This window comes from Panulirus ornatus, chromosome 1 (assembly GCF_036320965.1).
Source record: "Panulirus ornatus isolate Po-2019 chromosome 1, ASM3632096v1, whole genome shotgun sequence".
NCBI lineage: Eukaryota > Metazoa > Arthropoda > Malacostraca > Decapoda > Palinuridae > Panulirus > Panulirus ornatus.
The window spans coordinates 33,337,264-33,481,442 of NC_092224.1; the positions used below are offsets into that span (position 1 = coordinate 33,337,264).

The window sequence follows — 144,179 nt, forward strand, 5'->3', positions numbered from 1 at the left end:
AAATCAAGTGAAGAATAATGCTGGGCGGAGGAGAGGAAGAATTTCTTCCCTGATAGAACAGTGACGTGACGCAAGTCAAGGAAAGAGGAAGTCATTGCAAGTAGCATGGGATAATTCAAAGGCCTCTGTGATGTATCTGAAAAGGAGCCATAAGAGGTGGGGGCCACGAGTGTAAAACTATCTTCCCTCGTCATAGATGATATGTTAGTGATCACACACACACACACACACACGCGCGCGCGCGCGCACACACACCTACGTGATGTATTGGCTCGCGTCGTTGCTGACCATGAGTCACCACAGGGATTGGGCCCACATGGATTCGAGTCCTGAGCTTGGCGGTCGGCCCACACCCAACCTAGGTGATTCTCCTGCCCTTGGGGCTGATCGATAAATGGCTACTTGGCTTAGGTTGGTGTGTGTGTGTGTGTGTGTGTGTACTCTCATAAGAAGAAAAGATGGTTAAGACAACGTTAAAAGACGGGGGCAACACGAGTGTAAATCTCTCTCCTCGTAAAGCATAAATAAGATGCACACACACACACACACACACACACACACACACACACACACACACACATAAACTCCTTTGGCCCAAAGAAGGGACATTGTGATAACTGTGTGTGTATATCATTTGCTTAATTCTAAGCAAACAAACAGTGACTCGCACCACTGAGTGTGTGTGCCGGTTAGGTCGTGTTCCGGCGGAGTTATTCCTGTAAACCGTGCTTTATGGCCGCCACTGACGCATGATAAAACTTAAACCAAAGATACGTTCCCCGAATAAAAAAAAAAAAAAAAAGGCCTCATTATCCTCACTAAGGTATGACCTTCATTAGACTAAGCAACATGACGGTAACGAAATAAATGTTCACTAGAGAATTTTTCGCAGGGCAAACATAAATATGTGGACACAGTCCCCCCCTAGCTTTGCAGCACGCAAAACCCGCACTGCCATTCATTATCGTGTTCGGTAATTAGCTTATAAGTTAGATGGCCGACAAATGCAGGGTAAAGGAATTATAACTTAGGAGTAATGACTGTCAGCGGACATAATTAAGACCAGGAGGGTTTATCTACGATCGTCTAAACGTCACTAATGCAGGATAATTGAACGTCAGAGAGAGAGAGAGAAAAAAAAAAGAAAGAAAACGGAGGGGAAACAGAGGTAATATCATAATGCCACCGAGAAAGGCCAACAGAAAACGAGAATGGGACATCGTCTCCAGTTGATAGGCGGGACTATTGCAGTTGTTAAAAAAAATAAATGTCAACCTCTTCTCGAGGATCGTCATGCGATACACTTTTATACGTGACCTTAAGCAGACATTTACGATGAGAAAAACAAAGAATAAGTAGCTCAGAAGTCTGTTTAATCCTGTTAAGTTGACACTCAGCAGAAATAATTTTCTTCAGGGAATTGCATTACCAAAGATCATCTGCACGCGCAGACGCGCCAGCAAGCAGCATTACTGAACGTCATAAACCCTTAGACTGATTAGATACTAATCGACAGAAAGTTAAAGAAAATTGGTAATTACAATCCACCCTCAGCTGACAGTCTCAAGGTCAACACGGGACGGTTTCAAATGTTTTTTTTTTCTTTTTCTCGTAGAGGACTTTATAATTGTTATCCTTAGAATTAACTTTCCACATCCAGGCCCCACAAAACTTTCCATGGTTTACCCCAGACGCCTCACATGCCTTGGTTCAATCCATTGACAGCACGTCGACCCCTATATACCACATCGTTCCAATTCACTCTATTCCTTGCACGCCTTTCACCCTCCTGCATGTTCAAGCCCCGATCGCCCAAAATCTTTTTCACGCCATCCTTCCATCTCCAATTTGGTCTCCCACTTCTCCTCGTTCCCTCCACCTCTGACACATTTATCCTCTTTGTCAATCTTTCCTCACACACTCTCCATGTGACCAAACCATTTCAATACACCCTCTTCTGCTCTCTCACCCACACTCTTTTTATTACCACACATCTCTCTTACCCTTCCATTACTTGATCAAACTACCTCACGCCACATATTGTCCTCAAACATCTTTCCAACACATCCACCCTCTTCTACACAACCCTATCTATAGCCCACGCCTCGCGTGGGCTATATGCATGACAGCTAGAGATTGAGTGTGAACGAATGTGGCCTTTATTGTCTTTTCCTAGCGCTACCTCGCGCGCGTGCGGGGGAAAGGGGGTTGTCATTTCATGCGTGGCGGGGTGGCGACGGGAATGAATAAAGGCAGCAAGCATGAATTATGTATATATATATATATATATATATATATATATATATATATATATATATATATATATATATATATATATATATCTGTGTATGTATATATAGGTATACGTTCAAATGTGTATGTATGTATATGTGCGTGTGTGGACGTGTATGCACATACATGTGTATGTGGGTGGGTTGGGTCATTCTTCGTTTGTTTCCTTGCGCTACCTCGCTAATGGGGGAGACAAAGTATAATGAAAAATATAGAATTAACTTTACAATTAACATTACTATTATTATTATCATAATCATTATCATTACGTCGCTAACAGCGACAGAGTAAGTCTCGAGTGTTGGATTAGGAAATTACAATTCTCAAGAGATGGAATTAGCGTAAACTATTTCAGTCACCAGGTGATATTGGGGATGGAGCAGGTGCTAGGATTCCATCCCTTGCATTATCTCGTCCCTGCGATAAGCCACCCTTGTACTAATACCCGATCAGGCACGGTGCTGTGCGTTTCCCGAGTCTTCGCTCAGTCCCCCACAATTAGAAAAGAGGTTTGACAAATAATGATCGAACACCCACTGAAGATTGTCATTAATCTTAGCATTATTACCGGTTGTTGGCATCAGGCTTCTTCTACCTGGGGACTGAAAGACAAGACGGGAAGTCGAATTGATAACAAGTTCTTGTGAAGAGTATGAGACCAGACCCTAAAGGGAATCTTTTTTTTTCTTTTCTCTCATGGATTCACTCTTCTTTTGTTTCAATAATGCGGTACACCTGGCGCATTCCGATCATGAAAGATTATTATTGCAAAGCCATTTGTGTGTGTGTGTGTGTGTGTGTGCAGTTACCGGTTTATGATTATGCACCTCTTTCTGTTATACAGGGAAGGAGTTTAACACACACAATATCGGCCATATATCGACCAACCCAGGAGGGAAGATGAACACTTGGGTTGGGTTATAGGCCGATTGTCAAGCCTAGGATTCGGTGTGTGTGTATGTGTGTGTGTGGTAACCAGTTTTTACTGAATGGAGAGTTATACACTTCTTGGGCCCTATCTTTTGAACATTCTCAACTGTCATGCAGTTTCTTAAACTTATGTATGCTTTCTGCATCAACCATGCTCTCAGCTTATTCCATTCACCCATCATTCTTATACTGTAAATGTGCTTCAATTCTGAGAAGGCAACATTTTCTGACAGTTTCACATAGTGCTCAATCTACTGCTCATTTACTTTCAACTTTCTTCTTTTACAAACTCCTGAAACCATTCTCCAGCTTCTGGCATTTCTTCCTAAAGTCTGCTCCCAGAATATGTCATCTACAAACAGTACCTGATTGATCTCCCATGCCCTGCTCAACAGTGCCCTGCGTATTGTAGATCTGCCCTTTGCACAGGATCCTCGCATTTCCCCCTCACCACTAAGGCCATACACAAATCAAACAGCCATTGTGATATCACTTCCTCAACATAAACCCACTTTCGATGGGCACAACATGCCCTTCTCTCTTCCTATGAGCTCACATTCCTTACTCTACCAGTAAAAATTCCTCAGTACATGTGATAGCTTTCCATCTACTCAAAATGTCCATATCAACCTCCTCATAGAGTTTATTAAAATCCATAAAACCTGCATATGTCACTCTATCCAAGTATTTCTGCAAAACAAACTTATGGTGCACACACCTTATTTCTCTTTGGAGACAAAAATTCTCCTCCACGGGCATGTATTCAAAACTCAACATTACTCTTTCAATCATCACTCTCCTATATATCTTGTCAGGTAAACGCATCACTTATACCTCTACAGTTCTGTAATTCATGGGTGTTATACATGCACTCTGCCAGTTCCCAAGAGCCTTAATCTGGGCCATACAAGTGTTGAACAGACTGGCTAACCAGTTAACAATATCATTACTCTTTTCTTTGAGAAACTCAATAATCCCATCCTCTTTCATTGCTGTACCATATTCCATGTTGCACAAAGTTCTTCAATTTTCATCATTCCATCAGCTATAACTTTCTCATTTTGCGTCCCACCTTTTCTTAAAGACACAACATCTGCCTTCTACCATCTAACAGACAGACAAACCATGACATAAACAGACATAAACCATGATCTTGCTTCCTTGCACTCCTCAACAGTCCCACTGCTCCTCCTTCATGAGAAGTGCTTCCTCTTTGCTTGCTTTCATCTTCCCACCCTGTTCTTTAACCCCTAATCATTCTCCCTTGCTCTTTATTTTGCTGAGTCAAAACATCCAAGTACCTCTTATTAAATGTAGCACCTATCTCCTCCTTATATCATATTTATGGTTTGAATTTTGTGGCAAATTTTGCCAAAAATCTACAGAAAAGAAGCATTACTTACCATATTGTGTACAGTATAACTTTGCATGAGAAAGTTTACTTATTAGTGTTTTGTTTAACACGAAGATTAATTTTTCTTTCATTCAGTACAGTTACTTGATAGCAATAACCTGCCTTCACTTTTGAAATAGCATGTTAAAACAGTAGCATAAATACACCAGACTGAATACTTAGGCTCAAACAAAAAACAAGAACCAAATACTGTACTTTCAAACTACTTGTTTAAGCTCTTCCAGTGCCAACTTCCTTCAGACACGTAATACCAATCTACGACAGCCTTCTCTTGAGTAATTATTACATTCTTCATTCACACAATAGTGTTATTACTCCATACCCCTAATCCAATTGTCAATCTTCCCTAAAACTCACCCACTTCCCCAACAACCCTTCATACACTCCATCTTGGACAGACTATTCGATTTCCCTTACACACTTGCAGCATGGAGTTCCTCCAGTTATGGAGACTCTGTTGCCATGGCAAGCCCCTTGAGGGAGTTCCAGTTGAAGCAGGCATCAAAGATATACAGAGATAGATAGATACTTGCAGCTTTGATAGTTTGTTCCAGCTTCCCTCAGATAATACTTTTAGACTAAACTATCAGACTTCAAGAGCAACAAACTTTTCTTGATCTCTGTATCTAGCCACAAAAAATGCAGAATTATAACAGTGAATTTTGCATTTGTTTTGGGGACCAATTCTTTCCATATTGTAACAATTTCCTGGAAATTCATTTTCATCGCTAATATTCTAACTTTCCACTGCTACTCAAAAACCCTTGTTTCTTGTTTGCATTTATCAAAAAATGAGATGGAGTGAGTATTTTGAAGGGTATACTTCAAGTGTCACATCATAGTTGTAGATGCATTGTGTTTGGGATGCGATGATATGCAGAGTACAAGTCCTGTTGAATGGTGTGGTAAAAAGACAATAGGCAGTGAAAGCAATGTATAAGATGAAATGTATCAAAGTCATGGAAGTGGATGAGACTGCAGGTGGTTCTCTCAAGAAAAGGGGTTTACAGCACTGCTCATTGTTTTGTTCAGACCAAGGTGAGGTGTCTGAGGACTGGCAAAAGGGACAAAAATGAATGCTCAAATTAGATTGGTATGAGTCTGTTGAGCACACCTGGTATGGTGTATTGGAGAGTGATGGCATACACAGAAAATGTGATGAAGAAAAAGCTTTAAAGATTTTGTGTGAGAAATATTTGGAGAAAGAGAGTGAACTGCAAGTACAATTATGGATCTGGAGAAAGCACTTGATAAGAAGCTTGACAGAGTGGCCTTGTGAAAGATGCTACAAATACATTTGGAAAATGGAGTCACTAAATCCGGTGAAGAATTTCTATTAGGAGACTAATGCATGTGTGCAAGTAGGAAGGGAGGGTAAGTGGTTCCTAGAAAAGGTGGTTCTGCATCAAGGATGTGTGATGTTACTGTGGTTTTTAATGTTCATGGACAATTTGGTAAGGGAGCTAAATACAAGGGGCAGGTTTGTAGTATGCTAGGGGTTGAGGGGCATGGGAGATGGATCAGTTGCTGTTTGCATTTGACATATCTCTGGTTGCAGACTCCAGGGAGGAGCTCCAGAAGCTGGTGAGAGTTTGGGAATGTGTGTGCAAAAGTAAAGTAATGAGGTAGCAGGAGAAAGATACTGGATAGTTTGAGTGTTGTTAGTTCAAATAGGGAGGATCTCGAGAAAATGGGGTACATAAGGAAGCATATGGAACCATGAGGGTTGAAGTGATTCATAGGCTGGGGAAGGGGGCTAAGTTCCTGGGTGCATTAAGGAGCAACGCTTTTCTGTTATAGATGGTCATGCTTAGAGGTATAGCAGATCAGACAGAATTGTATGGATGTGTCTTGGACCTTGCATGCAAAATAGAGGGTAGATTTGTTACAAATGAAATATCTGAGGATGTGTAGTATGAGGTAGGTTAATCATTAAAAGAATTAGAGTGTAAGAGAGAGGTGCAAAATAAGCACAGTCCAATTTAAAGAGCTGACCAGGGGTTGTTGAATAGAGAAGATGATGAATAGAGAAAGACTGACCAAGAGGATCTACCTGTCAGAAGTGGAGGAGAGACCAGGAAGGTGACAGAACATTAGAGCAAGGGGAGCTTTGAAGTATCAGTTGTTGAACATTCAGGGGATGAGAGATGTTCATGGGGTAGAATGAACTAGATTGATCTTGTATATGGCAAGCGATGTGCCGTCTTTGGGCTGTACCAGGGAATAGAAAGCAGTCACGCTAACCCTTGGCTTTAGATGGTCGGCTTTGGTTTCAGTATATTATACATGACAGCTTCATCATGGATGGGTGCAAACAAGACCATAGTTGATATATTTCTGACACTACCTCACAAAAGTGGGAGAACCACTTAAATATAAAGGAAAATAACAAATAATGTAAAGAAGTAATGTTTTTTTTTCCCCTACTAGTTTGCTGTTACCCACACAGTGTAGTAGCACCAGGAGCAGCACCAGGAACAGGCAGAGAACAGTCTCATTTGCTCACATACAATTTCTAGCTGTCATGTGTAATATACTGAAACTAGAGCCCACCTATTCACAGCCAAGCACTACAGATCCTGTGATTTTTCCTGTACACTTTATATGCTCTGGTTTAGCCTACTGACATGTACATTACCCTTTGTCTACCACATTGTTCTAATTTGCTTAATACTTTGCACACCTCTCACCCTCCTACATGTTCAGGCCCCAGTAACTAAAAGTAACTTTCACTCCATCCCTCCATCACATTTTCAGTCTTCCTCTCTTCCTTGCTCCCTCCTCTTCTGACACAAATATACCTTCGGTTTCTTTCACCTATCCTCTCCAGATGTCCCAACCACTTCAGCTCTCTCAATTATATTCAGTTTACAACAATAACACTCTCTATCTATCCATATCTCTAATGCCTGTTCCCTCTAGGAACTGTCATAATGGGGATGGCTATAACAAAAGTCTTCAATTATACCTCTCCTTACATGTTTCCCTCATATTGATCATTCCACTCATTCTTCCCCCAATCTCTGCTTCCGGTACTCTTCCACTTTATCTCCCCTTATCTCCCCATGTTACAGGTGGTATTCCTCTCACATCACTCCCTTTAATTGTACAGTCATATACTCTTCTCGTAAAATCTCCGTTTGTATTCTTGGCACGTGCCCAAACCACCTTAAAGTATTATATTTCATCCACTCCACAATTAATTTCCTTCCATACCAAATCTCTTGTTCATCCCTCATTACTTTCTTCATTCCCTTAGTCATACTGCATGCTTTTCTCAAATAACTCATTTCCACAGCCTGGATTTGTCCATATTTTGGCAGCATAGGTCAGGATTGGGAAGACTATGCTTTCCCTCAATGCTTTCTTAACTTACAATAATGTTCCTTATTTGATCATCCCTCCTCAAACTACATAATGACCTCAGAGTATCAAATTTCCAGCACACCCATCCTCTTTTATTCTTTCTATTTTGGTTCCAAAAACCTGCACAATATTCCAACATGAATATATCTAGCCCTCTCTCTTTCCAGGCACTCCTCAATGGATCCAAGATCTTTTTTCCCTCATCCACCCAGTCATTTACTTTAGCACCTATAGTTATATCTACTGTATCCTAAAAAATTTCACTTCCTCCATGTTCTCTCCAATCAAGCACAAAATTTAACAGATCTGTCCCTTTCCCCCCTGCAAAAATCTTATAATAGCCTTACTTTTATTCACACTGTCTCACAACTTCCTCCTTCATGCACCCTCCCAAACATAGAAATTGTAGAGGTTGGTGTATAATTCGAATCTACTACCAGGTCTAAGTCATCCACAAACAAAAAGTAACTCTCCTCCCAGGCATCCCTGCAACCCAAATATTGTAGACTAGCCCATCTTTCCAAAATCCTTTCATCTGCTTCACTCAATATCCTATCTACAAACATATCAAAGAGCATGACGCATCCTAGATTCAGATCCACCTTCAACTGGAATCACTGACCCTCCTCCTGATAAAAAATCACTGCACCTAACTCTCCTCCCACACACTAAAGCTTTGTTGTAGGTTAACAGATTATTTGTATTACAAAACTAAAAATTTTAATATCACAATTAATGAAACTGTTTCTATACAATCTTGCTGTACACTATATCACATTATGAATTACAATAAATAATTTTGCAACATACAACACAATTATACCAAAATTCCTTAATGTATAATCAAGAGGTTACTGTTTTTCCTGTAAGATATGGTAAAGCTTTCATGATGAGAAAATTCAGTTTCTGAAATGTAAAAACCTTCTTACTTTCTCTTCATATTACAGAGTAAAAATACAATCTTAGAGGATTCTGTGCCTTATGAAAAAAAAAATCATATATTCAAATATAATGCATGTTTCTAAATTAGTCAAAATAACAGATGACAAGCATAAATCTTACGCATCACTGAAAAACAATAATTCTTGAGAACTATCATTGCCGAACAACCTGATATTCCACACCATCAATCTCCACATGAGTTGCATACTCAGGGATGGAGTCTGCATTAATGCTTACCAACCCAGAAGAGGCACTGAATATCAAATCCTGATCATTACCTTCTATCACCTCATATTGTTCATTTGCTGCTTGGTACTTATCTCTTAGTGATTCCGTATCTTCAGGCTCCATTTTAATGTTACCTTTACTAGATCCCACTGAATCATTTGGTAATGACTGGGCACCATGTTCCTCCCTCATGTGTGTAAGCACTGCTGAAGATGATGGTAAATCAACACCACACAAGTCACAACGCCGACCAGGAGCTCGTGGGGCTCGGCGGTGCTTCACTACCCGTACAGTAGTGCTACCATCAGGGTGTCTGAGTTGTATGCACTCACCATGTACACATTTCTCATGTTCCATCATATTATATTTTGAAGCAAATGCCTTGCCACAACGCTGACACTTAAATGGTTTTTCTCCAGTATGGGTCCGATAATGGAGAGTGAGCTTAGAAGGTAGGAAAAACTTTCTTCCACATATTTTGCAACCATAGCGTCGAAGTTTACTTGGATCCATGTGGTACCTGCGTCTGTGCAGGTTAAGTGTATTCACAGTTCGTGCAGCATAACTACACTGATTGCATTTATATTTCTTTTCAACCGTGTGGTTAGCATCAAAGTGAGCTAACATCTTTGAACGGTATGCAAATTTTTTTGGACAACGAGGACACTGGACACATGCCTCTTTGTGAACTACTTTAATATGATGTATAAGTGAATTTTTCTTAAAGGATTTTCCACAAAATTCACAAACACACTGACCATGCTGGTACCTTACATGAGTTTTCAACTTATACTCACAACCCACTGAAGCATCGCACAATGAGCAATTATATGGAGCTTTATCTATATGTTGGTAATAAGCTTCTTGCCGAACATACTTTTTGCCACAATGTATGCACTCTGATTTGTAATTACGAATATTGTCATCATTGTGCTGTGTCTCATGGTGTAGCTTCAACTGGTCTGGAGTTAAGAACTGATTGCCACACACTTCACATACCTGATCTGGGGCACCCTGATGAATACTAAGATGTTTCTTTAAATTACCCAAAAGAGAAAATCGTCGTCCACATGAACGACATTCAAAAAGGCGATCATGGAAGCCCAAGTGGGAATAGTACTTACGAGCCTCAGTAAATACTTTATCACAGTGACTACATTCATATATTCTAACTTTTGTTGTATGTACTTTTCTGTGCTCTTTTAGCTGTATACGCAAATCAAACTCTTCACTGCATTTCAGGCATTTATACATCACTTTTCCATCCTCTTTTAACACTTTTTCCTGATGGTATTTTTCTCTTGCCCTCTCAGAATATTTTTTAAGCTGCTTACAAATCTTGTATTCACTTTCTGGAGCTAAGTCACCTATGCCAACTGTAAGGACTCTGTTTCCACTTACATGAGATGTGTCACCACTGGAGTTATTATCACTTGTACCTTCATCTGAATCTTCCTCTCCATCATCATAATCATCACTGCTCTCACCACATTCCTGTGCAACTGCATCAATTAAACTTTTGTAGTCCATATCCTCACCTGTGCATTCTTCTTTCAGTTCATCTTTCAAATCTGGTATTGGAATTATTGCTTTCATATCATTTCTACTCCAACCATTCTTTAAACTTTTCACTTCCCCTAGATCTTCATCATCACTCATATCTTCCCTTCCAGTTTTCCAATCTTCATCTCGATCATCATCCTCTTCAATCTTTATTTCATCCTCACTGTCGCCAAGATCATATTCAAAGTCTGCATCCCGTTTTTTTCTCCTCTTTCTTCTTCCTGAAAATTTGCTTTCAGGCACAGTAAATGGAGTAAGGCCAGAATCTAATTTATCAGTTTCTTCAGTTACATCAGAAATTACTTTCTTTTTCCTTCCTCGTTTCTTCTTAATTTTAGTAGTATCTGTGATAGACTCAGGAGAATTAACATGAGTCCTTTTGGGAACTTCAAAGCTGACTTTCTTTGCTGTACTTTTAGATATTTTCTCTTTCTGGGACAGTGCTACTCCCTCAGATGTTAATGCTGTCCCTGCAAAAGAAATCAATTAAGTTGAGCATATTTGGGGTAACTATAACTTAGCCACAAAATGTATAAAAGGTTTCATGACTATTGTGACCATAAAACAATACCCACTACTTCAAGAAAGTATCCAAAAAAGTACCATCCTAAAGTTAACAACAACAGAATTTAAGAGATTCGAATCATATCATGACATGACTGGAAATCTACTTAGTTAAATAAATTAGGATAATGAAAAATATAATAAGTCAATAAAATCTTTCAATGTGCCTGTCATAAATTACCATTAAGTACACTGGACATTTTGCCCACATCAGCAATGCTTCAAATTACTTTCTTCAAAATAACCTTTAGCATATCAAACAGACAACCATTTCAAAAAAGAATTTAAAAAGCAGATTTGGTATATACCTTTTCATTTGCAAAATGAACGATACTACAAGACGAAATGAGTGAATATACTTATGCCCCAAGTGTACTTTCTATCAACTTAGGCAGATGAAACTGTCTACCTTGATTAATTCAACCTAACACAGATGAGACAAGTATGGAGGATTTCTAATCCCTCTTAGATAAACTTCTGCTCAGAATATAAACCCTCACTCAAAAATATAGAGTAAACTGTATGGATCATGGTGAGGTTCCTGAGGACATGGAATGCTTGTATAATACCATGGCATAAAGGCAAGGAAGACAAAGGTGAGGAACAAAGTAGTTTCAGATGTGGTAGAGGACGTGTGGATCAGAGTAGTTTTTATCACGAGAGTAAAACGTGTGCGAGTAGGTAGAGTGAAGGGTAAGCTAGTTGTTCCAGGTGAAGGTGATTGTGCAGCTGAGGTGTGTGATGTCATGATGGCTGTTTAATCTGTTTATGGATGGGTGGTGAGGGAGGTGAATTTAAGGATCCTGGAGTGAGGAACAGGTGTGAAGGCCCTAATTGCTCACAATCTTTTTCACTCCATTCTCCATCTCAAATTTGGTCTCTTGTTTCTCCTTGTTCCTTGCACTCCTGTGTCAACCTTTCCTCACTCATTCTCTCCATATGTCCAAACTATTTCGACATACCATCTTCTGCTCCATCACTTCTACTTTCATAGTTCCATTCACTGCCAAGTCCACTCCCAGATATTTACAAAACTGTACTTCTTCCTATTTTTCACCAAACTTACATCCAAACTAATTTGTCCCTCAATCCTGCTGAACCTAATATCCGTGCTTTTATTCACATTTACCCTCAACTTTCTCCTTTCACACTCTTCCAAACTCAGTCCCCAACTTCTGTGGCTTCTCACTCGAATCAGCCACCTGTGCTGTATCATCGGTGAACAACAACTGACTCGCTTCCCAGGCCCTCTCATCCCCAACAGACTGCATACATGCCCCTTTTCTTCAAGACTCGGCATTTACCTCCCTCATGACCCCATCCATAAACAGATTAAACAACCTTGGTGAAATCACATACCCCTGCCATAACCAAACTTCACTTGGAGCCATTCGCTCTCCTCTCTTCCTCACTCCATATTCCACCTTATTCCATACACACTGCATCCACCACCCTATCATATGACATTCAACATTTCAACAAAATACTCATTTCATCTCCCTTTCATTTCTTTGCTTATTACCACCTTCCCATTTGCTCCCCTCAATCTCAATCCCAGTTGTTATCTTGCTTTTCTCAGTCTTCATCTCCTAAAAACCACCCCATCTCTCATTTGCCTTCTTTTTCAGCTCTCATACCTCTCCAGACCTTCTATTGCTTTCTATTGTACTCCTCCAGACCATGTACACTTACTCAGCAGACACCATCCATACACCTCCTCCTATTTTTGCTTCCATATAATTTACCTTAATAATGCCACCATTCACTATCCTTCTCTCTATGCCTACATCCTACCTCCAGCACACCACCCATTTACCCATACATGTAAGCAATTCTCCCCTTGTTTCATTTACTCTTACTCTACACCACTTTTCTCTCAATCTCTCTTGGTACCTCAGCACACAAGCCTCTTCTGCAAGCCCACTCAGTTTTACCACTCCTTTTCCATAAGTAATTTTTTTCTTTTCCTAAAACTACTACAAACTTTCAAACTCATCCCCACCAAGAAATGATCTAACAATACTAGCTACCCATCTCAATACATCTATATCTAACAACCTTTCCTTTACATGCCAGTCATTTACCACATAGTCCAGTATTACTCACTCCCAACTACCCCATATACATATGCACTTTTCTTTAAATGAGTATTTCCAATCACATATAAATACACATATACATTTAGATGTGTATTATGGAAGGTGAAAAGTGCAGCAGTCTAGTCGAAGGAAAGTGACTAAATAGATGGGTAAATGAGATGTGTGAGGATCTAGCCTTTTGTTATATGGAAAATTATATGACACCTTGTAAATAACTAAAAAACTAAATTGTAATTCCACTTACTTTCAGTTTCTTGAATGAAGACTGATGCACATGAAATGGCATCAGGTTTGTCAGAGTGCTGCTCTTGTTTATCAAGAGATGTGGAACAGGTTTTCGAAGAGCTGGTTCCCACCCCAATATCAACTAAGTGGGGAATGCTGCACTGAGTGGTTACAATAGAGGGTGATGGCCGAGCACAAAAGAAAATAGGGACATTAGGAATAGAGGGAAAGATGGGAAGTTTGGCAAGATATGCTGTGTCTGTCTGGCAGGCAACTGAGCACTTGTTGGAGTCAATGAATATTATTTCTTCTTCACTATCATCTTTCCCTGCAAGTATGATACATCCCCCTCCAACAACATCCTCTTTTATCAACCCAAATTCCTCATAGTCACTGTCATCACACATTATTGCTAGTAGGCTGTATGGCTACAGCATCTATACAATCAAAGGGAACACTTGACGGAGGCTTTCAAGTTTCTCTTCAATTGGAACCATGCCCTTGTAGCCTGTTCATGGTCTTCCATATTGCAACTGAAAGATAAAGAAAAAATAAATATCTGCATCACAAAAATCAATTACTATCATACACAGTTTTCTGATCATTTCTCACTTTCTCACAACCTTTAAAAAACCTTCAGTACTGAAAATTACATCCACATATCAAGTCTGCATTACATACATATCTGAAAAAAAAACTCTGTCCCTTATATACTTTCAAAGGTGATACACAGCTAAAGTTTATCGTGGGTACAAGCATATGACTCTGTCCTGGCGAAATCATCGTACATCTGACTGCTCAACTGATGTTTCAAAAGGTGTGAGCACCAGTTACCTACCTCAGTGTGCCTCAGGCTACCTTGGGGGAATAATGTTCTTTTCTCTTCCAGGCTGCCTATTAATTTTGGAATTTTGCCTCTGAGCACTATATTTCTTCTAACTATATTTCAAGAAGGTTGGTTCTTACCTTTCTAAGGAGGAGAAAGCCTAAATCCTTGACTGGAAACCAAAATATGTACGTACACATGAGATTTCAAAGCACACTGGATGCTCAGAGCACACTTAGGTGGCTGCTTCCTGCACCAGCTAATCAGTGCCTCACCTCATTCAGGAGATCAAGACCCTCTGGACTTCAGACATAAACCTAGAATACTTCTGGAACCTTACCAATTCCATGCCCTGACATCTGCAGATGGTAATCATGGGTAAGGGAAAGATGACAAAGAAATAAAATTTAAGTGTGACAATGCCTTTGCAAATGTATGGGAAAGCAGACAAGGTTTTTTGCAGACACTGTAGACAGAAGGTAGAAGTTCTGCTAATCTTAATTTTTGTTACCTAAAACATGTATTGCCAGCCTTCACAAAATGTTGAATAGGTGTTTTTTTATATACTGTAAACTTTTATAGTGTAAAAAAAAATTTTTTTAGGTGTTATGGGTTTATATGTGAAGTATGAGTGTACTCTCCTCTTTCAGAATACCGATATAAAATGTTATTGTATGCAATACACGAAAATAACAAAGCACAACAAAAGATTTCATATATCACTATCAATGTTCACAATATAATAGTGAGAATAATAAGTAAAATGGAACAAAGTACTGTCAAGGACTGTTAAACATAAATGTACATTAAGTCTGAAAAACCTTATCTCTTTAAGAGAGTTTCTCACAAGCAAAGAGACATCTCTTGGATATTTTTGGGGTTAAGACCTTCTTACACCCTATCTAACTGGTTGAACAGTGCAAGCACTCCCCACTTGTCACTACCTCCTAACCCATGATAGTAGCAGCTAGCTTGTATCGAGCCCACTTTGACCGAAAAATCACAACCCACTCCCTCACTCCTGGGAATGATCCAATCAGCAGCTTAGAATTTGCATATAATCAGTGAAGCAGATATCAGTAACTGAGAGAGAGAGAACTGACAGAGTAAGCCAGAAAAAAAGGAAAACTGCTAATGGGACACTGCCTGAAGAGAAATGGCTTATCGAACTTAAAAACCTAAATTTCCCTCCTAATTCGTTTATCCTACAAGCAATAAGAGCATGCCCACAAGAAAGAGGAGAAGAAATGTGACTGGCTGGAAGAATGAGCGGTGCCTCCGACAGAGCGAGTTTGAGATGATTCATCTAAGGAAAAATGAAGGAAGCGACTCAGTCCAATCTGAATAATTCCTCTTAAGCTGAGTAATAATAGATCATCAACTTGTTGTCAGCTACTTGTAGTAAGCTTAGGTGAGACAAGATTAACGAAAAACTGTCTTAAAATTAACCATTTCAAAAGGCATAAATCTGGAAATCTTTTCGATAGCCTCATGGTGAAAAGTCACAGAAAAGTGATAACTGTAATAATTCCATCTGTTCACTTTTACCAAATGAAGCTACAGCCTACATTATGCACCACTACAGAGAATCCAAAGACTGCATAAAAGCCTCTGACAAGGGAATGAAATTGCTTTAAGGCAGCTGTAAGACGCTTTTGATGAGTTTAACTTAAGTGAATGTTCCATTAGGAAGAGACAAAATTCCCGCAAACCAGAAAAAATATGCAGCTGAGAATTGGAGACAACTTTCCTGAATGATATAGAGCAAAAAAATTGGATTTTTAACATTCAAGGAGAGATTCCACATTCTTAAGGCCCCTGAACATCTCAAGATCAGCTAAAGATTTCTCTACAGGAAAGAGGCCTGCATTCTGCAATCCATAAAGTGCATAAAAGCCTCTAACAAGTGAATAAAGATTTTTAAGGCAGTTGTAAGATTTTCCTGAAGACTTTAACTCAATGCTGCATACGGAAGATCATTCCCAAAGGGCAGAAGAATCTGCAGTTGAGAGCTAGAGACAACTTCTAGAATGATATATAGAGGAAAATTTTTTAAAAAGTTAGATTTTAACATTAAAGGAAAGGTTCTACACCCTCAGGGCCCCTGAGCACCTCAATATCTGCTTAAAATTCCTCTAAGGGAAACAGGCTTTGTTGATGCTGAATAATGCTCTTGGCCAGCCAAAGCACCCTAACAGCTTAAAGATGGCTCTGCCTGTGGAGGCTGTGTCTTGCTTCCTGACGCTGCTTCCACTATCTAGGCAATGGACTAAAACCTCATTGCAAACTTCAAGAGATATAACCTTTGCCACATGTTATTGCAAACTTCAAGAGATATAACCTTTGCCACATGTTAAAGAAACTATTCATGGCAGCAGACGGTTCCAATCAGCAGTCAATCACTAAGTTTTGGAAAAAATTATCATCAAGATAGCTACTGAAAAGGTAAGCAAAGCAAGTGAACAAATGACTATAACCTACACGAATTACGCACGGCAGAATTTATAGCCAGGTGTCTGTCAGAAACTTATAGGCACCAAGAAGGAGGAAGCTATCACTAGGGATAAAGTCCCGCTTGCCAACCAAGCTGGACTTTATAATGTTGATGTTAGTGATACAAAGGAGTTGCTCTCATTACATAAGAGCAGTTTAACTAATTAGCTACAGGAGCTAGATAAACACAATGCAAAGCATGAGGCTAAAGATGCAGAAGACAGTGAACCAAAAATATTCCTCCAAAAAGATTTTAAGTGATGACCCTAATATAGAGCAAAGCACAGGAGTAATGAGAAATATGTTACAGAACTTTGCCTCTTATAAGGAGATGCTTCATGAGAGGAAACAAAAATGTAGACAATCAACTTTGATGCCTTCTCGGTAAAGGAGGAGGATGGGCCACAGCCTGTCCCATCTTCTCAAGAGTAGCTGCTATCTCTCATCTCCTACCACTACCAGTAAGAGCAAGGCAGCAGCATTAGAAAATGAAGCAAGCTCAAAAAAAATTTACTGGTGAGTGTTATTAGTGTTTCATTATCATTTCTGTTTACAAATTCTTCTTTCAATCTTCAGAATGCCATGCTGTCCTAGGCATGAACAAAAAAAGTTGAAAGCTTTAAGAAAAAAGATAATGTCATGTTTATATCACTGTACTGGTAGCTTGCTGTTTAATCTTTGCTTTTCATAATGAGACAGCAGTGGAAATATCACATATTTTCACAAAACTGAATTTTTTTCTAATGTTTGAGGGCTAATTTGACAAATTTAATCATTATTCAATCATTCTGTAAGAAGAAGCAGTATCTATTGGCATATCTAATGACAATTATTTATTACACTGACTTATTTGATATCAAGCAAGATCTCACTTCCATAAGCACCATATTATAATGACCTCCCTTAATGGATTTTCTGCTTTGAGGACAAGCCTCAGGAATGTATCCTGTCTGTTAAAAGAGGTACCATTGTACAGACTTAAAAATCACTTATCATTTGCACTGTAACCACAAGCAGGTGGAGTGCTCACACCAGTATGTTGGTTGTTATCAATGCTTATAAATTCAAAAACTTTCTTTGAAGCCTGCTTCATCAAAAAAAAGGATTTACAATATATTTTACAAGTACTCCCATCATTTTCGCCCCCTCCACCACCCTGTGACTCGCTTCCACTTCCATAGTTCCATCCGCTGCCAAATCCACTCCCAGATATCTAACACACTTCACTTCCTGCAGGTTTTCACTATTCAAACTTACCTCCCATTTGACTTATCTCTCAACCCTACTGTACCTAATAACCATGCTCTTATTCACATTTACTCTCAGCTTTCTTCTTTCACATGCTTTACCAAACTCAGTCACCAGCTTCTGCAGTTTCTCACCCTAATCACCCATCAGCACTGTATCAGCAGTGAACAACAACCGACTCACTTCCCAAGCCCTCTCATCTACAACAGACTGCATACTTGCCCCTCTCTCCAAACTCTTGCATTCACCTTCCTAACAATCCCATCCATAAACAAATTAAACAACCATGGAGACATCATGCACCCCTGCCACAAACTGACATTCACCGAGAACCAATCACTTTCCTATCTTCTTACTCATACACATGCCTTACATCCTCGATAAAAACTTTTCACTGCTTCGAGCAACTTGCCTCCCACACCATATACTCTTAATACCTTCCAAAAAGCATCTCTATCAACTCTATCATATGCCTTCTCCAGATCCATAAATGCTACATACAAATCCATTTGTTTTTCAAAGTATTTCTCAAATACATTCTTCAAAGCAAACACCTGATCCACACATCCTCTACCACCTCTGAAACCACACTGCTTTTCCCCTATCTGATGCTCAGTACATGCCTTCACCCTCTCGTTCAATACCCTCCCATATAATTTCCCAGGAGAGAACATGAACTCAGAAAGCAAAAATGGGTATGTTTGAAGGAACAGTGGTTCCAACACTGTTATAAGGTTGTGAGGCATGGGCTGTAGATAGGGTTGTGCAGAGGAGGGTGTTTGTGTTGGAAATGAGATGTTTAAGGACAATATGTGGTGTGAGGTGGTTTGATCGAGTAAGTAATGAAAGGGTAAGAGAGATGTGTGGTAATAAAAAGAGTGTGGTTGAGAGAGCACAAGAGGGTGTATTGAAATGGTTTGGTCACAAGGAGAGAATGAGTGAGAAAAGATTGACAAAGAGGATACATGTGTCAGAGGTGGAAGGAACAAGAAGTGGGAGACCAAATTGGAGGTGGAAGGGCAGAGTGAAAAAGATTTTGGGCATTCGTGTCTTGAACATGCAGGAGGGTGAAAGGCATGCAAGGAATAGAGGGAATTGGAACAATGTGGTATACCAGGGTTGACGTGCGGTCAATGGACTGAACCAGGGCATGTGAAGCATCTGGGATAAACCATGGAAAGTTTTGGGGGGCCTGGATGAGGAAAGGGAGCTGTGGTTTCAGTGCATTACACATGACAGCTAGAGACTGAGTGTGAACGAATGTGGCCTGTGTTGTCTTTTCCTAGCGCTACCTCGGGGTGGGAGGGTGGGGGTGGGGGGGGTGATGGGGGGGTGTCATTTCATGTGTGGCAGGGTGGTGACAGGAATGAATAAAGGCAGCAAGTATGAATTATGTACATATGTATATGTGTATATATGTATATGTCTGTGTATGTATATAAATGTATACGTTGAAATGTATAGGTATGTATATGTGCATGTGTGGACGTGTAAGTATATACATGTGTATATGAGTGGGTTGGGCCATTCTTTCGGCTGTTTCCTTGTGCTACCTCGCTAACGCTGGAGACAGCGACAAAGTATAACAAATAAATGAATAATATTCTACAAGCATTCAGAAAAGTAATATGGTATAAAAAACCAAGGGTAGAGTGGAAGGAAACAGTGGAAGTGCATATGAGAGGGAAGGTGTTTAAGTGGAAGAATTTGCAGAGACATGTTGAGAAAATGGTGCATGCTGTTGACTCTGTATCAAACATCCTGAAATGCATGAAATATAAATTTAAAGATGACAAGGAAGCTATCCAAGCTGTCATATCATCAAGTAGAAGTGATCAGGATAATCTTATACATGATCTTATTTTGATTAAGATAACAAAAATGCATTTATATGACAATACTGGAAATCAAAAGCAACATATACCTTATGTAGGAAGATGATTCAACCTTGTATCACATGACGTAAACTCAAATAATTGGATTTTTGTCTATCACTACTAACGTGATGGAGGAATAACACATATGACTCCATCAGTATGATGTGAGAGTACCACATATGTCTCATCCACACAGCTGTAAATGATGGAAAAGAGCTAGAAATCTCCATGATATGAATGTCTTACACTTAGGAATATACATAAATATGGCTCTCTTTGGCCCAAAACACATTCATAAAAATTCTTATCAACAGGTGGTACATCCATCCTGTGCATCCTTCATCTTCCTTCACATTTAGGTCCCAATCACTCAACCTTTTTTTTCACTCCATCCTTACTTCTCCAATTTCGTCTCTCCCTTCTCCTTATCCCCTCCGTTTCCAACATGTCTATTCTCTTTGTTGACCTCACTCATTCTCTCCATACATCCAAACCATTTCAGTACACTCTCTTCAGCTCTCTCAACTGCACTCTTTTTATCACCAAACCTCCCTCTTACCCTTATATCATTCATTCAATCAAATCACTTCACACCACACATTGTCCTCAACCATTTCATTTCCAACACTTCTACCCTCCTTCACATACCATGTATAGCCCATTCTTAGCATCCATATAACATTTTTGGAACTACTATACCTTCAAATATACCCATTTTTGCCCTCATAGCTTATGACCTCTCATTCCAATAGATTATGACCTCTCGTTCCACACATTCTTCAGTGCTCCTAAAACCTTCCCCCCTAACCATCCTATGACACTTCCACTTCCATTATTCCATTTGCTGCCATGTCCACTCCCAGATATCTAAAAATGCTTCACTTTCTCCAGTTTCTCTCCATCTAAACTTACATTCCATCTAACTTGTTCCTCTTCTTGCTAAACCTAATAACCTTGCTTTTATTCACATTTTGCTCTTAAGTTCCTCCTTTCACAAATTCTTTCACTTACTGCAATTTTTCACTGAAATCTGCCACTAGTGCAAAGTCATCAGCATCAATAATATATGCATGATAACTGAACATGATATAAAATTGCACAAAGACTCTGTAAGAACATTAATGTAGCACAGGTGATCAGATTAAACAGAGTATCACACTACCACTGCAGATCTTCAGAAATGTGAGGACGGTAAGGTAAGCTGATACATGGTGTACATTGTTTCATCTTCCTTTATTGTCCTCACTTTTTAAAAGAAGCTGATATGAGTTGTCCAGTGAATCTTCCCAAAACCAGACAAAGTGATGTGAAGGAATTTGAGATTGGGAACTATTTCAAGATAAGGGAGAAAAATCTATATCCTCCAATCCCAGACTATTTGGTCAGGGTTTTGGACATACTCAGGATTCTGGGAAAAATACTGTACACTATCAAAGCTCTTCTTGGAGGTAAAAATGTCTACAACTTGGAATTGCATTCTTTTTTTCCTTCTATAACCAGGACAAAGCCTGAAAACTGGCAAGTTTTCAAAATATCTTCAATCTGTAGGATATAGTGTGAGAGTGACAGCAAAGGGGGGAGTGGCACTTCCAATGCAGGAGTTATGGTACTATGTTACTGAAAGAAAGTAAGTTCCAGACAGATTTGGGTAAGAGTGAAATTGGATAACATGAAGTGGGTAATTATAAGACCTTATTTATGCACCAAAGAGAGAGTGGAGTGAGGAACAAAGGTAAGTATTTTGGGAGATGAGTGAATGCATCAACAATTCTGATAAAAGGGATCAAGTATTGGGGGAGGAAGCTTTCAGTGCAAGAGTAGATGATGTGGCAGTTGAGGGTATGATTGTGGGGCATGGAGTTTGTGGTGTAAATGAAAATGGTAAACAGCTTGTCAAGTAATGTGCTGAAAATGGATTGGTGAATGGAAAAGCCAGATTTAATAAAGATGCATGCATAAGTATGCATGGGTTGAGTGGGCATCATTGGATTATATATTAATTGATAGGTGTGCAAAGAGAGGGTGTTGGATATGAATGCGCTAAGAGGGGCAGCTGCTGGGATGTCTGATCACTTCTTGGTACAGGCAAGTGTGAGTTTGTTGTGACTTCAGAAGAAATGACATGGGTGGGAAGAGGGTGTTTAAAGTGAATGATCTTGAAAAAGAGGCTTCTAGACTGAGACACCATGAGAGATATGGTGAAGAAAGACACAAGGTTAGAGTAAACAAGACTAGGGAAATGGGTGAGGAATGGAAGGTGAAGTGTAAGACAAGCAGAAAGTGAAATATGGACTTTTGAAAAATGGTTGAGAGTGGTGAGATGAGGAAGTTAAAAAGTTAAGTTACTGAATATGTAAAGCAGAGAGGTGTACCAGCACTAACTTCAGGGACTGGGAGATATAACAGAAAATACAGCAGGGCGTCAAGATGAAAGTTCAAGAGCTTAAAAGGAGGGCAAATCCGAGATGGGGTGAGAAACTATCAGTAAACTTCAGGAAGGATTTTTCGAGAGGAGGTGAACAGTGTGAGGAGAACGAGAAAACAACTGGGAGCATGAATAATGGGAACTGATATGAAAGTGATAACAGGCAATGAATAGGTAAATAGGATATGGCATGAGTATTTTGAGGGACTGCTAAATGTGTTAGATGATAGGATGGCAAATGAGGGAAGTATGAGATGTGGAAGTATGCAGAGCAAGAGTCATAGCAAATGGTTTAGTGGAAAGAGAAAAGGTAGTGTAAGATGAAGAGTGGCATAGCAGCTTGAATGGATGGGACTGCGATCGAACTTATAAAAAAAAAAAAAAAGGGGGGGGAGTGACAGTATCGTGATTGGTCAGGATTTCCACTATATGTATGGCTCAAGGTTAGATACCTGAGGACTGAAAGAATGCCTGTATGGTGTAATTATATGAAGGCAAGGAGGATAAAAGTGAAAGCTCAAATACAGGAGTATGAGTTTGTTGAGTATACCTGATAAGTGGTATGGGAAAGTGGTGATTGAGAGGACAGTGGCATGCACAAGGAATCCGACTGGAGAGGAGTTTTTTGATCTTCCGACTGGAGGATATATGGATCAGGTGCTTGCTCTCGGAGAATTTGTCAAAAATGCTTAAAGAAACACATGGTTTTGTAAGTGGCGCTTATGGATCATGAGAAAACTCGTGATAGGAGTGACAGAGATGTGAAGTGCTTCATATGTATGGCATACAAGGAAAGTTACCAAAAGCAGTGAGGAACTTCTATGAAGAAAGGCATGTGTGTAGGAGAGAAAGAGGGGGAGTGGTTCCAGGTCTGCATCAATTGTTTGCAATGTCATGTCAACTCCTGCTGATATCAGGTTACAGAAAGGATACAGCTATATACAAAAATAAACTTTACTAAATAATAACTGTATAAGGGTGGGAACAAACCAATGGGGGGACTGTCTGGCAGAATTCTGGAATGGCTGGAGTGTATTGACCTTGGCCCATAGCTGGATTGCATGTCTGGTCTGTTACCTAAATATACAAGATGGGGTAGCCAATGAGTCCTTCAGGTAAGGTTCTTACACTGGCTTTCAACTATTCATCCATTACTTCCACAAAACGGCTTAACCCATAGAGTGCATCAAAAATTTTCAAGAGCACTCTCCAAGTGCAATATCCCCATCAAAAAAGAAATCATTATCAGGAAATTTCTCTTACTTTATCATCATAAGAAAACACTGATGTTTACATATCTGGCATTTCAATTCCTTGGATATCCAATCATAAAGTGGAAAATAAGGTTTCACAAAAAAGTAAGTGGAGCAAAGGGCATAATAATTATCCAACTATTTTACTGAGATGCCACAATTAATCCAAAATCATAAAAGAAAATATATGCACATTCAAATTCCTCAAGTTTAGGTGAAAAATAATACATGGAAAAATTCCAATACAAAGCTTCATTTTTGCCAAACTATTTCACCGAGGAGTTAAAATTAATCCAGAAGGATATATACTGCATTGTAAATCATACCTTAATTTGTAATTTAACTGATCATTCATCATAAATCATATTCAGATTTTGACTAAAATTTATCTGATTGCTGGGTAAAGAAGTGAAAATTGTAACAATACTTCTATTTTCATAGAAATTAGTACAAAAGCTAAATACAGTTACATACACCTATAAATCTCTCTCTATATGACCTCCCAATGCCTTAAGCAAAACCTCCACATGAACGTCCTTTTGTATAGAAATGACCTCAAAGTCACATCACAACACCTTGACACCAAAGAAGCAATATCAAATATGCAGCACTACATTACACAACTGGAATAGTAGCTCACGCAGAACAGCATGTCTACAGAATGTCTTCAATTACTTCTGTCACCTTGACTGGAACAAAACACCAACCATCCAAGGCAAGAGAAACAACAAATACAACATTCATCCCCCAAACCAAATAGCATCAACAGAATAGCAACTCACAAACCAAATGCCCTCAAGACACTAACTGGCACCAGATTTGAAAAAAAATCCCACAACATCCTAAATAAACAATTCATTAGCTCCACTTTAAACTATGCATCACCAGACGGTCATTCACCCTCTTAAAAGCAACTAAAAAATGATGTAACCTACGCAAAATAATGCACTCAGAACAATCACTGGCTTCTTAGCAACCACAAACACTTTAAACCTTAATGAAACAAAGGTCACACTAACATAGTTCTATCTCGACATGCTTTTCATTCAACTCTATGCAACAGCAACAGATTCCTCCAACCCAAACTGCTCAATAACAGCCAACCCCAAAGTGGAAATTGAAAGCTTATCCCTTACTTGTACAACAGTAACCTCTACTTACAGATCCCACAACTCCCAACAAATAAACACTGACAAAACACATACACACTGAAATAACGTGACAAGCGCTTAACAAGCAACCTCCCAACTCAAGTCTTAAAAACCGCATCCCTAGATAAACTGAGTCACACTTTCCTGCTTACATTCTAGACATCACCCATCACTACTATGCTATAAACAGTTTCCCAAGACACTTGATGCTTACAATACAGCTACCATGAGAAACACATCAAGCACTTACTATTCAGCTGCCTTCACTCTTTGCACAGAAATGCACACACATCATCACAACTTTATGACCTGCGGTCCCAATCAGTGGATGTGGCTAGCTTCATGAATGATGAAAGAGCCTAATCAGATACAAGGGACCCCTGAGGCAGGAAGTAAGTACACATAACGTTTATGAAATCGCCTTGACTAGGGCTTTCAGTTCCTCATGGTGTCTCAGCTGACACAAAAAAGTTTTTCTTTCTGACAGTGAAACATCTTTCTACTAATGAAACTAAAACTGAGTAGCAAAGGCATAGATTTATGTAATCTGCCTTTGGGACATCTATTTGCAAGATTTTCCAAAACTAGTGCAGCTAGTTGTGCTAAGGAATCCATACCTCTTTCTAGTAGTTTTGAATTACATGATGTTGCATTCTTCATTCTGGACTAAGAGGGCACTACTGATATATCAGCACTGCTGATGGATGGGATAGTGAAAGCAATAGCATCTATCAGCATTGTCTCTGAAATCTTCCTGTCACTGCTTTCTAAAACACACATCAGGGATTTCTCACTCTCAGAGACCTACAACTCGGTTTAAATTTCTTTGTCTGTAGCAGGTGACTTCTTCATACTCATACTGGAAAAAAAAAAGAAAATTTAAAAGGAGAGAACAAAAGTTTAAAGGGACTCACGAGCACATACTTGCCAAATGAGCTAACATCACTTTATCTCCTATCTTTATCTTTCATCAAAAAACATACAGTAGTAATGCATGCAGTACACATTCAAAAACCATATCATGATTATGATCTTACCTGGTTTAGGGTAAGAATGCAGAAAAAGAAAAATTGCTGTTATCTGGTACAGTATTCTCTTAAGAGAATGACATCCTGAGAGAGACTGATCGTGTCTTTGTTTAAGTCTCTGTTCACCACTAGATCCAGCAGATAGCAGCATGTGCTGGAGTCTAGATGCCATAAGATTCAAATAACTTCAGTTCACAACACATGAGGGTAAAAGTTCTTCTACAGGCTCAGAGAATTTACAACTGTCACACTGTAGGGAAGATTAGGACCATCAAACTCAAAGGGTTGAATACTTAAGTTTAGCACAAATAGCTGATCCCGAACTAGTACACATATTGAAATACACAGTAGAATTTCACATCATCAATGAATTTTAGTATACAAAGTTTGATAAAAAAAAATTCTAGAGTAAGATATATTGTCCATTTTCATTACTGCAGTTTCTGGCTAACCACTGCATGTGGCCAGGCGGTCCAGACCATCAATCCACATAGGCAGCTAATATTTTTTTACTCATTCTCAATTTACCTCAATAACTTTTGCCTCTTACTCAGTGATCCACAGTGTGTTGGTTCCATGTTGAGGTCCATCCAGTCCCAGGTTAGGTTGTGCAGCTGGAGTCGAGGAGAGTAGTGTGTGTTCCTCAGAGGAGGGCCATGTGATGCCAGGGCCGAGTGACAGTATCTAAGTATAGCTCTTATCTGCAGGAGTATAACTGATGTAGAATCTATTCATTTACTGCTAATTCTTAGATCTAATCAATCTTAGAACTACAACAGTAGACTTCATTCTTTATACCTTGGTAAGTCTTCATTATACACAGTACCTCCACTAGTCCAAACCTTGGTAAACCAGACCCTCAGTTAATTCAAGCTTTTGGGACCTGCCAGCCTTATTACAGACAAGTTAAAAATAATACAAAAACTTGAAAGTGGTGTTGTCAGTATGCCTAGACATTTGATATTCTCACTGGTAGTAATGTGTCAAAAAGAATGACTCTGAAACAGCCAAAGAGAAGGGAGCCAAGTGAGAATTTTTCCTCTAAGTCTCAGTCCTCTGTTCTTGACACTCCCTCACTAACACGGGAAATGGCCAACATGCATGAAAAAAAAATTGTTTTAAATGTATCATCCACAAGATTAATACAGATGATTATCTTTAGTTGTATGGGCTTATTATGTTCCATTTGTACTTAACTTTTTCTGTATATTTTGGATAGTACAGACCTTTGGCTAATCCATACCACCCTCCACCCTAATTGGCTCAGGCTTGCAAGGATATTCTTCATGTAAATACTTACAATTACTACTCTGGAATATAACTGTACACTAATGAAATGCCTAGATAGGGTAATGGTATAACATCTCTAGTTCTTATGGGTCAGAGACTGCAATACTATCAAGTTATGTGGGTGGAATGGGTTAAATTAGTGATAGGTTGAATACCAATTAACAGCTAAATCTGTGACAGCATAAGTAATAATGCTTACCGTGGGTTGAGATTTTGATCTTAAACTATGGGGGGACGGAAAGCATAGGGGATCTGAGTTGGGGTCTCAACATAACTTGTTATTGTGGCTGTCCTCCTAGACTTCCAATGCCATTCTCAATAGCTTAAGGTGTTTAGTCTGATTTTCATGAATTTCAAATGTTAAGATATTTAATTTTGCAATTTTGTCCCTTCATATGTTAGAGATTCCTATGCAGCCTACGGAACTTTAATGAATTTGTGAAGTTTCCTCATCGTGGCATGAATCTATAACATTACCAGGCATCCCAGGGATATCCTGTCCTCAGCTAGTCTTTCTCCCATACATAAAATCTTCAGCAGAGGATGCAAGGTTAGCATGGATGAGCTGATGGACTCGATGAATAGTACTGAACTTGTAGGATGCATAGTAATCATCATGAACATAGTTTTGGTTGTGACATCATCATATCATTTGGTTATCTTTGGTGTAACCAATGCAGAGCAAATAATGGTGTGTGGCCTATGGACTTGCTTAGGTAGGAATTTATCACACTGAACATCCAAAATGCAATTATCCTAACCCTAATGGTTGAAATCTACTATGAGACGACATATAGTGTTCAACATCTTCCAATTTAGTATCTCTGCCAAGCTACTGGAGGCTGGATGATGAACATGGATATTATGTTATTAATTCCACATACAATTCACATATTTCCCTCATAAATATGCTGCTAAATTCTCCAACATAATCAAGGACATGTCAGTGCATACCTCTACAGCATGGGAATGCACCTTGTGACATTTGTTATAGGATTTAAGGTTGGCTTTTGAGGCAGACTGACTGGGAACTGGATATGCCTGGTTAGCATTGGCATTAAGAGCATCAGGTTTGATCCTTGGCAAGGAGCATTGGTACGTGACATGTTCTAGGGCACGACATACCACGTAATGGGGGAGATCAACATGCTAACCTAGTTCGCCAACTTACATAGTTAGATAGCTATACCCTGGGTTTTGCAGCCTGACGGAGATACATTTGTGACATAATTAGCATTTACCTGGCCTGCATCTCTTCGTCATGCCACCAACACTAGTAAGGACGAGCTAAAACCCCGTGCCTATTTTGGGTATAGCACTGTAGACCACAATTTTGTTCTCAGTTGTTTAACACTGTATGTCAGAGGGACTTTCCAAAGGATGTTAATACACAATATGAAACTGGAGAATGCATGATAGGCAAAGGTCAAACCTGCACATGTGACTGCATTACAAAATTCACTCAAGCAATCTATCCAAGCTTTTCCCTCTGCCTGAGCTATCAGAGTATATTCCATGACACACTGGATATGACATGTGCATGATCGAGCTTCCTGAGGTTATTCTGAAACCCCTCCAAGGTGGTCTGTTTCCATACTTCAGTAATTAGCAGAGCTTCACAAGCACAACCCTAGATATATAAACGAATGGGCTCTTTCAATTTCTACAAGTATATTACCTAATTCTTTATCAAATATCCGCATAATTTTCTAAATATACCTAATCCTTAAAGCCATATTTAATATCCCACAATGTTCCAAAACATTCTCTGCAGCCGTTGTATTCTCTGAACATACTGGCATTAAAGAACATAACTAATTAATATTCAAAACCAAAAGGTATGAAGATCTGTTAAAGACATTTACATTTACCAGACACACAAACAGTCAAATAAATTAACTTTGCCTAAGCCCCCTTCCAGAGAACACCTTCCCTTACGCCCTCCTTGTTTAACGTAACTTAGCGGTGGACAGTCTGAATTAATTCAACTATAAATTAGCATGTGGGGAAAATATGCAGTGTTGGCATATAAGCGTGTGGCTTTTAAAGAGCCAACATACGTGCCGAATTCAGTGGCAAAATAACATCTATGTGCATGCATAACTTTCTGTGGTAAAGAATAAAAGCCATCCTTAGATTACAAGGTCAACAAAACATGCAGACATACCACCCCTTCTCTAATTTATTTTCTCCATTCAGAATTTAGTGCAATAATGAAAGAAAACTACGGCTTACTTCATGTTGCAAGGCAGTATCACCAAAATGAGCAGAGGTAAACAAACAAGTTACGCATTCCGACCTTCTGTTGTTGACTTCATCGATAATCTTTTAGCGTAGAGTAACCAAAGATTTAAGCTTATAATTGGAATCTGACATCCTCTTTCATCACAAATAAATATCTAAACAAGTTGGTTAAAGACAGACTATCCAATCTTTTTATGGTTTAGATGTAAACAATGGATGAAAAAATTTGGGCGAAGAAGTAAACAAATAGATTCATTCTAGTCGTTCGTGGATTGCCTACGCATACAAAAACGATATAAATACACATAAACACTACTGCAAAACATCTATATATAAACTTTAGTACTCCATGAGACGCCACTTCTCTTAAGATTAGGTTAAAAAAAAACATCCTGTTATAGCTCTGTATAATTCTAAATTGATTATCGGTACTGATCTGTAATGAAATATAAAATGTAACCGCTTCCATTTTCACTTCCTGTCATCCGTTTCAATCATTAGTCTCGTACCTACTGAGATGAATCCTCCTCTTCTGGTAATGAGAATAATAACAATAAATACGTACATACATAAGGAAGATAATCGAGAGCATGACATGTTTCTGTTAACAAACGTGTGGTGTGCATGATGTGTGATGTAAGAGAGAGTTGTTAGATCATGAAGTAGTAATAGATATGCAATTGAAAATTTGATATAGACAGTTTAGGAATAGAAAATGAGTGAAAAGACGAGTAATTAGTACAAGCTGAGGTTGAGATATCAAGGAGCCAATATAAGGATACATTAGTTATTGTAAACTTTTATGTATTACACTCGTGTGGCCCCCATCTCTTTATTTATCGCATGCACCTTCTTAAATCAATGTATCTTGTCTGCATTAACACCGTTTTCGGTCATTCTATGCCAGTTAACCACCACTCATTACAAAAGTACTTCCTCATCAATTGTGACACATTCTGTCGTAATTTGAAATTAAGGAAAATCTTTTTGCGTTCCTTAAAAAAGATGAGCCCGTACATTGTCCCACTGTTAAAAGAGTGTATAGGTAATTATAAGAGTTATAGAGGTTGCCAGGGATATAGTTAGTGTAATTATCTTTTCGAAATGATCACCGACAGGTATATGACCCGGTAAAGAGGTGAGCATCGTCATTTGACCCCCTACTGGATACTGGATTATAATATAACTACTCCACCATGCTTCCAGTCCTTGCATTATGACTTCCCGTTATCATGTTTACTTTATTTGACTAATGATGGTTCTTGTCAAGATATTGATAAAACCGAATGTTGCTAGAGGTGTCTCTTCTAATACGCCAGTGCCTAACCACAAGTTTTCACGTAAAAGTTTGTTGAATTCAGAAGCAGGTACTTTACTTGCTGTAGAAATTGAACGAAGAAATAAGTTTCATTGGTAGCATCAGGTTGCTTCTTTCCATATTCTGGCAGGTGCTGACAAGATACAAGTTAATGGCACGCATCTTTCCCATCTCGAAAAATCATCTGCAATTGACGCTTTCTTATCCCCCGAGCTAAATTGAGGAAGAATTAGAATGTCATTGAAAGACATATCTTCCGTTCTACTTTATTCTGTCGTGGAGGTAAAGCATTTAGTTATTTCACAGGGTTACTGTGAATGTCAAGAGGCATGTTACAGGTCGGGATATATGATCATGAAACATTGCTCTATGATGATGATGATGATGATGATCAATATTGATTTAACGATATCGTATGTGACGAAATGACATTGTCTTTTTTCATTTTTACAATGGTGTTCAGGAAAGTTGCATAGACAGTATGTGAACAAGACGACAACTTAGAAATCTGGGGATGCAAGGTATGGGAAGAGATATAGTCATGCAACGTTAAATTATTAAATCGATACTCAACTCGATTTCAACTTTCAGTTTGATATGAGTAACACTCTGACATGACTGGAGCCATCGCGAAGGTTTCTTCCCATGAGGCAGATGCGGTTCTCTTGCTTGTGAGCAGAATGAACCCTTAGAACATCTGGGGGAGGCGAATCACCCATTCAACAAGGATAACTTGTTCACACGTACCTCCACAATACTGAGGTACTCGGCGGCACAGTGTGTCACCCAGATTAGGAGGAATGAAAGCTGATAGATTGGTGATCGGAGGATCAACAGTGAAATCAGCACACAGGAAAGGTTTCATATGCGTTCGTAGCTGTGAGGAGATAGCTCTCTGTAAAACGAGAAACACCTGTGTGTAGAGGAAGCACAGTGAACAGAGGGGCAAGTGTACGTACAACAACGGAACACTTATTAACGAAAAAAATACACCTGAAGAGAGGAACATCTGTGAACAGAGGAACAAATCTAATGGGGAGATATCTGTTGAAACAAAATTCCCGTGGATAAGGGAACGTAGTTCAGAAAAAGGGCAGATAAGAATACATGTGACGTTATCAAAGGGGGAAGAACTATTAAGAGAAACTTTTCTGAACGGAGAGCATTCGTCGTTAAAAGGTACCCATATGCAAGACAAACGTTTGTGGACTTTCAAGAAAACCTATGGGCAAATGATCAAATCCAAAAGGAACCTCTGCGAATACCGGGAAACGAATGAACAAAAGAACGACAGAACAACACCCGGAGAGAGTGAAAGAAACACTTGTAAGAGATCACTGTAACGAGAGGAAATATTCTCAACAAAAGAGGATCCGTGAAGAGATAACAAAAGAGCACTCGTGTACAGATAAACAAAGTGACACCTGTATGCAAAATAGTTCTTTTCAACAGGGGAGCACCAATAGGGAGAAAACGAGGCAAAATAGATAAACATCTGTGAACAATACACCAGTGGACAAGGGGATGCGATACGCTTGGATGTTAATGACATACAAGTGTGATGTAGAATTTCTGGTATCTCTCTCTCATATTTTCAGGTCAGTTTAACTCTTGTGAGGGGGAGGGTAGATAGTATTCAAACGGTCCCTTCCATCTCTCTCTGTCGTTGATGATGCCATAGGGTAAATTTCTTCGACTGTCTACATTCCTGCCACTGGGCTGTGACATCCCCCCAGCCTCCATGTGAGGTCCTCTGCTCAGGATGATCCAACGTCCACCATAAGGAATGGTTGAAATCCTCTCCTACACACACACACACACACACACGGGGGATGGAGGTGGAGGGCGAAGTAGTAGCAGGGCCTTACGCTTCCCATTCGAAGCGAAGAGGAACAAATCATCAAGCCTCCTTCCCATACCCCAGAGTGTCAGAATTAGTCTTCTAACGTCCTGGCTCCTCTACGATACAGCTACGCAATATCGCTCCCGGTTGCTTCGTTTGAACATATTCCTTTGAATGCCTCCTTGTGTCGCCTGACTACGTGTATATCTACCTCCTGCTGCCCCCTCGGGACGTCAGTATTGGCTCTTCAACAACGCTGACTGGACTAGCTCGTGAAACTTACGTAGTAAAAGGCGTCCTGCTTCTGTGGTCAGGAGTTGTGAGTCCGCGAACCTCATAAATGCTATTGATCGTACATATAGTGATCTGTAACCTACCTTTTATTCTGTTCTAATGTCCATATACATATATGTTATACCACAGAGGGTGTGTTGAGTGCTGTAGCTCTTGGTCTAAATTCAGTCTGATCTTAATGTTATTTTGTATAGTTACAGGAGGTGCCATTGAGCTAACGATATCTTTCAAATTCGAAATTAATGGCGGCAAATGTATCGGAAAACTAATCATAAACATACCACTGGCTTTTCTCCATCCTTCTCTTATAAGGACTCTTACAACTATCATTTGTTATCTCATTACTGTTTTTCAGTCGTGCAAAGTACTATCGTAGAGATTCAGTTTCCTTTGAAGATTCTTCTTATCCTTTCTTCTTAGCTCGTTAAGCACGATGGTATGATCGTTAGGTATAATGGTTCGGTCTTTGAGCCGACATTTGAGGGCCAGGTCAAAGGTCATGAAATCATACCCAAGGGCTGTATCTTCATGCTGAGGAGTCAACCCAACGCCCTTAAGGGGTTAGATACAGTTTAGAAGGGTTTGAAATGTGATTGGGTTCTCAGGACAGATTAATCAACAGAGACTCATACCTTCCATTCATCTTACACAAGCATCCTCAAGTCACTACCATCATACATTTGGGATTGTTTTAAATTAAGATTTCTGTAAGAAACACATTAACTCTCGCAACTTCTATGTATTGAGTGGTAAGAGAAAGTGGCGAACTAAATCAATGTAGTGTTTTATCTATTTTTTTTTTCATTGTTCGCCGTTTCTCGCGTAAACCAGGTAGCTCTAGTGATAGACGGAGAACGGCCTCATCTGCCCACTGGATCTACTCTCTAGCTGTTATGTATAATGCCCATTATCCACAGTCAAGCCTAACAGACCTTTCCGCCGTTGCACCTGACCATTTCATATTCCCTGGTTCATCCCACTGATAGGCACGTAGTTCCATATGCATTACGTGGCTTCAATTTACTTTATCCCACGCGCGCCCACACCTTCTTAAATGTTCAGGCCACGATAACTGAAAACTCCTATCACTTTATCCTTCTACTTCCTCTTTGTTTTTTCCCTCTTCCTTTCTCCTTCTACTTCTGATACGTTTATTCTCTTAGTTTTTCTTCGCTTATCCTCCCTATTTGTCTAAAGAACATTTCAGCACATCCAGATCAGTTTTGGCAATCATACTTCGCTCATTACCACACAACTCACAGAGCCATTCACAGCACGATCATCTTTTCTTCCTAACACATAAAGTCCTCAGGCATTTCATTCCCAACGCATCCATGCTCTTTCCTTCTTTTGCAGTCAGAAGCCAAGACTCGTACCCATATAACATTGTCAAGACCGCGATACAGAGCCATCAAACATGCCCATCTTTATCTTCACAAAGTGACATTTTCCACGGGCTCCTGAATGCACTCAGGACTTTGCTCCCTCTCCCACTGCAGCTATGACTGACTTCCACTTCCATCATCCAGTCCGTTGCCACGTCCATTTCTGGTTATCTAAAACACTCCAATTCTTCCAGGTTCTCCCCATTCAATCTAGACTCGTCCCTCTTCTAAGCGTCATAATCTTATTTCTATTCTTTTCAATTCTCAATTTCCTCCTTTTACATACTCTTCCAAACTCATACACCAGCAGCTGCAGTTTCTCTCTCCATCTGCCACCAGAGGTTAGTTATCTGTAAACAGCAACTAACTCACCTTCCAGTCCTTTACTCGTTCCCCCAGCATACAGTAAATCTGCCCCTCTATCTAAGCTGAATCCTCGCTTTTACCTCCCCAATCACCCCATCTATAACACGATCAAACAGCCATTGTGATATCATACACCCTTGGTGTAGACCCACTTTTACTTGGAACTTCTTACCTTCTTCCTTTCCTACTTCCCAGGATCAGACGAAGAAAGACGGCATTCGCGCACATACATTCTCTAGCTGTCATGCATGCATTTCATTTTTTTCTATCTATGACTCATTTTGCGGCACACAACAAGAGGTTCACCATTTTCTATCACAAAGGGTACCCCTCCATCCTTCAGTTATCCTCTAAACCACGTCATTACTCTCACAATCAAATTTCTCACCACTAAAACTCAATCCCTTGAATCAAAATTGCCGATGCACTACATCAGCTCCTCCCAAAAGATTTGCTTTTCCTCCTCACTCCTTTCGCTCCCAGTTCCGGAAACATTGGCAGTCAACCACCTCTCGTAATCTATTTTCATTCTAACCCACATCAGTGTGGAACTCACCTCCTTACATTCTGTAACACGTTTCCATAACTTCGTCAGAAGTGACACCCTCCCTTGCTCTCGTCCTCCCGCTACTTTTAAACCTCTTGGACGTTTCCCAAACCATTCTTCCACCTTCCCCTTGAGCTTTGTTTCACTCAGAACTAGAGCGCGCAGGCTCTTAATCCCAAATGTATATCGCCTATCTCTCCTCCTTTTTCTCATCCTGGACACATCTACCCACATTCAGACATCCCAAAGAAGAGCACTCCTCACTTGGTTGTACATTGTACACTGGATTTAATTAGATTCTTATTCTCTTTATGAAAAATAAGTTTAGGGATTATCAAACACAGCAGGTCATAAACATAATGTAATTTTATTTCGTTCTACAGTACATATCTTTTATTATAATCATTCTAGAGCTCACGTCGATTTCACGTGACCTTCCAACACCGACATATGCTACGCTACATTGCACCGTCCCAGCTACGTTGTGTACCCTACGGCGTATGTATGTACATGGTCTAAGAGATCTACACCTAAGAAAAAAGAAATAAGCAAGTTATTTACATGTTAGATTCACAGTTCTTTACGCAAGAAAAAAAAAAGAAATCATAAAATGACCTTTACGTCGTGGAAATTTATTCCAACTACAACTTCATCATTCACAAGTAAACACACACAGGCTGTTGAGAAGTCTGCTGCAATGATTTGAATCTGCAGTTACACTGCACACACACTGCTGTTGACTTTTGTGCTCCTCCAGTCTCCGAGGTCCTAAATCTTACAATAAAAAGATATTAGAATTTTAGATTTATGAGACATCTACGGAGGACACATTTTCCCCACACTAGGCCTGGTTAGACTTATGCTATTAGCAATAGCCTTATGGACGGTTTGAGAACTGCAACCAGTAAACTTGCAGTTGGAAATCCACATGACGTAAAATAATTCTCTGGAATGCAAAATTACGTCAATCAGCGTACATAAAGAATAAGGTTCTTATCAACTATATTTGGTCAGTAGCTACTGCTTTTTCATCCTTGGACTTGAAAAGATGCAGGTATTTGCTAATTGATAGCATACTAAGACTCGAAAAATGGTTTACGTGAGTTGTGATAACGAGTGAAGAAGTGTATGACAAGTGGATATCACAATAGAGAAATGAAAGACATCCCATGGAAGATCACTGAGCTCTTGGAAGACTGTACCGCGTGCTTAATGATCAGCTGATGCCCAGTTGAAAGAAGTTTAACTATTATTTACTCAGAACTAACGCCATCTTCCGTCTGGTGTTGAATTTACATGCAAGGCCACCAAACGCTCACAAGACGTCAATTTCCAACAACTAGTTAGCATTAAAGCTCTCCAAAGTTATCGTTTTAATATCATCTAAAGCTATCGTGTCAATATTGTCTACAGCTACTGTGTCAGTATACGTCTATCGCGCCTCTATTGTACTAAACTATATCGTGTTACAACTCTCCAGATGCATCGTATCCATCCATATCCTCTCTGAAACTGCTGTTCTATTATCCAGCGAAGGAACAGTCTCCACATCCTTAGATATCGCACCAGTTTTCCTAAAAAGTAACAACCCGGTATTCCGTCAAGCTCTCTCCACTCCATAGCCATACATAGCTATGGCACTATAGTACGCACCCTTATTAAAGATGAGAGTCACAATTACCTGTATATTATGGAGCTGCAACATTCGATTTCCCCAAAGCCCTCCCAGCTCGGTCTGCAGGCAAAAAAAGAAATTTTCGATGGACAGGAACGACATTAATTCTACTTCCTCTGACCTCCTTGCGGCCCCGTTGAGAACTAACGCTACAAACACTTCTCAAGGCTGTCTCCAACGACGATATAAGTTACTGATAATCAGTGAGTATCCACAAGCTGTTAGTAGCGAAAATTCACTGAAATATTATATAGTATATCGTGTATGATTACCATCTGTTCATCACCTCTCACTAATTCAGTGGAATAGAGTGACACACTTATCATTCGGGTTCGTTTCTCATACTGCTTGGGGTCCTTTTAATTCAATCAACAAGTTTGGGGCGAGTATTGCATTTATCGAGTCATGCCGTCCACGAGAAGAAAGAAATCTTGATAATATTTTTATGTAAACCATGGTGCTAATTTGAACTTCGTTTAATTTGTTGTAAGGCGATAACAGAACCAGAAAAGTGGATGTTATGTGAACATAAATATTTGTAGTCAAAGATTCTTCGTTCTTATACCCAAATTGACATATTCTTCTCCTTTGTTAGCCTATGATAACGTACTCCTAACTCGGTCCGGGTTTGTAGGCGTGCTTTGTTTGAATTCTACACTCACGCATGTTAGGCTAGGCAACGCACAAAGCGGCTTTGCTCCTTGTCGCCCATCCTTCGGCAGTCTGAGCACGTAGTTTAGTATACTGTCTATCTCTTAACACCTATGATAAACTAAAGCTATTTAAAGCCCTTTAAGTTTCTGAGAGATTATTGTACAAGTCTCAAGGTCTACTAATGTACACCCATTTATACACCTTCGCTATGACAAGAATACGGGCACTTTCCTTCTCTTGTAGTCCTAAACGATGCTGCAGAATGCATGTGAACATACGTAGCTTCTGTGCCATCAACTCACTTGTTTTATCACCCTATGTGTTTCAGACGATTTTTGTTAGATATCGGTCAAACGGCAATTCATGCACTAAGCACCAAATGAAATATCTTTGTCAAATCACAATAAACCATGTCTGTCAATCTGCTTTACTTGTACTCCCAGTTCAGCTTGCAACTGGAATCCTGAACATAAGGTCTCAGGACCTGTCGTAGAACGCTGACGAGGCAAGAGATGATTCCCGTTAAATCACGGCGGTAGAAAAAATATCTGAGTGGTGGGTGCGGTAGTTTCAAGTGCGACTGGTGTACGTACGGACTGTATGATTCTTTTAACACATGTGAAGAACTTAAGACTGAAGTAGTTACGTCCCTAAGATATAAATCACTTGTATCTGTACAGTACAACGTTATCAGACCTAACAGTTACTTTAGCTTATTCTAATATAAGGGGAACAATATAACTAAGTTCATAAATAAAACCAGCATCATTCAAGCGGAGGTAGTTATGACATGTCGCCACAATGTGGATGCATGGACCTATGCCTCCTTCTTCAGCAGAGAATCTATGTTGTATTCCGGGCGCTTGGCTATGACAGGGTCATCGTTGAGCGCTGGGGACTCTGGCGGGGTGTGGGCAGAAGGTAAGACGCCCGGAGAGGGTGTGGACCTGCCAGACAAGTGACCGACTTCCAGCTGGACTTTGGGGTTAATTTGCGCGGCTTGGGCTTCCAGGGTTCGCATCTCGAGGGCTCGTCGATACTCCTCCAAAGCTTGCAGGTCTAACGTGCGGTACTGCTCTAGGGCTCGCAGTGTTGCCAGGCCCTTAATGTCCATCCGTCGGGGCAATTCCGTGGTGCGGTTGTCGAGCCCCTTCGGTCCCGAGCTCTGACCTGGGCTGCTGCGCCCCTCATTGACTAAGCTGTCCTCTGTTGGTTTTACTTCCTCCACAACATCGTTCTCCTCCTCAGGCCTCGTTGGGGACGCCTGGCTCACGTTTTGAAGAGAAACTCTCTCACTCAGAGCTTCATGAGAGGTGGGTTTCGAGGCTTCGTGATCGCGGAGGGCATCACTGGCCGTTTCAGGTTTGTGGTGGGCTGCGTCATGGACGGACTCGACTGCGTTGTGGCTGAGGTCTTGGGCGGACTCAGCTTTATGGTGGGCAGAGAGCTGGGCGAGGAGGGCGTGGAAGGAGGGCGGATAGAGGAGTGGGTTGCTGAGAGGGTTGAGTAGGGGATACCTGTGGAAATGAGAGGAGGTGAGTGGCTTAGCGAGACCACGACTCGCACCTTAATATTAAACTCTACAACTTACAATGTGGGTGATGTTTTGAATAAAAGATGGCACTCTATTTGTATTTAAAATCTTAACTTGTGCAAACACTGCAGTAGTTTTTGAATACTCTGTATTGATTCACATACGATCAAAATGATTCATCAGCTAGTCATTGACAAAAATTAATAACTAAGGTTTGCTAAATACTTCAAGTTACTAAAGAACTTTTGATTCACCTGAAGAACTAAACTTATATTATAATGAGCCACCTCTAGTTTAACTTTGTGAGAAACAACACTGCAGTTCTGTGTGTCACATCAAGGAAATCACTTTATACTTATTGCTAAGTGCATTCAGTATTCCACAGTTAGGTGCAGTATATTAAGAGTAAAACATCCAAAATGATTACACTATTATGGTACATTAACATGTGAAAGGTCCGTCACGATGTACGATAATTCAACTCATATTAAAACATCCAAAATGATTACATTTGGAAGGTACGTCACAATGTTCGATAATTCAACTCTCATATCTGTTGTACTCGTGGTCGCTTCACTGTCCATGCAAATCATCCCAGCTTTACCAGTCATGATATAAAAAGTATATTTTTTTAAGGACACACTTTTGTTAAGAACGATACAATGTGCAAACATTTGAATACAAGTGTAAATAAAGATCTGTCACACACACTTTCAAACTTTTATCAAACTGAAATCGCCAGTCGTTGTTGGCAGCTGTTTTGCCTTCAGCCAGTAAATGTTGAAGGAGAATCATATATCATCGCTGGGTAAGCCATTCTTAGAAACCTTAACGTCCTGTTTTTGTGTAAATGTGATTATGCGACTGAGAAAGTTTTTTTCTATTTTTTTCTTGTTTCCTGAATGTTCATCAGATGAACAAGCAATAGTTTTTCTTGTTAACACGAAAGCAAAAAGTGTATACGTGAGGACACTTCGAGATGATTCGAATCTATAATCAAGATATGTGTGGAAATTGTCAATAAACATTTTATTAGGAATGAATACATATATATATAATGGAGTAAAATACTGAATCCAACCATCTGGATTCAATATCTTTTCAGACATCTCAGTCTCTTGCTCTATGATCGCCCCGTGTCACATGCCTTTCAAAGGTAGACTGTCTGAACATTCTTGCAGCGCTTTGTGAGAGGAGTTTTTGTCCAAGTTAGACGTGTTACTAAAAAGCATTGCTGGACTGTTCGTTGACTGCAGTGTTATCAGGTTTCAATTAGATCTGTTCAGACTTCTTAATCACTGGCTACTTTCCACACTAGGAGTTTTTAAATACAATTACAAATGTAGAAAATCTTTAAATGTGTCTGATCCCAAAATGTACATTCAGATGAAGGCCGCAATAGGTGATTGCTTCCTAAAGTGCTGGGAAAGGGATCTGGCAAGGGTAAAAAAAAAAAAAAAAGAGTGTCTTTTTGCTGCGATAAAGTCGAATTCTTAGGAGAGGCAGGAGTTTTGGTAAATGGACGTGTGCAAGACTGTCATGACCTATTGAGCAATTCTTTCTGTATCACTTGCCTCATGTAATTAGGTTTTTCTTTAATTAGCTTTTCTGATGTACTGTAGACTGGTAGATGACAGAAAACTGAAATGTTAGCGCTTTCACTGAGCACCTATCCCTTAACATGCGGCGAATTTTATAGTTGCTTGAATTTGGAAAGTCAGATTTCAGATATTAGAGTATATTATCAACTTAGATATTTTCCTGACTTGGACATGAAGCTTGGGTAAGACTCTGACGAGCTGTAGATAAATGACTTAATACTTACGAGGTCTTACTGACCTTCGTTTTGACCTACCTGTAGGCAGCAGTGGCCCGTGGGTCCCTCACCAGCGGTAGCAGGGGCGGGAACACACTCTGGGCGGCGGCGCTGGAAGACGACGACGAGGAAGGGGAGGGCGTGGACGATGCCGAAGATGAGGAAGCGTGGGAGTAGAGGAGGGACGGGAAGCGCGGAGGGTCGTGGGGCTTGGAGGCCGGGGGTCGCGGGTATCCAGGGAAGGCGGCCAGCTTGCTAGCCAGTGACGAGTACGGTGACTGACTGGCCAGACTCCCACTTGATCCGCTCAGACCTGTGGTTGTGAGGGTGGCGTAAAGGTCCTGGTGGCTTTTTTTTACTGCTACTACTACTACTACTACTACTATTACTGCTACTACTACTGCTACTACTACTACTACTACTACTACTACTACTACTACTACTACTACTATTCTACTATTTGTTGATATTGTCATCATTAACACTGATATTCATATCATCTTTCACATCACCAATTATCATTAACTTTACTGGTGGTGGGAGGTAGGGGTTGCTTACGAAGACAAGCGTGGGGAAGAGGTGGACCTGGGAAAGAGGAGAAATTCCTGTGACAGGAAGACAGAAGGCGAAGAAATAACACAACAAGAAAGTCCTGGTAGCGATGGGCCTTGTGTTAAGAAAGCCATGAAGGAAGAAAAACTTGAATAACTCCGGTGTTGAGAGTCAGAGAAGATAAATCGCAATGACTTATTTTCTTACAAGCTCTTACTTTAAAGTGTGAAAAAAAGCTGTCAAAGCTTTTCCTGAGCTTTTTTTTCGAAGAAAGTGTGCCGTTATAAGGGGAAAAGAACCACAGTAAAACACGATATGAAGCAGAGTGCACATGTAACGAGTGAGTGAGTTACGAGGAAGTATGAGTGCCAAGGCGCCAACAGTGGCACCAGGATGATTAGGACAGAAAGTTAATCTAGTAAAGAGAAAGCACTTGACAGCCATTGCTCTTGACTAAGGTCAGGGTTCACAAGGGAGTATATAGAGAGGGCTCATACGAAAGCCTAGTCAGAGCGCGAAGAGGATACACGTCAGGGCTCACAAGAAATCACAGAGTCGTGGCTCACATTAAGCACAAGCAGGGTTTCAAAGGACAGTAGTTCGAGTACACATGAGGGACTCAGAAGAATGCAAAGAGTCTGGCCTCACCTTTTTCCTGCTTCCTCCACTTGGCTCGCCGGTTCTGGAACCACACTTGGATCCTGGCCTCCGTCAAGCCAATCTTCATAGCCAGCTCCTCCCTGCAACACAACGTCTATACTGTATACCATAGTACAACTACAGTGTACACCTCAGTGCACCTTAGTACACCTACACTGTACACCTAAGTACACTTACACTGTACACCTAAGTACACTTAAACTTCACCTCAGAAAACCTTCACTGTACGCCTCAGAACACCTGCACTGTACACCTCAGAACACCTACACTGTGCACCTCAGAACACTTACACTGCACACCTCAGAACACCATTGTACACCTCAGTACACCTACACTGTGCATCTTATTACATCTACTGTGTACACATCGGTGCATCTCGGCATACCTACAATGTACATTTTAGGAACAACACGAACTCTTGCACTCCTGGCTGTTCGGAGTCTCATCAAAATATCTATGAGGATACACACACACACACACACACACATTCACATTATATAGACAATCACATAAACACACACACACACACATTCACATTATATAGAGAATCACATAAACAAACAAACACTACACAAACATCGTAAATTTCCATTGTTCTGTGTATAGTGCGTTGACCTACACAAAAAGACACCCTGTGTGCATAACAAATCAATACACACACACACACACACACACACACACACACACACACACACACACACGTAGGAGATCAGATCAAAACTCACAAAGTTCTAGAATGGACATCGCGTAGAACAAAGGCCACAAAAGTCTAATATATATATGGTTTCAGAAGTGGTAGAGGATGTGTGGATCAGGTGTTTGCTTTGAAGAATGTATGTGAGAAATACTTAGAAAAGCAAATGGATTTGTATGTAGCATTTATGGATCTGGAGAAGGCATATGATAGAGTTGATAGAGATGCTCTGTGGAAGGTATTAAGAATATATGGTGTGGGAGGCAAGTTGTTAGAAGCAGTGAAAAGTTTTTATCGAGGATGTAAGGCATGTGTACGTGTAGGAAGAGAGGAAAGTGATTGGTTCTCAGTGAATGTAGGTTTGCGGCAGGGGTGTGTGATGTCTCCATGGTTGTTTAATTTGTTTATGGATGGGGTTGTTAGGGAGGTAAATGCAAGAGTCTTGGAAAGAGGGGCAAGTATGAAGTCTGTTGGGGATGAGAGAGCTTGGGAAGTGAGTCAGTTGTTGTTCGCTGATGATACAGCGCTGGTGGCGGATTCATGTGAGAAACTGCAGAAGCTGGTGACGGAGTTTGGTAAAGTGTGTGGAAGAAGAAAGTTAAGAGTAAATGTGAATAAGAGCAAGGTTATTAGGTACAGTAGGGTTGAGGGTCAAGTCAATTGGGAGGTGAGTTTGAATGGAGAAAAACTGGAGGAAGTGAAGCGTTTTAGATATCTGGGAGTGGATCTGTCAGCGGATGGAACCATGGAAGCGGAAGTGGATCATAGGGTGGGGGAGGGGGCGAAAATTTTGGGAGCCTTGAAAAATGTGTGGAAGTCGAGAACATTATCCCGGAAAGCAAAAATGGGTATGTTTGAAGGAATAGTAGTTCCAACAATGTTGTATGGTTGCGAGGCGTGGGCTATGGATAGAGTTGTGCGCAGGAGGATGGATGTGCTGGAAATGAGATGTTTGAGGACAATGTGTGGTGTGAGGTGGTTTGATCGAGTGAGTAACGTAAGGGTAAGAGAGATGTGTGGAAATAAAAAGAGCGTGGTTGAGAGAGCAGAAGAGGGTGTTTTGAAGTGGTTTGGGCACATGGAGAGGATGAGTGAGGAAAGATTGACCAAGAGGATATATGTGTCGGAGGTGGAGGGAACAAGAAGAGGGAGACCAAATTGGAGGTGGAAAGATGGAGTGAAAAAGATTTTGTGTGATCGGGGCCTGAACATGCAGGAGGGTGAAAGGAGGGCAAGGAATAGAGTGAATTGGAGCGATGTGGTATACCGGGGTTGACGTGCTGTCAGTGGATTGAAGCAAGGCATGTGAAGCGTCTGGGGTAAACCATGGAAAGCTGTGTAGGTATGTATATTTGCGTGTGTGGACGTATGTATATACATGTGTATGGGGGGGGGGGTTGGGCCATTTCTTTCGTCTGTTTCCTTGCGCTACCTCGCAAACGCGGGAGACAGCGACAAAGTATAATAAATAATATATATATATATATATATATATATATATATATATATATATATATATATATATATATATATATATATATATCGTGTAGAAAAAACCCACACAAGTGTAGAGTATATATGTAATGTGAAGAAGAAAATCCACAAAAGTTTAGAGTGTATGTATACACCGTGTAAAACAAACCCCCTCACAAGACCCTGGGGCGGTTACACACCGTCACTTGACACACGACTTTGTACCTCCCCAGGCAGGGGAGTGGACGCGGGCCTCCAGCAGTCAGACGAGACAGGCAAGTCACCTTCCGCCCTATCATGGTGTCTTGCGGGAAGACACACAAGACTATACCCTAACCTTTGATAAAGGGCTAATCTCCCTCCGCAGATTTACCTAAGTTCTAACAGCACGATGACTCTACCAGCGCTCGTTGAAGACGGCCGTTAGCGGTCGACTTACAGTGTCCTACATAACAAACACTCACGAGAGGGAGGGAGAAAAATAATGACGCGTCATTAAATGACATTATTTGGCTGAAGGGGATCGGCTGGCGGTGCTCCTCCAGCACTGGACTTATTTGCAATGCACGTTAGAATGTCTCGAAGTTTGTTTACAAGTCTTGTGTCATCCGTAACCGTCGTTTGATAGTGACGATATATTTTTTTGGGTCAATTTATGTAATTTCTGCCCTGTCGTCGCTCATCGCTCCAGACCCTCAATCAGTATTTTCATTCATACCTCCATTACAGCAGAATGTATCATATCAAACTAGAGCTACGTCACATGTGGAGTGCCACAGGGCATCTAAGGCCACCATCCAACCCACTTACTTTCCAGGCTGTGATCAACGGGGTTTCCAGGAAAAAGAATATGCCTTTTTCCAGTAAGTTTGTTGATTATCTTAATGTCGTCATTGAGTGTCGTCAGACCAGTTCCCAGCATGAGCAGTGATGTGTAAACAGAAAGTCTTTCAAAAGGTCGACAGGAGGTACGGCAAAGTGTAAACATGATGATTCCTAATCACCCTCAAAAATGCGAGGTTGTCTTTATCATACTTTAAGTAAACTACAAAAGTTTGGCTGTGTGTTTGTATGTTTTATCTAAATACACTTAGTTTACTGCCTCAATCCCAACCAACTTTATGTTGAATGACAGTTTGGTAACGAGGAAGGGTTCATAATTCTCTCCCCTCCTAGTCTTTCATGAGGCAGGGAGTAGCATATGACTGCATGTACTTTTGTGTAACGCAGTCTGGTAATACAGTAATCAACAATACCTTGATGATGATTAGGATATTACTCATTATCGTACGCATCTAAGAACAGAGATGTGACAGACGTCTGGAATCTATTGGCACCGCAACTGCATTGCTTACTATTGGTATGGGTGGCCTAAAATGTATGAATAAGAAGGTCCGAGATGGAAAGTGTTATGTCAGAAGGTATGGAAGGCTGGAACCATCCTAGTCACGCACGATTAAGTGGTACTTTGAGCTCCGAGGCAAAAGGTTAATGTTTTCGAGGCGAAGCCGACGGTGGAATCTGCATACGACACCTTCTGAGGATGATACAAGAAACGGCTGATGAAACTGCCAACCTGATAGAGTCAAAATAGGGAAGGGATAGCTAGCGGAAGCGCCCAAGAGGTAGCTGATGACATTGCTCCTAGAGAAGACGGAGATCGTGGCAGAAAAGCAAAATGACCAGGAAATAATTGCAGTGGGAAATCCTCTGTAACAGATTATAAACATATGAAACAGTCAGGATTTTTCGTGTTACCTATTGTGGCCTCCACAACACGATGTTCAACAACCTCCTCCTCAGTATACATGTACGTACGTAACGTACTAGAATGCTCTTTTTTTTCTTTAAAGACCCTGAACTTACAGACGTTCAGCTGGTGACGTAAAGGTCGGTGTTCTAAGTTCGGGTAAGGCAGACAGTCGGAGGTAACCCTGGCGGCCGCCACCACCACTAGACGTTGCCTCTCACCACACAACACCGTCCTCGGCCGTAACGCTTGCCACACACACACACACACACACACACAACAGTCGCAACCACCTCAATGCAGGACCGAGAGCTATGAAAGGTCAGCCATCCCATGCAACGTCGTACCATAAAAGTGAATTGGTGCAATTTACTTTGTTTGTAGATCCCAACATCCGAATTTTCATTTTTCAGCAACCATCTTATCTTCTTGCACTTCGTCTTCTTCTTATCATTATTATCATTATCTTTGTTATCTCTTATAATGATGATAATGATAATGATAACTATTATTATTATCATTATTCGTTATAATTATCGTTATTATCATTATCATCATTGTTATCATTATAATTATCATTAGTAGTAGTAGTAGTAGTGGTAGTAGTAGTAATAGTAGTAATAGTATTAGTAGTAGTAGTATCATTACTGTTATGCACGAATCCACATGTCTCTAGAGTACAAGAAATATAAAACATTTAACACAAGTTTCTCATCATCATACATGAGATATTCTCATTCAAACTTGAGGGCAACAAGATGTTGCTATAGACCACTGTTAAGAAATCACGTCACTTATGAGACGGTTAACGTGTTGCAGTGTTCCGGCCATGGAGGGAGGGAGGAGTGGGAGGCAAGTGGCAGCGGCGGCGGTGGCGGTGTACAGGGTTGGCAAGTGATCCCTTTCTTCTCTATTTCGACGTGTCTTAGAACGCAGCTGCTGCTGTTCCTTCCCTGTTGTTGTTCAGCTTCCTCATTGCAAGCACAGTCTTTGTTGCTCATCATGTGTGTGCGTGTGTAATTACCCACTTGTGCTGTGTACACACACACACACACACACAAATGGGCCGAGGTGTGACCAGTAATTTTCAACACAGACAAACGAAACTATGCACGAAGGAAGGTGAGGGGATACTACCATAATATACAAGATGATGGAGACACTGATCCTTTTGGTGTGAAACCTCCTTGCAGAATAAGCAAAGCAGAGGCAGTAACGCAATTGAGAGGCATAACTGCATTCAGGTACTCGGATCCAGCAAGAAAGCGATGATTGGTGTTTCGGTCTGCGAAGGGCAGCACTGTGGATAGTTTGTTGAGTAAAGCAGGTGTGATAACCACAGACTTACGACGTGAAGCCTTATCGAGTGAAGAGAGGAAGAGTGATGACGTGAAGCAGACGAGAAGCAGAACTGAGAGAACATGGAATCCTTTCACACAAGAGCCTGACAGAAAATGGGTGTTGTATCATTACCGAGAAAGCAAGTCGGTAGTGATATGAGAGTGACTGACTTACTTGTGATGAAAAGGGGGCAGCATGGCTTCATAAGTTTGCCTTTGGCTGCTTTGATGATCCAGCTCGATTTAAAAAGCCAGCACCAAGCAAGAAGGTGAAGAAATGTACATCAGAGGTGTACGTGACGTGTCTGGGCGTCTCCTATATATATATACCGTAGAAATCACTCCTCTGTCAAAAGTAATTTCATTTCCAACGGTACCAGTCCCATTATCAACTGTCCGTACTTGATGGTACAGTGAGGACGACTATCAAGTCAAAGCTCATATGTGTGGGTTTGAGGAGATGTGTAGTGGCCTTGCATCAGAGTCAATGAATGCAACACTCACTGACTGGATGTTGAGGTTATATGTTTTCCAAAAGTGTTTCTCAGACCTTTGGAGGTATTTCCAGTGATTCTACAACAGCTACGTGGCATGATGATTACGATAGGCTTCATCTGCGACACAGAAAGGACTCCATCCAGTAAGGAAGTTGAACGTAAATGGCGTGGGAGGGGCGAACAGTCAAATCTGTCTACGTTGCTGACCATAGTACGGTAATTGAATGGCAAACACGTATTACAGTCTCCATCATTTCAAGATTTCTTGCCAGTGACTGGTAGGGTCAGCCTTATGCAAGTCTACTTCTGTAGGATGAAAACAGTCTGATTACCGACGATCGGTTATCTGCTCAGAGAAAATGATGGTGTGGTTGCACGTCATGTTGCACCTCAGTATCATTACCAACACGAAATGGCAGACACGAGACTGATCTATCACCTGTTGAGAGCATAAGATGACCCCTCAGGTCTACAGTGCGCCGTAAGAGGCGATGACACAGATATCCTTATCCTAGCTTTCGCATCATACCAATTTCATTTGCAACACCAACTGAAGTAAGGATGTAGATGCTGGCCTATGGCGTTCCATTAGTGTTTCCAGGGTGAATGAGCCCATGGAAGCACCATTGGTCGACACATTTCCAGGCCCATATCCCTTTACCGGGTCGGCCTATGCAGCCTTATGAATAAAGGCAAACGAAAACTTCTTGAGAAAAATCAGGTATCGCATGAAAATTTGATGTTCTTTGAAGTGATGATGTAAATCAAGTTTTAAAGGCCTTTTTATGCCGTGTGTGCGGTTGCTCCATGACTGAACAATATCAGGCACCAAAGAAGGATTCAGTATTCTCCAGAATATCGAAGAGATGAACCCAGGCCACTAGTGTTCCTCATCTGAAGAACAAGATGATACGTGCGAACGACACAACAGCTCTTTGGCACAACATCCACGACACACAAACAGACCAGAAGAAAATGGCTGGATGCTTTATGGAAGGTTATTTACAAGCTCAACTGGTTGAATCGAATGAGACAATTTGCCTGACACTGATGTGTTCGTTACTGGGGAGGGGGTCCTTGAAAATGCAAATGATGATGATGACAATCCGGATGTTGCGAGGGTATTATACGAGTCGAATGACTCAGATGATGGAGTCGATGGATCCGGAGCTTTGTTCATGTGAGCTGTCGAATCTCGAACCCAGAGAACGATCGGAGTGACATGATATGTGAACTCAGTTAATGTACAATGATATGTCCGATGCACAATGAAAGTGGCACGGAATATGATGAAACTTCGAAGCTGTTCGTATGATAATGAACTGACATCCTGGGGCGACTTGAATGTACGTAGTAGACAATGACAATGATGCGCTGAGACTTGAACTTAGCTAATGTCCAGGGATGAACCTGAATTTAGTTATGTTGAAATAGAAGCCTATGGGAAATTACACATCAACAACAGTTTGTTAATGGTGTATATATCTTTTCTTTAAAGTCAAATAGTTAAGAAGTGAATACAGATATTTAGATGTTCAAAATTTGCCATCTGAACTGACTTATTTCTGGATACATAAAGTAGGAAAAAATATGTTAAAATGTTTTACTGTAAAAGATGTACTACAAAATATCACAGTATTTTAGAGATAAACTGTAAGAAGTACAGTTAAAACTTTTGAGCTATAAATATGGACTTCTGTGGTGTAGAGCTTAGCGTTCTTGACCGTGACGCATTCACGGGCCGCCCAGGGTCGAGCGCATAGGTTCGAATCCTGGTTGCGGCAGTCGGTCCACAGTTAACCCAGCTGTTTATCCACCTTTAAGAGTGGGTCGGTGAAGTGATACACCTTACTCAGGCTAGTATGAATATATAGTATATATTTATATCGTTACTGAGTTGGCCTTGATTCGGACTTCAGTATCCTGCGCCATCTCAGCTAACACACACACACACACACACACACACACACACATATATATATATATATATATATATATATATATATATATGCATAACGCTACAAGAGATTTTCCTTCATAGGAGGTGGACTTTTGAAAAATCACCATAGATTCTTAACTATAAAAGCCTTCACACCTTTAGGATTAAAAAAGCAGAAGAAACAACCTTTCATCTTTGGGAATGACATACAAAAGATTGTTATCGTGGGGTCCGCAACGTTACCTCAAGCTTTGTGAAGCCACTAGTCAACCATAGCCTTCAGCAACATCCGTCATCCCCACCTTACCTCCCTCCCTCCCAATGCCCGCCATCTCTTCCAGCAACAGAGCCCCGAAACAGAGGCTTAAACGGAAGCAAGTCTGTGGACATATCCGTTGGTCGGCACTGACAACAAAGTATTACTTTTCTAACCTTGAATTGAGCTTCTAGCCATACAGAATTGCATTTTGTATCACGTAGACAATTTGACAGTAAAGACATCTTATCTTTTCTTTATCTTAATTCATCTTATTATGAATCTAGAGCTTTAGTTTCATGCTGAGATCCACATCTGCCCCAACGTCCGCGCGCGTCTCTTGCCTTATATAGTGGAGTGCATCACCACGACACACTTGTAACCTTGATACTGTCTTTGCGGAAGCCAGGCTATTGCGTTGTAGCTTTGGATTTAATCAAAACTCCAAATGAGAAGTTTATGACGTGAATGTGCTATATATTTTTTCCCGTGTGTGTGTGTGTGTGTGTGTGTGTGTGTGTGTGTGTGTGTGTGTGTGTCATTATTCTATTTTTGCAATTCGCCACTTCCTCAAGGCCCTGATAACCTGAGTGACAAACACGATCAACGTGTTCACTATGTAGAACAAGGCTGTTTTGCATGTTCTGTTCTTCGTTATGCTTTAAGTTCTCTGAAACAGAAGTTCTTCCCCAGTACTCCGTTTTCTACTTGGAAGATCTAAAGCTTCTGGGAGCGTGCGTAACGATGCACTGTGAGACTCTACGCCACTGACGCACCAAAGAGACTCCCGACCACTGACGCACCAAAGAGACTCCCAACCACTGACGCACCAAAGAGACTTCCGACCACTGACGCACCAAAGAGACTCCCAACCACTGACACACTAAAGAGACTCCCGACCACTGACGCACTAAAGAGACTCCCGACCACTGACGCACTAAAGAGACTCCCGACCACTGACGCATTAAAGAGACTCCCGACCACTGCCTGACGCATTAATGAGACTCTCGACCACTGACGCACAGACGCTGAACGACAGTGAAACCTGACGATGATGACACTGGAGAGACACAGTCAGCCCCTCTCGAGACACAGCAACAACTAGAAGCAATTCTGACAATCAAATAATTCACATCAGCTGCAAAATACATCAGGTACAAGAACAGTGGAGTTAACCACTGGCCAAGATTCTTAGAGGAAGATTTAGTACTTGTTCAAAACTGTCTTAAGAACTCGGCTATCTAGATTTAGAACTTGTTCACATCGTCTAAAGAACTCGACTGCCCAGAGCACAAAGGCCAGCAGCCACAGTTTTGTTAACATACCCACGAAACATTTTGAAACGGACCACAGACCTGTTGCCAGACTTGCATGACACCTGACTACTCCACAGAAAGGTTGACGGTGCTCTATGACTGTTGACAGAACTGTATGACAGTTGACATGTCCACAGAACAGTTGACAGAACCATATGACAGTGGACACCACCATTGGATAATTTATAGAGCTACATGGCAGCTGACACACCCACAGAACAGCTGTCAGAACAGCTGACACAACCACAGACCAGCTGACAAACTCAAAAGGACAGCTGACAGACTAAAGCGTTAGCTGGGATACCCATGACACAGCTGCAGCATATCTGACACACCCAACAACCCGCCACACAGGTGGCACACTGATGGGGGGTTTTCTGACACAACCACCAGCCAGGTGGCACACTCACCAGACAGATGACTCACTCAAGGGATATCTGACACACCCAGCAGGAAGACTGACACACTCAAGGGACTTCTGACACAATTCCTGGACACCTGTAAACTACAGGAACAACTGACACGTCCTCAGTGAAATTGACACCATTGTAGTACGACTTACAATTTTTTCACTGGACTCGAAAGACATCTGACACACTCCTATGAGTGTTGACACGTCCATATGACCCAGGAAACACTCGACACACCTACATGACACCCGACACACAAACACACCAATAGGACATCTGAGTTACTTGCAGGGTAGCTGACGTACCAAGAAGACGGTTGGCACAGCATGAGAGATGACACATTCACAGGACACTTGACACACTCATTAAACATGCTAACAAAAGATACTTGACGCCATCATAGGACTGTTAACACAGGACATTTCACACAATGATAAGACTGCTAACAAAGGACACATGATACATATCATAGGACTGTTAACACAGGACACTTCACACAATGATAAGACTACTAACAAAGGACACTTGATACATATCATAGTTGATAAAGGACACCTCACACAATCATAAGACTGCTAACACAGGACAATTTAGACAATCATGACTGCTAAACAAGGGACGCTTCAGCAATCGTAAGACTGGTAACACAGACTAACACAAGAGATGGCACTGGTGGAGAACGACACACTTGCTATTAGATCTCAGGAGACTTGGCGAGAACGAACCTCACAACTCTGTCCTCAGGTGGGGTAACTCACTCCTACTCCACTCCTTCTTAACGTATGAATGTAGGCCACTACAGGCGGCTTATTGGACCCCGTTCGAGGCCATCTTTAGTAATGTGTTAACCTAAATTTTTGGAAGGTTTTCAGCGGGACAACGTCTGTCCTCAACTTGATCCATTGCGTTCTGTCCACGTGTAAGTTTGTAAACATGATCGGCAAATGTTCGGAGCTGCTTGTGAAAAATGAAAATACACATTTATGCCTGTCATCTTTCCTTTTATATATATATATATATATATATATATATATATATATATATATATATATATATATATATATATATATTATCCCTGGGGATAGGGGAGAAAGAATACTTCCCACGTATTCCCTGCGTGTCGTAGAAGGCGACTAAAAGGGAAGGGAGCGGGGGGCTGGAAATCCTCCCCTCTCAATTTTTTTTTCTTTTTTATTTTCCAAAAGAAGGAACAGAGAAGGGGGCCTGGTGAGGATATTCCCTAAAAGGCCCAGTCCTCTGTTCTTAACGCTACCTCGCTAATGCGGGAAATGGCGAATAGTATGAAAGAAAGATATATATATATATATATATATATATATATATATATATATATATTTTTTTTTTTTTTTTTTTTTTCCAAAAGAAGGAACAGAGAATTGGGCCAGGTGAGGGTATTCCCTCAAAGGCCCAGTCCTCTGTTCTTAACGCTACCTCGCTAATGCGGGAAATGGCGAATAGTTTGAAAGATATATATATATATATATATATATATATATATATATATATATATATATATATATATATATATATATATATATGTATATATATATATATATATATGTAGTTACATTATGCAATACAATATTCTGTATCGACCAGGCAAGTCTGAACAAATTTTGCAAAATCACCTCTATTACCAGCGGTATGTTACCAGCCACAACACACCATCTGTTTGGAGAACCTTGAGGGGCCATTTTTTTTTCCCGGACTATCATCCGTAATAACGACCCAACACCCTGGCTTTAATCGCCACTTACACCTCATTTAACAAAACAGCGCTAGACGGTTCACCTTCCGAGAGATACGAGTCATCGCCACAATGTGCCCGAACCACGGCAGCCAACATGCTACCCGGGCCACCCTCCCTCCCACACCCCGCTCACAAAACACACCCCACTCCTACCTCCCTCACCACTACCATCACTCCACCCCATTGATCAAAGCTGTGATTTACTCGTGGACACACCCATCGTCCAGCGCTGGCGAGGACACAGTGGCGGAAGGGACGTTTAAGAGGATGGCGGGGCTAGGTAACCATGGGTGTAGTAAACATTGCGACGAGTTAGTGGTCTTTTCTACCATTAGGTAAGGCAAGCCCGTAGCTAGCTCTCACCGCATATGCGATAGAAGACGAGGAAAGGATCTTACTCTATACATTTCATCATTCTAGAACTATCTTCAGTTTCTCTATTGCACCTTAGCAACCAGCCTCTCTTTTTCCTTCCCAACCAGACACTTACAAGGAAAAAAACGTTGGGGGAGGAATTGGAGTTGGTGGCAGGGTGGAATTAGTTCGAGATATTGAACTTAATTGTAGTTCTTTTTTTTTTTCTCCTCCTTGGCATTCATGATAATAGCGAGGGATGGCGTTTCAAGGCGTATACACTGCTCTGAAGCTTTGCATCCGGTATGTTTCGCAATTCATTTGAAGTGGGTAAAGGACAAGAAGCTTTATAAGCGTTCCAACCTTGAGCGAAGGATCCTGTATTGATTTATAGAATCATTCGAATTTCCGTCTTCAAAAAAAAAAAAAAAAAAGATAAGATATAACACCAACAATAATATGATCTTGAGCATTCATACATATACCATTAAGATAACTACATAAAAACTCAAAAAGATATTTTCATCACACATACACTGAGGAAAAACAGAGCGAAATGGTATCTTTATTAGTTATCCTTAAAACTTTGATATATCTCCCATTTTCTCTGGCGATAATGCTTGTAGGCGGAGCGTGCGCGGGATGTGGGTGGAGTTTCAAAGCGTGAGACGCAGAACTCGGAGGTGTTGCCATACGTAACACGAACAAGCGTCGCCTGCCATAACTTGCGTGCAAACAATGAACTTACAAATGACAATGCCTATAACCAAATCAGCCACCCGGGATAAAATGCTTCCGCTCAGGAGACACGTCACAAAAGCCGTGTTGTGTTCAGTGGCTTATTCTTACGTTCGGTTCACCTTGAAGAAAATTGCTGCTGTATTATATAATTCAGATCTGTTTTGAAAGACTTCACACATTTTGTATTATTTCGGGAGGCTGAGAACAGATCTCTGTAGGCTTTATCTCTCTATCTATTTATCTATCTATTTGTCTATCTATCTATCTATCTTTCTATCTATCTATCTATCTATATGTATATATATATATATATATATATATATATATATATATATATATATATATATATATATATGATCCGAAAAGTGTAATAACACATTGGTAATGAATAACATACTCTTTCTTGAAAACCCATTAACTACACGACACACTACAATAACCACTCTAACTACACGACAGTTCACAACAGCCTTAAGAACTACATGACCATCAATACACAGTAATTCAAAGCCACAAGTACATGATAGTCCACGACAGCTACACTAATTTCTTAACGCCGCTAGACAACACCCACAGCAAAAGAAAACGACACAACACTATAACCTCTGCACTACCTGTAAGACTCGCAACGACAAAAGCTATAAAAGCCAACCCATCTACACGACACACCAGCACCAGACACAACCTCTGGGGCTAAAATACACGACGCTATTTACAGTGGAAACAACCCAAGTGTGGACGACACTCCACAAGATCTAACCACAGTAGCTGAACTACGAACTGCACGACAGTGGTCAAGAACGACAGAAGTTGCACCATCGTCACGACACACCACAAGAACTACAGTAGTCACAGTGACCGCACGACAAACCACAACCAGACCCACAAAAGCTACTCTTAACTACACGACACACCACGACAAGAAGACAGAAGCCACACCTCCATCCCATGTCAAGAACAGCAAAGGTTACTCCATCTGCAAAGACCTCCACAACAAAAAATTTATATACTGTCAAACAACACATCGAACACGACAAAAAAAAGGAGGGGAATCAGTGAGACTGTGCAAAAGCAGAGTCTACATCAATACTCCACGACAACCACTGCAGAATCCACGGCAATTACACGAAGCCACGGCCATAGCCACAAAGCTCCTGCATCCAATACACGACATGACTCCATTAACCACACCTGCGACACACGAACCCCAGTAACGACTGACCACAACACACCACCGACTCGCTACGACCGACCAAACCCTACAGTTACATTAGTCCTAACCCACCAACGCCTTAACCCATTAATAATCACAACCCCCAGCAGGTATACAACACAGTAACAGGTTCCACAAACACGTTCTACCAACCACACTCTTTATCTGCAACACTGACATTAACACACGGTTGCGGTGTGAAATCACCCAAGCAAATGTATCTCCACAGTTCAGTAATTCTGTATAACACATCATATATATATATATATATATATATATATATATATATATATATATATATATATATATATATATATATATGAAATTATTCATATGCTTGTAACCTTCATTCTTCTTATTCCCTTCGTTAATGACAACAAATTCTTGGATGATAACACAAGCACATTCGCTCAGACCGATATGTAAGTGAATACTGGAATGGACCGTCGATGTCGAATGGACAGAGAAATTACCGGAATGGACCAGTTGTACATCGCCTATCTCTAGTATGTGCTAAGGATATATGATACAAGATATGTCTAAGACATGACTCGTATATCAATTATCACTTGCTCGATAAAGGATAGGTGAAGTGATTCTCCAGGTAAAAGAAATATAACTTATTTATGTATCATAATATTTGAAAGACATATGGTATTGCAGCATCAACTGAGCTGTCCGTTCCGGACGTGGTGAGGGTGAAGGCATTAACGGCCCTCTCAGGTCTTCCCCCAAACCACGCCCAGATGTGTTATGCGTCTGCACATGCGTGGCGGAAAGGTTATGTATACGGTCGTGTTAGATAGTCTATTTATACGGGCGTGGCAGGGAGTCTACATATATGGGCGTGGCAGGGAGACTACATAAATGGGTGTGGTAGGAGGGCTACATAATGTATGGGCGTAGGGGCAGTATATATATATATATATATATATATATATATATATATATATATATATATATATATATATATATATATATATATTCCCTGGGGATAGGGGAGAAAGAATACTTCCCACGTATTCCCTGCGTGTCGTAGAAGGCGACTAAAAGGGAAGGGAGCGGGGGGCTGGAAATCCTCCCCTCTCGTTTTTTTTTTTTTTTTTTTTTTTCCAAAAGAAGGAACAGAGAAGAGGTCCAGGTGAGGATATTCCCTCAAAGGCCCAGTCCTCTGTTCTTAACGCTACCTCGCTATCGCGGGAAATAGCGAATAGTATGAAAAAAAAAAAAAAAAAATATATATATATATATATATATATATATATATCCTCTTCTGTTTCCCATTTTAGAAAGTTAATACAAGGAGGGGAGGATTTCCGGCCCCCCGCTCCCGTCCCCTCTAGTCGCTTTCTACGACACGCGAGGAATACGTGGGAAGTATTCTTTCACCCCTATCCCCAGGGATAATATACATATATATATATATATATATATATATATATATATATATATATACATACGCACACATACACACATACATATATATACATACATGTGAAAAATGTAAGAAATAATTAAGAAAACTGAAACTTCTAGCTTGAAATGAAATGAAAAATGAATGTCACATAATGGTTCAACCTCTGGCTATGGAAAAGGGAAATGTATAATTTATTTACACGAACATCAATAGTAGTTTTCATGGAGAGAATAAATGAGTGAGGAGGGATTGACCAAGAGGATATATGTGTCGGAGGTGGAGGGAACGAGGAGAAGAGGGAGACCAAATTGGAGGTGGAAAGATGGAGTGAAAAAGATTTTGTGTGATCGGGGCCTGAACATGCAGGAGGGTGAAAGGAGGGCAAGGAATAGAGTGAATTGGAGCGATGTGGTATACAGGGGTTGACGTGCTGTCAGTGGATTGAATCAAGGCATGTGAAGCGTCTGGGGTAAACCATGGAAAGCTGTGTAGGTATGTATATTTGCGTGTGTGGACGTATGTACATGTGTATGGGGGGGGGGGGTTGGGCCATTTCTTTCGTCTGTTTCCTTGCGCTACCTCGCAAACGCGGGAGACAGCGACAAAGTATAAAAAAAAAAAAAAAAAAAAAAAAAAAAAAAAAAATATATATATATATATATATGTATATATATATGGGAGAGACGGGAAAGCTATGATAATGATAAGACGTAATGCTTGTGTGGTTACTGTTTGTGTGTTACGGGGAGAGGTTTTTATTACACTCGTGTTGCCCCGTCTCTTAACCTTGGACATACGTATCATGTTTTATGTGTGTATACAGACGTACACTAGCCTAAGCCAGGTACTCATTCATCAGCCAGTCCCCACGGGAGGATGAACAACTGGGTTGGATATGGGACGACTACCGCACCCACGATTCGAACCCATAAGGGCTCGACTTCAAGCAGGCCCGTACTGACTTTTGTATGATCACTGTGTAATTATTATTTTGATTATCATTTGTGTTACGTGGTAAAAGCTTTAGCTCGTGCTGCCCCGTCGGTTAAGATTGTATATACGTGTAACATGTGTGTGTGTGTGTGTGTGTGTGCGCGCGCGCGTGTGAGTGTGTAATTACGTAATTGTACAGTGCGGGAAGGTGACTCATTCTCTTCATCCAGAACTTTGATGTAATTAAAGCATTTCTCCACCTATTCTTTTTTTTTTAGCAAGTTTCTTGCTTCCTTGTTTTGATCCTTGTTTGCTCTGTGTGTTGTCCATGGTGGCAAATGGTTAAGAAGTAGCAGGAAAAAATTTGAGAAGCAAGGGCTAAGTATTTATCCTCCTTAGCTAGTTTCAACCTAGTCCTCTTCATGAGAATGTGGATACAACATGGGTGATAGAACTGGTTGTTATGGCTTTAGGCCCATCAACGCCCAGGGTCATTCAGTCCGTCAACGTCAAGTTGCAACCACCAACTGAGAAATCTTTTAATACCTTCTGGTGGTAACGTTAATTGTAGGAGCACATACGTTCTCGCTCTACATGTGGCCCTGCGATGCATCGTGATATACAAGACTTGTGGATGAAGTAAGTAGACAATGAGAAGTATCAGTAACTGAGTAAACTGCTGTGAACTGGATAGTCACAAAGTACTACTTCTGCTACTGCTTTGGCCTAGGTCAAGCTGCTTGCTCCGTTGTTAGTGTTTCTAACCTAGTTGAGAAGATCGGATTCTTAGTTTTTGCTTTTGATTGCTCTACTTTTGTTACTCCCAAAGAACAGTTGCCTACCGACAATATCGAACTGGTTTAGAGACTTTAAAGTCATGGCCAAGTCTCCCCTTACGCTCCTCATCTCCATGTTAGACGAATGTATGGTCTATCGCTTCTCCCTTTAGTTCAACTCTCCTATTTCAGGTGACATCTGGCCATGAATATTTTTTTTCTTTTTAAGCGCGTACTAATCTAGGTCTACTATTTGTTAACTGCTCCTCAAACATCTTACTCCATGTATCTTAATGCAATCTTAACATCTATCTGGAGACATATGTCTAATTACCCATTCTACTGAAGCGAAGTTCTGGCAACAGGTTGGTACTACGTCGATTTACGTGGAGCAGTATTTATATAGGTGGTTCATTGCCAGATTATATTCATATCCAAGCCTTATCTCAGTGCCCCATCTTCGATTCTATGCATTCGTTCGGGGAGAACATCTTCAAACATCATGGCCTGCGATATATATGTGGACATGGCATGGGTGAAGTGTGATGGCACGATGGTTGTGACGTGTGTGGGGATGATGGGGGAGGGTGGGTGGGTGTGTAACATGCACAGGCGTGGTATGATGACGTGCATGGTCGTGGTGTGGGGATGACGTGTATGGGCATGGCGGGGTGGTGACTCGTGTTGGCGTGGCGGGGGATGACATGTGTGGTTGTTGTTTTGGACCAGTAATGTAGCACACGTCTCACTGCCATCAGACCTTTGTTCATCTCACAGTTGGGATGAGGTGATTCTTATTCATTACACCTCAGGTGCTGATGTGTACTATAACCCCCTGTGTAACGAGGTGCCCTCTGCAAATACTTCCTGGTCTTTCATATCAGGCACACAAAGAGTCCACCACACTTGTCGCTGTACATTTGTCACGGGGAAACACGTGTGTGTGTGTGTGTGAGTGTGTAATTGTTTATTCGTATCATTATACGAGGTGAGAGTACAGCACCTGTAGACCCCTATCTCTTTATAATTTTTTGATGTCATACACTTTCTTACACTTTTCTATGCAGTCCACATTTACCACTTCATTATTTTTTTTTTTCCATTCATCCATTACTCTCACCCTATAAACTACAAATTTACATCTTTTCTAACAAGCATGCTGCTTAGATTCATGTTATTACCTTTGGTTGTTTAATCCTCACATCTTTCGAAGAATTCTTTGACTGTTGACATTATCAAACAGGATTTAAGAACTCGAAGGTTGTGATCAGGTCACCCTCTATTCTTCTTTCTTCCATGGTAGACAAATTAGATACCTTTACCCTTTCCCTATCATTTAGATTCCGTAATTCCTACCCTGAACAATTTCTATCATTTTTTTTGTGTGCTTCCGTAAGTGCGATAACCAAACATGAGAGTCATGATCTAGTTTAAGCTTTCTGCATATTTCCTTATCTATAGTCTTGAGTGCTTTTCTCATACTTTTTTCAATAGACGTTCAGTGTCCTTTGCAATTATCCTAATGTTGGACTCTGACTAAGGGTTGGAAACGATATCTACTCCCATATATCTCTCTTAAACAATTGACTGTGGCTTATTTCTTGGTGGATGATATTCATATCGAGGACATCTTTCTCTGTGTCCCATCCTCATTACCTTTCCATTTACTCGAAATGAATTTCATCACTTATGTACGAGACCATCTTTGAAGTTTGTCTAGGACCCCCACCCCCCCAATCTAAGCTGAGGTAATATTCTTCACTTTTCCCTTCCCTCATGAATTTTGGCATCATCCCCAAACGTATTCTGGCAAGTCGTTTATACAAATCAGTAAAAGCAATTGTCCCAGAATAGACCCTTACGGAACGCCAGTGGTTGCCTCAACCCGTTTTGACAAGGCTCCCACTTATGATCCTCTGTCCATCGAAGTAGTCTTCTCCCTCTTATTCTTGCCTGAGGATCCAGCCATCTCTTTTTTTTTTTACCAGCCTTCTATATGATATGGACCTCCTGTAGTGTAGCGGTTAGCGTTCCTGACCATGACGCATTCACGGGCCGCCCAGGGTCGAGCGCTTAGGTTCGAATCCTGCTTGAGGCAGTCGGTCCGCAGTCAACCCTACTGTTCATTCACCCCAGTGTGGTTAGTCGATAAAATATGTACCTGGCTCAGGCTACGGTAAATTAACATATAGCGTTTATGGGATGATGGCCTTGATCAGGGCCTAAGTTGCCTGTTCCGTCTTGGCTAACGTGAGAGTGAGAGAGAGAGAGAGAAAAAAAAGGTGCTTTCTGGCAGCCCAGATACAGATACTCCCGTTAGCCTTCTTTTTTATTTCAAACAGAGCTTAGGGTCATGCAGAAGTCTAAGACGTTTGCTCACACATGACCTCCTTCCCCTGAAACCGTGTTGTCTCTCGCTTACGTAGTCTCTCGCCCGCAGGAAGTCATCGATTTGCTTTCAGATTATCTCCCCCCCCCCCCCCCCCCCCCCCCCCGTGCCTTGCAGACCACAGTCGTCAGAGAGACTGGTTTTGTTACACACACACACACACACACACACACACACACACACACACCAGTCTAAGCCAGGTGGCTATTTGTCGATCAGCCCCGAAGGGAGGACGAACACCTGGGTTGGATATGCGTCGACTGCCACGCCCAAGATTCGAACCCACACGGGTTTAATTCTGGGCTGGCTGGCTTGAGTAAACTCATGGTCAGTAACTCTAACCATCACCACCACAGTGTGTGTGTGTGTGTGTGTGTGTGTGTGTGATGCGTAAATACTTATCAGTAAAGTGCGTCAGTCAAGGTGAGATGCATAGGTGTTGCTTGGTGATCAAGCAAACCACATGATGATAAAGCAAGTAATGCACGTGCAGTTGGCTATATGAGGTGATCAGGGGTGAGGACATGGGCCACCTGGCTGCTTCACAATCTCAGGAGGCGTCGCTCGTGCCTGGCCAAGTGCTCAGTGGAGGATCGCACGGACGCACCACGAGCCAGATTTCACAGTGTGCATCAGGAGTAAAAATCTAGCGCGCGCGCGAGTCGATCGAAGAACGCCCAATGAAAAAAAATATATATACATCGGGGGCGGAATTTCTACCGAGTCGCACGTGCGTGCACGTCTGCATGCGTACAAAAGAAAACGCACACACACACACACGCGAGTGCGTCTGCCACTGGTGGAATGGAACACTGACCGACCAAAAAAATATCAGGATTCGAAAAATTCATCAGAAAAAAAAATGATAATACAGAGGATTAGCGGGACATTCAAATGTGCATGATGGACTAGTGGGTGGTAACGGGATCATTAAAAAAGAAAAGATCGGAGACCTTCAACCCCGGGTGGGGGTTCAGAACGACGAGTCGACAGAGTATCTGAACCTCTACTACGTTCCGATGGACAGTAGACCCAGATAGGTACTCTATAGACGTGGGAGGATCACCAAGTAAGACCGAAAGAAGATGAGGAGAAAATTAAGGGAATCATAAGCGTAACGAGATAGTGTGCGGTGAGGTGATTAACAGCAAATATACGTACGTCTAGCATTATTTTGAGGCATGATAACTTAATGCACACACACACACACACACACACACACACACACACTGGGCATAGCATAAAAATGAGCCAGAAGCATGTTAGAAAAAGAATTATGGAAGTATACTCATAGTATATGAGTGGTGGATCAGTGGAATAAACTTAGTTATGAGACAGTGAGTGTGGACATGGACAGTATTCAGAAGTTTAGAAATCTGTATGACAGTAGAGGTGGGGACTCACGAATGACGAATTCCCTTTACGTTTGACAGAACTATGTAATTTCAACCACGAGGAAAAATGAAACACGATAAGTTCCCAGGTGCACTTTCATGTAATGATCACATCGTGAGGGGAAGCATTGGTTTATCAGTAGCGTAATAGGTTCGTTTCTTCCTTGTATATCATATACAAGTGACTGTTCTATCTCATTCTTGTATCTGCCCTGACGATGTGATCATTATACGAAAGTACACCCGGGAACTTAACGTGTTCCATTTTCCTCGTAACCATTCATCTTTATTCTCGACTCTTCGAGACATGCTCAACATCATAATGTGCAATTGCAGTTATAATAAATTAGCTTATTCAATACATTAAAACAAATGACATATACAATTCGTACCAATATAAAATAGAAAAAAATACAGTCACAATGCAATGTTATAAGGATTAAACTGGATTTTTTTTTTTTTCATAAAGATCAAAAGATATTAAACACCGAAATCATTTTACGACAGACCAAAACAATTATCAAGACAATTACTGAACAATATATATTTAGTAGAGGATGAATGATCACCTGTGACTGAATTTCTATTTACTGTTAACACTGATAACCTTGGTCGACGTTCAATGGTCGTTAGTACTTGTAGATGTAACTGTAAAATCCTTTTTCTTATTAGTGTGTAACCATTCTTTCTGTTAGGATCTCTAATAGCTGATAGATTCGAATCCTTTAATAGGAAGACAAAGCGTAGTTTATCTGTTCTCATCGTAAATCGGAGCTTAGAGCTTCCAATGGATTCAACACTGCACCTTGAACATGTTTATTTACATATAATCATTGGCGTGAGAGCAGAGGAAAACTTTTGTTTAAAAGAGTCAATCGAGAAACATTGTTGTAAAAATATCTAAATCAAATTTGCGGATAGTTTCTGCTCAAGTTCGTTGTCACCTCCTCCTCCTTAATGATCTCACTTAAATAGCCATATTGAAATTTGATATATCTGACTTTCTTCGGTTTATTATACCTAGGGCTAGCATGTTGATAAGCCCAATCTAGAAACGGGTCTTTTTTTTTATCAACTGTTGAAATCATTTGTAGATGTGATTGACGCATTCAGGCAGCATGGGAGGACGAATAAGAAGCAGGATCACCAAGCAGGAATAAGGGGAAGACTCCTATGATGAACAGAAGATTATCTTAGAGGAATGGAACAAAGGACTTACGTCAGAGGAGCATTCTTAAACTGGATTGAGATCATCACCTGAATTCCGCAGGGTTTTGTTCTGGGGCCATTACTATTCTTGAGCTATGTAAATGACTTGCCAGAAGGTACAGACTCAAATCTGAATATGTTTGAAGAAGATACAAGGCTCAGGAGGGACGTGAGAAGTAAGGAAGGGTTGAATCAAGTTACAGGGAAACCTTGACAGACTCCAAATTTGCTCTGGTACACAATTGATGTAGTTCAAGCAGAGCAAACGTAGCGTAATGAGCATTGTCACAGTGGAGATAGGCCTTGAAACGAATCTAACACAAAATAAGCTGTAGGCATGTGTTTGTGAAGAAGACTTGGAAGTAGACACTGTCTCTACCTGTCGCCAGAGTCTCACCTCAGGATACAAGTTTAGAATTACATTCAAGTTCATGGTCAAGGAAGTACTCGGCAAGTTGTTCACGTCTTACGTGAGGCCAGAACTAGGGTGTGCTTCTCAAGTTTGATCATCACACCTAAAACAGCACAAATAACTAATAGAGAAAGTTCAAAGGAGAGCAACAAAGACGATACTAGAATCATGAGAGCTATGTAAGTTGGGAAAGGCAAGAGGTTTTAAATGTCCCTTCCATGGAAGAGAGAAGAGTGATCTTATAACAACTTATATAAAGTTTTTCAGCGTAGACTGCCTTCCTGTAGGATACCGTTTTCTACAACAATGTCCAACAAGAAGACAAGAAGACTCACAACGCCCATCTACAAATTGTGGATACGTCGATGACATTCCTGTGGTCGTCAGAGAGGAAACGCAATTCAACCGTCTTCAGGAAGCACTGGAAGATACCTCGGTTATGAAATCTACTCATGAAATGAGCATCAAGAAGATGATGTCATTTCTGGATGTCATGATGACTGACAACACAAAAAACCCACAGACCTCGGCCAATGTCTACATGCGACGACTGAATGTTTTAGAAATTGTAAACATTAACGCTATATTACATCTAGTATACAAGACTGCATCTAACTGGTATATCTCCCACAAAGAAAGACAACGTATCAAACAGATCCCCATCTGAAGGAACACCGACTTCGACAGACAACTAAAATACTTCATGCAAAACAAACTCACATCGGCAGAAACTCCCAAGCGACACAACGACACACAAACTATAGTACTGCAACTAGTGTCATCTGCCTTGCAAGACAGATGAACGTGTACGACATGAAGTCGTCTTCAAAAACATCGACCACAAAACACAGAAAACGAAGTCAAGCTGGTAATCTACTCAAAATAAGAAGCGACCTCCTCATCATGAACAACCTACTGAATATATCAAAAAGACACACTACAAGAATCCAAAGCAGTTCATGAATTCGAAGGTCAACAAGGAGACTGTGAGCTCCTTACTAACATGAACCTACTTGGGAAGCAAAACCAATACACTGCCCAGAAGACTCATGCTACACCTACAAGAAGGCTCCATCAAACTATGTGTCACCAAGATGCACAACCCTGCCCTCACACGAGAGACGATTATTAAATCTATAACGCTCCAACGCCATGAAGGTACGAGACGCCTTCACCTCGCCGAAGCTCCAATAATCATCATGGAACAACAACCGAAAAAAATGAACAGCCACAACACAAGTCTCAGCTTCCGCGTGACAACCAATGAGCGCACAGCGCTACATGCACGTCCGCCTACAGATATTTACCCAGCCTCACCCAACTACACGCAATTCGTGGTTTGAAGGTTGAAGAGGTTTAATCGTTATTATAGTGCAGGGTTCGTTTATCCCTCGTGAAGATTCATGGTCCAGCGTGCATCGTGATCCACACAACAACCAACACAAGAAGAGAAAAACCTGCGTTGGCCCCTCCCTGCAGGAGGTAACGACAGAAGACTTGCAACTTTTAGACGTTACGATACTCCTGACTGTTACTCTCTTTCCCCTCCCCCGTCTCCAGTCATTTACCAGTTCTGTCGTGCATTATCATCATCATTATCCACATCTTCATCATCCACTCACCTTCTACTGTCTATCTCATCTGCTGCGATCCTACGGCTTGACAAAATCTACTCACGCTTCTCCACTGTGGATCTTATAATGCTGAGGAAAGATGGGTTATTGTGAGGCTGTTCATACTTTATCAAAGTCTAATACTTCTCTTCTTGGGTCAGTGCGACCTGCTCGGGTTCCGGTCCTGCGTAGAGCTGCTCAGGTTCCGGCCCTGCGTAGACCTGCTCAGGTTCCGGCCCTGCGTAGACCTGCTCAGGTTCGGTCTGAGTGTCAGGTTCCGGCCCTGCGTAGACCTGCTCAGGTTCCGGCCCTGCGTAGACCTGCTCAGGTTCCGGCCCTGCGTAGACCTGCTCAGGTTCCGGCCCTGCGTAGACCTGCTCAGGTTCCGGCCCTGCGTAGACCTGCTCAGATTCCGGCCCTGCGTAGACCTGCTCAGGTTCCGGCCCTGCGTAGACCTGCTCAGGTTCTGGCCCTGCGTAGACCTGCTCAGGTTCCGGCCTTGCGTAGACCTGCTCAGGTTCCGGCCTTGCGTAGACCTGCTCAGATTCCGGCCCTGCGTAGACCTGCTCAGGTTCCGGCCCTGCGTAGACCTGCTCAGGTTCCGGCCCTGCGTAGACCTGCTCAGGTTCCGGCCCTGCGTAGACCTGCTCAGGTTCCGGCCTTGCGTAGACCTGCTCAGATTCCGGCCCTGCGTAGACCTGCTCAGATTCCGGCCCTGCGTAGACCTGCTCAGGTTCCAGCCCTGCGTACTCCTTGCCGACGCTGACAAACTCTGATGACGTATTCCATGACTCTCCCACAAGTTCAGTCTCTAACAATATAGTAATTCAGTACCTTGACAAAGACACTTTTCTCCCAAACGCCACCTCAGACCGTTCTCGACCCAGGAGCAGACAGGACTCGTCTATAACAATAATCAGAGAGTCGAATGGTATGAAAGTGCCTCATTCAGACCCGAAAGTTCAGAAATCAATTAACTTTCAAAAACAATAAATGCTCAAAACCTTACCATTCCACGCGCTCCGCTACTACACTAACCGCCACTTGATTACCACCCTCCTTGAGGAGGAACGACCCAGTCTTTTGATAGTAAACATCATCTTCATCACTAACGGTCATAAGGATCAAACATTATGGTTACACATCCCGACAATTGCTTGACGCACAGCACGAATGAGCCGCCATTCTTGTACGAAGCACAATAGAACACGGTTATCTCACTACTTCCTGGCGCTTTCAATACTTTCGAGCTGTTAAGAAACACACACTAATTGTACCACGTACGCAAGACCTGACACTACAATCCCGCTACAAGACCTATACTCAGTTTTCAACCACACACACACACACACACATTCCCGTCTACCTCCTAGCTGATCTTTATGCTCAGCAAAAAAGCTTATCACCACAACAGAAGCAGTGCTCTCTTATTCTCTCTATATTCTCTCCGACGATTTACCTTCCTAAGACCTGATTTTCACACCTGCTTCCCCATCAGTGAAGGAAAAGGCAGACCAGACCTCGTCTTCTCCAACAAAGCTAGCAATTTCCTTCATCACTTTCTATCTCCCGAGCCTCGATGTGGGTCCGACCACATTCCCTCTCTTTCTTCACATCTCATCTAACCCTATACTCATCCCGTCACCTCCACACTATCATTACAACAAGGCAGACTGAGACTCTTCCAAAAGTTCTTTTACTCAATGCACACACACCACCGCTTATGAAAATCAGTCAATCACATCTATAGACGGAGAAAGAAAACATCCCATCAGACAATCATAAATACAGCTGACGCAACCATCCCCAAATACATATACATACCGAGATACATACAGCTGACGCAACCATCCCCAAATACATATACATACCGAGATACTCCTCCTTACCCTCTGTAAAAACCAAAAGACTCCTCTCGTGCTACCGTTGACGACTTAACCAAAAACAGACATCGATTAGGCCAAGTATAGTAGGATCTCAGTACACTATGCCACCACATCCTCAACAGACTTACAGAAGACCACAACCGACACTGGAACTCACTGATCACCTCTGAAGCGCAAAGATGAATTATATCCCCTCAAGAAGTTAGGAAACAAACCCGCAGACTCAAAAGCACATCCAAAACAGACCTCAACTGGCTAAAAGATAACAACACATTACATCAACACACTCTAGACATTTGTCAATACTCTCCAGAGACACTGGGAGTTGTTTTTCTACCACATCCTCCACATCCCTTGGCTCATGATAGCATTCAGTCACACAGCATATACAAAGTAGACCCAGCCACTTTTACCCAGATCAAATCATACACTTGCACTCCCTTCCACACGACTACAAACTGCTCCCATTAACTTCAGTGAGGTCAAACGTCTTCTAAGAACTTCCAGTGTAGAGCAACTACCGCCCTCTTCAGTGCTGCACTAGCCTCATGCTGTTTTCCAGCTAACTTTGAAGTACAACTACCACGATGATACAAAACCAAATCAATCCAGTGAAGACCCCCCTTAACCATAGACCAATTAGCTTATTCGCGACTATCGGTAAAAATTCTTTGAAAGAATCAGTAACAACAGACTCTGAATACACCTGATGAAGAACAACCTCTTTTTACATAATGATCCCTTTCTTCAACAGATAACCAAATTGCCCTCACGATGAAGAGTCAAAATTACATACTTAACTTCCTACAAATCGACTTTATCATTCTGACTTGATATTCGTCTCCTTTCGTCACAACTTCATCCATAAATCTCGAATTTCCGATTGGGGCGTTACGATCTAGTGGAGCCTAATGCCTCTAAAACCCATTTTAAACCCATTTCTTTTTTGTAGAATTTGTCTTTCTAAGAGTCTTCACAACATTTCCAATCTCCTTTGATGGCTCTGTAATGCCACCCATCAACAGACTGATCATACTTCTTATATTGTCTATGACATGACTCGGGCCAAAAAAAGGCACCCCAATCATGGCCAATTTTTTTTAAAGAAAATAGGATGTAAGAAAGAAAATAAAGTAATTAATAGGAAGTCGTTATACGTGTGCAGACCTGACTCTTAGAATAGGAAGTCGTCAGGTGTGTGCAGACCTGACTCTTATAGCAGGAACTCCTCAGCTGTGTGTGTAGACCTGACTCTTAAATAGGAAATCTTCAGGTGTGTCCAGCAGACTTGACTCTTGCAATAGCAAATCCTCTAGTGTGTGTGCAGACCTGACTCTTAAAGGTAGAAAGGTTATAGTCAGAAGGCGAGACAAGATGAGGAAGACGACTCCACAGCTTCTCCGTTAGACAGAAAAGAAGGAAGTGTCATAACGATTAATCCTCGAGTGACTGGCCTCCACACAGAAACTAGGAAGCAGCAGCTTTTTTTTCCAAGTTAAAAATCATGGACTAGCGGCAGTTCACTTTTAACCTGTTGCTCATTGATCGAGAGATATATCATTGAATCTTCCCTTCACAAATACACAAAGAATTTTAACATGAATATTACTGAAGGCTTATATAATCTGAATAGCTCTGTCGTGACCAAAATTTGTAAACGATTTTCTGTCTAGACCACATAATACATTTTATGACAGGCAACAGTGCCAGATTCGAAAACCACTAACACTTGTGTGCCAGCCTCGTCATAGCTTCGCCTCTCATATATATATATATATATATATATATATATATATATATATATATATATATATATATATATATATATTATATATATATATATATATATATATATATATATATATATATATATATATATATATATATATATATATTGACTATTCAGAGTCTTCTATCTCATTCTTGTATCTCTCCTGACATATGATTACACGAAAGTGCGCTTGGGAAAAATTTCCATTTTTCTCGTGGTTATCAGCACATACTAAATCACACGCAATATTAGTGTGTGTGTGTGTGTGTGTGATATCATGCCCTTCAACAGCAAGGATTCGAACCGCTACCGTTTGTGTGGGAGCTGGATGCGCTTAATATTACACTATTGTAAGTGTACTCCTTTGGGGGTGAGAGGTTCTTTGATAAGACTATACTCCCAGCGATATAGCCTCGCCGAATACATCTGAATACAACTGAATTCAAGCAGCTACACACCACTGGATCCCAACGAGTCTTAGTGTCGTAGTGGAGGAGATCAGAAAAGTCGTGGATTAACGTGTTCAAGGACTGTACTGTCTTGTTCAGAGGTCGTACGTAGCACCGCTGTGCTCGAGAACTGTACCACACTGCTCAAAGGTCGCACATTCGTCCTCATCTGAATGAAGAAATACGAAGAGGCTTCTAACTTAGACTGGCGTCAGGCCCCTCTTAAGTCTATAACGGCCTCCATGATATTGTGATTAGAACTCATCCATCTTTTTGGGGTACAACAGTGAGGCACGGAGGGACGTTGCACCACCTAACATACATCTGTAACAGGGTATCTTTTCCTTGAAATTCACTGGAATCGTTTTTCATGGCCCGAATTTGTACAACCATCAGGCATAATGTCTGACAATGTCGTCACTGAGGAGGGAAAAAAAGAAGAATATGTAACTTGATTCCTCTGCTTGGCTAATGTCAGTTCTCCACACACTGAAGACACTGAGTGTGGCGTGTGGCGTAGGAAACCGACTACCCATTTTTTGAATCAGTAATAGGGTTACGTTTCGTACGGAAATGCATTTTTGTTAACTAACGTCGAAAATGTATTTAAATGTTCGCCATATTTCCAAACTGATAAGATAGTGAAGAGATGTTTTAATGTAATTGGGTGCTTATAAGAACTCTACAACAGACTGGAATGAGTTACGTGTTGTGGCTGAGGACCTGTGCTAACAACACGGAGATAGAGATCGCGTGATGTTGTGAGGATAGTAGTGGGGATGGGTGTGTGTGTGTGTGTGTGTGTGTGTGTGTGTGTGTGTGTGTGTGTGTGTGTGTGGAGTGGAATTACATAGATCGCATAGATATATGTATTTATGTAAGATTAATTTCTCTTTCATTTTTTTTTATGCAGAGTTGTGATACGCGCTCGCTCGTGTGTGTGTGTGTGTGTGTGTGTGTGTGTGTGTGTGTGTGTGTGTGTATGATACTCCCTGTCTGTGCATGCGTGGGGCCCAACCTTTTCTTTATTTTTTCTTATTTTTCCATTGGTCGTCACACAAACTCTCCTCCGCGTACCCTTGTTCCACCAACTGTTACTTAAGGACTGTCAACCTTCCAGCTATGCTCCATGAGCCTGGAGGAGAGGAGTTCTTTGTTAATAATGAGGCAAATTGAAGGTTTGATTCAAAGCTTCTTTGGTGGCGCCAAAGGTAGTTAGAGGTGCGTGGCGGCGTCCAGAAATAATGAGACAAATTGAAGTTTTATTTTCAATCCCCTTTGGCAGCGTCAAAGATTCATAGCCTCTTTGGAAATTCATTGGTTCAGTTACTATGTCCCCCTTTCATTCTTCTGTCTTCTGTCATGGATGTATTAAGGAATTCTTTCCTCTTTTCGTAACTCGTCCACTTAGATCTGGTGCCATTCCTGTTGCTTTCCTCTGCAGCCTTCCAGTGTAGCTTCCCAAGTGGGAGTGGACGACACTAGTGGTTACGGCGTAGTACAGCTCAAGGCGTATTTACGCAGTGTACATCCTTTTATTGCCTCCCGCACGATTCTTCTTAAGTGATGTCCCGGCGACAGGTTCGAAGTGATGTCAACTTCTCAAATGATGTTCTTGTGACGAATTCGAAGTGACGTCAACTACGAAGTCGTGTCTTATATTTCTCTCAGGATGTTACCCAAGGTCAGGACTGTTTAAACTCGTCCTTCCCATCTTCATGAAACCATTTTTCACTGGTAAATTTCAATCACCAGTTGTCCGTCCGTCAGCTGCTGGTGCATTATCTCGCTTCCTATTTCCTTTACACGTCTTTTCTGATCTTGGCATCGTTAGCGAAAATATCTGTAAATGACTCTTGACTGGTTTAGCGTATCGGTTACGTAAGTCAGGAACGAACAGTCATGTTCCCAGGACTGAGTCTAGAATGGATCGCGTGTTTCACCCCTCGCTCAGCCTGGGAAGTCAGGCTTCCCTCATGTGTTTTCCATATTCCCGCACAGCTGTGTGTGTGTGTGTGTGTGTGTGTGTGTGTGTGTGTGTGTGTGTGTGTGTGTGTTCGTGCGAGCGTGTGTATGTAATTACCTATCTGTACAATACGAGAGAGAGAGAGAGAGAGAGAGAGAGAGAGAGAGAGAGAGAGAGAGAGAGAGAGAGAGAGAGAGAGAGGTCATGTTTCTAGCAGTTTTTATGTTCATAACAGCGAGGTAGTGCCAAGAAACAAACGAAGAATGACACATCCACTCACACACACACACACACACACACACACACACACACACACACACACACACACACACACATATATATATATATATATATATATATATATATATATATATATATATATATATATATATATATATATATATATATATATTCATATGAGTCCACGGGGAAAATAAAACACGATAAGTCCCCAAGTGCACTTTCGTGTAATAATCACATCAAGGGAGACACAAGAGAGAAATATAACAGTCAGTTGATATACAACGAAGAGACGTAGCTAGGACGCCATTTGGTAAACATGCGATTGTCCAAGACATGAGATTACCCTGAGGATAGGCGGAATGCCTTCATAGCGCCACTATATGAAGGCATTGAGGACAATGGTAAGTGTTCGAATTAGAGAGGTATAAGTTTGTTGAGTGTACCTGGTTAGTTGTACGGAAGAGCAGTGACTGAGAGGGTGGCTGCATGCACAGAGCATCAGCATGAGGAAGGACAATGTGGTTTTGGGAGTGGCAGAGGATGTGTGGATCAGTTGTTTTCTCTGAATAATGTGTGTGAGAAATCCTTAGAAAAACAGAAGGATTTGAATGTGGCATTGATGGATCTGGAGAAAGAATATGATAGATTGGACGGTGTCTGCGGTGAAATTCGAGGAGGGGTATTTAGGCTAATGACCAGATTCGATTAGGAAAACAAAAAATACTAAATCTTCAAAAATCTGTTGAGTCGACTGCATATTTCGGTGGTCTTGTGGTGTCACATCATCATCTCCCCACCTTGGTGATCTTCGAAAACAAGAAAGACTTTAGGAAGACGGACCTGTTTAGTCACAAACCTTCCAGTCTACAACGAAGATGTGTCGATAACAGATTCGCCAGATCCATGCCTTATCTCTGAACTTTAACACGTCATGTCTACAGTTCTAATCCACTGTAGTACAAGCGATGCAAATCGAGTATTCCTCGAGGCCAAGAAAATTATGCTTAGCATGGCTATCAACCACAGGCAACGCATACACCCAAAAAGTCTGTGTATTCACCTTCACCAGAAGCAAGTTTATCTTGTGTATTCACCTTCAGCAGGAGTTAGTTTATCTTGTGTATTCACCTTCAGCAGGAGCTAGTTTATCTCTTATGTATTCACCTTCAGCAGGAGTTAGTTTATATCTGTGTATTCACCTTCGGCAGGAACTAGTTTATCTCAGTGTACGAGCCATTAGTTTTGTGAGAGAGACACACACCATAATCCACACTTCGGTGGCTCTCTTATTTGAATTGTAAATTCACAAGATTTTCTATATTCTTCTTAGGTTTCGGTCGCATAGCTTTCGTACGTGTCTATTGTGAAAACCTGCTGCTTTTTCGGGAATTTCAGATGAAGGAAAAAATCACATATATCCTGAAAAATACGATAATACGCTTATACATACGTATAAACATACGTCCAACGCATGCACGTAGATGCAAGTACTCAGACGCACTAACTGATGAGATTACACACACTCACACACATATATATATAGGTAACTGCGTTCGTAACAAATATGTCCATTTCTGGAAGTTCTATTAAGTGACAATACCCCCTTCCCCCTGCGCCTCATCCAATTTCCATCTACATCCCAGACCAGCGCTTGATGCGTCGCGGGTAACCACAGCGGTGTGTGGCAGATTACTCAACTGTGGTAGAGGGAAGAAAACATTCAGGGAGGAGGAACAATCAAGCTGTTGACTCCCTCCCTGCCACAACCCGCCCTTGGGTACTCCCTGAATCTGGGAGGGCCTCGTGTGGGGTGGAGATCATACTGCAGTATCGGGAGGCTTGAGGTGTGAAGGGCGAACCAGAAGTCTTTTTTTTTTTTTTTTTGGAGTATGGAGGAAGGTGGAAGGTTTCTGAGACCTGGGGTAAGATGGGAGTATTCCAGGGCATGGGGAAAGATGGAGACTTCCTGAGATAAGGCTTTTGTGGCTGGATGGTGAGCCTCTAGGACAGGGGACAAGACAAGTCAGTCACTAATATACGACTCGTTCCTGTTAGCCTGATGTGTGTGTGTGTGTGTGTGTGTGTGTGTGTGTGTGTGTGTGTGTGTGTGTGTGTCTGTGTGTGTGTGTGTGTGTGTGTGTGTGTGTGTGTAAGATATAATTGTATGTTCAAGTGTGCAGTTATCCATTGGCACCATCACTTGATTACTTTTCCTTTCATGCGAGTCTTTAAACCTCTTGTATACTGACTGTACCAACAGCATTATCAGTGAGATCATCCCACATACCCAGGACCCTGACGCTATAATACAATTTCTTTACGTTGTTAGGAAAAAAAAAAAGTTTCCCAAGTAATTTTTAGCTGTTAACCTTGGATGGTCTTTAAATGTATGTTTTGAAGAAAAAAGAATGTGTTCAATATCGACACTGTCAGTTTGATTTAGAACTTCATGTCGGTTTGATTCACAAACTTCATGGATGAAATCAAACCTCCCCATTTTCTTCTGGCTTTCGCGGTGGTAACTTTTTTGTCCTCCTCTAACCTTTTCCGGTAACTTAGACCTTTTTTTCTTTCCTGGCGTTCTTTGCGTTGCTCTCTAAAGAACCTCTTCTGTTAGATCTCCATATACGGAAATTCATTTCTAATACTAACCAGTAGATAGTCTGCTTTCTTTTCTAATTCCCCTGACGTGTTCTAGCCACAGGCTGGGTACTGTGTTGACTCCCCAAGTCGTTTTTACACACAGTCTCATGTAGTTGGTTGCCCACATGAAGACAGTCAAACAGAAGCCTTCATGCAAACAGTGTTCCATTCGACAACACTTTGCATTTTCTTGGGTTGTGCCTCAACAAGCACGTACCTGAACGACTCTCAAGCTTGTTCGACTGCCTCTGTATGCTGATGCAATCCTTGTCATTCCTTACTTATGTTATCACTTAATCATCACCTGCTAATATACGCAAGTTCAAAACAAGTCCTTCTGGTAGGTCGTCAGTATAGACTAAGAACAATGGTCTTAAGACTAAGCTAGAAGACAAGCCCTTGGTCAGCTTAACCCACCTGGAAGAGGCTTCTGACATATGCTCTCTGTGGCCTTACACCAAGGCTCAACGATGGAGTCTACCACTTTATGCCTGCCTAAGTATTCACCTTCTTTACCATCCTCCTCTATGGAAAAATGCCACATGCCTCCCTGGCAATCCATGAAGACACACACACTCGACCCATCGAGTGAGAGAACAGTCACTCTATCATAGGAGTCAAGAATGTACTACATTACACATGGCTCATTGTTTTTTTTTTTCTTCCTGAGCCCATGTTGCCTCGCACTTCAATGACTTCTTTGCAAGTAATCATCCATTTGCTTTTTGTTTCTCTTTGTCCAGCGCTTTACATACCACTCTCATCACATACACTCGTCTGTATTTCAGCACAAAATCTCAATCTCCTTTCTTAAAAGTAAGCACGTCATTTGCTCCCTTCCATTACCTTAGCACCACAGCCTCTTCCATAGTGTTTCAGGCGGGCGCATCAAAGGTTTCTGCTCACTCTTTGAGAACAAGTGAACAATATAAAAAGGACGTCACATGGGTCAAGATCCTTCAACAGAACATTGGCCTTTTTTGTTTTGACGGTTTCGGAGCTTCCCCCCCCCCCCCCATATTTCCTCATTTGTTTTAAGGGCCATTCTCCCTGAATGTCTGATGTGTTGCTGCCTTCCTAACTGACAGCATCTGAGAAATGTATAGAGAAGTTTTGGATCATTAATTGCTGTGTTTACATTTCTTTTCATAGTTTCTCTGATTCCCCTTCTTTACCTTGCTATACTTATTCCAGACTCTCTTGCGCCTTTAATGCTGGCTGGCTGACTGGTGTGTGTGTGTGTGTGTGTGTGTGTGTTGTTATGTTTGTGATTACTACTTGTATCTTATGGGGAGAGAGTCTTACACTCGTATTGCTCCTTCTCTGAACCTTGTACATATAGCTACCATGTCTTTACTCATGTATATATGCACACACACACACACACACACACCCTAGCCTATGTCAGGTACCCATTCTATCGACCAGCCCCATGGGGAGGATGAGCAGTTAGGTGGACTGAGGACCGCCTGCAACGAACAGGATTCGAACCTATGCGGGTTGGATCCAAGGTGGTCCTTGCACGCGTGACGGTCAGCAGCGCTAACCACAACGCCATGGAGATCCATGTGTGTGTGTGTGTGTGTGTGTGTGTGTGTTCCTTTGTCCAGAGTCAGTGTTGTCCTCAACAAAGCCTTGCCCCTCTCGGTGGAAGGTGATGCTAACAAGGCCATCATTAATAACGGACGTCGGAACCAGTTACATGGCGTCACCAGCCGTGAAGTCTCCAATTGAGATGGTTTCCTCACAGATTTAAAACCTAATCCTCGCTCTTACCTTCAGGTAACACACCATGTCAGCACCGACAGAAATACTCTTACAAAAGTGGAGGTCAAGAAAGGAGAGCCATACATACATACATACATATATATATATATATATATATATATATATATATATATATATATATATATATATATATATATATATGTAATATAAGAGAAATAGGAATTCATGGCCACTTATGGCTTTATCGCGTCCCCTTACCTGGCGACTAAGGAAATATGACGCTATTTTTTGAACGTTTGCGCCGAACAGTTTGAAAAAGAAAAGATTAACGCCAGAAGGTTTTCGTTTAAAATGACGATTAGGATATGTGCATAAAGGTCGTGGAAATAAAGATTAACGCCAGAAGGTTTTCGTTTAAAATGACGCTTAGGATATGTTCAAAAAGGTCGTGGTAATGGTCTGATGTGACGTTTCAGCCTGCCACGTGAGGGAGTCTCTGCTTGTAGAGGCAGCGAGGCGTGAGGGCTTGATATTCTCTCTCTCTCTCTCTCTCTCATTCTCTCTCTCTCTCTCTCTCTCTCTCTCTCTCTCTCTCTCTCTCTCTCTCTCTCTCTCTCTCTCTCTCGTAGACCCTCCGGTGTCCGGTACATGTGTGTGTGTAATTGCCTACTGGTAATCACCTGTGGGTCCTTCATCTCTTGAACTCTTTCCAGTATCATACAACTTTTTAAACTCGTATGCTGCCATTTCCACCATCTCATCAACTCAGTTTATTCCACTCGCACAACACTCTTACACCATAAACGTACCTCTCTTTCTATCCTTTCTAATCCTAAGTTTCTCGCTTAATTTCATGTTAGGGTTTTTCGTTTTTCAATCCTACATGATTTGAAGAGCTGTTTACCGTCAACGTCATCAGCTGCTCTGAATACACAAACGTTGTGACCGGGTCTCACCTCACTTTGTTCCACGGTGGGGGAAATCTAAGCCCTCTAGCTCTTCTCTGCAACCTAACTTTCTTAGTTCTGGAACCACGTTTCTTGCCCTCCTTTAGACCTTCTCCATCAGTTCTCTATGCTTCTTTAAGTGCGATGACCACATATATGTGAACAAGTTGTCTCCATTACTCTCCGTCTCCATGTAAGGATGTGAATAGCTTGCCGAGTGCTACCTTATCCATATATTTGAAAGCTATTCTCGTGTTTGGACGCTAGATAAGTCTGGCTCCTTTTTGCTATTCTTCTGATCCGAAACCATGGCGACAGGTTAGAGATGATATCATCTACCAACTCCCTCTTCCGAGAAGATTCCTGTGGCCTGTTTCCTGCTAAATGATAGCAAGATTGTGGTTTTCTCTTACCGTGTCCCATCTTCATTACTTCATTAAGTCTACTCCACATGCCAGCTTCTTTATCAGCCTCAACTCTACTACATAGTAGCGTCCTACATCCTTCTGGTAGTCCAGTTACTAACAAGTCATTCGTGAGTCTCTTCTCTAGACACAAGATCTCAAAATATCATAAAAGTAAAAAAAGAATTCGATACGCAATGACCTTCTTCCTCTGACCCCATGTTGGTGATCAGTTATGTCATGTCTCTTTTACAAGCAATCATCAAAAGTTTCTTTGTGATTATCCTTTTCATCATGTTGTAGACATTAGTCATCAGAAATACTGGTCTGTCACCTAGTGTAATTTTGCGACCTCCACTCTCTTGCTATCATCACACTCCTCCAATGGTACATTGATCAATATTTCAAAGCTGCTTTTTATATGTCTGCAAATTTCTTGTGAATTGGATTGGATTATAGAATTTAGGCTTCTAAGGCAAGCACTGGAGCTTCTAAGGCTATTCAGTGCTGCAATTTTCTTGTGCAAACTTGAAAAGATCTCCTCATCAGCTCTATGTGCCTTATAGAGATTGGGATCCTTCAAAAGCCTCCTTAAGTAACGTCTGTTCTAACAATGTAAGTGCTTTCTAAGTCCCCTCTCCTCATTACATCTCACTGGTGTTGAGGTTAAAAGTATCCTTCACTGTGAACATACTTTTAAAACTTATTGGTGTTGAGGATATAAGTATCCACCACTGTGAACATACTTTTAAAACTTATCATCATTCAGTTCCTCGCATATTTCTTTTTTTTATCACCGACCTTCTGATTTCCCCTCAGACTGATCGTTCATTCAACTGGCAGGTGTGCGAGAGAAAAAAAAAGAAAGAATTACCGTACTAATGAGTTTTGTATCAGTACCTCTGATGTTGATGATGTGGCTGAGGGCGAAGGGAGGGAAGGCTCAATCAGCAATACTGAACACGTCTTCCAGTACCGATTGTGTTCCACAAGGCTCTCTGTATACTTTCTTCCCCTATGTTTCCTTCTCTTAGTCCTGATGATTCACGTTATATCATGTGTGAAGGATCATATCAAAGGATGGACTAGGATAATGTCATCATGCCAATCTCCCATCAACTGGCTGATTGGAAACGATGGGTGAATTATGTTTATCGTGTGTGTGTGTGTGTGTGTGTGTGTGTGTGTGTGTGTGTGTTATGGTGATACGAGCATGTCATACATAGCTTTGGAAATATGAAGTCGATTTCCATCATTATGCATTTGGTAATGATATATAATTTTTGTTACTGAATTTTATCAGTAACAATAAGTCATCAATAATCCTCTCTTCCGTGTGCACTGTACAGGTGGATTGTGAATGGCGACTGGTGACTTTGTGTGCATGTGTGTGTGTGTGTTTGTGTATGCATGTGTGTGTGTGTTTGTGTGTTTGTGTATGCATGTGTGTGTGTGTGTGTTTGTGTGTTTGTGTATGTGTGTGTGTGTGCGTGTGTGTGTGTGTGTGTGTGTGTGTGTGTGTTTAGGGACACAATGGTATGGACAGATGGAATGGAACCGCAATTATTATGACAGTGTACATTCTACCATAGTAATGAGCGTGTCGAATGTGCCAACGTGTCATGTAACTACGAGCGAGTGCATGACTGCCCCTGTGTGAATAGACCAATTACAGTTGTGTACTATGACTGATGGTAATGTAATCATATGTACTTTGAGTACACTCTACTTGTTAGCTAGATGAAATATAGCTCTGTGTACACTGGCTGTGTGTACATAAAATAATATCTGTTGCGCATATGTGGTGCCATGTGTGTTATGGCTTAGTGTAATTCATCTGTGTTTAATGAGGCTGTTTGTGCTCCCTTGGCTGAGTACACCATAAGTGTGTACTGTGCTTATGTGTACTGCCTGTAGTCTACTGTAATTTTGAAGCGAGTAATTTTGAGGACTGAAGTTATACGAGGTTGAAGTGCGTATGGCTGTGTGTACTGCATGGCTGTGTGTGCTGTGACTGTACTCTTAACCTGTCTAACATGACCACATGTACAGCAGCCTTGTTCTACTTTGCTGAGATTACTGTAGCAGAGCTTGCTGTTACTGTGTGTGTACGAAATCTACATGTACAGGTGTGTGTGTGTGTGTGTGTGTGTGGTGTGGTGTGGTGTGCTGTGGTGTGGTGTGGTGTGGTGTGGTGTGTGTGTGTGTGTGGTGTGTTTGATGTGGTGTGGTGTGTGTATTTATGTTTGTGTGTTATAACTTTGGTAGCTGCGAGTGTACTGTTTGTACCTGTACTGTAACAGCTGTATGTATTATGTGTTCATGTCCCAGGACTGTCTGTATCGTACTTCCGTGTACCTTCTTGTAATTACTGCGATGCGTACTGTCCTGTTAGTACAGAGGGGTGTACTGTGTGTCAGTGCTATACGCGAATTGTGTGTTTTGACATTTTTGTATATCCTACGCTCTGCAGTGTGAAAGTGTAAACCTGTATATCTTTTTTTTTATTTCAACCTTGGAAGCTCCAATCACGGACAAAAGTCCAAATCATGGCTTAACTGATATACAGAGAGGTTTATAAAAGGGAAAAAGAAGAGACAAGGGAAAGTATTTACGAATCTTAGAGGAAGTTGAAAAGGTGTCTTTCAAAATGTGCCAGGTCATAGTTATGGTATAGAGTTCCAAAGCTTCGAGGTGTAGGGAAAGAAGCAGGTATCAAAACGGCCCACCCTTGAGTTGCCGATGGCCACGCAATAATCATGTGACGCAGCAGCTTGCCCAGTATTGCGTGGTCCAGCTAGTGGTGGGGGGCACACAAGCAGCCAGCTCTTGGGAGCTGTTGTCATTCTTAATTTCGTCTTTTTAGTTACTCTTAACATCATAAAAACTCTCCTTTTGCACCTTTGCTATACCAATTTTCTTGCTAAATGCCACTGTGTATCTCATCTTAGCATCTTTCGAAGAATTTCTCGCTGTTAATGTCATCGTGCTGAAAGGCCGTGATCAATTCACCCGTTACTATTCGCTCTTCCACTGTGGACAAATTCAAAGCAACTAATCTCTCCTTGTGTAACTTAGTTCTCATGATTCAGGTACCATCCTGACTGCCTTCCTCTGGACCTTCTCCTTCAGCTCTTTGTGCCTCTTTAAGTGCGGTGACCAAACTCGAGAGGCAGATTCTAGTAAAACGCGAGGAATAGAAATATAATCAGAAAGAGATTGAGTGATCTACACTTTGCCTTCCTCACACGTTATCTGCAAATCTATAATGCGTTAAGGCTACCGTGCCTCTGTGTACTGAAGTGTATACTGAGCTATACACGCCGTGGGTGTATGCAGTGTATATGTTGCTGTGTGCACTCTGTATACTGGACTTTTGCGTCTACGTTAAAAGTATCGTAATTTACTTATGTTGTGGCTCAGAGGACTATGGGTTGGTTTACTGTGGTTGTGTACAGCCTGAGTGTGTGTCCTCGTACTGTCTGTACTGAGGTAATCTGTACTTCTCGTACTTTGCTGCGCTGCATTTACCTATTTGTGACGATTGATTTGCATATCATGGTGAAGGAGAGAGAGAGAGAGAGAGAGAGAGAGAGAGAGAGAGAGAGAGAGAGAGAGAGAGAGAGAGAGAGAGAGAGACTGTTTGAGTGTGTGTAATTACCTACTTGCAGTCACCTATTTGTACTGAATGGCGAGAGAGGTTTTCGCTCGTGGGGCCTCATCTCGAATACCTTTTGTATGTGTGTGTGTGTGTGTGTGTGTGTGTGTGTTCAAGCTATGTCTCAAGGTTGTGTTCATTGAATGTACACTTTGCCACGTTTGTCCTATGGCTATGTGTATTGCGAAATATTTCACTCATATACGACAGCTGTGTGTAGTAAAGGAACACTGTAGGTATTTCTACTAAGTATAAACTGAGACTGTATACGACAGTGTAGTGGCACTAATACACTGTGGCTGTGTGTTCTTGAACTACTCATTGCATTCTGTGTCTTCTGTACTGTGAATGGATACAGTGCGAATACGAGTCGTCATTTTCTTAATACATTAACTCAAAGTACAAAATCCAAGATGTCTTGACAGATTTGTAAGTACAGAATGACTGCGTCGGTTAGAGACCAAGAGCAGGAGGGGATTATATTAAAGGAACTTCAGGGTATAACCTTGACGCCTTATCTTACAAGAGTTCACCGTAAGCCTAAAATGAGTTCTCACCCATCGTAGGCATTGTTGCCAAATCTAATAATCAGTTAAACTCATTCAGCACGCCTGCACGACCTTCCAGCGCGGCTGTACGACCCTTAGATACGACTGTTTGGCCTCCGATCTACCACTATTGTGCATACTAGTCCTGCCACAATGTTCCAAGGGTTTGGAGTGAACGGTAAAGCTGTATACACCGTTTTAAAGCGTGTGATATTTCATCCTCGCGTCATTAGACAGGAAGCCATTTTGACTCCTATGTAGGAGAAAAAAAAAAAAAGAATAGGGAAAGCAAGAACTACTGGCGAACCTTGAGATAAGTGCGTATGAATGGCGTTGTTGTGTGCGTGTGTGTGTGTGTGTACCTGCCACCCCGGTCGGGCGCTAAGTAGTGCCGCCACCACCCGTGTATCACTCCGCGGAAGCCATTGCTCATTTCCCCTCCAACGACCTGCTCCAGTGACGCTATATTTTACGCCACAGTCCACCAATCCCAGGACGCCACGTGGAAAAGTTCCCCTCGACCAATCGCAGTCGTCCTGATTCATGGTTCCCTCTATACGCTTGATAAGTTAAACACACCTCGGAAACTTTCCCAAATCCTCCGCCTCCAGGTGTATTCGAACATCAGCGCGGCGCTCCTCAACTGTATTAAAATATAGGATTATTTGAGAATATACGAGACGTGCTTTGTCACGTAATGGAGGCGGATATGAAAGTCTTCATTATTTTGCAGTCATGTATGTACACACACACACACACACCACACACACACACACACACACACACACACACCACCCTAGCCTAGGGGTCAGGTACCCTTTTCTATCGCCCAAAGGCCCCATGGGGAGGATAAACCCAGTTAGGTGGACTGAGGACCGCCTGCAACGAACAGGATTCGAACCTATGCGGGTTGGACCCCAAGGGGCCCCCCTTTGCACGCGTGCGGTCAGCAGCGCTAACCGCAACGCCATGGAGACCCATGTGTTTTGTGTGTTTTGGTGTTTGTGTGTGTGTGTGTGTGTGTGTGTGTTTTCCCTTTTGGGCCCAGAGTCAGTGTTGTCCCAACAAAGCCTTGCCCCTCTGGGTTTTGGAAGGTGATGCTAACAAGGCCATCTTTTAATAACGGACTTTCGGAACCAGTTACATGGCGTCCCCACCCGTGAAGTTCCAATTGAGATTTTTCCTACAGTTTTAAAAACCCTAATCCTCGCTCTTCCCTTCGGGGTAACACACCATGTCAGCACCGAAAAAAATACTTTAAAAAGTGGGGTTTTCAAAAAAAGGGAGAGTTTTTACAAAACATATATAAAATTCATTGCCACTTATGGCTTTATCCGTCCCCTTACCTGGCGACTAAGGAAATATGACGCTATTTTTTGAACGTTTGCCCCGGGAACAGTTTGAAAAAAAAAAGTTTAAAACGCCAGGGGGTTTCGTTTAAAATGACGCTTAGGATATGTTAAAAAAGGGTTTCGTGGAAATGGTCTGATGTGACGTTTCAGCCTGCCACGTGAGGGGCCCTCTGTTTTTGTAGAGGCAGCGAGGCGTGAGGGCTTGATATTCTCTCTTCTTTTTTCTCTCTCTTCTCCCCTCTCTCTCTCTCTCCCCTCTCCTTCCTTTTCCCCTTCTCTCTCTCTCTTTCTCGTAGCCCCTCCGGTGTCCGGTACATGTGTGTGTGTGTAATTGCCTATGGTAATCCCCTGGGGTCCTTAATTCTTAAAATCTTTCCAGTATAAATACAATTTTTTAAAAACTCGTATGCTGCCATTTCCCCCCATCTATCAACTCGGTTTATTCCACTCGCACAACACCCCTTACCCCTTTAAACTTTCCTCCCTTTCTATCCTTTCTAACCCTAATTTTTCTCGCTTAATTTAATGTTAGGGTTTTTCGTTTTTCAACCCTACATGATTTGAAGAGTGTTTTACTGTAAACCCCGTCATCCGGGCTTCTTTGAATACACAAAAGTTGTGCCGGGTCTCACCTCACTTTGTTCCACGGGGGGGGGAAATCTAAGCCCTTTTGCTCTTTTTCTGCAACCTAACTTTTTTGTTCGGGAAACCCAAAACGTTTTTTGGGCCCTCCTTTAGACCTTCTCCATCAATTCTCTATGTTTCTTTAAGTGCGATGACCACATTTATGTAAAACAATTTTGGTTTTCTATTACTCTCCGTTTTCCATGTAAGGATGTGAATAGCTTGCCGAGGGAAAAACCCCTTAAATCCATATTTTTGAAAGCTATTTCGGGGTTTGGACGTAGAAAAAGTCTGGCTCCTTTTTGCTATTCTTTGATCCGAAACCATAGCGAAAAGGTTAGAGTTTTTATCATCTACCAACTCCCTCTTCCGAAAAAGATTCCTGTGGCCTGTTTCCTGCTAAATTTATTGGAAAATTGTGGTTTTTTCTTACCGTGTTTCCCCTCTTCATTTCTTTATTAAGTCTACTCCACATGCCAGCTTCCCTTTTTTGCCTCAACTCTACTACATAGTTTGCGTCCTAAAATCCTTCTGGTAGTCCAGGGTTTCTAACAAGTCATTCGGTTTAGTTCTTTCTTTGACACAAGATCCCCAAAAATCATAAAAGTAAAAAAAGAATTCGGGTAGCAATGACCTTCTTCCTCTGACCCCCTGTTGGTGATCGTTATGTCAGTTTTTTACAAGCAATAAACAAAAAAATTTTTTTGTGATTATCCTTTTTATATGTTGTAGGGCATTAGTCATTTAGAAATACTGGTTGTCACTTAAATGTTAAATTTTTCGACCTCCACTCTCTTGCTATCATCACACTCCTCCCAAAGGTTCATTGATCAATTTTCAAAGCTGCTTTTTTATGTCTGCAAATTTTTTTTGTGAATTTGGGTTGGATTATAGGGAAATTTTGGCTTTAAGGCAAGCACTTTGGGGCTTTTAAGGCTGTTTGCGCTGCAATTTTCTTGTGCAAATTGAAAAGATTTTCCTCATCAGCTTATGTGCCTTATAGAGATTGGGATCCTTTTAAAAGCCTTTAAAATAACGTCTGTTCTAACAATGTAATGCTTTCTAAGTCCCCTCTCCCAAATTTCATCTCACTGGTGTTGGGTTAAAAAATATCCTTCACTGTGAAAATATTTTAAAACTTATTGGTGTTGAGGATTTAAGTTTTCCACCACTGTGAACATTCTTTTAAAAAAATTATCATAAATTTAGTTCCCCGCCCTAAATTTTTTTTTTTTATCACCGACCTTCTGGGTTTCCCCCCAGACTGATCGGGTTTATTCAACTTGGGAGGTGTTTCGAGAGAAAAAAAAAAAAAAGGGGGTTTCCGTACTAAGGGGTTTTGGATCGTACCTTGATGTTGAAAGATGTGGTTTAGGGCGAAGGGAGGGAAGGCTCAATCAGCAATACTGGGAAAACGTTTCCCCGTTTCCCATTGTGTTCCACAAGGCTTCTTATACTTTCTTTCCCCCATGTTTCCTTCTCTTTTGTTTCCCGATGATTTTAAGTTATATCATGTGTGAAGGATCATATCAAAGGATGGACTAGGATAATTTTTTCATCTTTCCAATTTCCCATCAATGGCTGATTGGAAAAGATGGGTGAATTATGTTTATCGTGTGTGTTGTTTTGTGTGTGTGTGTGTGGGGTGTGGGTGTGTTATGGGTGATACGAGCATGTCCCTTTCAAAAGCTTTGGAAATATGAAGTCGATTTCCATCATTATTTCATTTGGGAAAGATTTTATAATTTTTGTTACTGAATTTTATCAGTTAAACAATAAGGGCATCAATAATCCTCTCTTCCCTTTTGCACTGTACAATTCTCTGGTTTAATGGGGCTTTTTGTCTCCCTTGCTAGTAACAAAGGGGTACTTGCTTTGTGTACTGCCGAGCTACTGAAGAAGGAGTATTTTGAGGACTAAAGTTATACGGGGTTGAAGGGTATGGCTGTTGTATCAGGGCTGTTGTGCTGTACTGTACTTTTAACCCGTCTAACGCCCCACAGTACACACCCTTTTCTACTTTGGAATTATGTAAAACTTCTGTTACTGTTGTGTACGAAATCACAGTACGGGTGTGTGTGTGTGTGTGTGGGTGGTGGGGTGTGGTGTGGGTGGGGGGGTGTGGGGGGGGGTGTGTGTGGTGTGTGGTGTGTTTGGGGGTGGTGTGTGTATTTATGTTTGTGTGATAACTTTTACTGCGAGGACTGTTTGTCCGTACTGTACGCTGTATGTTTTATGTTTCATGTCCCAGGACTGTCGTATCTACTTCCGTGTCCTTCTTGAAAATTACGCGATGCGACTGTCCTTTAGTACGAGGGGTGTACGTTGTCGTGCTATACGCGAATTGTGTGTTTTTACATTTTTTTTTATATCCTACGCTCTGCATGGAAAGTGTAAACCTGATATCTTTTTTTTTATTTCAACCTTGGGGAAACTCCAAACACGGACAAAAGTCCAAATCATGGCTTAACTGATATACGAAGGTTTATAAAAAGGGAAAAAGAAAAGACAAGGGGAAAATATTTACGAATCTTAAGGAAGTTGAAAAGGGGCTTTCAAAATGTGCCCGGAAGTTTTGGTATAGAGTTAAAGCTTCGAGGTGTAGGGAAAGAAGCAGTATCAAAACGGCCCCCCCTTGAGTTTCCGATGGCCACCAATAATCATGTGAGCGCAGCTTGCCCATTTGCGTGGTCCCGTGTGGTGGGGGGGCCCCAAAACACAGCTCTTGGGGGCTGTTTTCATTCTTAATTTCGTCTTTTTAGTTACTCTTAACATCATGAAAACTCTCCTTTTGCACCTTTGCTATACCAATTTCTTGCTAAATGCCACTGTGTATCTCATCTTAGCATCTTTCGAAGAATTTCTCGCTGTTAATGTCATCGTGCTGAAAGGCCGTGATCAATTCACCCGTTACTATTCGCTCTTCCACTGTGGACAAATTCAAAGCAACTAATCTCTCCTTGTGTAACTTAGTTCTCATGATTCAGGTACCATCCTGACTGCCTTCCTCTGGACCTTCTCCTTCAGCTCTTTGTGCCTCTTTAAGTGCGGTGACCAAACTCGAGAGGCAGATTCTAGTAAAACGCGAGGAATAGAAATATAATCAGAAAGAGATTGAGTGATCTACACTTTGCCTTCCTCACACGTTATCTGCAAATCTATAATGCGTTAAGGCTACCGTGCCTCTGTGTACTGAAGTGTATACTGAGCTATACACGCCGTGGGTGTATGCAGTGTATATGTTGCTGTGTGCACTCTGTATACTGGACTTTTGCGTCTACGTTAAAAGTATCGTAATTTACTTATGTTGTGGCTCAGAGGACTATGGGTTGGTTTACTGTGGTTGTGTACAGCCTGAGTGTGTGTCCTCGTACTGTCTGTACTGAGGTAATCTGTACTTCTCGTACTTTGCTGCGCTGCATTTACCTATTTGTGACGATTGATTTGCATATCATGGTGAAGGAGAGAGAGAGAGAGAGAGAGAGAGAGAGAGAGAGAGAGAGAGAGAGAGAGAGAGAGAGAGAGAGAGAGACTGTTTGAGTGTGTGTAATTACCTACTTGCAGTCACCTATTTGTACTGAATGGCGAGAGAGGTTTTCGCTCGTGGGGCCCCATCTCGAATACCTTTTGTATGTGTGTGTGTGTGTGTGTGTGTGTGTGTGTGTGTGTGTGTGTGTTCAAGCTATGTCTCAAGGTTGTGTTCATTGAATGTACACTTTGCCACGTTTGTCCTATGGCTATGTGTATTGCGAAATATTTCACTCATATACGACAGCTGTGTGTAGTAAAGGAACACTGTAGGTATTTCTACTAAGTATAAACTGAGACTGTATACGACAGTGTAGTGGCACTAATACACTGTGGCTGTGTGTTCTTGAACTACTCATTGCATTCTGTCTTCTGTACTGTGAATGGATACAGTGCGAATACGAGTCGTCATTTTCTTAATACATTAACTCAAAGTACAAAATCCAAGATGTCTTGACAGATTTGTAAGTACAGAATGACTGCGTCGGTTAGAGACCAAGAGCAGGAGGGGATTATATTAAAGGAACTTCAGGGTATAACCTTGACGCCTTATCTTACAAGAGTTCACCGTAAGCCTAAAATGAGTTCTCACCCATCGTAGGCATTGTTGCCAAATCTAATAATCAGTTAAACTCATTCAGCACGCCTGCACGACCTTCCAGCGCGGCTGTACGACCCTTAGATACGACTGTTTGGCCTCCGATCTACCACTATTGTGCATACTAGTCCTGCCACAATGTTCCAAGGGTTTGGAGTGAACGGTAAAGCTGTATACACCGTTTTAAAGCGTGTGATATTTCATCCTCGCGTCATTAGACAGGAAGCCATTTTGACTCCTATGTAGGAGAAAAAAAAAAAAAGAATAGGGAAAGCAAGAACTACTGGCGAACCTTGAGATAAGTGCGTATGAATGGCGTTGTTGTGTGCGTGTGTGTGTGTGTGTACCTGCCACCCCGGTCGGGCGCTAAGTAGTGCCGCCACCACCCGTGTATCACTCCGCGGAAGCCATTGCTCATTTCCCCTCCAACGACCTGCTCCAGTGACGCTATATTTTACGCCACAGTCCACCAATCCCAGGACGCCACGTGGAAAAGTTCCCCTCGACCAATCGCAGTCGTCCTGATTCATGGTTCCCTCTATACGCTTGATAAGTTAAACACACCTCGGAAACTTTCCCAAATCCTCCGCCTCCAGGTGTATTCGAACATCAGCGCGGCGCTCCTCAACTGTATTAAAATATAGGATTATTTGAGAATATACGAGACGTGCTTTGTCACGTAATGGAGGCGGATATGAAAGTCTTCATTATTTTGCAGTCATGTATGTACACACACACACACACACACACACACACACACACACACACACACACACACTCAGAAAAAAAATGTAGAAAAAAAAATGGTGAAATTTCCAACAAATTTTTCGCATGATGATTTAGTTATTTATTGGTTTGTTTTTTCCTTTTTTATTTTCCATGTACCCAGGAGGTGGAGAGTTTCGAACATGGGAACAAAGTATTGCGTGTGCGTTAAAACCCGGAGCTCCAGCTCTGGTCTTTAACGCACTTATCTTCGAACTCCGCCTTCAACGCTCATTGCGTTGGGCGTGGAACTTGGCGTTTATATATATATATATATATATATATATATATATATATATATATATATATATATATATACCCTCCACTCCTTGTATTTCAACTTTCTCAAAGGGAAAACAGAAGAATTATGTATATATATATATATATATATATATATATATATATATATATACATAATTCTTCTGTTTTCCCTTTGAGAAAGTTGAAATACAAGGAGTGGAGGGTTTCCAGCCCCCCCGCTCCCGTCCCCTTCAGTCGCCTTCTACGACACGCGGGGAATGCGTGGGTTGGGCCATTCTTTTAGTCTGTTTCCTTGCTCTACCTCGCTAACGCGGGAGACAGCAACTAAGTATAATAAATGAAATACAATATACATAATTGTGTTGGCGTGTAGCCCCCGTGGAAACGTTAGTGAAAGAGAATAAACACCTTAAGGCGAAGAAAGGGAGGTTTACCAGTGCCTTGAAGGCAGTGGTAAACCTCTACGGTAAAATAACCCCACACTGCATCAACCCACTTAACCCAGTTAATATAACCTGAACCACGATTTTTTATCTTAAAGTTTTTTCTCTCAACTCTGACCCCTGTCGCGACTTGACCTCGCCTAATGGCCTCCGGGGGCCGCCATGCTCCCCTGCTGAGGATAGATATATATGAGTCACAGCGGAGGACGTGAGTGTCGCATGCACAGCAGCGCCTGACACTCACCCGAGTGATTAGCCTACTGAGGTACCAGCGCCGGGTTACCGCTGGCCACCCGACTGTGTTAACGCCCTTCTGGGTAATGGTGGCGTATCCGTCACCAAGCGAGCGCTCGAACCTCCGTATCCGTAATAGGTAGTACCGTTGAGCAAGACGGTACGACCCTTGACAAGGACGGTAGGATGATTGAGCACGGAGGTACGACCCTGGATGAAGGCAGTATGAGCCAAACGGTACGACCCTTGACAAGGACGGTAGGATGATTGAGCAGGGCGGTACGACCCTGGATGAGGGCAGCATGAGCAAGACGGTACGACCCTTGACAAGGATGGTAAGACGACTGAACAAGTAGGAACGACCCTTGACGTGGACGTTAGGACGACTGAGCAAGTAGGAACGACCCTTGACGTGGACGTTAGGACAACTGAGCAAGTAGGAACGACCCTTGACGTGGACGTTAGGACAACTGAGCAAGTAGGAACGACCCTTGACGTGGACGTTAGGACGGCTGAACAAGTAGGAACGACCCTTGACGTGGACGTTAGGACGACTGAGTAAGTAGGAACGACCCTTGACGTGGACGTTAGGACAACTGAGCAAGTAGGAACGACCCTTGACGTGGACGTTAGGACGACTGAGCAAGTAGGAACGACCCTTGACGTGGACGTTAGGACGACTGAGCAAGTAGGAACGACCCTTGACGTGGAGGAGCAAGGAGGTACGACCCTTGACAAGGGCGACACTGTACAGGACGGTAGACGACCCTTAACGAGGACGATCAAGCAAGACGGAACGACCTTTTGATATAATGGCGCCACCTTCCACTTGATCCATGAAGATCAGGTTAGAGGTTAGACCATCAGACCCGAGGATCTACCCTTGTTTTCAGTGCTCGAACTATCATGTTCCAGGGTAGTACCATTTCTTGTTCCAGGGTCATACTGTCGTGTTCCAGTGACGTACTGTCGTGTTCCAGGGACGTGCCGTCGTGTTCCAGGGACGTGCCGTCGTTCTAGTGACGTTTCGTAGTGTTCCAGGGACGTACCGTTATGTTACACGATCGTGCCGTCGTGTTACAGGGTCGTGCAGCCATCTTCCAGGATCGAACAATCGTGTTCCAGGGTCGTAACGTCGTATTCCAAGGTCGTTACCGTCGTGCTTCAGGGGTCGTATTGTCGTGTTCCAAGGTCGTACCGTCGTGTTACAGCACAGTACCGTTATGTTCCAGGGTAGTACCATCGCATTCTGGGGTCGTACCGCCATGTTCCAGGGTCGTACCGTCGTGCTCAATGAGTACCTGAGAGTACGATGGTCTTGTGTGAAGCTGAAGAAAGAAAAGAGGAAATCTACGGGAAAAACACTTCCCTTAACCCTCCGAAATCCAGAGCACCGCACCCCTTCCAGGCGCATGACCCCTTCCAGGTGCAGGACCCTTCCAGGTGCGGGACTCCTTCCAGGTCTAGGACCGTTACTTAACTGCGAAAGAAGTTTAACACACCAGTACCAAGCTCATCCCGCCTCCGCTTCGTTTCCAGCTACCCCGGCTCTCGCCCGACCGAAGCCAGGCCTGCTCTCCTCCAAGAGCAAAACAAGTCTTCCATTGCCAAGAATCGAGCGTGGAGAGGTTGTACGCATCTCCCCCTCACACTCCAATCTGCAGAACACAACCCCAGCCCTCCCGTGCTTGAAAGCGAACCTGACGGCGTTGTCCTTCCTCCTAAGCTCCCAGGGCTCCCTCCACTCCACGGGAGGTGAAAACTCCCTCTCTCTTCCCATGAAGGTTAGGATGGCGCGTAGGACGAAAAGGGGAGGACGAACGGAGAAGAGAGGACAAAAGGAGGGATGACATATAGGGAAAAATAATTTCAAGCAGAATTAGAGGCCTGGTATTGACAACGACGGAGGAAGAGGATTAAGTTCTTCAAACACCGTGACGCAAATTTCAGCACTTTTCTTAATGACGTCGTCGCCTCCGCCGGAAAAGAAAATGGTCCGTAGGTCCTTCGCCAAAGCAAGCGCAACAACATTTTTGAGGAAATTTTTTTTGTTTCTCTCGTAGCTGATCGTGTCATGTCCCAGAAACACAACAGGTCCCAGCACTAGGAAAGACCTTCAGCACCAAACAAAGTCTCTGTTTAAGCTGCAGACCCTGGCGACGTCGCATGGTGGCCACCAGCCACTGCTGAAGAACACAGCAGCACCAGACAGGCCACTGCTGAAGCACAGAACAGCAGCATCACCATCTGTGAACAGCTGCTGTGGCATTTAGCAGCACCCTCATGGTGCTTCCAGCTGCTGTCCCTTCACACACACACACACACACACACACACACACACACACACACCATCATCATCAGGTAACGATACCATTCACCATCACAGAGACCACTTGGCTGCACCAAACCCACAATTCCCTTATGTAAAACAGTGATTCGTCCTCCAAAGGCGTTATTACACGACACTTCGTTACCATCATTACCACGTCCGGACGCAACCTGTCCTTGGCCGGAGGTAGCAAGTAACGGTAAGGTCACCTGTGACGGTGCTACTCACGCTACGTAACGTAATGCCAACGAACAGGAGAAGAGTAACGCTGTGGTGGTCCTCAACGATGATTAGCCAGAGGTGCTCGGTAGTTTCATAGCGTCCTAAGGAGGAGTCAGGAAGGGGAGTAATATTACCTGGGGTTAGGACGGGGACTGTCACCAGCTGGGGTGAGGACGAGGATTGTCATCAGCTGGGGTTAGCACGGGGACTGTCACCAGCTGGGGAGAGGACGACGAGTGTCACCAGCTGGGGTTAGCACGGGGACTGTCAACAGCTGGAGTGAGGACAAGGACTGTCATCAGCTGGGGTTAGCACGGGGACTGTCATCAGCTGGGGTTAGGACGGGGACTGTCATCAGCTGGGGTTAGCACGGGGACTGTCATCAGCTGGGGTTAGGATGTGGACTGTCATCAGCTGGGGTTAGGACGAGGACTGTCATCAGCTGGGGTTAGGACGAGCCCCATGGTATCCACCCGACCGGTTACCGCTGACCTTAACTTCAAGTGTCAGGAGGAAGTGGGCGATTTTTTCCACAATTAAACTAACAAATGTTAAGATACTAAAAGTAACAAATAATGTTAAAATACTAAACAATTAATGAAATCTACAAATCTTAGGCCCAACAGTTGCTAAAAAGTAAATTCAAGCATAACAGTCGTTACAGTTTAAGAAAAAAAAAGAAAACGAGAAAGCTCATCAGTTGTTTAAAATCTAGAACGAAAAAAAGCCATGGTTAGCTACAGTTCAAATCGAAAAAAAAGAAATTCCAGCTTAACAACTGTTACAAAAACCTCTATCGAAGACAAACCGAACGACTAACAAAACCAGCATTTGTTACAAACAAACAAGATATTCCTAAGTGAAGGAACCACCGCGACGAGTCTCGAACCACGGTCCTGTGATTCCAAAAGGCGAGTGCGTGGCGACTGCTCCACAAAGCCGCTCGGGTAATAAGACTCCTCACAGCCCATGATACAACGCGGTCTTAACGTCTGAATGAAGGCTGCTGCACGGGATAAAACTCCAGCGCTGCCTTGAATATGAATCACACTAGAATCATTGCCTAATTTCGAGAGAGGAGAGAGAGAGAGAGAGAGAGAGAGAGAGAGAGAGAGAGAGAGAGAGAGAGAGAGAGAGAGAGAGAGAGTCGTGAGGAGAGTGAGGGAAGGGGAGGAGAACACTCATTCAAACAGCACTCAACCCAGGATAACCAGCGTTACTGAATATCCTAACGGAACCCCACATTATGTCTTGTCTTTGTCTACACGACTTGGATGTATTTGTCTTTGTCTACATGGATATATTTGCCTTTGTCTACATGACATGGATGCATTTTCCTTTGTCTACATGGATGTATTTGTCATTGTCTACATTACATGGATGCATTTGCCTTTGTCTACATGGATGTATATCTCTTTGTAAGCATTACATGGATGCAATTGTCTTTATCTACATTACGTGGATGCATTTGTCTGTCTACGTTACGTGAATGCATTTCTCTTTGTCAACATTATATGGACGCATATGTCTTTGTCTTCATTACATGGACGTATTTGTCTGAGGTAAAGAGAGCTAATACTTTTCTTTTTCTTTTACTCGGTCGTAATGGTTAAGTTATTGCTGTGACGAGTGTACGACCAATCAGAAATTAAGGCGTATGATCGTAGCTATATTCGCAGAGCGTTCTGCTGGCGAAGTAACAATGCCAACTGTGGGTAGCGATGGTGTGGAAAATACTATGATCGGGCACCTAAAGACGAAAGGTTATAAAACAAACAGGATGAAAATGTAGTTTGAAAGAAAGAACTACTCTTTTGGTGGTGCCCCTACTTGAGACTGTTCATAGTGCCCCCCTACCACAAACTCTACCTAGTGCCCCTACCAGAGACTCTACCAAGTGCCCCTAACACAGACTCTACCTAGTCCCCCAACCACAGACTCTACCTAGTGCCCCTAACACAGACTCTACCTAGTTCCCCAACCACAGACTCTACCTAGGGCCCCTACCACAGACTCTACCTAGTGCCCTTACCACAGACTCTACCTAGGGCCCCTACTACAGACTCTACCTAGTGCCCCTACCAGAGACTCTACCTGGTGCCCCTACAAGAAAACACATATCTTCATACACAGGATTTATGTACCGTCAAAAGTCAGACCTATTTCAGGGGTTATCAGACCTACTTAGGACATTATTCAAAGACATTTTTGTATATGTTGACCCACAGTTTCACACAAGTAACATTGAGTTGTCAGCCTCACGATACAGTATCTAAATTCACAGGAATTACACTCTAAACTGCCTTTTTGAATGATTTGATGTCGAAATCCAAGCCTCATAACAATCCTAGATCGAACCGATAGATTTCTCAGCCTTGAAGGTTTGAATACGTAGAACACTAGATTAATCACTTATGTTCAGACCTAAATCAATCCCGCCCGTATACCTGACCCTCCGGCTCCACAACCAACCATATGTCATGACCCAAACGCCATTACTGCCACCAACTAATGGCCAGCAGGTGCCTCTCACATAACCTTCCATTCATTCCACGCTGACACCTATAGCTCTTCAGTAACCATTATCGTATTGCCATTATCATGATTACAGTTACCTGCATTAATCACACACGGTGTACTGGGCCAGCACGGTAAAAGTAAGTTGTGTGTCAGTTATCCTTTCGGCCACTGCGATTTGGATAAGATAGAATGTAAGCTGTGTCAGTATGATGACAGATGATGCGCATGGTCATCGGGGTACGTGAGTTGTATATCACCAGGACGGGTGCAGTGTCATGTGGTCTGTCACCTGGGTACGTGAGTTGCATATCACCAGGACGGGTGCAGTGTCATGTGGTCTGTCACCTGGGTACGTGAGTTGCATATCACCAGGACGGGTGCAGTGTCATGTGGTCTGTCATCTGGGTACGTGAGATGTATATCACCAGGACGGGTGAAGTGTCTTGTGATCTGTCGTCTGGGTACGTGACTTGTAATATCACCAGGACGGGTGCAGTGTCTTGTGGTCTGTCATCTAGATACGTGAGTTGTATATCACCAGGACGGGTGCAGTGTCTTGTGGTCTGTCATCTAGATACGTGAGTTGTATATTACCAGGACGGGTGCAGTGTCTTGTGGTCTGTCATCTGGGTACGTGAGTTGTATATCACCAGGACAGGTGCAGTGTCTTGTGGTCTGTCATCTGGGTACGTGAGTTGTAATATCACCAGGACAGGTGCAGTGTCTTGTCACCTAGAGTGAAGTGTCATTTCCCTATAAATGTGGTGCTCTGTCACCTGGGGAGATTAACTGCCATTTCACAAAGCAAGGGAAGTCTTCAGTCACCTCGAGAGGTGAGGAGCCCAACATGTTCTCAAGGCAGAAGCTACAGACATGTGTCCCCAAGACAGAACAAGACTAAGATGGTGACAGAAACTCACCTTGTGACTACATCTGGGTACTGCGTCTTTAGGAACACCTTCTCCATCTCCTCCAGCTGGTAGGTGGTGAAGGTGGTGCGGTAGCGTCGCTGCTTCCTGCGCGGCTCCTCCAAGTGCGGCGGTTCTAGTCGTAGGGGTCGTGGCTGGCCCTCTAGCGCGGCTAGGTCGAGGTGGTGGTTCTCAGGGTCGTCGTCCAGCGGCCGCTTCATCCCTCGCTCCTCACCATCGTCGTGGCCAAGGCCGAACCGCAGATGCGGTAAGAGGGAGGACGCGGGCAGTAACGGAGGCACCAGGCCACCCAGCCGCCCAGGGTGTCCACCCAGCATGGCCAGACGCCCAGCGCCGCCCATCCCAGCCCTAGCCATCTCCATGCTCAGCCGGGCGTGCAGGCTGGTAGGCGGCAGAATAGGGTCGGGCGAAGTGGGCGGCCTGGGTCGAGAGAAGTTCAGAGGTTCGTGAGGGGAGGGCGGAGTGGGCGGCGTGGTTGTGGGCGTACGGGTGGTAGATTGGTGGTGGGACGGGGACGTGGGCGTGGGCGGACGCTCCCTCTTGACCCCAGACATGACGGCCAACATGACGACCTCCACCAAACTGGAAAGAAAATAAAATGACGTAAGTTAGAGGCTGATTTGATAGTGGGATCAGCGCGAATTTGACATGATAAGAGAGGGTATTAGTAAAGGCCCGACACTGGACACTGGTACGTCTTTTTAGATGGCAAACCTCTGGTTCCGCCACTGAAAAAGAAAACATATATGTAACTGTGGCTGGTGTATTTCTTTTATCAGTCTACCAATACATACGTAACAGAGAATCGTTACGATATTACAAAACTTCGACAACTGTCCAGGGCATATATAAATGTAAGTGATGTTTCTTCTGAAACATATTTCGATAACTTGATTATGAGATTAATCCTGTATCTTGTGCATATACTTTTTGAGGATATTTGCCCCGATGACTTTGAAATTGAATATCTTCCTGAGCAGAAATATTTCCCCTTTTCCCTAACTACCACAATAGTCAGATAAACTAGAAGAGAAGGAGCAAGTTAGGAGCAATTACTAGTGACAGGTTTCTAAATTACGTTTATTAATTATTTTTAAACATCTTGTTTCATGCACAGGTCTAAAGGATTTGAATTTGGTGTGTCTGGAATATCTAAACCCGATGAGTCTGGGGTATTTAAACCTACTGCACCTTGGATATTTAAAAGCTAAGCATGTCTGAGGGTATTTAAACCCGATACGACACGTTTGGAAGGTTTAAACCCAAAAGTAGACGCGTCTGGGGTATTAAAACCCGGTGGAGGCCCTTATGCCAACCCTCACATGGAATCATGACCTGAAGGGTCAGATCCTTCATAGACGCCGTCAAAGACTTCAAGATGGACGAGAGAAAGGACTATCATGTGTACCCCAAGCTCCGAAAAAGGGCCCCAGCGAAGGTATCGCCTTGAAGTACCCCTCTATGTCCGTCATCGATAGCACTTCAGTATTCCCCTCTATTCGCAGTTCATTTCCCAAGTCTTTAATGGTGTCTAACACCTGGGAAACCCTTAGACCTTCACGAACAAAGCATCGTGGAAAGAGCCTGAGCACTGAAAATGCTTCAGTTGAAGTGATCCTCAGACCCACCATTGGCGAGAGCAGTGGTGAGGAATATGAATCATACAAGGTATGGCCCGCAGACTTCAACACTCCAGCAACAGCGATGTGGTTGCTTCAAGAAGGCTGTTGATGGAGTATTATCACAGGGTGAAGATTTAGTCTCTTGATACCAGTGACGAATCAAACTACAAAGCTAAGCATTGCTTCACAGGATGCTAGGGGGTCGTATCCTTGGATCAGTTAGCTAAGGATTCGTTATAGCCGAGAGCTCCTTGAAGTTTTTACGTGTGAAAAATACTGGTGGAGAAAAGTTATTTACTTTATATATATATATATATATATATATATATGTATATATATATATATATATATATATATATATATATATATATATATATATATATATATATATATGTATATATATTATTTATTTTTTATTTTATTATACTTTGTCGCTGTCTCCCGCGTTTGCGAGGTAGCGCAAGTAAACAGACGAAAGAAATGGCCCAACCCCCCCCATACACATGTATATACATACGTCCACACACGCAAATATACATACCTACACAGCTTTCCATATATATTCCTATGAGTCCACGGGGAAAATGAAACACGATAAGTTCCCAAGTGCACTTTCGTGTAATAATCACATCATCAGGGTAGACACAAGAGAGAAATATAAGATTCAGTTGATATACATTGAAGAGACGAAGCTAGGACGCCATTTGGTAAACATGTGATTGTCCAAAACATACAACGAGCGTTCATAAACTTATCATTTTACAAATTTTATCAACAATATATATATATATATATACATGCTTACAGGTTCGTTTGAATATATAATTTCGTTAACTGGAGAGGAAATCAACAGGCATTATCAAATGTTTATTCATTAGTCAATGCTAGGGATTCTGCGTTTATCACACTGTCTCTGCTTAAACGATTAACAGAAAATCACTAAAATTTCTCTAGATTTCAGTATTCTAACGCATACAAACACACACACACACACACACACACATACACACACATACACATACACACACACACACACAAACAGGTTCCTTTATGGTGTGGTGTTCAGACTGACCACAGGTCAGCACGAGTCACATACGTTCGAGCTTGGTCACTGCAATCGGCCTACAGTTACCCCCAGCTGTTCATCCTCCCCTAGGAAATAGTCCATAAATGGCTACGCGGCTTAAGCTAGTGTGTGTGTGTGTGTGTGTGTGTTTGTGTGTGTGTGTGTGTGTGTGTGTGTGTGTGTGTGTGTGTGTGTATAAAGACATGGTACATACGTACAAGGTTAGGAAACGGTGCAACACGACCACAAAACACACACTCTCCGTTACATACAAATAATAAACACAATTGTAATTCACACATATAACGCTTATATATCAGTAACATACATTTATCATGGACTATTGTTACACCTCATCAATATGCTGGTTTTATCATCAAGAGATCTTATGCAAAAATAGATAAAAATTTAGTCGTATTCATTATTTACTGAATGTGTGTATGCGGGTGAAAAAATATCATTTACGAGAGACAAAGGAAATTTTGAGCTTAAAATCAAAGGAACCGAACGTTACGTAATGTAGGTAAATATATGGTTAAGTTGGGTTGTCTTCCGCTTACGTATGTACGTAACTTAGATTGGATCAAAAAGAAATAGAATGAAACAAAGAGGAAAAAAAAATACATATCTTCTCATCTGACAGCTTTGACAACACACACACACACACACACACAGACACACACACACACACACACACACGGGCACACGACACATCCAGGTCGCGTCAGCCGATCTACAGTCCACCCAGCTGTTCATCCTCCTCTAGGGGCACCTAGCTTAGGCTCGCGCATGTGTGTGTGTGTATGTGTGTGTGTGTGTGTGTGTGTGTGTGTGTGTGTGTGTTCGCGCGCACACACACACAGAAAGAGAAACATGGTAAATATACACAATGTTAAGAAACTAGTCAACACGAACGTAAGACTCTCCTCCTGTAGCACACAATTAGTGAAGAACAAATAGTCAGCCAACACACACACACACACACACACACACACACACACACACACGTTATGACAATGAAGCTTAAATAGATTTTCATATATTTACTGCTAGGTGGCTAGCGCCAAGTGTGCCACAGACTCATATTTCTTCGGCAGGTCAACAAACTGCAACGCAGCTCCCACTACGCGTTCTGTTCCAAGGTAAAGGTTGTGTGTGTGTTGTGATAAATACTACCGTGGAGCGAAGGGAAGGGAGGGAAGGAGGGGAGGAACCGTTGAGCGAAGGGAGGGAGGGAAGGAGGGGAGGAACCGTTGAGCGAAGGGAAGGGAGGGAAGGAGGGGAGGAACCGTTGAGCGAAGGGAGGGAGGGAAGGAGGGGAGGAACCGTGGAGCGAAGGGAGGGGAGGGAAGGAGGGGAGGAACCGTTGAGCGAAGGGAGGGAGGGAAGGAGGGGAGGAACCGTGGAGCGAAGGGAAGGGAGGGAAGGAGGGGAGGAACCGTTGAGCGAAGGGAGGGAGGGAAGGAGGGGAGGAACCGTTGAGCGAAGGGAGGGGAGGGAAGGAGGGGAGGAACCGTGGAGCGAAGGGAGGGGAGGGAAGGAGGGGAGGAAGCAACATGCCAGAGATGAGAGAACGATTTTCGCCGCTTCTCTCGTTAGCTATAGACAAATAATCCTCTGCGCAAGTGTCAGGGAAAAAAAAAAATTTTTCCTCCCCATTTTTTTCTATATCAAATATGGAGTTTTTGGGATTTGTTTATTTTCTTTTTTTTTTTATGAGAGTGTCAGCTGCTGCCTTGTTCGTTTCCATGGCAAGATGATGAAGTGATACATTATTCATTGCTTACACCAAAATATTACTTTACTAACACACACACACACACACATATATATATATATATATATATATATATATATATATATATATATATATATATATATATATATATATATATATATATTACACATGACAGAATAGATGTTAGCGGATGGAGTCTTTCTTCATCTGTTCCTGGCGCTACCTATATATATATATATATATATATATATATATATATATATATATATATATATATATATATATATATATATATATACCTATCCCTGGGGATAGGGGAGAAAGAATACTTCCCACGTATTCCCTGCATGTCGTAGAAGGCGACTAAAACGGGAGGGAGCGGGGGGCTGGAAATCCTCCCCTCTTGTTTCTAATTTTCCAAAAGAAGGAACAGAGAATGGGGCCAAGTGAGGATTTCCCTCAAAGGCTCAGTCCTCTGTTCTTAACGCTACCTCGCTAACGCGGGAGATGGTGAATAGTATGAAAAAGAAAGAAGAAAAAAAAAAAAAAAAAAAAAATATATATATATATATATATATATATATATATATATATATATATATATATATATATATATATATTTTTTTTTTTTTTTCTTTTTTTTTCATACTATTCGCCATTTCCCGCATTAGCGAGGTAGCGTTGAGAACAGAGGACTGGGCCTTTGAGGGAATATCCTTACCTGGCCCCCTTCTCTGTTCCCTCTTTTGGAAAATTAAAAAGAAAATGCGAGAGGGGAGGATTTCCAGCCACCCGCTCCCTCCCCTTTTAGTCGCCTTCTACGACATGCAGGGAATACGTGGGAAGTATTCTTTCTCCCCTATCCCCAGGGATAATATATATATATATATATATATATATATATATATATATATATATATATATATATATATATATATATATATATATATATGTAATAAATACACATATCCTCTCAGTGAGGAGTTGACAGTGGAGGGGATGAGAAGAAAGGAGAGACCAAGTTGGAGATGGAAGGATGGAGCTGAAAAGATTTTGAATGACAGCGACCTAAACATGCAGGAGGGTGAAAGGCGTGTAAGGGAAAGGATGTATTGGAAAAAAAGAATAGGATAAGTACTAAACAGGGATCAACGTGATGTCAGTGAACTGTATTAGGACGTGCTAAGCAGCCGGGTGACAGTATGGAAGGATCTGTGAAACCTGTTTGTGAGTAGATCGCTGAGGTTTCGGTGCATTGCCATCCATGGCCGCAACCACCAGGATTCGAACCAATACGCTCGACCCTGGGCGGCCCGTGAATGCGTCACTGTCAGGAACGCTATACCGCTACACACACCACGGAGGTCCATCCATGATGGTGTTAGGGTCTCGCATAACCATCGTACTAGCAGATAGTTAACGATCGATCGTTTGTCGATGATTTATACAAGTAATTGGATTCCTCAGACGGTTCTATGAGTTTTTATGATTCATGTTTGGCCACAGACAGTAAACTGTTTTTGGGCGACTAAGACAACATAGTAATTGTTATCCATCTTGGAGCCAAATAATGATAATAATGATAATAATAATAATAATAATAATAATAATAATAATAATAGAAATAATAATAATCATAATAATAATAATAATAATAATAATAATAATAATGATAATAATAATGATAATAATAATGATAATAATAATGATAATGATAATAGTAATGATGATAATGATAATGAAAATACCGGGAAATTTCATATGGGCATTACTTTATAAACACATGAAACCTTTTGACATTAAAGTAATCATCATTCTCATTCATAATGAAAGGAAAATTTTGCATAGTTCTCGGAAGAGCTGATAAGCTCATATTCCCCTCACTGTCAGAGTGGACACGGTGCTAAGTGCATCAATACGATACGAAGAGAAAACTGGATATATATATATATATACATATAAGCGCTTTACGAGCAATTCAGCAGCAGTTAGGCAACAGATTGTGGCCAATCGTCGATCGCACTCGGTTTGCGCAATAGATGCCTCCATTAGTGACCAAACCCCACACACTTATGCAACTGGGAGGGATTTCTGGGTGTGGGGAGGGAGGGAAAGGAGGGATGGGGGAGGGAGGGAGAGATGGAGGAGGGAGGGAGGGAGGAAGGAGGGGGGATATGTTTCACCACCGGGGGTTCTGAGCGATGGTTGTCATCAGGTGGAGCCCGAGGCTAGCTGGCGCTCAGCTTGGTCTGCGGGAGGCGGGGGGATAAAAAAAATAACCTTCAGACAAGAAGTTTTTGGGGGGGGGAAAAAAAAAAAGGGAAAAATTTGGAAACCAAAAAAAAAATTTTTAAAAAAAAAAAATATTTTAAAAAAAAATTTTTTTAAAAAAATAAATTTTTTAAAAAAATATATATATTTTTTTTTTTTTTATTTAAAAACCCTTTTTTAAAAAAAAGGAAAACCCCCCCCTTTTTGGGAAATTTTTTTGGGCCCCCCTTTTTTTTTTAAAATTTAAAAAAAACCCCCTTTTTTTCCCCCCCTTTTTTTTTAAAAAAAAAAAAATTCCCGGGGGTTTTTTTTCCCCCCCCCCAATTTTTTTAAATTTTTTTTAAAAAAAAATTTTTTTAAAATTTTTTTTTATTTAAAAAAATTTTTTTTTTAAAAAAATTAAAAAAACCCCGGGGAAATTTGGGGGGGGGTTTTAAAAAAAAACCCCCCGGGGGTTTGGTGGCGCTCAGCTTGGTCTGCGGGAGGCTGGGGGATGAATTATAACCTTCAGACAAGAAGTTAGACTGAAGGTGGATATGTAACACTGAAGTTATCTGTTGGAAACCATAAAGAATAGCTCATATATATATATATATATATATATATATATATATATATATATATATATATATATATATATATATATATATATATATATATATATTTCTTTCTTTCAAACTATTCGCCATTTCCCGCGTTAGCGAGGTAGCGTTAAGAACAGAGGACTGGGCCTTGGAGGGAATATCCTCACCTGGCCCCCTTCTCTGTTCCTTGTTTTGGAAAATTAAAAAAAAAAACGAGAGGGGAAGATTTCCAGCCCCCCGCTCCCTCCCCTTTTAGTCGCCTTCTACGACACGCAGGGAATACGTGGGAAGTATTCTTTCGCGTGATCAAGTATATTCCTATGAGTCCATGGGGAAAATGAAACACGATAAGTTCACAAGAGCACTTTCGTGTAATAATCACATCATCAGGGGAGACACAAGAGAGAAATATAAGTCAGTTCCCAAGTGCACTTTCGTGTAATAATCACATCATCTAGCTACCTCACTTCGTTTTATATCAACCGACATATTTTTTTCTTGTATCTACCTTGATGATCTGATCATCACCCGAAAGTGCACTTGGGAACTTATCGTGTTTCATTTCCCCGTGGACTCATAGGAATATACTTGATCACGCGCTCAATTGTGATCCTTTCCAATATATATATGTGTGTTTGTGTGTGTGTGTGTGTGTGTGTGTGTGTGTGCATGTGTGTGTGTGTGTGTGTGTGTGTGTGTGTGTGTGTGTGTGTGTGTGTGTGATCCTCGCCGAGGCTGTATTATTGTCATTGGACGGGAAAGAGTACACTCACGCCAGGGACCCTCCTTCCAAGGGAGTCCAGCATTTCCCTGCTCCTACGTGGAGCTGCAGGAGCCTCATAAAAGGGCTTCTGGGGTTGAATATGTCCCTGACAGTAGCAGGGAAATGTAGACTCCTTTGGAGTGCGAAGTTCTTTGACGGCATTGTACTCCCAGTGATGCAGCCTCGCTAAATCAGCCGGTCGCTGGAACTGTAACCTTGAGCAGTCTGGACTTCGGTAACACCTCTCTCTCTCTCTCTCACTCTTCTCTCTTAATCGCCGTTTCCTGCGTCATCGAGGTAGTCCCAGGAAACAGACGAAGAACGACCTAGCCATTCATACACACAAATGTATACAGAAACACACATACACGTACATAAACATACCAGCATATACACATACATACGTATACATACGCATACACAGACATATACATGTATACAGGTGTATATATTCGTACTTGCTTGCCTTCATCCATTCCCGACGCCATGCCGGCCCACAGAAAACAGCATCGCCACTCTGTGTCAGCGAGGGAGCGCCAGGAAAACACATACATATTATACTTTATATATATATATATATATATATATATATATATATATATATATATATATATATATATATATATACACACACACACACACACACATAAGCGCATTATTTCTGGCTGAATAAATTATGTAGAAATAATTATATGTTCAGCTGCTCTTATTATACACGACCTCAGCACCTGGTCTGTCTGTATACATCTGCTGTCCGTGTACACCTGTGAGGTGTGTTTTGTGTGTGTTTGCGTGGAGGGAGTCTGGTCACTGAGAGGCTCAGGGTGGCTGATGAGTGAGTGGCTGTCTGTGTACACCTGCGCTGCTGCAACTCTCATCATGTGAGGATTGGGTTAGTGCTCTGGGCGGTGGTGGCGGCAAGAGGGTACTTAAATCACATACTCTGGGTACCGGTCATGATGCTACGTGTTGGAAAATGTACGTGACTGATGGTACATGACTTAATAGTTTATTGACACATGAAGCAAAACAACTGTCCCCTGATAAATCCGTCCCCCAGACAGAGTACACACACACACACACACACACACACACACATCATATGTATCTTTCAGGACAAAACGAATGTCACACAAATCGCGGAGAGTGTCAGTCTCTCCGGCAAGGTTAAACGAATTACCATACCAAAGGACAGCATTGTTTGGATCTATTCAGCACAGGGATGTGACCCTTAAGAACAACTATGTGTCCCTTAAGCACGACTGTATGGCCCTTAAGCACGACTGTATGGCCCTTAAGCACGACTGTATGTCCCTTAAGCACAACTGTATGTCCCTTAAGTACGACTGTATGTCTCAAGCACGACAGTATGACCCTTAAGTACGACTGTATGCCCCTTAAGCGCGATGGTATGGCCCTTAAGCACGACTCTATGTCCTTTAAGCAGGATGGTATGGACCTTGAGCACCAAGACGTGACCCTTCAGAACGACTGATGTCCCTTAAGTACGACTGTATATCCCTTAAGCACGATGGTATGTCCCTTAAGCATGACGGTGTGGCCATTGATAGCGATACTCTTCTTGAGCACGACTTCTTAAGGTATGGAAGTACGACCTCCCCTTAGTACGACTTTACATGTGAACCTAAGTATTGCACTGTGTGCCTAAGGGTCGTACAGTCATGCTCAAGTGTTGCACTTGTGTGCCTAAGGGTCGTACCATCGTGCTCAAGTGTTGCACTGTGTGCCTAAGGGTCGTACCGTCGTGCTCAAGCGTTGCACCGTGTGCCTTCGAAGGGTCGTACCGTCGTGCTCAAGCGTTGCACCGTGAGCCTTCGAAGGGTTGTACCATCGTGCTCAAGTGTTGCACTGTGTGCCTAAGGGTCGTACCATCGTGCTCAAGTGTTGCACTGTGTGCCTAAGGGTCGTACCATCGTGCTCAAGTGTTGCACTGTGTGCCTAAGGGTCGTACCATCGTGCTCAAGTGTTGCACTGTGTGCCTAAGGGTCGTACCATCGTGCTCAAGTGTTGCACTGTGTGCCTAAGGGTCGTACCATCGTGCTCAAGTGTTGCACTGTGTGCCTAAGGGTCGTACCATCGTGCTCAAGTGTTGCACTGTGTGCCTAAGGGTCGTACCATCGTGCTCAAGTGTTGCACTGTGTGCCTAAGGGTCGTACCATCGTGCTCAAGTGTTGCACTGTGTGCCTAAGGGTCGTACCATCGTGCTCAAGTGTTGCACTGTGTGCCTAAGGGTCGTACCATCGTGCTCAAGTGTTGCACTGTGTGCCTAAGGGTCGTACCATCGTGCTCAAGTGTTGCACTGTGTGCCTAAGGGTCGTACCATCGTGCTCAAGTGTTGCACTGTGTGCCTAAGGGTCGTACCATCGTGCTCAAGTGTTGCACTGTGTGCCTAAGGGTCGTACCATCGTGCTCAAGTGTTGCACTGTGTGCCTAAGGGTCGTACCATCGTGCTCAAGTGTTGCACTGTGTGCCTAAGGGTCGTACCATCGTGCTCAAGTGTTGCACTGTGTGCCTAAGGGTCGTACCATCGTGCTCAAGTGTTGCACTGTGTGCCTAAGGGTCGTACCATCGTGCTCAAGTGTTGCACTGTGTGCCTAAGGGTCGTACCATCGTGCTCAAGTGTTGCACTGTGTGCCTAAGGGTCGTACCATCGTGCTCAAGTGTTGCACTGTGTGCCTAAGGGTCGTACCATCGTGCTCAAGTGTTGCACTGTGTGCCTAAGGGTCGTACCATCGTGCTCAAGTGTTGCACTGTGTGCCTAAGGGTCGTACCATCGTGCTCAAGTGTTGCACTGTGTGCCTAAGGGTCGTACCATCGTGCTCAAGTGTTGCACTGTGTGCCTAAGGGTCGTACCATCGTGCTCAAGTGTTGCACTGTGTGCCTAAGGGTCGTACCATCGTGCTCAAGTGTTGCACTGTGTGCCTAAGGGTCGTACCATCGTGCTCAAGTGTTGCACTGTGTGCCTAAGGGTCGTACCATCGTGCTCAAGTGTTGCACTGTGTGCCTAAGGGTCGTACCATCGTGCTCAAGTGTTGCACTGTGTGCCTAAGGGTCGTACCATCGTGCTCAAGTGTTGCACTGTGTGCCTAAGGGTCGTACCATCGTGCTCAAGTGTTGCACTGTGTGCCTAAGGGTCGTACCATCGTGCTCAAGTGTTGCACTGTGTGCCTAAGGGTCGTACCATCGTGCTCAAGTGTTGCACTGTGTGCCTAAGGGTCGTACCATCGTGCTCAAGTGTTGCACTGTGTGCCTAAGGGTCGTACCATCGTGCTCAAGTGTTGCACTGTGTGCCTAAGGGTCGTACCATCGTGCTCAAGTGTTGCACTGTGTGCCTAAGGGTCGTACCATCGTGCTCAAGTGTTGCACTGTGTGCCTAAGGGTCGTACCATCGTGCTCAAGTGTTGCACTGTGTGCCTAAGGGTCGTACCATCGTGCTCAAGTGTTGCACTGTGTGCCTAAGGGTCGTACCATCGTGCTCAAGTGTTGCACTGTGTGCCTAAGGGTCGTACCATCGTGCTCAAGTGTTGCACTGTGTGCCTAAGGGTCGTACCATCGTGCTCAAGTGTTGCACTGTGTGCCTAAGGGTCGTACCATCGTGCTCAAGTGTTGCACTGTGTGCCTAAGGGTCGTACCATCGTGCTCAAGTGTTGCACTGTGTGCCTAAGGGTCGTACCATCGTGCTCAAGTGTTGCACTGTGTGCCTAAGGGTCGTACCATCGTGCTCAAGTGTTGCACTGTGTGCCTAAGGGTCGTACCATCGTGCTCAAGTGTTGCACTGTGTGCCTAAGGGTCGTACCATCGTGCTCAAGTGTTGCACTGTGTGCCTAAGGGTCGTACCATCGTGCTCAAGTGTTGCACTGTGTGCCTAAGGGTCGTACCATCGTGCTCAAGTGTTGCACTGTGTGCCTAAGGGTCGTACCATCGTGCTCAAGTGTTGCACTGTGTGCCTAAGGGTCGTACCATCGTGCTCAAGTGTTGCACTGTGTGCCTAAGGGTCGTACCATCGTGCTCAAGTGTTGCACTGTGTGCCTAAGGGTCGTACCATCGTGCTCAAGTGTTGCACTGTGTGCCTAAGGGTCGTACCATCGTGCTCAAGTGTTGCACTGTGTGCCTAAGGGTCGTACCATCGTGCTCAAGTGTTGCACTGTGTGCCTAAGGGTCGTACCATCGTGCTCAAGTGTTGCACTGTGTGCCTAAGGGTCGTACCATCGTGCTCAAGTGTTGCACTGTGTGCCTAAGGGTCGTACCATCGTGCTCAAGTGTTGCACTGTGTGCCTAAGGGTCGTACCATCGTGCTCAAGTGTTGCACTGTGTGCCTAAGGGTCGTACCATCGTGCTCAAGTGTTGCACTGTGTGCCTAAGGGTCGTACCATCGTGCTCAAGTGTTGCACTGTGTGCCTAAGGGTCGTACCATCGTGCTCAAGTGTTGCACTGTGTGCCTAAGGGTCGTACCATCGTGCTCAAGTGTTGCACTGTGTGCCTAAGGGTCGTACCATCGTGCTCAAGTGTTGCACTGTGTGCCTAAGGGTCGTACCATCGTGCTCAAGTGTTGCACTGTGTGCCTAAGGGTCGTACCATCGTGCTCAAGTGTTGCACTGTGTGCCTAAGGGTCGTACCATCGTGCTCAAGTGTTGCACTGTGTGCCTAAGGGTCGTACCATCGTGCTCAAGTGTTGCACTGTGTGCCTAAGGGTCGTACCATCGTGCTCAAGTGTTGCACTGTGTGCCTAAGGGTCGTACCATCGTGCTCAAGTGTTGCACTGTGTGCCTAAGGGTCGTACCATCGTGCTCAAGTGTTGCACTGTGTGCCTAAGGGTCGTACCATCGTGCTCAAGTGTTGCACTGTGTGCCTAAGGGTCGTACCATCGTGCTCAAGTGTTGCACTGTGTGCCTAAGGGTCGTACCATCGTGCTCAAGTGTTGCACTGTGTGCCTAAGGGTCGTACCATCGTGCTCAAGTGTTGCACTGTGTGCCTAAGGGTCGTACCATCGTGCTCAAGTGTTGCACTGTGTGCCTAAGGGTCGTACCATCGTGCTCAAGTGTTGCACTGTGTGCCTAAGGGTCGTACCATCGTGCTCAAGTGTTGCACTGTGTGCCTAAGGGTCGTACCATCGTGCTCAAGTGTTGCACTGTGTGCCTAAGGGTCGTACCATCGTGCTCAAGTGTTGCACTGTGTGCCTAAGGGTCGTACCATCGTGCTCAAGTGTTGCACTGTGTGCCTAAGGGTCGTACCATCGTGCTCAAGTGTTGCACTGTGTGCCTAAGGGTCGTACCATCGTGCTCAAGTGTTGCACTGTGTGCCTAAGGGTCGTACCATCGTGCTCAAGTGTTGCACTGTGTGCCTAAGGGTCGTACCATCGTGCTCAAGTGTTGCACTGTGTGCCTAAGGGTCGTACCATCGTGCTCAAGTGTTGCACTGTGTGCCTAAGGGTCGTACCATCGTGCTCAAGTGTTGCACTGTGTGCCTAAGGGTCGTACCATCGTGCTCAAGTGTTGCACTGTGTGCCTAAGGGTCGTACCATCGTGCTCAAGTGTTGCACTGTGTGCCTAAGGGTCGTACCATCGTGCTCAAGTGTTGCACTGTGTGCCTAAGGGTCGTACCATCGTGCTCAAGTGTTGCACTGTGTGCCTAAGGGTCGTACCATCGTGCTCAAGTGTTGCACTGTGTGCCTAAGGGTCGTACCATCGTGCTCAAGTGTTGCACTGTGTGCCTAAGGGTCGTACCATCGTGCTCAAGTGTTGCACTGTGTGCCTAAGGGTCGTACCATCGTGCTCAAGTGTTGCACTGTGTGCCTAAGGGTCGTACCATCGTGCTCAAGTGTTGCACTGTGTGCCTAAGGGTCGTACCATCGTGCTCAAGTGTTGCACTGTGTGCCTAAGGGTCGTACCATCGTGCTCAAGTGTTGCACTGTGTGCCTAAGGGTCGTACCATCGTGCTCAAGTGTTGCACTGTGTGCCTAAGGGTCGTACCATCGTGCTCAAGTGTTGCACTGTGTGCCTAAGGGTCGTACCATCGTGCTCAAGTGTTGCACTGTGTGCCTAAGGGTCGTACCATCGTGCTCAAGTGTTGCACTGTGTGCCTAAGGGTCGTACCATCGTGCTCAAGTGTTGCACTGTGTGCCTAAGGGTCGTACCATCGTGCTCAAGTGTTGCACTGTGTGCCTAAGGGTCGTACCATCGTGCTCAAGTGTTGCACTGTGTGCCTAAGGGTCGTACCATCGTGCTCAAGTGTTGCACTGTGTGCCTAAGGGTCGTACCATCGTGCTCAAGTGTTGCACTGTGTGCCTAAGGGTCGTACCATCGTGCTCAAGTGTTGCACTGTGTGCCTAAGGGTCGTACCATCGTGCTCAAGTGTTGCACTGTGTGCCTAAGGGTCGTACCATCGTGCTCAAGTGTTGCACTGTGTGCCTAAGGGTCGTACCATCGTGCTCAAGTGTTGCACTGTGTGCCTAAGGGTCGTACCATCGTGCTCAAGTGTTGCACTGTGTGCCTAAGGGTCGTACCATCGTGCTCAAGTGTTGCACTGTGTGCCTAAGGGTCGTACCATCGTGCTCAAGTGTTGCACTGTGTGCCTAAGGGTCGTACCATCGTGCTCAAGTGTTGCACTGTGTGCCTAAGGGTCGTACCATCGTGCTCAAGTGTTGCACTGTGTGCCTAAGGGTCGTACCATCGTGCTCAAGTGTTGCACTGTGTGCCTAAGGGTCGTACCATCGTGCTCAAGTGTTGCACTGTGTGCCTAAGGGTCGTACCATCGTGCTCAAGTGTTGCACTGTGTGCCTAAGGGTCGTACCATCGTGCTCAAGTGTTGCACTGTGTGCCTAAGGGTCGTACCATCGTGCTCAAGTGTTGCACTGTGTGCCTAAGGGTCGTACCATCGTGCTCAAGTGTTGCACTGTGTGCCTAAGGGTCGTACCATCGTGCTCAAGTGTTGCACTGTGTGCCTAAGGGTCGTACCATCGTGCTCAAGTGTTGCACTGTGTGCCTAAGGGTCGTACCATCGTGCTCAAGTGTTGCACTGTGTGCCTAAGGGTCGTACCATCGTGCTCAAGTGTTGCACTGTGTGCCTAAGGGTCGTACCATCGTGCTCAAGTGTTGCACTGTGTGCCTAAGGGTCGTACCATCGTGCTCAAGTGTTGCACTGTGTGCCTAAGGGTCGTACCATCGTGCTCAAGTGTTGCACTGTGTGCCTAAGGGTCGTACCATCGTGCTCAAGTGTTGCACTGTGTGCCTAAGGGTCGTACCATCGTGCTCAAGTGTTGCACTGTGTGCCTAAGGGTCGTACCATCGTGCTCAAGTGTTGCACTGTGTGCCTAAGGGTCGTACCATCGTGCTCAAGTGTTGCACTGTGTGCCTAAGGGTCGTACCATCGTGCTCAAGTGTTGCACTGTGTGCCTAAGGGTCGTACCATCGTGCTCAAGTGTTGCACTGTGTGCCTAAGGGTAAGTACCGTGGTTAATGAAGTAAACCTGGTTGGAAAGTTGTCACGACACTGCCTTTTTTGCTCCAATTGACAATTTCCACATTCTTTGTTCTTTGTGGAGGTGTAATTCAACCCACTGGAGCTGACGCGCTACGGGAGTCATTTCATTTCCTCACCTTCGTCTTCCTATAAGGCAACTGACTGGCGGGGGCCAACGCTTCGCTTCCCACCGTATTCCCCGAGATGGCTGGCGGGAGTTAGTGAGGCGAGGCAGACCAAGTGACGGCAGAAAGGGGTTGTGACTTACCAGGGAAAAAAGAACAGTTGCCATTCTAACGAAATAAAGTATTAACAAAAAATTCAGCGAAGATCATGTGAAGTCTTACAATAAACCATCTTTATTCACTTATAACCTATACTTAGCTTCATAACTATACAAATCGTTATATATATATATAGATCTCGATTAATGCGGTGAGATTTCGAAGTATGATCTTGACAATCGCATTTAACGCATTACCCCCGTCGCTAGGCAGTGCTAATGCGGGAACGGCCCGCCGGAGGCGTCTTTCCACTTGCCGCGTTCAAAGACATGTGGTAATGGCGGTTGCGAAGCAGTTCAGGTAGGTTACTCAGCATTTAAAGTTCAGCCACATTTTTTTTTCTAATGATGAGCCATCATTAGGTGGTAAAAAAAAGAGGCAGGCAAGTCGTGTGGTATCCAAAGGGAGATCTATGGAAGAGAGAGTGGATAATACAGGTGTAGTACTGTACTAATAATTATAATGTATGTTGTTGTATGGGGTGAGGGAGGTGGGTGGACGGTCGGGGAGTGAGGAGGGGTGTTTACCTCCCGCGATGTTACGAGTTGAGAGAGAGTGTGTGTGTGTGTGGGGAGCGGGTTCTCCAAACTGCTTAGTGTTCCGTACTCAGGTGTGGGGAGAGTTTGGGCTGGGGAGAGGAGAGAGAGAGAGAGAGAGAGAGGAGAGAGAGAGAGAGAGAGAGAGAGAGGAGAGAGAGAGAGAGAGAGGAGAGAGAGAGAGACTTGCCATGGCGTGTTTTTATCTATGACGCATTGTGTTCAGGTGGGGAGATGAGAGGGGACATTTATATAACATTCGTTCAGGGGAGAAGAGATGGTAATGTTTATATGTATATAGAAGAGAGAGTGGTTTCGTTTTTCGAGATTGACAAATGTTCAGTGATCGTTCACAAGGGTTGGATTCTGTTGGTTGTATATATATATATATTATATATATATATATATATATATATATATTATATATATATATATATATAGTGTGCCTCTTGTGGTGTACATGATGGCGTTCGTGTGGCTATGGTGGTGTATATGTGTAGTATCATCCCCACACTAGGTACCATCATCCCCACACTAGGTACCATCATCCCCACACTAGTACAAACATTAACATCATCACCCAACACCACCACCATCACCCCAAATATTACCATAACTTTACACTATCACCCCACACACACACACACGCACACACACACTTGGTAGAAAAAAAGAAATGGAATAGAAAACTGAACAAAATATACTTTTGTTTAAGGACATATTTGAGATGAGTCATCCAAAATTTTTATGATTTTTTGGATTTTTTTTCCCCTTGCTCTCTATTCCTGGCGTGTTTCATTATGATGAGATATACATTAAGTGATGGATATCTCTTAGAAGTCTTCTTACATTTGCCAGTGTTCATTTAATGGATATATTTCTCGATTATTTAAGCTGTTAACGATTTACTCCACTTCCCAGTTTCATCAATTTTTTCTTATCCAATTTGACTTATTGACTCGGATGATTTCTAAGTCATATTCCACATGTTTTTAGCCTTTAAATTTCTATTGGACACATCGCCAAGTGATTCAAGATTTATTCCTAAAATAGAGTTCATTAATTTTCTCAATTTTCCATAGTTTTTTTTTTATGTATTCAATCTTTTTTTTTCCTGCAACATCGAGATAGTATTAAATACAATATTTCTAAGCCACCTACTGTCCTCTATTTTGAGAATAACTTACAAACTAGTGAGTAAAAGATAAAAGATTAATTAACTTATTTCAAATACTTATTCTCCGCCCATCCGTTGTGATTTTCTTTTTTTTTTTACATTAATCTTTCCTTGTCCAAATTCTGATATTCACTGTAGCACAAGGTGCATGTTACATGGAGATAACCCACCCACACACACACACACACACACACACACACACACACACACACATGTAACGTTACGCTTTACGACATGTAACCCGTGTAACTGGCCATGATATAGGCACGTTTTATCTGAAACGTAAAACTGAGATTATCCGAATTATCTTACGGTCGATCGAGTTTCTTATACATTAACGTACATAAACCAAATCGAACTTGATCCGAAAGATCAACAAGGGGAAAAAGAAAAAAGATCCATGGAAAACTATACAGAAAGCCAGCAGCTCCCAGTCATAACTTCGTTTTCAACCATAAGATGGAAGGATCTTTAAGGAAAAAAAATATATCTAGGTTAAGATATCAGTTATGTACAAAATAATGGAAGATGTTAACAGGCTGCAGATTTATCCTGTGTTCAGTAAAGCCACTTTCTAGTTTAATATTTGGGTTAGAACTCAGCAGTGTTACTAACGAGAGCGATGCCTAAAACTTAGCACAGCTGCTGGGTAGAATGATGCTTAAGTCAAAATCTGGCACTACCTCTGGCTAGAGCGAGACTTTTAACTTAGCGTTTGGCACTGTCGATGGCCAGAGAAAATACTTAGGTTAAAGTTTGGCACTGCCACTGGCCAGAGCGATGTTTAAGCTAGACCTTAGAGCTGTCGCTGGCTAGAGCGATACTTAAGTCGAGTTTGGCCCTGAAGCTGGCTAGAGCGATACTTAAGTTAGAGCTTGGACCAGTCGCTTGGAGCGATACTTCTTAAGTTAGAGCTTAGAGCTGTCGCTGGCTAGAGCGATACTTAAGTCGAGTTTGGCCCTGCAGCTGGCTGGAGCGATGCTTAAGTTAGAGCTTAGACCTGTCGCTGGCTAAAGCGATACATAAGTTAGAGCCTGGCACTGCCACTGGCTAGAGCAATACCTCAGTTGGAGTCTGGCATTGTTGCAGGCTAGAGTGATACTTATATCAGAGCTTGGCACTGCCGATGGCTAGAGCAACACTCAAGTCAGAAATTGGCACTGTCGATGACTGCAGTGATACTTGAGTTAGAGCTTAGCACTGCCGGCGGCTATAGCGATGAACTCAAGTCAGAACCTGGCACTGCTGATGACCAGAGCGATATACTTAAGGTAGAGTCTGGCACTGTGGATGGGCTCCAGCGATACTTAAGTTAGAGCTTGGGAGTGCTAGTAACAGGAGCGTTACTTGAGTTACAGCCTTGTACTGTTACTTAAAAACGACCACGATTTTGCCTTCCCACTCCCACCCATAAAAAAAAATTAAAACTTTGCACAGAGGTTCAAAGTGACAGTCTCGTGTACATAGATATCATAGATATCATAGATATCGCTACCCCTCATGCCATCACAGCTTTACTTAAAAAGTCCATCAGTGGTTACTCATACGAACTTAACACTGATTACATGCTCGACGACGGCCACTCACACGAACCTAACTCGGATTACATCTCGACATTGGCCACATACATGAACTTAACACTGATTACATGCTCGACGACGGCCACTCACACTAACATAACTCGGATTAAATCTCGACATTGGCCACATACACAAATTTAATTTGGATTACATTTCGACACTAGCCACTCAGACAAATCTAACTCTGATTACAGCTTGATACCGGCCACTCAGGACGAGTGTAACTGATGACATCTCGGAGACACTGGCTACTCACGCGAACTTCACTTTTGATCACTACACTGCCGTCCACGTGAAACTAACTTTGATCACTACACTGCCGTCCACATGAAGCTAACTTTGATTACAGCTCAACACTGTCACCCACACGAACTTAACTTTATTTAGAGTGGAACTCGTCTTTGCTACCCACGCGAACTTAACTTTATTTAGAGTGGAACTCGTCTTTGCCACCCATGCGAACTTAACTTTGATTAGATATTGAAACTGACTGTTTCACGAACTTAGATTTAAATAGAACTCTACACTGTCGCGCACACGAACTTTTTGACTCGAGTTTGACACTGTCACCCACACGAACTTCGATCAAACGAGACTACGACACTATACCGCTTGTATGAACTTTGACTACAGCTCGGTACTGCCAATCGCTCGACCAAAACTTTTATCAAAAGTCGATATTGTCACTTATAACACTTAACACTTAAAGCTCGGTGATGCCATTTAAACGACCCGAGGTTACTCTGGGGCTTCTACCTCTCACACTATCTGTACCAAGGCTGGAGTTTAACATTACTGCCTAACGCGACGCACCTGACAGCATCCTTAATCTCGATAATCTCACCCATATTCAATTCAAAGAACTTCCTGCCGTGGAACATCAGCCTAGAACTACGACATTTCCCCCCTCAAAAAAACTATTACATATCACCTCCTGTGGATCAAGAAATGCACCTCCAGACAGTAGTAGTCATCCACGGTATGCTGCCACTTGCTATCGTGAATGTTTACAGTGGATGAGATCTTTAAACTTCCACTGGATCTCCACTGACAGATCATCAGCATCTGAAATGACTTACCGTAATGATAGGTTGGCCCTCTCACAATTCCAGCGAGGATTCCGGTGGGGGGAGGAGGAGGTTGAAGGAAAGAGCCGAGCTGTTGTGGTAACGTCCCCCTCTCTCTCTCTCTCACACACACACACACATACACTCCACGGCTTCAGCCTCACAATTGGTACACAGTATGTGGAATAATCACATTACAGGGAGAGCCAGGTGTTCCCCGTCATAATATATTGCTCACTACACCTGTCCGTACTGTTCGCACCGCAGACACGCAAGACTCTCAGCGCCCTCCGTCTCACCGGTACAGTACACATTTCATTTGAAGAAAATAACCTCTAATATCGTTTGCTCGTACCGACATCATTGCAGTGTTGTTCGAGTTGCTAGTTACCTCGCCTCTGTACAATTTCACTCTCTATGATCTCTTTCATTTCACGTTTCATTAAGAAGGTATTATTCGTCTTAACTATGTAAAGTACGGAAGTTATATGTTTCCTCGATGAATAGTCCAGAGAAACGATGGCTAAAGATATATACAGAGGCTGAAGCTAAAACCTGGCAACTTTAGTTTCCCGCCTCCAAGTAGGCGGCCGGAGCGTGACGTCAGAGGCGATCTGCGCTGCGATTGGCCAAGAGGAGCGGAAGGAGTAATGTACCCGTGGTTAATGAAGTAAACCTGGTTGGAAAGTTGTCACGACACTGCCTTTTTTGCTCCAATTGACAATTTCCACATTCTTTGTTCTTTGTGGAGGTGTAATTCAACCCCACTGGAGCTGACGCGCTACGGGAGTCATTTCATTTCCTCACCTTCGTCTTCCTATAAGGCAACTGACTGGCGGGGGCCAACGCTTCGCTTCCACCGTATTCCCCGAGATGGCTGGCGGGAGTTAGTGAGGCGAGGCAGACCAAGTGACGCTGAGGGGTTGTGACTTACCAGGGAAAAAAGAACAGTTGCCATTCTAACGAAATAAAGTATTAACAAAAAATTCAGCGAAGATCATGTAAAGTCTTACAATAAACCATCTTTATTCACTTATAACCTATACTTAGCTTCATAACTATACAAATCGTTATATATACATAGATCTCGATTAATGCGGTGAGATTTCGAAGTATGATCTTGACAATCGCATTTAACGCATTACCCCCGTCGCTAGGCAGTGCTAATGCGGGAACGGCCCGCCCGGAGGCGTCTTTCCACTTGCCGCGTTCAAAGACATGTGGTAATGGCGGTTGCGAAGCAGATCAGGTAGGTTACTCAGCATTTAAAGTTCAGCCACATTTTTTTTTTCTAATGATGAGCCATCATTAGGTGGTAAAAAAAAGAGGCAAGCAAGTCGTGTGGTGTCCAAAGGGAGATCTATGGAAGAGAGAGTGGATAATACAGGTGTAGTACTGTACTAATAATTATAATGTATGTTGTTGTATGGGGTGAGGGAGGTGGGTGGACGGTCGGGGAGTGAGGAGGGGTGTTTACCTCCGCGATGTTACGAGTTGAGAGAGAGTGTGTGTGTGTGTGGGGAGCGGGTTCTCAACTGCATAGTGTTCCGTACTCAGGTGGGGAGAGAGAGAGAGAGAGAGAGAGAGAGAGAGAGAGAGAGAGAGAGAGAGAGAGAGAGAGAGAGAGAGAGAGAGAGAGAGACTTGCCATGGCGTGTTTTTATCTATGACGCATTGTGTTCAGGTGGGGAGATGAGAGGGGACATTTATATAACATTCGTTCAGGGGAGAAGAGATGGTAATGTTTATATGTATATAGAAGAGAGAGTGGTTTCGTTTTTCGAGATTGACAAATGTTCAGTGATCGTTCACAAGGGTTGGATTCTGTTGGTTGTATATATATATATATATATATATATATATATATATATATATATATATATATATATATATATAGTGTGCCTCTTGTGGTGTACATGATGGCGTTCGTGTGGCTATGGTGGTGTATATGTGTAGTATCATCCCCACACTAGGTACAATCATCCCACACACTAGGTACCATCATCCCCACACTAGTACAAACATTAACATCATCACCCCAACACCACCAACATCACCCCAAATATTACCATAACTTTACACTATCACCCCACACACACACACACACACACACACACACACACACACACACACACACTATCATTCTACACAGCCATCGTTATACCACTATCACCATCACCATCATCATCATCCCACATCACATCATCCCACATCACATCACCCCACATCATATCACTCCACACCGCTGCCATCATCAACACACACCTGCGCTAATATCACACACTGCCACTATCATCATCCCATACCAATGTCGCCCCACACCATCACCATCACCTGTGCACCATCATCATCACCTCCACACTACCACCACCACCACCACCATACACCACCACTATCACCACCCCTCCACACATCACTACCACCATACACCACCACTATCACCACCCCCTCCACACATCACTACCACCATACACCACCACAATCACCACCCCCTCCACACATCACTACCACCATACACCACCACTATCACCACCACCACCACACATCACTACCACCATGACCTACACCACCAGAAGTAGAGAGGCTTTAGGTAGCCACACTATCACACTATGACCATTACTCTCACCACACTACTACCACTATTATTCCTACCCATCACCATCACTCCATCACCACCCATCCCCCCCAGACACCATCACCACCACGCTGCTGCTAACCTCCCCCCCCCCCCCCCCCCCCCCCGCCCACCCTGCCCCTCTATTCTCCCATTATACATCACCAAGCCTTTTCTTTCCACGTCAGCAGCCCTCTCTAACACACCCCCCATCCCCCAACATTTTATTTATCACTTGTTGGTCCAATTGTCTCACTCGAAGCGCACCTGTTATCGCGGCGAAAGAGGAGGGTTGGGGAGGTTAGGGGGTGAGGTGTTGGCGGCTGGGCCCTGGCGAGGGAGGGATGAGTTGGATGATGAAGAGGAAGGGTAGGGGAAGGGGAGGAGGGAGGGGGGGTTTGATGTAGGGGAGGGTATGAGAGAAGGCTGGGGGAGGACAAGGCCTGAGTGGTTTGAAACACGGGACCGGAAGCTGAAACATGTACCACTGGTATTTGTGGCAGAAAGGTTAGCAACCTGACGTGTAAATGGACTGTACAGTGTGCATGTGGTTTGGTGTGTGTGTGTGTGTGTGTGTGTGTGTGTGTGTGTGTGTGTGTGTGTGTGTGTGTGTGTGTGTGTGTGTGTATGTGTGTGTGTGTATGTGTGTGTGTGTATGTGTGTGTGTGTGTGTGTTTTCATGTTTTTGTACGTGCACGCGTGTGTGTGTGTGTGTGTTTATACGTTTGTGTGGCTCTGTGGATGGGTGCAATTACCTATTTGTACAGTAGAGGGGAGGGGAGTTCTACACTCGTAGGGCCGCGTCACTTGAGCTTTCTCTACTCATCATACAACTTTTTAAACTTCTTTGATTCTGAATACATTCACTGGTTCATCATGCATTCTGAATACATTCGGTGGTTCATCATACATTCCCATCATCCATTAACCGATGCTGTTAAAGTTTTTCTTTACATCTTTTCTAACACGTCTCTTGACTGCTCTCTTGTTATGACCTCTGGTTACTCTGTTTTTAGATCTCTCAACATCATAAAACTGGTTTAGAAACATGAAGGTTGTGATCAAGTCGCCCCTTACTCTTCTTTGAAGCATGCGGATAAATAATGGCCTTTTTCTTAACCTCTGTAACTCGACTATTATTTCAGAAACCATCTTTGTTGCTTTCCTCATAACCCTCTTATCTAATCTTACTTATACACTTTTAAGTGAGGTGACCAAACTTCAGAGGCATGTTCAAACTTGGGACTTACAGTCTTTGTGAACAGAGATGGCCCAACACTTTCTTATCCTATGACTTACAATCACTTATCATATTTGTCAGTGTATAATATGTCTCCTATACAATTCTCCTGACGTAATGTTCTACCTAGAGGTTTGGTACAGTGTTAAACCCAAAGTTTAACAGATTCCTGTAAGTCGATGCTATCCATGTCATCCTCTGTTCCTCACATGATCTTGGCATCATCTGCAGATATGGTAAGGTACGAGTCCTTTATCCTTCTAGCGAGTCACTGAACATAAGGGTAGCAGCAGTGCCAAGAGTGGGCCTTGCGGCACGCCAATGTAAATCTCAAAACCATTTCGAGAAGGCGCGTTTGACGTGCGTCCATTGCTCTCCCCGACTAAGATAGCTTTCTATCCCTCGAAAGAGTTTTCTCATTTATTTCTAGCCAGGAAATTCAGCTCCGTTACCGGTCTCCTGTAGGGCTTAAGGTTGTTGTTTGAACGACCTTCAGTAGGGCCAAACGACCTTATGTAGGATTTAAGGCTGTTGCTTGGCCGACCTGCAGTAGGGATTTAATGCTGTTGTTTGGACGTGTTTGAGGTGTGCGACGCCTCATGACAGATTGCTCAGGAACACACTATCGAACCATCCATCTCTTGTCTATAACGGAGCTCACTCTTTCAAAGAAGGCTGAGAGATCTGTTGCATATGACCTCCCTTCCCTGACCCCATGTTGTCTCTTTCTTTGGAAACCTCTTCTTTGCAAGTATGTTTGTGTGTGGTGTGTGTGTGTGTGTGTGTGTGTGTGTGTGTGTGTGTGAGAGAGAGAGAGAGAGAGAGAGAGAGAGAGAGAGAGAGAGAGAGAGAGAGAGAGAGAGAGAGGGAGAGAGAGAGAAACAAACCTGCCACACAGACCCAAGTGTTCTCAGAAACCAGTCCCTCCTCCCGAACACACAACACGGCACCTAACCCTCCTCCTCCTCCTCCTCCTCCGCCTCTCCCCTCGCTTTAGAACAGGTTGAGGTATCTCTAACCAAACAATTCTCCTGTCATTTAACACCCAGCGCGGCAATCACTCAAGCTGGCAATCTATCATAATCTTTTCTTGCTCAGAAATTCACGAAAAATGGCTTTGTATCACACGTCGTCCCTGCCGCTGCTGCAGCTGTAACATGTAAACATTCTCTCGAGGGAGCGAGAGAGGGGGAGGCGATGCTGGGTGCTGAGGCTGTCGTCAGCGAGCCGCCGCCGGTCTTACAATGGTACGAACGTTGTATAAAACATGGCCTATTGTATTAAACTGCTTTCACTGTCATTAAACAATAATTAGTTTGTTTTGTGTCAACGGCGAGAGAGTTTTCGGTTTTATGATCATATCTGGCTCTTTTTGTGTGTGTGTGTGTGTGTGTGTGTGTGTGTGTGTGCGTTAACGGTGAGAGTATTCGCTTTTATGATCATATTTGGCTCGGGTTTTATATCTTTTTTCTTTTTTTCCCCTTAGAAGCGTGTTTCGCTCTTTCACTTTAATGGTCTGTACTTCCAATGTCATGACTAGTTTAAGTGTTGCAGGGGTAGTGAGAAGTACATGGCATACATCTATCTATGTTTTATATTTTTTCATATATATATATATATATATATATATATATATATATATATATATATATATATATATATATATATATATATCCTAACCTCAGCAAGGTACCCATTGAATCGACCAGCCCCTAAGGGTGGACGAACAGCTTATTTGACTGTGGGTCGACTGTCGTAACCAAAATTCGAACCAATGCGCTCGAACCCTGGTCGGCCCATGAATGCGTCACGGTCAGGAACGCTACCCGCTACACACACCACGGCGGTGTAGCTCATGTACAACACTGGAGACTTGTGCCTCCGTCAGCATTCTTAAGAAACTGTTTTGAAATGAGAGTTATCGCTCACAGTGATCCCTCTTAATTGATGTTTACATCCTTCCATTCGTATAATTTTTTTTCCTTTGATGGCGTCTCATTCTTGAGTTACGCTTTCTTTTTCGTTGCATCTTTCCGTCAAAGGGTTCCAGCTATTTTCTCAGTGTGAGGACTTCTTCAGTGAGCGATGGAGCGCAAGGAAACAGACGAAAGAATGATCCAACCCACCCACATACACATGTATATACATAAACGCCCACACACACACACACACACACACACACACACACGTACACATGTACACATTTATACTTGCTGCCTTCATCCATATAAAGGCCAAAATACTCAACCAACTACCGAATCAAGGGCCTTAATAGCAGTCAGAGTGAATACGGTCTGACAATCATCTTGAAATTCCCACACTGATCCTAACTTATTTCTCATAGAAAAGTGAGGGTTGAGAAGGGGATCTAATACTAGTATGGAAAACTATTCAGCTATGGATACAAAGTCGCGGTGAAGCGTTTGATTTGAATGAAGCAAAGTACTTCTTCTTCATTAGGACAGTTATCCTGTGGAACCATCTTTCCAAAACTAAAGTTGGAGAAAACACCATAGATTCGCTGGACGATATACATGACATATACTTCGCTTCAAGTGAACGACTGAAGCTTTCTGCACCTTCATTATAGCTATAGAATTGACAGGTATTTTCCCTTTTAGTCAACTGTTTGCTTTTCTGGCCTCTTCACCTCAAGATCACGTTTCTGCTGCTGCCACAGACAGATTCGATATAACTCAATGGTATGCTGTTGTTGGCATTCGTGTATATTCTCTTATATTCTTCTAATTCTTCGAATATGACGGTCGGTCACGAGGGAATATAACACAGGCCATCAGTGGGTGGGAAAACATTTATCATTATTATTACTATATCATTATTATTATCATTAGTAATAGTAGTAGTAGTATTAGTAGTAGTAGTAGTAGTAGTAGTAGTAGTAGTAGTATTGTCATCATCATTACTATATTATCATTATCATTATAATCATTATTATTATCATTATTATCATTATCATTATTATCATCATTATTTGTTCCATGTGGCACGCTGATTAAGTGTGGCAAGGTAATAAGAGAGAAGAAATATATGTACACAGTAAATATGTAACTAAATAAATGCTGACGAAGAGATGGAACAATAGTATGCTACATAATGTAAAGACAGATGTACTATAAAACACAGGTAAACAAACGAGCGGAGCTTCTGGAGACACACACACACCCACACACACACAACACAGTGTTACTCCTCTTCCGAGTCTTGGATCTGTTGCGTCACTGTGCGTGGCCAGGTCTTCACCTCAGGAAGGACAAACGATAATGACCAGCAGCAAAAAGAGGGTAACATTGTCTGCCTTGTCGACATGACTATCGCTCTGCCGGACATGACGAGGGCAGAAAGACGAAGACAGTTATGCGTTCATGTCATTATTTTTGCCTTATTTTCCCCCCCCCACTCAAACGTAATGTTCCAATGCAGATTTTTTTTTTCCTCCTCTTTCGTGTTGAAAAAAAGAAAAATTGTTCGTGTGAGACTACTTGTAACTGACCGAAAGATAAGGATATTTTGGGTGGCTTTATTGTCTAAATGATAAAATTCAAATTCATGCCTTAGATATAGATCAATGCACGTACAAAAGGAGTTTGGTAGAGTCGTACAGTTCTATTTTTTTTCTTTTTTATCACTCGGTTTGATTGTTTGTATCTGGTTCTTGATGTCTATCGAATGCTAGAGGTCACAAAGGTCTTCTTCGTCCACTTTACGAGCCCGAACCAACAGGTGGATCTAAAGCGGCCATTCCTCCGTCAGGAATCATCGTAGCTCGCCGCTGTACTGGAAGGTGTAAAACGCGAGAAGTTTATTAATCTTCACCAAGAATTTTTTCCCTACTGGAGGTCCACAAAATCGGTAGGAACACACGCGGGCTAATCTCATGACCTGAAACTAGCGGTACTGCCTAGATGCACTGGTTACAAATATATATATATATATATATATATATATATATATATATATATATATATATATAGACTCGACCGTCTGTTTACCCTTCATCCCTAGCCTAACAAACCCTGATGAAGCTTAATCTGATGTAAACGAACCTAGCTTAACTAACAGAACTAACCTAACATAACCTAACGTCAACTGACCTAGTTTAACGAACAATACTTAGCTTAACCGAACGTAACTTAAACTAACCTCGCTTAACAAAACCTAGCCTAGCCTAACCTTAACGTAACATAAACCAACCTAGTTTAAGGTAAACCCAAACTACCCCAACGAAACTTAGCGTAAACTTGAAACGAGTTTGATTTCTTTAACAAAATTCCGATCACACTTTTTGCCAAACAAGCAACTCAGAATAAAACTAGACCTCGTCAGGAGAAGGTTCCCTTACATGCGTTAGTCATTCTACCAGATAACACTGCGTGTAAGCTCTGTGGTTCCTGCAGATCTTGGTGGAATAAAAAGGCATAGGGAAGTATAGTAATTAGAATGAAATCTAGTGTTCCTCCACATCCTTCAGACGCATTGACCGACACTTACACACACACACCGCTGTTCCACAACGCCATGTGTGCTTAGCATAACCATTTTCTGTAAGAGGGAGAAAAATTGATGGCTGTCACCGAAATTTGCGGTTTGCACTGAGAATGCGTGTAGGGTGGTGTAAAGGCAAGGGGGATAAAGGTGAGTGTTCAAACGACAGAGATATAAGTATGCTGAGTGTGCCCGGGTAAGCTGTATGGTAGATTAGTGATTGGGAGGGTGAAAGCATATTCAGAGCTTCAGACTAGGGAGGATTGGTGTGGTTTCAGAAGTGTTCGAGGATGTGTGGATCAGGTGTTTACTTTAAAGAAAGTGTGTAGGAAGTTATTAGAGAAACAAGGATTTGTACGCGACATCTATGAATCTGAAGGAAAAATATGATATGTTTTATAAGGATGCCTTTTGGAGAGTCTTAAGAATATGTGGTGTGGGAGGAAAGCAGTGAGAAGTTTTTATCAAGGGTACGAGGCATGTGCACGAGTAGAGAGGAGAGTGAAGGTCGGTCTGCGGCAGGGGTGTGTGATGTTACCTTGGCAGTTTGATTTGTTTATGGAAGGGATCGTGTGTTACATAAAGACAAGAGTCGTGGAGAGAAGGTCGAGTATGTATGCAGTCTGTAGGGGATGAGAGGGCCTGGATATTGAATCGGTTTATTTGCTGATGATACAGCACTGTTGGTAAATTCGAGCGAAAAGCTGCAGAAATTGGTGGCTGAGTTTGGAAGAGTGTGTGAAAGGAGGAGTTGAGAGTAGGTGTGAATAAAAGCAAAGTTATTAGGTTTAGTAGGGTTGAGCGTTTGTTAGATGGGGGTGTGAGTTTGAATAGAGAAAAATTGGAGGAAGTGAGGTGTTTTAGATACGTGGGAATGGCCATGAAAGCGAATGGAATCATGGAAACAGAGGTAAATCATAGGATGTGTGACATGTGAAAGTTCTGGGAGCATTTAGGAAGATGTGGAGAGATCATTATCTGAGAGGGCAAAAGTGAGTATGTTTCAAGGTGTGGTATCCCCAACAATAATATGTGGATGCGAGGCATGGGCTATAGATGAGGATGTGCGGAGGAGAGTGGATGTATTGGAAGTGAAATGTCTGAAGACAATACGTGGTGTAAGGTGATGTGATTGAGTAAGTACCAAACGGGTAAGAGAGATGTGTGGTAATAAAGAGAGCGTGTTTGAGAGAACTCAAGAGGGTGAGTTGAAATGGTTTGGTTATGTGGAGAGAATGAGTGAGGAAAACTTAACAAAGGGGATATATATGTGCCAGAAGTGGAGGAAACAAGGAGAAATCGGAGACCAAATTGGAGATAGAAGAATTGAGTGAGAAAGATTTTGAGTGAATGGGGCCTGAGCATGAAGGAGGGCAAAAGCCGTGCACAAGATAGAGTGAATTGGACCGATGTGGTATACAGGGGTCAACGTGCTGTCAGTGTACTAGGTAAAACATAGAAAGGTCTGTTGGGCCTGGTTGTGTAGAGGGAGCTGTACCTCCGGTGCATTGCACATGACAGCTAGAGAATGGATGTGAGCGGATGTGGCCTTTCTTCGTCTATTCCTAACACCACCTTGCTGACGCAGGAAATGGTGACAAATATATATATATATATATATATATATATATATATATATATATATATATATATATATATATATAAAGATGTCAAGTGCACAGGAGAGGTTGGCGGAACTACACACACGCTGTCTGCGTCACGTGGGGTTGGAGGCGATAATGGTTATGGTAATCTCATGCAAAGTTTAGGGCAGTGAACGTATGTCGCTTGCACACGATATGTATATATCTGAGTCACTTCATTTTATATATATATATATATATATATATATATATATATATATATATATATATATATACATATATATATATATATATATATATATATATATATATATATATATATATATATATATATATATATATATATATATATATATATCTTTCTTTCTTTTTTTCATACTATTCGCCATTTCCCGCATTAGCGAGGTAGCGTTAAGAATAGAGGACTGGGCCTTAGAGGGAATATCCTCACCTGGCCCCCTTCTCTGTTCCTTCTTTTGGAAAATTAAAAAAAAAACGAGAGGGGAGGATTTCCAGCCCCCAGCTCCCTCCCCTTTTAGTCGCCTTCTACGACACGCAGGGAATACATGGGAAGTATTCTTTCTCCCCAATCCCCAGGGATGATATATATATATATACATATATATATATATATATATATATATATATATATATATATATATATATATATATATATATATTCTCTTCTTTTGCGCTCACAAGCGAATTAGCACCAAGTACAGACGAAGAAAGGTCGCATCCGCTCATACTCATTCTCTAGCTGTCATGTGTAATGCACTGAAACCACAGCTTCCTATCCACAACCAGGCCCTACAGACCTTTCCATGGTTTACCCAAGACACTTTACATACCCTAGTGCAGTCCATGGACAGTACGTTGACCCCACTATACCACATCGTTCCGGTTATCTCGATTCCTTCCACACCTTTCACGATCATGCATATTCAAGCTCCGATTGCTCAAAATCTTTTTCACTGCATCTTTCCATTTCCAATTTTGTCTCCTCGTTCCCCGTGTTCCTTCCATTTCTGACACATATATGAGATGTCTGGGTATGACCCATGGTTTGGCATGGTGGTCGGGGATAGCTCGAGGATGCGCTTTCGCGGGAGCAGGGTTAGATGGAACCCTTAGGGCAAGAAGTTCTCGAAGGGAATGGTTTTAGTTGGCGGTGTCCCAGTCTTCTCCTCTTAAGTGTGGTGTAGAGTCTGCTGCAACACTGATCCTACCCCAGCCTGATGCTTTGCGCATGTAGATCACCACCTTCTCAATTACCAATCTCCCACATAACTCAACAGATATGCTCAGCAAACTTATACTTTTGTAATTCGAACAATCACTTTTGCTCCCCGTGCCTTTTCACAGTGGTGTTGTTCTGGCATTTTAACAGTCCGTAGGCACCTTACCTTGTATATAATGTAAATCATAACTAACCAATCAACAATACTGTCATTCCCATTCTTGAGATTTTAGTGACATTTCTATTCATTCCAACAGCTTTGCCACACTTCGTCTCACGCAGGGCTTTCACCACCTGTTCTCTTTTCACCAAGCCATTTGCCATAGATCTCTCCTTCCGCGTCCCTCCACATCCCAAACACTCCAAATCTGCCATCCCGTCATTTAACACATTCAACAGTTCGATATACTCACTCCATCTCCTCTTCATCTCTCTTTGCATGTTACCACTCTCCTCTCTAATGCTTCCATTTGTTGTCTTGTTCTCCTCACACTATTTACCTCCTTCCAGAACATATTCTTATTCTCCATGAAGTTTGCCGATCCTCTTTCTCCCTGTCTCTCATTTACCGGCTTTTCCAGCCCCTACATCTTCCTCTTGACTTTCTGCTGCTTCCTCTTGTACATCTCCAAGTCACTTGCACTCCTTTCCCGCAGGCAACTCATTTTTCACTTGCAACTTAACACTCTCATCCCACTATTTACCACCCTTTCTCACAAGCTCACATACGAATGCCACATACCTCTGCCGTGCACGGAAGCATTGCTTCTCTCAATAACTTCCATTCCTCGCCCACTACCAAAGCTGTGTATATTTTCGTCTGTCATTCCTCAACCAGTGTCTCCTGGTAACCCCCCCTTCCCCAACACAAGCCTGTTATCCAAGTTCGCTCTCTTTCACCATCCTCTTCCACCCACATCATATCAATTTTTCCTAAAGTCACTTCTTTAACCTCCCCCCCCCCTTTGCCTATACCAAAAAGTGATCATGCATCCCAATAGCTTCCGCTCTTAGTAGATTTACATTATTTCTTTTTACGTCCTTTGCTCATCTGTCAATTAATCCATAATCCAAGAAATGCCGTTCATCTCTAACCCAAATCGACCACGTATTCTTACGCATGTCTCATTTGTTTAACCGGTTATCACCATTCCTTTTTTTTTCTAGTATACAGCTGCATAGGCCGATGACTGTTTACGTACGCAGAGGGGATCCCATTCCCTCCCCATCACCACCCCCACTTATACCGTCAGTTGCCACAACATCTACTCTTGTATTCAAATCATCTATCGTTGATACTCGATCACTTGCATCATAACTGCTGATGCAATAACTCTGCTCCTCTCCAAACACTCGCTCCTCTTCCTCACTCCTCTCGTTGCCACATGCATAAGCACTAACAATAACCCACGTCTCACAGTCCACTTTCATTTTCAGTCTCGGGGATCAAGTCCTTAAACCCTTTCACACACTCCCACAACTCCTGCTTCAGTAGAAGTACCACCCCCTCCTTTGCTCTCGCCCTCATACCAAATCCAAACCTTAAACCTAGCGAGAGGAGGAAAAATAATAATGTAAAGAGTCTTTGGAGGACCCTGACCCATGATGATATTGTTAACAGTCTACATCCGTGTAAACACAAACATGCATTAGAGCAATAACGTAGATATAATTTTTTTCTGATGCATGCTGGAATAACAGAGCGTTCATTTAGCCCAGAAAATTACGTCAGAACATGCACCTCTCTCCTGAAATAAATGTCCTGCTATCATGATATGCATCAGAGAAAATCATTCGATTTCCTCTCGCTTTACCGTCTGTCTGTTTAAGCCCTTCTAATGCTTCGTGACTCTCGGCCATGACCGGACACTGGGACAAAGGAAAAGGAATTTAGGATTCAGTTAATGAATAAACTGATGATGAATAACCACAGAACGAGTACTACTCTATCTGTGAACTTCAAAGTAGATATTAGGAATTTGATAATATCGTAAGTTTTAAGGAAACATGCAATATTTTTCCATGGAAATAAATGACTCGATGTCCATCATTGCATAAGTGAAATTGCAAGCTATGAATTTCATTCACAAATGGGTAAGTGTTGCATATGGTGGGTAAGTGATGTAAGTGATGAAGTCGTATCTGATGTTAATAGTCATGAGCCAAAGTTAGAACGAGGTAGGTCACAGCCTTTTTATTGAGACGTAGCGTTACGAACGTTGGCACAATGCCTAGCAAATGAGGCCACATTGGAAATGTCCAGATTACCGCAGATCACTTTGGTAAGGATGGTCCACAAGAAGCTATGGGTTACAGGAGGTTAGATTACCCTGAAAGCAAGACACTGGGCTAAGACTTGGAGACATTGTTCACTTCCCGGTTAAGAACAAGCAAAGTGCAATAAGAACAAATATAATGTCGAATTACTCTTTTTTTATGGAGGAGCTAATGCGACCATTGAGCACAAGGCTACGACCCTTGAGCACGGCGGTACGACCCTTGAGCACGGCGGTACGACCCTTGAGCACGACGGTACGACCCTTGAGCACGATGGTATGATCCTTGAGCACGACGGCACGACCCTTGGGGTATTAAGGTCTGGTCTTTGATCTCACTCCATCAGGTGTCGTACTCTCGTAATCAAAGGTCGACTTAAGGATCATACAGTCATTCTCAATTCGTTACGTACTATACTTGCTGACTGCTATACATATACGTTTGGAAAGAAATTATCTCAAATCTTAGCCTTTACTCTCCTCTCCGTGTGCAAAGGATGCCTCTTGTTGACTGTAGGACCCAAAAGGATCAGAAGATAAAGTCAGAGAGTCTGGTACGTACGCACTTCGGCCGTTCGTGGGTACTGGTGTCAAAAGCTGAAAGGTCACTGAGGGTTTCCTTTGTGACGTAATGGTCTCTGTAATAACAGGGTGAAAACTTTTACGTATGGTTATCACACCCACCAGCTCCTGACCGGTGGCAGAGGGCGAGTGAATTAAATCTGTTTTATGTTACAAATATTTCAGTTATGATAGAAAGTGTCGCAACATTTCTGCTGCTTTTGAGAGACGGTTTGAGGTTGGCTTTTCCAAATCTCCAAGTTTGACTATTTCCAGCCGTCCCTCTGCCTCTTGGGCCTAAGAAGCGTGGATGGAGAGCGGCGGTGAGGAAGGTACCTCCATCCGGAGGGTAGTAACTTCCTCAAAAAGTCAGTACCTTTGCTCAGAGGTCAGTAAATCCGCAGAGGGGTAGTACCTCCATTCAGAGGTTAATACATCTATCCAAAGGGCAGTTCCTCCGTCCAGAGGTCAGTACATCCATCCAAAGGGCAGTACTTACGTCCAGAAGTCATTACAGTCGTCTCGAGGGCCGTACCTCCACCCATAGGGGAGTAGTAAGTCTGTCCAGAGGGCAGTACGTCCGTCGAGATGCTTGTTCCCTCGTCCAGAGGGCAGCACATCCGCCCAGAGGGCGCTGCTGTACCATTGGAAGTACAGTCACGTCAAAGAACTTCATTATTTCCCAGCTACTGGAAAAAGCCTTGGCCTGCACGCTCTGGAAAGAGGGTATTGGGTAACACGTGGACACTCTTCCAGGAAGAGGTCCCGGTGTAACTATATATATATATACACAAAATTTCCCGCCATGATCCATATATACACTGAAATTCCTAGGTAACCAATCGAGAACAGTCACGCCTTTTCTTAAGAAATTTAGCTACAATACCAACCACCTCAGCCGACTTGCCACGTTTCATCTTACGTAATGCTGGCTTTCACCACCTCTTTTCTCCTCACCAAACTACTCTCCATGACTCTCACTTCGCATTCCACCCCGACGCAAACACCCTGCTTCTGTCAACCTGTCATCTTACACACACACACACACACACACACACACACACACACACACACACTTTTGGATGCCTGAGATTCGAACCCAGGCTACAAATGACAGTAGGCGGTCCAGAGCTGCGTTGACCAACTGCTGTTCTGGGCGCTAGTTGGTAAAATTACATAAACTGATTTACATGTGAACATTTTCCTGGAAGAGGAGCGTACCTGCACGTCAGACAAGCGGATATGAGAGAGAGAGATAGAGATAGAGAGAGAGAGAGAGAGAGAGAGAACCTGTGCTGTCAGCCATATGAACTAGAACGGAAGCGTGCGGACGTCCGAACATTCCACGCTTGTTAACGATAATGATAACGATGATAAGGATATTGTTAATAATAATAATTATAATAGTAATAATAATAATGATAATCATAATGATAATAACGATCTTAACAATAATGACAACTAGCCTAAGTATGATAACGATACTATTCATTACGATGATGATAATAATGATAATGATAATTCAGACTAACCTAGGTCTTCATGCGCAGCATCACATCCTGCATATGATGCCCGGCCACCCCGGCGGACATCAGACCAAAACATGAATTCCAGCCAGTCTATTACAACAATCCTCTTCCCTCCTCAAGCCGCTATGAATAAGGATACGAAGGTACAAGAAAAAAAAAAGGCAGAAAAGTACTGGCTGTCAGACAGACGTGGCTGCTGCTGCTGCTGCTGCTGCTGCTTCTGGCCACGGGGGTAGCAAAGTGTGGTTCCGCCCTGTGGGGCCGGAAGGTGCGGCGTGTTCCTCACAACCTGCCTTGGGGGCGTGATGATGACCACCACCCACCCGCAACCTCCCCCCATCCACCACCACAGACCCGTGCACCCACCCAACCCACCCCACCCCATCAGTTTGCCACAGGTGTATGGAGTCGACCGACCCGGGAGGAGGAGGAGGAGGTTGCAGTTATCAGTAAAGTGAGGCATTTCCTTGTCCTGTAATCACGCCTGCTTTGTTAGCCTCGTTGAAGTGAAAAGAGCCAGCCGCTTAGACTAACACTGGCAGGACCGACGGACGTGACCGATCTCTCTTGGAAAGGAAAGAGGAGGAGGAGGAGGAGAAGGAGGAGGAGGAAGGAAGACACCTTTTGGTGACGTTCTGATAATGTTGCTGGTATATGAGGCAGTGGCGGCGGCGGATGAGGGAGGCGGTTGCAGTTGTTGGATATTCACGAGAGAGAGGGAGAAGAGAGAGAGAGAGAGAGAGAGAGAGAGAGAGAGAGAGAGAGAGAGAGAGAGAGAGAGAGAGAGAGAATCTGTCTGTTACACCTGTCCGTCAAACAGCCCCGGGCAGGATGTGGGGCGGTGAGAGGAAGGAAGGTGAGAGGTGAACTGAGTGGTGGACGGAAGGAGACGGAGTGGGTGCGCGCGGGAAGGAGAGAGGGGACAGAAAGGGAGGAGAAAAGAGTAGAGAGTGAGTGTAAGACAGACACAGAAGAGAAAAGCAGGACAGGAGATGAGAGAAGGGAAGACAGGGCAAGAAGTGATGTAATATCTGAACCAGTGATGAGAATCCGTGGCGAGATTACGCTAGGTAAAGACTTGACAGTCAGGCAGGCTACACAAAAATACGACGAGGCAAGAAAAGCGAAGCCTCTGGCAACGGGGCCAGGAGCATTAACCATAATTACATTGGCTGTTTTTATCGTCATCGTGAAGCAGGATGTCCTACCGGCAGTCTGGCTTACCCAAGACTAGATCGCCAACAGGACCTGCACCGCGAAGCTGTACACTCAAGTGTACTGATCGTCCATATATCGATAAACTTGGTAACACACACACACACACACACACACACACACACACACACACACATGGATTCTCTGCGTTTGAAGTCAAAAACACCTACACATTTGCATTCTACCCCAAGCTTATGTGTGCCTTCTGGCCTGTTCAACACACAATCACATGTAGAAAGGGTGTAGAAAAGGAGCGTGCAAAATCATCCTCAGTCCCTCTTTCCTATCCAGAAGCACCGAACGAGCTGGTCTTCCCGTTTCTTCCCAACCATCACCTCGAAAGGCGGCGGTGGCAGACTAGAACATATTGAGGAGGGAACTCAGGTGGCAGGGAGGGAAACGCCGGCCGCACTCCCTTGAGGAGGTAAAACCCGTTCATTTTTTTGGGGGGGGAGGAAGACGTCCCACGCCAGTGACTGGGGTGTAGTCAGTGGGAGTGAATCAACTCCACATAAATTTTTAACGATCTGGTTCTCCCAAATTGGAGGGTTGAGACAAGGGTGATGTGAGCTACCACCACTTGAATCTCATTCCCCCTCATGCACCCACGACTATGAGTGAGGTGGTATGTGAGTGACCCCCCTCGCCACAAGGGCTGACCACTGACGGTGTACCGGCCATCCTGCCCGCCTCCCCTACTGCCCAGACCTGTCGCTCGCTCCTGCCGGAGTCATGCACGTCCTGCCTCTGTTGCTGTCGCAGGTTGTGGCGCTCGTGCTACTGCCTTTAAACAGTGTTGTGGTTGTGTTGGTAAGGGTTAGTATGGTAGTGGTTGAGGGATAGGATGATGACAGTTGTGGTAGTGGAGGGGGTTATGGTGGTAGTGCTGGTAATAGTGCTAAATAGTCTCCTCTGGCCCCCGTGGTCTGGGCCGGCTTGCTTGAACCCGCTGACTCTCAGAGACCGGAAGACGCGCACGCGAGGAGCACACGACCGACGCACGCGAGGATCACACGATAAACGAATGCGAAGATCGCACGGTTGGAACACGTGAGGAACACACGACCGACGCACGCGAGGATCACACGATTAACGAATGCGAGGATCGCACGGTTGGAACACGCGTGAAACACACGACTGACGAACACGTGGATCACACGACTGACGCACACGGGGATCACACGACTGATGCACACAAGGAACACATGACTGACCCTTCTGGTAGATGATGTATTTTACACACACGTAGAGGTGCAGTGGATAACATTGTGATTTGCCAAACTAACTAGCCCGTGTTTGAGCTCCGGACAGGACAGCTGGGTCACAGCCAAGCCTGCAGTTTGTCCTCCCCTCTGGGGCTGGTGTAGTTTGGGATATGTTTATGTGTGCACGTATACATGAAGTTAAGACACTGTGCATACCAAAGGTAAAGAGACGGGGCTAACACACACACACACACACACACACACACACACACTAAAGTAAGTACAATGAACTAATAGAAAAAGTCCATTGGCGGGTAGCAAAGATGGCACCAGAAATGAGGGAGCGAAGAGGTTAGAGGCAATGACTTTTCTACCATGAAGGAGAGAAGAGTAAGGAGTTCATTCATGATCAAGGACTTCAAGTTACTAAACCAGTTTCATGATGTCAGCGGTGAAAAGTTCTTCGTAGAATGAAAAACAGAACAGTTTCTGGATAGGAACAACCACAAAGAGTTTATAAAGAAACTCCAGAGGAGGGCCAGTGACGTTGACACAGTGAGCATTACTTCAGAGATGTGAGGGATAAAGCCACCAAATGACGTGAAACTTAGGAAGAAACTTGTTAAGAAAGATGTAAAGAGGTACTTTGGTAATATGATAGTGGTGGATAAATGGAATAAACTGAATGAGGAGATATGGAATGCAGACAACATACAGAGGTTTAAAAAGTTGTAGGATAGTAGAGCCTAACATCTCATTGGCTTTATCATATCCAGTTTGGTATTCTTTTGCCATATCTAAGACCATTAATGATAACCACTCTAAGGCCCTTTTCTTCTCTAACTTCCTGTAGAGCTTTATCAAGCATTTTGCTCTCATGATTAATATTTTTGGCTCCAAGGATCAAAATGCATTTTCCCCTATTGATATCCATCTGCCATGTCTCTGTCAAATTCTACCAATTCATCCAAATTCCTCCGAGTCATCAGGCAGTCTTCCTTTGAGTTGGGTTCGTTTCCCAATCTTGTGTCGTCGGCGAATTTTCAGATTCTAGTGAAGAGTCCTGTCTTTCGGTCGTTGATATATAAGGAGAAAAGTATAGGTCCCAGGACTGAGCCTTGTGGAACTCCATCTTGCACGTAAAGCCAGTTAGATGCTTCCTCAGTTATTACTACTCCCTGCTTCCGCTGAGAAAGGCAATTGGCTATCTAAGCGCAGATTCTGTCTCCTGTGCCGTGTGCTATGATTTTTATTTCGTAACCTCCTATATGTGGTGCTTTGTGAAAGTCTTAGTGTAAACATCAGAGGGTATTTTGGAGTCCCAGTTCTCATACATATGGGTGAAAAAAAAAGATAGATTTGTAAAACGACCTCTATTCCGAGAACCATGTTAGTGGTACGCTACTGATCTATTTTCCTGTGAGAACTTAACGATTTTACCTCTGATTATTGTTTCTTTGTATAGAGTGCATATGAACGCGCACTTTCATAGTACACATGATACCCTCCAACAGCCAGGATTCGAACCCAAGACCTTTTGCGTGGCAGTCGGGAACGCAAACTGCCAGACAGCGAGGTAGTGTCAAATAACATACGAAGAAAGGCCACATTCTCTCTCATCCATTCCCTAACTATCATGTGTAATGCATCGAAACCTTAGCTCCCTAACCACATAAAGGCCCCACAGACCTTTCCATGGTTTACCCCAAAAGTTTTACATGCCTGATTCAGTCCATTGACAGCACGTCAACCCCAGTATACCACATCGTTCTACTTCACTCTATTCCGTGCACGCCTTTCACCCTCCTGCATGTTCAGGCCTCAATCGTTCAATATAATTTTTCATTCTAGCCTTCCACTTCTAATTGGTCTCCCGCTTCTTCTTGTTCCCTCCACCTCTGACACATATATCCTCTTTGTCGACCTTTCCTCACCCATTCTCTCCATATGTACAAACCATTTCAACATGCCCATTTCAGCTACCTCAACCACACTCATTTTATTACCACACATCTCTCTTACTCTTTCATTACCTACTCGATCAAACCACTTTACACACACATACACACACACACACACACACACACATATATATATATATATATATATATATATATATATATATATATATATATATATATATATATATATATATATATATATATATATATATTATAAGTTGTAATGAGGGAGTGAGTAGCTTGCCCTTAATAAATGATTGCTCCTCCAGTTTTATCGACGATAAAAACGTTTTATTACCTGAAAATAACAGTTTTCACTGTAATTCAGATAACTGTGGCCCGTCAGGCGCCAGCAGGAAGCTAGGCAGGCAGCGCCGCGCACGGGTTATGATGGCTGACCGACAAGGCAGCGGTGAGGGAGGGAGGGAGCGAGCTTCACTCGCTAGGTTGGTGGGGATGATGCACACTCGAGAGGATTTTGTGGTTTGGCCGTTTCTCGCTCATCGATGATCTTGCGGGTTGGCAATGACTTGGGAGAGTTAATGAACAAAGCCGTGGAGGTGTGATATGTATTAGGCGAGCCGGGTCGGTCGGTCGGTCTGACGCTCGCTCGCTCCGTCGTGTCCGTCGGCATTCCTCGGGTAACGAAGCGTTGTGCGCGAGAGGGGGGGAAAAAGAGAGAGAGAGAGAGAGAGAGAGAGAGAGAGAGAGAGAGAGAGAGAGAGAGAGAGAGAGAGAGAGAGAGAGAGAGGTTGTTTAAAGGTGAAGTCTTCTAAAATATATATTTTTTTTTCTTCTTTTTCTTCTGGATATCAGGTCTTTACACCTTAACGTCTTAATTCAAATACGTAAAGCTGAAGAAAACGACTAATTGTTTTTTTCCCTCATTATTATGTTTTCATCCATCCCTATATGATTCCAGTGGTTCAAACCCCTCCACAATTAAGGGATCAAATTAATGAAAAACCTAACGTAACTCTACGTAACGTAACCTAATGTAACTTCACGTAACGTAACCTAACGTAACTTCACGTAACGTAACCTGACGCAACTCAACGTAACCTGACGCAACTCCACGTAACGTAACCTAACGTAACTTCACGTAACGTAACCTTACGTAACTCCACGCAACGTAACCTAACGTAACTTCACGTAACGGAACTGAACGTAACTCCGGCAATGAAAACCCCCAAAGTCACTCCTTCGCTTCTAGAAAATATTCTACCCACCATCTGTGTCAATGTTTCTTTCCATAACTCTATCACATGATCCAGAGTCTTGATGGCTACTCACACACACACACCACACACACACACACACACACACACACACACACACACACACACACACGTGATACATAGGTAGGTGTGAGGACTGCAGAGGGAATAATTATTCGTGAGAGAATTCGTTATAGGCGGGAATTATTAGTGAGAGAATTCGTTATAGGCGGGAATTATTAGTGAGAGAATTCGTTACAGGCGGGAATTATCAGTAGAAATATTCGTTATGGGCGGGAATTATCAGTGAGAGAATTCGTTATAGGCGGGAATTATCATTGAGAGCATTCGTTATAGGCGGGAACTACCGGTGAATTCGCTATAGGCGGGAATTATCAGTGAGAGAATTCAGACTCGTACACAATAGGGCGGTCGACTCTGCCACCAAGCAGTGTGTCTGTGTCTGTTGTGAGGGAAGGGAGGGAGTGCGACACTGGCGAGGTCCTATCTCCTATCTTGTGTGGTACGTGCGATACCTGCCTCCACCGTGTACCACACACCTCAGTCGACCTCCACCGTGTATCATCCGTACCACACACCTTAGTCAACAACGCCAGACTCAGAGTTAGCAAGGAACTCGTGTTTTCATAGCTCCCACCTCAAGGAAAAAAGAAATGTTTATGGCTTTGAATGCTGGGTTAATGATATGTTTCCTTACTAGAGACGTTGCATAGATCTACTTCATATGTTCGTAGATCAGTATATATTTTGGACTGGGCGCCTCTTTGTTGCAAATTAAAACAAAGTAGAAAGAAATGGCCAGTGGGTTACCTTCGCCGCCAGAGCTGAACACCAACAAACGTATACTTCTTACCTATTTTTAGGTGGCGTCCCGCGAGATAGAGAGAGAGAGAGAGAGAGAGAGAGAGAGAGAGAGAGAGAGAGAGAGAGAGAGAGAGAGAGAGAGAGAGAGAGATTAATCTCTGTGGTTGATTCCGAGCAATCTCACCGGACACAAATAACACGGAATGTTTTTTTTTTTCTTCTTCCTTTTATATCCGCTTGGAAATTATAGAACATAGAGGGACCATAAAAGCCTTTTTTTTTTTTTTTTTTTAGAAGTCTTCAAGTATATCGATCGCTAAGAGACCGGAAGCAAGAGTGCGGTATTCCAATATTTTTTTTACCCCCCCTCAGCTGTCACAACAAACAAGACTGCTGGGCAGGAAGTTCATCAAGAGACTCACTAAAATTAAAAAGAGAAAAAAAGAAAGAAAATCCCAGATACTGTAAGAGAGATGATAATAGCTTTCCGCTGCTCATCGCCCCGTTTGAGGAAGAGGAGGAGGAGGAGAGAGAAGAATCCGCCGTTCTGATTGGTCCCTCGAAGTAGCCTATCACCTATCTCTCTGTTTACTTCCGATATCTCACTGGAACGCGCCAGTTACACTGATTACCAGACTATGATGTGATCTCGTAATGCTTTGCCATTATTACTCTTATTTTCATCGATGTGTTGTTATCATGCTATCGCTATCATAATTATCATTGTTGTGAAGTATATTGAGAATGATATGCATAACAACATCAAATTCAACAATAGTTAAGACAGGGTTAATGACATTACTGTTATTACAACTATTAATGATAGTGATAATTATCATAATAATAATAATAATAATAATAATAATGATAATAATGATAATAATAATGATAATAATGGTAATAATAATAATAATAATAATAATAATAATAATAATAATAATAATAATGATAATGATAATAATATAATAGGTTGACTGGATTACTTTCAAATAGGTGAGTAATATTCAGAGAAAGGAAGGGTGACGGGATAGGGGTGAGGGAGTTGAATAGACAGTCTTCTATGCAATAGAAAAGACGATCTTGTCGTCTGCCCTTAGACATTCCTAGAAAGTTGCTTGACGTACGACACATATTATGTTTTTTTTTCCCCTTTTCTCATCTGTCCTGGAGAGACAGTGACTCATCGACAGCAACATCTGCGGTAAGATCGTAATTTCGTTTTCGTAGGTCGTTATGAGAGATGAATGCATCAGCGTCACACGAGTCTGGCGGGGCAATGATGATGATGATGATTCTGTACTACAATAAGCGGGCATCGACCCCTGCTGTTGGATGAAACGTTTCCCCTCCCTTTTCACACGCACACATACTCAGTATACTGCACACACACACACACACACACACACACACACACACACACACACACACGCAGTATGCCGGGGATGTATGAGACACCAAAAAAAAAAACTGCATCCTGGTCTCACACTACTCACACACTCACCAGTAGATCTACACCGATGAACGTTATGTGGATAGTAATAGAGGTGGTAGGCAGCCATCGACCAGTCTGACAGTCTGTCTAGGTGCTGGGAAGGGTTAGTGACGCCGGCTCAATAAACCAAGCAAGACAATGGCTCTCAGATTCCCTTCCTTGGCTCGTGCTGCTGTCTTTTCTTTCTGCCTCACATACACGTAGGTTGCAGGGGTTCAGTTCACATACATGTGTCTTACGTTGGAGGCTCCAGTCACGGACAACTGTCCACATCAAGGCCTGGGCCTTGATTGAAATATAGAGAAGGTTATGATAGGGAAAAAGAAGGGACTCTATGTATTCTTTACCTTCTTCGTGTGCTGAGCGCTACGACCCAACTGTGCATGAAGGCAAAATTTCGTTGCAAGTGAAGAAAGTTCAAGAGATGGGGCCCCATGATTTGATCTCGTTCCCCATACTGTATGAATAAGTAACGGCAAACTCATTACCGTATACGTTCACAGTAAAACTATCTTCTGTTTTTTCCAATTATCTTCCCACTCCAGCTCCTTCTCCTCCTAATCATCCCCTCCTCTTCCAACCCTTATCCCAAAAGCTTTTCAAGACCCCTTGACCGTACTCTGCCACACTTAAGACGGTGTCACACGGGCACTTTTTTTACCGGGCGAATTTTCTCCCGGGAACTGGTTTCTGGCGACTCGATATTGGCTGAACTGTAGCGAACTCAGCCACACGAGCAGAACCGCTCCACCGTCGATTTCCCCACTTCGTGGAAAAAAAAAAAAAAGAAAAGCCATTATCTCCCACCTTGGATGTGCATGAGGTAATTGCTATACATGTTATGCTAGATTTAGCGAAAGCGTTATAAATAACGTAAATGGAGGCGGGAGTGGCTAGCTAGGAGATACTGTCTGCAAAAGCATCGGCAAAACAACCAGTCATGGCTTTGAGCGATGAGATTCTAAACATGTACACTCCGAACCTTTCAGATGATCAATTGATAAGCACAGTCTCTTTGGAATCTTGATCTAAAAGTATGTATTTCGTGCCTGTCAGTAATGTTGAAGTTTGTTACAGAAATTGTATTATTCAACGAATGATGGTACTTTCATTCAGAATAATCCTAATGCTCGCTTGACTTTATGGTCTTTGCTGGTACACACACAGTGGATTTAGGGTTCAGGAAGCAATAATGCGCTGGCACACTCACCAGCGCACCACAAACGAGTTCCCGGGTTGAAATTCGCCAGAAAATGTGCCCATGTGACCAAACTAAAGTAAGAAGACGGTTGTGGGGAAATTCATCCCTTTCTCTTAATTCTGATTCAATTCTGATTTTCTCTTTAGCTAGAAACTAACACTGCTCTAAGGTTACCTTCCCCACTCCCCCGTGACGTATACCACACTGATTGACGTAGTACCTCTGGGCACACGTTCTGGTCGGTGGCGTCATCTGCCTGCAGCTACTGGTCGGGCAAAGAGCGTTATGGGAGCAGAGAGCCATCGCCTGTAGAGTCTCTGAAGCTCTCGACAGCAGATGAGAAGTGAATGTGGCACTGCGTCTCCTCTTCTTCAGATGACAGAGGACGGAAGAGGGAGAATATGTGTTGGAAATGAGCGTGTGGTGTGAAGTCTGTGAGACTTGGTTGTGGAAATGGGCGGTTGTGGCTTTGGTGCATTATACTTGGGTTGGACGAACTTCCGAGCGTTTTTGAAAGGAAGTGATTTCTATAGCCCTACCTGGCGTAGAAAAAGAACCTGCTGGGATTTTTTTTCTTGACTTGTGATGACATATCTGGTTGGTAATATACAAAAATCAAAACTGGCGGCCAAATTTGCTGGTTTTTTACATCACAATATGACACTTTTGCTTTTTGTGTCTTTTGATGGGTTATAACTCATGTTTTTTAGAGTTGCTGATCTCAATTCTGATGTCAATACGATGGTTAGTGGTAAGTTAACAGTGATTTGTTGGTAATGCTCCCCCCCCCCCCCCCCCCCCATCAAAATGAGAAGACCCCTATCTATTTGCGACAGGACGAGGTGTGGTTCGATTCATCATTGTGCCTAACATCTATAATGCATTCTGTATCCCTCCAGGGTGCGAACAGTGGCCATGTACGGTCCAGGGAAACATAGACCCCTTTTGCAGAAAGAAATTCTTTGACGAGACTTTTCCTCCTAATAATATAGCTTCCCCAAAGGTGATTTAGCTTATAGTCTCGAGTTCTGGTGTACCAGCAAGTGTAGCAGCGTTGATCAGAGCTCCATGTCATTGTGCTACGGCTAAGATGATTGCCCGCAATACACATTAGCACATCATAGGCGTAAACAATCTTGACTGGTTTGCTACGCTCGTTTGTGTCGCTGCTGAGCCATTCGTAACATTACCTAGATGAGGGTAAGCATGCGCAGAGACACAGGCAGGCAAAGGGGAGCGTCCCCACATATCTTGATTAAGAATAGTGTTATTGTGAGTCACAGTACAACTAAGGAAAGGTTGCGGACACGCTGGAATCTAAAACTTCTGGAATTTCGCCTTCTGAGATGCTGAAAAACAGATCCTGTCTCAGTTATACTTGACAGTAAGTGCAGCGATCATGGAGCTTCACAGCTGCAGCTTGGAGTAAAGTAGCTCTTGTGGTTAACATCACGGTCGCAGGGCGGCCGCCGCGCCACTGGAGTTTAACACTTCCATGATCCACTCATCTCGGATTAGGCTCGAGACCACTTTCAACACCGTGGCAACTCACGCGTATTCTCTAAAACTCCCCGAGGGACTACAGGGATATCTCTCGAATGGAGGAACACAAGGCCACGCAGGTGTGTTCCAAGGACCATCGTTAATTAAAAAAATAAGCTGGCTAACTCCTGGTGAAGCCTGAAACACTTGGTGTGAGAGCCAGATCGTGTTTACAGTCGCCCACCAGAGCCATGAATCTTCTTCGAGCTACACCCTATTGGACCAGAGTCGCGATGGCTCCGTAACCCGTCGTCTACGACCACAGTATAGCTCGCAATTGGCAGGTTGATCTTCGTATGATCTCTTTTACTGATGAGACTAGCATGGCCCAGTGGTCGTGTGTGTGTGTGTGTTTGAAAACCTATTATTCTGTAGCTCCTCCGTCGTTAGACTGCGGTAGGTGACGTGCACTCCAAAGGTCCTGGGTGACACTGACGGACACGACAATGAAGATAGTATGTGACACTGATGGATGTGTTTAGGAAGATACTAGGTGACAGTGATGGGCGTGACGATGAAGATACCGTATGACATTGACAGACTGAAGGCAAGTGATGTATGTTGTCTGCATGCAGAAAAGAGAGCAGTTGATGACGTAGACGATACTGGTACTGGGTAGTGGTGACCTAGACGACTTAGGTAGCGGGTGGTGCTGACGTAGATGATAAAGGTCTTGGGTGGTGTTGACGAAGGTTATAGTCCCAACGTTCACTTGACAGGTTAGGCGAGGGAACGGAATAAATTATGAGTTTGATATATCATGTAATTACTACAGACAGATTGCCACTGAGGACCCGCCTGTCTGTAGGGAAGGTAATGGGGGCGAGGGGAGGGCAGGTTGGTGGGTCGCCGCAGCCATCTCACAGACACACGGGCCAGGGCCGCGCACCAGCGCTCCCTGTCAGACGAAATATGAATCACCATCACAGCAGGCGACGACGAAGCCCCGTCCCCCGCATACTTCCACGTGCTGACAAACACCTTACTACCTCCTCGGTCACAGTTATGTCTTAAGATGTTGCCGGCCAGCATGTGTTGGGCGGGAGAAGCTGCCGGTGGGGTGGCCTGGGGTGAAGGGGGAGGGGAGGATTCGCTGGAGCAAGACGAAGGTTGTGTTCGCTCCTCCTCGGACATGTGCTTCACCACAGAGCTTCAGTGGTCTATTGTTCATACCAGCTTCGGCTGTTTGTTGTCCATGCTCTTAAATTCCTGAAGTCATTCTTCCACCTTCTGAGTACATTTTCCTAATAAATTTGTTCTATATTAGAATTGGATTATATACTTTCTATATATGTACAAGGTAGACAACTATAAGAATCAATTCTTTAGCAGATTTATCCATTTTCCCCTCACATCCCTCACTTTCAAAGCAGTCTCAATTTTCTTACGTTTCAAGAGCACAATGTTATGACCTAAGAGCACGAAGGAACGACGCTTTGATATGTCATGTTCTCTTTCTTATCTGATCTGGTAAGACGCGCAACATCAGGCTGTTGCTATACGCATATAATCTAAGACGATACCCGTCAGGTAAAGACTATGGTGTAAAACCTTGAGTGTACTACCTTGCCTTTGTCGGCACACTGTGATCACCCCCACCACACTATGATCAGCTTACCACATTACAGTCATCTCCACCACATCATCGTACCCTCCATCACGCTATGGTCATCACCATCACCACCATGGTCCCCTCCATCACCTACGCACCATCACTACCTCCTTCGTGACACTATGGTCA

The 144,179-nt window shown here is 42.8% G+C and overlaps 2 protein-coding genes across 4 annotated transcripts; both read right to left on the bottom strand.

Moving 5' to 3' along the window:
* Positions 1–8,705: 8,705 nt before the first annotated feature.
* LOC139747543 (uncharacterized) lies at positions 8,706–29,569 on the bottom strand. 2 transcript variants are annotated; one of them, XM_071659989.1, is made up of 6 exons: positions 29,450–29,569; positions 26,475–26,625; positions 25,514–25,755; positions 20,115–20,263; positions 13,643–14,156; positions 8,706–11,205 (listed from the first exon to the last, which is right to left on the bottom strand). In XM_071659989.1, exons 5-6 carry the CDS (start codon positions 14,028–14,030, stop codon positions 9,098–9,100), a joined length of 2,496 nt encoding a protein of 831 aa, XP_071516090.1. In that variant the 5' UTR covers positions 14,031–14,156; positions 20,115–20,263; positions 25,514–25,755; positions 26,475–26,625; positions 29,450–29,569; the 3' UTR covers positions 8,706–9,097. The 2 variants fall into 2 exon arrangements, with proteins under 2 accessions (XP_071516090.1, XP_071516176.1); XM_071660075.1 differs by lacking the exon at positions 20,115–20,263 and adding an exon at positions 25,934–26,174.
* A 5,990-nt stretch (positions 29,570–35,559) lies between these two features.
* Positions 35,560–116,703, bottom strand: LOC139747643 (uncharacterized). Of its 2 annotated transcripts, none has more exons than XM_071660289.1 (5): positions 116,570–116,703; positions 96,039–96,629; positions 42,091–42,182; positions 40,930–41,203; positions 35,560–39,057 (listed from the first exon to the last, which is right to left on the bottom strand). In XM_071660289.1, the coding sequence occupies exons 2-5, from the start codon at positions 96,611–96,613 to the stop codon at positions 38,358–38,360; spliced, it is 1,641 nt and encodes a 546-aa protein (XP_071516390.1). In that variant the 5' UTR covers positions 96,614–96,629; positions 116,570–116,703; the 3' UTR covers positions 35,560–38,357. The 2 variants fall into 2 exon arrangements, with proteins under 2 accessions (XP_071516390.1, XP_071516310.1); XM_071660209.1 differs by lacking the exon at positions 116,570–116,703 and adding an exon at positions 116,227–116,563.
* Positions 116,704–144,179: the final 27,476 nt, after the last annotated feature.

What these genes read in the sequence shown, in the direction of transcription:
- LOC139747543 (XM_071659989.1), bottom strand. Translation starts at nt 14,030, where the DNA reads ATGTGTGATGACAGTGACTATGAGGAATTTGGGTTGATAAAAGAGGAT. An exon ending in CTTCATTCAAGAAACTGAAA is followed by an intron (nt 11,206 to 13,642) that starts GTAAGTGGAATT and finishes TTTCTTTTGCAG; the next exon opens with GGACAGCATTAACATCTGAG.
- LOC139747643 (XM_071660289.1), bottom strand. Translation starts at nt 96,613, where the DNA reads ATGTTGGCCGTCATGTCTGGGGTCAAGAGGGAGCGTCCGCCCACGCCC. An exon ending in TACCCAGATGTAGTCACAAG is followed by an intron (nt 42,183 to 96,038) that starts GTGAGTTTCTGT and finishes GTTGTGTTGCAG; the next exon opens with GGAGGAGCTGGCTATGAAGA. An exon ending in CGGGCCACTGCTGCCTACAG is followed by an intron (nt 39,058 to 40,929) that starts GTAGGTCAAAAC and finishes TCATTTCCACAG; the next exon opens with GTATCCCCTACTCAACCCTC.